This window comes from Amblyomma mixtum, chromosome 2 (assembly GCF_055824585.1).
Source record: "Amblyomma mixtum isolate Tamu chromosome 2, ASM5582458v1, whole genome shotgun sequence".
Taxonomy (NCBI): domain Eukaryota; kingdom Metazoa; phylum Arthropoda; class Arachnida; order Ixodida; family Ixodidae; genus Amblyomma; species Amblyomma mixtum.
Window position 1 is genome coordinate 270,338,930 of NC_143013.1, and position 142,339 is coordinate 270,481,268.

General features: G+C 46.3%; 6 protein-coding genes across 15 annotated transcripts in view; 3 read left to right on the forward strand and 3 right to left on the reverse strand.

Annotated features, from left to right (window-relative positions):
- The first annotated feature begins 2,552 nt into the window (after positions 1-2,552).
- coro (protein coronin) lies at positions 2,553-26,173 on the forward strand. Its single transcript, XM_089573982.1, has 12 exons — positions 2,553-2,709; positions 3,988-4,188; positions 7,472-7,724; positions 8,691-8,866; positions 9,959-10,075; positions 12,408-12,512; positions 14,040-14,185; positions 15,004-15,064; positions 16,254-16,355; positions 16,567-16,707; positions 17,363-17,551; positions 25,744-26,173. The coding sequence occupies exons 2-12, from the start codon at positions 3,988-3,990 to the stop codon at positions 26,026-26,028; spliced, it is 1,776 nt and encodes a 591-aa protein (XP_089430108.1). The 5' UTR covers positions 2,553-2,709; the 3' UTR covers positions 26,029-26,173.
- Positions 26,174-28,023: 1,850 nt separating this feature from the next.
- Positions 28,024-58,781, reverse strand: LOC149363997 (uncharacterized). Of its 4 annotated transcripts, none has more exons than XM_089573984.1 (7): positions 58,671-58,781; positions 55,426-57,803; positions 48,895-50,263; positions 46,005-46,118; positions 43,158-43,499; positions 31,660-31,694; positions 28,024-28,371 (listed from the first exon to the last, which is right to left on the reverse strand). In XM_089573984.1, exons 2-7 carry the CDS (start codon positions 57,798-57,800, stop codon positions 28,188-28,190), a joined length of 4,419 nt encoding a protein of 1,472 aa, XP_089430110.1. In that variant the 5' UTR covers positions 57,801-57,803; positions 58,671-58,781; the 3' UTR covers positions 28,024-28,187. The 4 variants fall into 4 exon arrangements, 3 of the variants coding, with proteins under 3 accessions (XP_089430110.1, XP_089430109.1, XP_089430111.1); XM_089573983.1 differs by having other exon boundaries at positions 43,152-43,499; XM_089573985.1 differs by lacking the exon at positions 46,005-46,118 and having other exon boundaries at positions 43,152-43,499.
- Positions 58,782-58,981: 200 nt separating this feature from the next.
- Positions 58,982-64,379, forward strand: LOC149363998 (transmembrane protein 134). 2 transcript variants are annotated; one of them, XM_089573986.1, is made up of 6 exons: positions 58,982-59,279; positions 59,390-59,460; positions 59,537-59,613; positions 60,817-60,861; positions 60,973-61,026; positions 62,070-64,379. In XM_089573986.1, the coding sequence occupies exons 1-6, from the start codon at positions 59,064-59,066 to the stop codon at positions 62,147-62,149; spliced, it is 543 nt and encodes a 180-aa protein (XP_089430112.1). In that variant the 5' UTR covers positions 58,982-59,063; the 3' UTR covers positions 62,150-64,379. The 2 variants fall into 2 exon arrangements, with proteins under 2 accessions (XP_089430112.1, XP_089430113.1); XM_089573987.1 differs by lacking the exon at positions 60,817-60,861.
- A 1,880-nt stretch (positions 64,380-66,259) lies between these two features.
- Positions 66,260-84,681, reverse strand: dx (deltex E3 ubiquitin ligase). Of its 2 annotated transcripts, XM_089573988.1 has the most exons (10): positions 84,315-84,681; positions 84,034-84,179; positions 83,301-83,488; positions 82,374-82,448; positions 80,270-80,439; positions 76,644-76,708; positions 74,173-74,310; positions 72,354-72,605; positions 70,890-71,129; positions 66,260-67,832 (listed from the first exon to the last, which is right to left on the reverse strand). In XM_089573988.1, exons 1-9 carry the CDS (start codon positions 84,541-84,543, stop codon positions 70,893-70,895), a joined length of 1,500 nt encoding a protein of 499 aa, XP_089430114.1. In that variant the 5' UTR covers positions 84,544-84,681; the 3' UTR covers positions 66,260-67,832; positions 70,890-70,892. The 2 variants fall into 2 exon arrangements, with proteins under 2 accessions (XP_089430114.1, XP_089430115.1); XM_089573989.1 differs by lacking the exon at positions 66,260-67,832 and having other exon boundaries at positions 71,022-71,129; positions 72,319-72,605.
- A 5,166-nt stretch (positions 84,682-89,847) lies between these two features.
- LOC149364000 (uncharacterized) lies at positions 89,848-111,732 on the forward strand. The gene is made up of 14 exons (XM_089570012.1): positions 89,848-89,956; positions 90,619-90,827; positions 92,893-92,913; positions 94,743-94,799; positions 94,893-94,979; positions 95,495-95,569; positions 95,729-95,881; positions 97,093-97,334; positions 98,120-98,235; positions 100,342-100,459; positions 102,897-103,061; positions 104,403-104,534; positions 108,025-108,147; positions 110,717-111,732. The coding sequence occupies exons 2-14, from the start codon at positions 90,638-90,640 to the stop codon at positions 110,750-110,752; spliced, it is 1,515 nt and encodes a 504-aa protein (XP_089426138.1). The 5' UTR covers positions 89,848-89,956; positions 90,619-90,637; the 3' UTR covers positions 110,753-111,732.
- An 8,719-nt stretch (positions 111,733-120,451) lies between these two features.
- ct (homeobox protein, cut) overlaps positions 120,452-142,339 on the reverse strand; it is a 754,353-nt gene continuing 732,465 nt past the window's right edge. For 4 of the 5 annotated variants that reach the window (XM_089573990.1, XM_089573992.1, XM_089573994.1 and 1 more), the window contains 12 exons: positions 137,708-137,866; positions 137,000-137,074; positions 136,700-136,806; positions 136,081-136,244; positions 134,815-135,390; positions 133,982-134,295; positions 132,963-133,422; positions 131,887-132,191; positions 130,937-131,204; positions 129,926-130,365; positions 128,445-128,625; positions 120,452-128,140 (listed from right to left, as the gene is read on the reverse strand). In XM_089573990.1, coding sequence (XP_089430116.1) covers positions 126,915-128,140; positions 128,445-128,625; positions 129,926-130,365; positions 130,937-131,204; positions 131,887-132,191; positions 132,963-133,422; positions 133,982-134,295; positions 134,815-135,390; positions 136,081-136,244; positions 136,700-136,806; positions 137,000-137,074; positions 137,708-137,866 — 4,275 coding nt within the window. In that variant the 3' untranslated portion in view covers positions 120,452-126,914. The remainder of the gene's footprint in view (positions 128,141-128,444; positions 128,626-129,925; positions 130,366-130,936; positions 131,205-131,886; positions 132,192-132,962; positions 133,423-133,981; positions 134,296-134,814; positions 135,391-136,080; positions 136,245-136,699; positions 136,807-136,999; positions 137,075-137,707; positions 137,867-142,339) is intronic. The other variant, XM_089573991.1, reaches the window with a different exon arrangement.

Here is a 142,339-nt window from a genome sequence, read left to right on the forward strand (position 1 = left end):
GAAGAAAAGAAGGAGAGAGCGAAGTCGGCTGACGGTTTGTTTTAGATATCGTTTTATACAAAGCAGAAAAAACCAATCTTAAAGGTGGTTGTTTGCTCAATTTATGACATAGAAATTTATGACATGGACCTGAAACGAACGATCCCAACGTTTTGCCAGCGTGCTCGTTGTTGTTGAGTAGCCTTGGAGCTGAGCGGCCAGCCCTGGACTGACTCGTGGTGGGAGGGCACGGGTTTCCCCTTTTCTTACACCCTTTGTGTAGTGCTGCCAACTTTGTATTTTTCTCCGTCTCGAGTTTTAGAAAGTGTGTTGATGATTCTTACTGAAAATCACGGCGAAATTTTCGAAACGATAGGGAAGAAATGTTCCGACCACCACTGACGAGAAGAATAAAAATGGTTGCTTGCTTCTAATTCATGCAATCTCTACATTCTAGTACGGGAAGTCTCAGATCCCTCGTCAATACTTGGGGGGGGGGGGGGGGGGGGGGGGTCCGAGACCCCCCTTGATCCCCCTGACTTTAAGCACTGAATTTACATTAGGGCACTGTTGGTCGGTTAAACATGACATCGCAAGAGAAATTTTTTTTTTTTCATCTCGTGCTGTTCGAAAACGAAATACTGCAGACAAAAGCTATACGACGTTGCAGGCATTAGCTTTTGCTGCATGCCATACAGGAAGGTAGTAAGGCACACATATTGTAATGCCTTGTAACATCCTCCAGTCCCAAATAGTTGAGGGAAGCAAATAAACGTTAGAAGCAATGAGGTTTAAAAACAGCCAAAATGTGGTAGTCGCAGAATATAATAAAACAAAAGAGTAAAAAGAAAAGGTTGGAGGAGGGAAGCAAGGATTTATAGACCAGTCATTCAGAGAAAAAGAGAAAGAAAATGAAACAACGGGTCAGAACGAAGGATATGCTGGAATTTATATACTTACTGACAGTATGGTAGCACGTTACTGACAAACGACAAGTTGATAGATGTCAATAGATATTAATTTAGAAGAAGCAGACCTTGCGAATAGATGCGCGTTGCCACACCCCCTTCTACTCGAGACTGTGCGGTACACTGCAGCACGTCTGTAACAATAACGGCAGCTCTAAACAACCCTGCGCCACTTGCGAACGGATACAGGCCGGCAACCCGACGCGCGAAACGACACGGTGGCGGGCGACACATCAGTGACACTCAACCGCGGCAACGGCTGTCAAGCAAGTGCAGAGGTCACCAGAGCTCCTTCTTCACCGCGGTTGCGCTCTCTGTTGACGCACCGACGGCGATTGGACGCCTGCCCTAAATGAGTGTAGGTGGAACGCGTCCGCCCGACCCGCCCGCGCCAAGAGCGAGGCCGATATTTTTGGAAGGCCCCGCGCCGCGCGCAAGATGTATTTCTTTTTCCTGCGCGGCGGATTTTCGGTCGCTTGCGCGCCGTGTGCACCTCAAGGATCCCCAGCGCGGTGACGTGTCGTGCGCGTTGACACTCGAGCACCCCTGCCTGCGCGCGGGAGCGCTCAACCCATTTCTTGCCGCGCCGCCCCTCGGCGCTCGATGAGGGGACGCATCGTCGCGCGTGCAATTAGCAGCTCCCCGCCAGTCAGCGATGGGCATCCATTCGCGCTGGATTGCCGCCGGCGAAGCGGTTATAACGAGCTCTCATGCACGCGCGTGCGTATTAACGCGCCTTACATGCGCACAAACACCTGTGCATCGAGTCTGAGACGCGGCCATTGTTTTGGTGTAACTATACGATTCCCTATGACAGCGCGGCGGTCATGTCGCTTCAAGAGGAAACTACAAGGAATGCATGATCGTGCATTGTTCGATGTTTACCGGTGTTAAAATAACGTTAGCAGTAGCGCTTTTGCAGCGTATATCACGCACATCTTAAGATTTTGTGCGTTTAGTCGTGTTCGTATTTAATGATTTTTAGAATTTTATTTGCGTGTGCTCTCTACAATAGAGCCTTACGGCGTTCATTTCAGACCGTTGAAGCAGACGTATTCTTCTTTCGTGCTTTTTATTCTTCCTGAAACTCATAATAAACTCAATATAAAGAGAAAAAAAAGTTTTCTTTCTTTTCGTTTTTTTAGGGGGGGGGGGGGGGGAGGGGGGAGCAGCTTGCGGGCCATTGTATCAGAAAAAAAGAAGGAGAATAAATTAAAGAGACTACTTATTAATAATCAAACAAGCCCTCTTATTTATTGAGGGGCTGGGAAGACAAGGGAAACGCAAAAATAGGTCTAAAAACTTGTCAGGCGACGCGCGTTACGTTTTGAGTGTGCCAGAATTTTTGCTTCCAGAAGTCTAGATGTATCAACTTCGAGCACCCTGTACACTGCCGCCAGCTAGGAAAGTATGTCCGAAGAATGTTTTAAGAGTACCGTGCTTTTTTTTAGTTGTTAAAATGACAGATATTTGCTGTGCAACTTTGTCGACAGCAGTTGCAAATCTAGCCGTTTCAAACTGGGCGCGCAAACTTCGTTAAAAAAAGAGAAAAGAAACCACGAGCCCCATAAATGGCAGCGCCCGCTCTCGCCCGTGTGCGCATGCGTAACCCCCACACCCGCGTTGCTGCTTCCATTTTGTGTGGTTATCAAATCGTAGTCGCCGATTATCGACTTCTACGGACGTTCACGCTATGTTATGCTACTTTTGAGCGTGCGACATCGAAACATCTGACGCCCACGGCCACAACTTTAGCTGAAACGTGAGTAGAAAGCGCGTTCTTAGGCTTTTGCGAGGTGCTTCGTGTGCGGCGGTCCGGCGAGCTAGGGACGACGGGCGCACAGGTATCGAGCCTGGCTTGCCGCTTCCGATCGTGCGCGTGTTTCTTGATCGCCGTGGCGAGCGTCAATAAACATCTAAAACGTGTGTGCGCAGATCGAAAATGCGGATTACTTTGCAAATAATCAGTGCACTACTTTGTCGCTCATATCAGCCCCGCACAACTGGGCGTAACTGTTCAGTGGGTCAAGACTACGCTAAGGCGCATCGTCTCAGAAGAAATCGCCGGGCATAAACACTCCATGCATTTGATGCTTTAACTGGCGTGTATTATGGCTTTTATGTGCGAGGGCTACCTTATCTGGATCTTCGCAAAGTTGAGGTAGCGAATGGGCATCATCGTAACGTAGGCAGCGAGCTGTGGCGAAGCTGCTCTCTCTGATCGTTGACATCTCGTGGCGCGTCGCGTTTTAATCGTTATCGCTTTTCCCTGCGAGCGTTGTGTTCAGGGGTAAAATCCGAATGCATAGCTCACAGATACACTTGCGCGTGTGATGCCAAGTCATTTCTTTCTTTACCGCCTCGTCGACACTGCACTCGCACGCACCGCTTATTCAGCGCATTACGCGTGAGCAGAGTCATATCTCTAAATACGCCAACTAGGCGCAGATGCATTACCTGACGCTTCTTTTCCGCCCTTATATCCGTGATAAGCATCTGCACCGCGTCGCGTTAAGAGCAGCCCTTCTTGTTCAGCACATGTGTAACCAGAAATAAGCAAGTTGTCTGCTGACGGCGACTTGTTTTCAGTTGGAAGTGAAAATAAGAAAAAGATTTAAAACACGTATTTAGGTAATCTTGACAGCCGCACTGTGTCTGGCGGGTGTAACCGCAGCTGTGACGGTAGCTTCAAGTCAGTGAACAAAAGATGTAACAAACTGTGGCGTTAGCCTTTGCAGCAACAGAACAATATGCAAAGGGCAAATACTTAGACAAGAGGTTAGTGACTCATCACTTAATTGCCGTGCTATTGTGCTTGGAGACACTGCTCTGATAACATTGTGTATTGGATGGCTCGCATGTTCTGAAAAGCATTTTTTCTTCGAGCACCTTCAGTTTGCAAAGACACAGTGTGGACTCTTTTTGGACGTCTCTGTGGTGGAGATCTTGTGCGCTGAGAACAGCCCATTTTTGTTGACTCCTGTGTTGCACACGTGAGGATTTGTGACAGTGACAGATTGCTGGCATTGTTGGGCTTCAGATGGCGCATCGGAGCATTGTGCGAACGAGCAAGTTTCGCCACGTGTTTGGCCAGGCACTGAAGAGGGAACAGTGCTATGACAACATCAGGATCACGAAACAGTCATGGGATTCCAACTTCTGTGCGGTCAATCCCAAGTTCCTGGCGATTATCATAGAAGCTGCTGGTGGTGGGGCATTCATGGTGCTTCCATTAAACAAGGTGAGTACGCTGTTTTGCCTGGTTTGCTCTTGTATGGTCGTCTTTTTTTTTTTTTTTCGCACTATACGTATAAGCCTTTCCTGTCTAAAATCTTATAGCTAGCTAAGCTTGGCTCCTTGTGAGGTCCCAACGATAACCTTTATTGTACAGAACACGAGGCAAAGATATTATAGGAAAAATTTGTTCACTATAGTCGGCTTTTCCCGTCAAAGGACCACCTTCCAGCCAATGGCATCGGCCGATTCTCATTGTCCTGCTAGCGTGACAATGCAGGGAGTGGCAGATGAAAGGGGATAGTCCCCCCCTCCATAGTCGGGAATAGACCCCTCTCTTCATTGTTGCACTGCTCCCTGCATTGTCACCCTAGCAGGGTCATGAGAATCGGCTGATGCCATTGGCTGGAGGTGGGTTCTTTGATGGGGAAAAGCCGCTTCGTTCTTAAGTTGTACCTGACTATAGTCCCCTGATGGATGCTGACGACAACTCCGCCCATTTGTCGTTCTCAAACTCGTCTGACTTCTTGTGGCTACGTTGCGGTTTGTTTGGTAGCAAAAGACAAATTTACCGCTTAGAAATTTGAAGCTGAAAGTGGAATATATTTTCCCACCTCTAAGTTTAAACTTCTCATGTTGATGATGACATTGAGAAGATTAGGGACTAAGTGATGGATGGTTTGATATAGGTAGTAGTGGGGTCTAGCGTCAGAGATGTAGGCACAAAAAATATATTGTCATAGCAGTTGTTCTTGTGAAAACAATTGGCAGTGGCATTGACTTTATTTATTTTCTTTTTTTTGCCTTTTCTGGCTCATAAAAGCTCCATTCTCAGTGAAAGTATCCTCTTTGCAGTTAGAACGTGGTGATCAATACAGGCCAACTCCTCGTATCTCTTTAAATAGCTGTCAACACTGTAAAAGTGTTTGTCAGCTTTTCTATTCTTTTTTTTTTGTGGCTTGACTTATATTCTGGCTGTCCCTACAGTTCCCACGGTGCTGAAACAGTTCCAGAGGTGATACCTGAGAGTTTTTGCATTAGCATTTAGATGGCATGTGGTTGTGACATGCTACCTTCTAAGAAAGGCAAAAAAAAAAAAAATTTAAGGCATGCTAGGATAGGAGCAGATAATGGAAATAAGGCCTTTTTAGAGCCTTGAGCTCTTGTAGGAAGGAGTTTAATTCCCTGTAGAAATGTGTCTGTGGGTAAAGGTTATATTAACTTTTTTAATGATACATAAATTGAAGCTGCTGCCTATTTATGCACAATAGAAGTTAAAAATAGGCATAAGACAGTGTATTCAGAACAGTAGTGCATATAGATGGCATATATTATTTACTATTGATTGTATTTTATTGTTGTGCCCTGTGAATACCACAATTTGACGTTTATGCACCGGTCCAGTTTGTTTGGGTTTGACCGATAGTTTGTATAAATAAATAAGGAACATAGAAGACAAATCACACAAAATAAGGTGTGTGGGCCAATTCAGTAGATAACAATAAAGCATTGTTGTCTCAATGGATTCTTTGTTTTAACTGTCAACTGTAATGCTGCTGCTTACACGACAGTGTCTTGCTAGCTTTGAAAGTGTTCACATTAGTAAAGTTGCAGGGGTCTTTTAAGGAGTATGACCTATGCTTTCTTCTTATTGAAACCTACTAAATAAATTTATTTGCATTGTTTGCATTATTTGCATTGCATTGCATTGCATTTATTTGCACATATACTGTCAAATGTCTATAAATTCTCCAGGTAATTTATTTAACAGCCTTCTCCTACTAGCTTGTGCCATTGGAGAAAAAAAATAAAGAAATGAAGTAGTGTTTTTATTCATTAAGTTTGCTATCAAAAAGAACATAGGAGGAAAAAATTCCGGACATTTCACCTTTCTAAAGGTGAAGAAATGACTACAATAGCTGTATTAATGTACAAACACCAGTCTCGTAAGCTTATCAGTGTCTGTCTGTGTATTGACCGATAATCAGAGACTGCGTGCTCATTGTTTTTTGATTCTTGTTCTACGTCAGGGTTAAAAGGCAACTTCGGAGACCTCTCAAACATCTTGTCTGGACTATCACATTGAGGTTTTTGGGACCTCCCCGTCTTAGCTGTGATAAAAAGTTTTCAAAACAATCTAGACAACATCAATAAAAGTAGTTAGAACGAAGAAGCCAAAAACCAAAACTGGGTTTTGACCAAAGCTCGATGTCGCAATAGACCAAAAAGTTACATCCCGGACACTGTCCACTTCAATCATTATTTTTCTGTGGTGACCAAAAACAATCTTAAAATTGTGTCAGCAGACGCACAGCGAATATGACGGTCCCAATCGAGGCCATGTAATGGGAAATTTTAAAATTAATTTGCACTGAAACAAAATGTCACTGTGAAACTTGGCTCAAAGGATCAGGAGACTGTGGAGAACCTACCATGAAAGTTTCTGTAAAATGTGTGGACATCAAAAAAATAAAACCCTGGAGTTGCCTTTGAAGTGCTAAATAATCGCTCATTGCTGGGCAGTTTATGGGCCTTTATTTTAAAAGTGGCTGTTTGTTTGTTCTCCTATGTTTCAAGGGTACATAATTGCATGCTGTGCAATGTCAGTGCACTCTAGAGAACTCCGTGTGGTTGAGATCAATCCAGCGCCTTCCGCTACAGCATTCCTCATGGCACACTTTCAGCTTTGGGGTGTTAAATCTCATGTACCTTACCATTTCAGGGGCTTTCATAGGCGGCATAAGTGGTTGCAAATGGTCTCTGATCTGAAAAATTCATGCTTTTTAATGCCTCACTGCATAATGTAGCAGCTGCTTTTCTGGTGTTGTCATATGCATGATAATTGCATTAAAAAATGATATGTGGGACAGTTGGGGCTTGTTTCAGTTTTGGTGCACTTGACTGTAGTAATTCTCGGTTTTGTTATGGGAAATGGAATCATGGCAGCGAAACTCTGTCGAAAAAGAATGCTTATGGCTGTAGTGGCTAGAAATCCACTGTACTGTTGGCATAGTGTTTCCTTTGTGCTTTATGGGCATCAGCATCATCTGAACTTGTGTTGCTGCATACTCACATTAATTGTGCTATCTTATGCGGATTGTCACAGAAAGTTAGTGCTCCAGCATCAGAGAGTGAAGCGTATTTATTTTTTTGTATTTTTCTCCTGGGCATATACAGTTTTGGAACGACGATGAACTGCTGTTCTCACAGTTGCTTTTTCTTAACTTTTTTTAGCATGTAGGATAGCAGGAACGAATGGTAGGAACAAATCTGAACAATTCTCTGCACAGACTGGTCGAGTGGATGTGAATCAGCCACTGGTTGCTGGCCACAAGGGACCTGTGCTGGATATCGCCTGGTGCCCCTTCAACGACAACATAATTGCCAGTGCTTCAGACGATGCCATAGTTCGAGTGTGGCAGATTCCCAACTTGGGCCTCGTTCGTCCCCTCGTCGACCCTGTGGTGGAGCTGCCCGGACACGAGCGCCGCGTGGGGCAGATCCTTTGGCACCCATCGGCCAACAACGTCTTGCTCAGTGTTGGTGAGTCAGCTTAGTCACCCATGGTGTCTTGCCTGCGTAAGATACTGTGAATGCTCATTAGTTGCAGCTCACCTAATTCAAACTGACGCTTAAAAGAAGTTTTCAGTTGCCTTCGAATCTGAATTATACTGGACTGTATGATTACAGTTATAGCCAACTGTTTTACAGATTGTTTAGAAGGACAGTACCACAGACAAACTGTTGTCTTTATAAAGTTGGTTTCAGTCTGCAAAACAAAAACGCTGTAATTAGGAACTTGGAGTGCACCGGTTGGGGCTGATATTTCGGCTTGCTTCATGAGCACTGCGATTGATTGCAGCTGGTGAATTACGTGAGCAACAAGGCTTAATGAAACTGGCTTTTAACTTTCAGCAAAGTTCTTTTTAGGACTACTTGGTATGAACTCAAGTTGGGTAAATTGTACTGCAGAGACACCAGACACCTAAACAAGCAAGGGAAGAAACAATACTCGCAGACACGTGCATCTTTGGATGTCAAGCTTTCCCTTCTCCCGCCTGACTACTGTACTGTCTCTCCATTGCGTCTTGTTCGAGGTCAGCTTTACTATAAGGATAGTGTAAGTTGGGCTAGTTGGCAGTTTTCATGTTGACAGATGGATTATGCATGGTGTGTGGTGCAAGAAGAAAAAGTTGATGCCATATTCACTGAATTCTGACAGGACATGTGTTCAAGAGCTGCAGAGATGGGGACAGTGGCTTTTTAGTAATGCTATTGGTTCAGACCAGGCATGAGAGGTTTTCCCCAACATTGTGGAATGCTTTTGCTAGTTCATGAGCAATCTGGTTCTTGTGTAATAATACTATCAATGTCTTTTGTGAGAAAAAAGAAAATGTGTTCGTTTGCACATTTTACAGTGCTGAACTAGATTAGGCTAAAATTTTTTACAAATACACCATGCTGTCAGCTGTACCTTAACTTGTTCGCGAATCCTTCTCACGCATACAGGGGCCGACTGCAAGATCATCATCTGGAACGTGGGCACAGGTGAAATCTTGTCATGTATTGACCACCCAGACATAGTGTTCAGCTGTTGTTGGAACTGGGATGGCAGCCGCATTGTCACCACCTGCAAAGACCGCAAGATTCGTGTCTACAACCCAAGGTCGGGGGAGATAGAAGTGGTAAGGCTGGCCTTCAGTGTATCCTCGCGTTTTTAGGCTTGGAGGCCATAACACCTTCCTGCCATACCAAAATAAGAGGTGTCCAAAAAATAATGCTCCTCATTTTTTTCTCCCCTTTGAGAAAAAGATAACGCTCTAAAATTACAGTCTAGCAAAATGATTCATCTTGTGTATGTGTGCCCACTTTTCACCTGTGTCTCACAGATGGCGCCACTATGTTAGTCTAAGAAAATGGTGCTGGTGTTTGACGTAACTTTTTTTTCTTTTTGAGAACAAAAGAAGCAGTTGCCAAAATTGGCTGGTCTGTACTGCACCAACCTCTTTACAGTCCTGACTTGGCACCGTCTTACTTAAATCTTTCTTGGCTGCTAAAAGGTGCGCTTTGCGGAAAAGACGCGTTTTCCTTGGTTTCAGTTTTCCTTGGTTTCAGTTTTCTAGAATTGAAAGTTTGCGCTGAGGATGAGGACAAAGGATGTTTAATATGTGACTGGTGTCAACTACCAGCTAACGTTAATTGCCTTTTTATTGACCTCATTGGCTGCAGTGTGTTCATTTCTCCTTTTCTTTTTCTTTTTTGTGTGTGTTTGTGTGTGCGTGTGTAATTTCTGATTTTTGTTGTATTTTTCTATTCATTGGGTGGGGCGACAGTGCAGCTGTGCTCTCTAGTTGCATGAAAAAACATAACCGTAGATGTCGTTATCGATTTAATCCTCATGTACGTGTCTCTGCTTGATGCATGCGTGCTTGTTAAAGTGTCAGACTAGTGTGATACTGTGCTTTGGGTACCCTTTAGGTATTGTGGTGACACGTTAGTTGCATAAAAATGTGTGGCCTGGCAATAAGTGTCTGTAGTCTGTGCCAGTGCTCTTTTGAGTGTTCTTTGTCCCTGTCCTTCGCGCCAAACTTTCGACTCTGGAAAAAATGTACCAGGTAGCCCAACTCAAAGTATTATTGGTTTCAGTGACTGTTAGGGTTCTTTCATATGTCGGACAGGAATGCTATCACAACAACATAGTACCTGTGGTATGCATTGAAGAGTCTAAATTTCATTGCATTGGGCTTCACTTGTGCACTGTGTCTCTTTCCGTGCAGGAGGATTTTGGTCATGAGGGCGCCAAGCCCCAGAAGGCCATCTACCTGAGGGACGGCCTCATCTTCACAACAGGTTTTTCGAGGATGAGTGAAAGGCAATACGCTCTTCGTGTGGAGGTCAGTAGGTGTAATTAAAGGTACTGGTTGGGCTCCTCAGTATTTGTTTGTGTGGGGAACATGTGATCTGTATCGTGATAGTTATAACAACAACATGGCAAATAAGACTAGGATTAGTCATACATTAGTAACTATAACATGCCTATTTTGGCCTCAGTCGCAGGTTAGGAGTGATTACACAGTTTCGTTTTCCGTTAGATGAAGTTGGTAAAGTTAAATGAGAACATAGTGCAGGAAGGTTGTACAAGGTGAAGCCATGAACTGAAAACGCTCTTTGGGTCTTCTTTCACATGGGTTTAAAAGGTTGGGGTGAATGACTTATCTGGTGAAAGTTGTGCAACCATTTTAAATAACAAAAGCTGTGCCTTGAGTTGTCGCGTCGAGTAGCTGCATTAGCATACTAAAAATAATAGACAGGCACTACCTGGGTGCAATTTTTGAGGATGGTATTCAGTGACCTGGCATTCAGCTGATGGTGAGCTTGTAATTACAACCCTGTTGAGCAGAGCAGCAATATTGTGCAGTATCAAGTTTGAAACATTGGACGGGTGAATATTAGGCCTAAGTAACAATGGGTATTGATATACAGGATTCCTGACAATAAATTTAGTTCCAAAGATGCCTTATCACAATGTTTTCACCTTCTAAATCTTATACTTGTCTCACTTTCACCTCCTGCTTGCACTCTGTTGTTCCGAATGCTGCTTTTTCTTTGCTTGACTAAAGCTTTATGTTATGACATGCTTCAGCACATAGTGAGGGCTTCTGTCTAAAGAAGTTAAGTTTTTTGGTTAAAAACAAAATGGCGTTATACGTTGGGACCAATGCAGGTGCAGTGGGTGAAATGTGGAAGCATTTTGCTTGATGGGGATTGGTGCAAAATTCTGGAAAGAAAGGCAGAATTTAGGCTTTGGAATTTGGGGGTATTTGTGCTGTTCTTGATAGTGTTTGTGCTATTCTTGATAGCATCATCAGAAGGCCGTAAATGCCAGTTTGGATGACATGAAATTTTAATACCAATTTCAGGTGCGCTCTTTGAGAGTTTTCCACCCTCCAAAGCTTCTGTTGGTGCCAGCAGGTGTGGGTGTCATTTCTGGTGGTCTTTAAAGGGTCAGTCTACTCACCGAGATGAGTGTATAAATAATGGCATATTCTGGTAGTTGGCACCCTATAGCATCAATAACGAGGGGTCTGCGCCCGGTTTAGGCAGGAATTTATATTTTATTTCGGCGTTAAAAGTCGCGTAAAAAAGCATGGTGGCGACCCCAAACGTTCATTTTGTTCAAGAAAGTGGTAGTCTTTTTTTGTAGAAGCATAAGTGAATATACTACGTACCATATGTATGCCCCAATGTCAGAGAAACGCATGTTTTGTTTTAGTAAACTGTAGAAGGCGTACCGCTCGCCTTCTTCTGTAAATCACATGAATATTTATAGTCACACGTACGCAAAACGCAGGCACATTCCCACTTTTAGTTCAGCGTATGCTAGCAGAGACGCAAAAAAAAACTCAGCCTATAGTGGCGCCATCTGGTCGTCAGGACGGGAACCATTGCTGTAAACAAACCGACTCTCCACTTAAGCCTAGGAGCGGCAGAATCGTCACTCTAATTATTAAAATAAAGCAAATTTATCTCTTATATGTTTTCTTATAGGCGAGATGAGACGAAGCGAAAGACAGGCGCCCCATTTATGGCCAGTGAACGCACTGAAAAAGGCAGCAACAACGAGAATTCAGTCCGAAACGAGGGTCTGGCTTCGACGGGCGCTGCCATGTTTGTCGTTGCGCGGCGGAAATCCGGATGGTTGCCAGATGAGACTACCATCTCATACAGATGTGTTCCCACATTAATAAATTCTATTTTAAAATGTTCTACCGCACTCCTTGGCACCACAGCTGGCTAAACGGTAATTTGAGTAAAGAGCTATCGGTTGCCGCAAAGAAAATATGGTCGATAAAATTCAGTAGACTGACCCTTTAAGCAGGCTTTCATGGGAGGGGGAGTATTTGAATTTGCAATTTTGTGCTAAGGTAGTTCTATTTGTTGAGCATTTGTAAGTGGTAGCTATTTCTCAGTTTAACCTGCAGAGAGAATCTGGGCCTTTTCTTGCTTCTGAAGCCCAGAGGAAAGCACAGTGCACAAACGAAAAGAGGACGACAGAAGAGAGGACGCAGGACAAGCGCTAGCTTTGAACTAAACCAGGTTTATCAACTAAAACTATAAGGTTTTTCTATTACAACTGGTTTTCCCCCTCACTATGGATCTCCAACTCACCCAAACTTGTTCTCGTCTCAAGTTGTTTTGGAAAACAGCCGACTTCTTTTATTGCAGTCGGAACTTGCCCAACCAGTAGTCTTGGAGGAACTGGACACAAGCAATGGTGTCCTGCAACCTTTCTATGATCCGGATGTGAATCTGCTGTATCTTGCTGCAAAGGTATGTTTTGCGGTATTAGCTGGTATAGACTGGCTTTAGTTAACCCTTTAACTGCCAACCCCAAGCTGTACTCGTGATGGGAGATTTCACCAATATCGCCAATGACGAGTCAGTCTCGTCCGGCTCAATGTTGCGCTGCTCCCGTGCCAAAGACTAGTTACGGCTGGCAGTTGCGTTGTGTGCAGTTTTCAGATCTAGAGGGCGGTAGTTGGTAGTTGTCCATGAAAAAACATCAATTCTTGCCTTTAGCGCGCGTTTGAAGCCTGATAACAGCCATTTCATGATGGTGTCGCACATGAATGCTGGTGGCGGCGATGTCCCGAGAAAAAGAGCTGCTTCTTGGAGTTGTTGTGACAGCGGCATCACTGGCAATCTATAATTTGTTTTCGAATGTGACTCAGTTCGTTTGCAAGCTGGAAGCAGTTTCAGATGACAACGAGAGCGATGGCGACGACTATGAAGGTGATGCACTGGGTAGTCCATGCCAAATACTAATGATGAAACCTTGCTTGTGTTAGGATGAAGCAACGTCTGTGCACTTCACAGTGTGTTACAGCGTATCGGATCAGATAAATATGGCACATTTCAGTATATTGTAACGCATTATTAAGGCGTGCACTAAGGGAAAGCCACCCTCAAGAGCAGCTTTTTCTTTTTAAAATTTTTGTGTTAATTATAACCAGAAACAATGAAGTAATAGAGTTTCAGAATCAGAATTGCATGGAAAAAATGATGACCGCGTAAAAAAAATGTGGCGATCTTGGTACATTTTTGGGGAATTGTTTTGGCAGTTTAAGGGTTAAGTCGTTCTTTTAACGCTGTACATCTTTGCAAGGAAGCTTGCTTTGATTGCAGCATTGAATGTCTGCTGCCCTCTTAATGCCTGCATGAGACATCTCTGCAATTTTATTTAATGAAATTTCCAGTTATGACAGTCATGATCTTTCATTTAGCTTACCGTTGTGAAAAATGTTAATACTTCCGTAGCCTACATGCTGTATTACATAGTTAGTGCCCACCATATGGCTTCAGTGGACGTTTGCTAAATTTGACTGTCTCTTTCACTTTGCTTGCTCATCTGTAGCGGAGGTATTTGTTCGCTCTTTTTTTTTTTACTTTCAGTTTTAGGGGGTCCACCGCTCTTCGTCTGGAACTGTGCTAGAAGCTCTTTAATTTATGCCATACATTATTATTGTTGTTTTTAATGCAAACACACTACTATCTGCTTCATCTGGAAAGCCGCATCTGAGCTCAAGCTTGTTAAGCTAGGAGCACAGACATGCAATGCGAAATGAGCAGTCGTTTTGACTCTGTCATTTAAGGTCAGGCATGCGCCCAGTATTGAGACAACCGAGCAAAGCTTATCAACTGCATGGTACGGTTTGAAGAACAGACACTGATTAGTCTTTAACAAGTTGAGGGCATTGCTCCCATAAATCTGGCGTTATGTTGATGCGAACTGAATGCTTTGTGTTGATGCTGGCTGAAGCTTGGTGCTGGTGCTGAGTGCAACTCCTTGGGTTGCAGGGTGACAGCAACATCCGCTACTTTGAGGTGACAGACGAGCCTCCGTTTGTGCACTACATCAGCACGTACCAGTCGAGTGAACCTCAGAGGGGAATGTGCGCCATGCCCAAGCGGGGTTGTGACGTTCACCAGTGTGAGATTGCCAGGCAGGTTTTGCTTTTGTTGCTATTCTCGCTCAGTTTCTTCTCTTTTTGTCATTTTCCCTTCATCAGACCTCAGATTTTGGTAGTAATTTGTTTTTTGAATGAATCTATAAATATTCGTGTTCTACTGTTTTTCTGTGTTGGCGATGATGAAACTGTAGGGAAGTAAATTAGGTCATGTGCTCTGTCGTAATGATAAATACTTGTGGATATTGTGTACTCCCCATGGAGAAGCCCGGCCTACTTACTGGGGATATGGAGATGGGAAAAGCAGTGAGTGAGGTTTCGAGACGAACTATAAAGCTGTGCCAATCCACATCATACTGAAATAAAAGCACCTGCCAGTTCAGTGTAAACAGGTAATTAAATGCTTAAGAATGTTGAGTCTGACAGCTAACGTAATAACCTTGAAAAGTTTGTCATGTAATCTTCTTCCACTGTATGCGTCAGTTTTTTCCTGATTGTTGCTTCTCTTTTTGGCTTCGTTTAAAGGGAACAGATGTCTTTGGAAGATGGATTAATTGAGCAGAAATTATGGTTTTGTGTGTAGGTAGATTGTGCAAGCAGTCATGGCCTCATAGTGCGCAGAATAGATAACAGAAAGGTGACTGTAACAGGGCAGTGCATTCATGTCCCCAACATGCCTCCAGATGCATGAAAGTGTAAGGGCAGAGCTTCCCATTAAATATTCACTGTACTTAATTTGGATTTAATCAGCAAGGTGTTACCTTGCTACAAGGCCATTTGGTATCTTGACTTATAACATTCTGAGTTAACATTCTTAGTACTGATGTGTCTGGTCTTTGTGCCTCCTTTCATAGGTTTTACAAGCTGCACTCTAAAGGCCTTTGTGAAGTGATTTCATTCACGGTACCACGCAAGGTTAGTACTTGTACATTCTGGAGAAATTGTTTGCTTACAGTGGGCCTGTTCTGGTTAATATGTTCTGTGTGCTTAGAGCACATAGCATGCTTTTACCCAAGTAACGGCATTCCATCTAAAATGTAGCCACATGCTACGCTGCAGACTGCTTGCGACCGCCAGCGTACAGGAGTAAATAGTGTGAAATTTTTATAGCCCCCTGACCACCTTTCAACAAAAAAACTTTATGTTTTGGCATATAATTTGACCATCATATTTAGAGAAAAATATGCTTAGGGTGTCCTTTCTAGTCTAGTTTGCCAGCTGCCTGGTAAATCCTGCTCTTCACATTGACGATATGTAAGGGCGCGGAATGAACAAAGGAATAAAATACGGTCAATGTGCATAGGTATGCCAAATGCGAATGAGGTTTGCTAGCACTTTGGTTTTCACTTTGGTTCCGGTGTTCAGATCCAATGTTTGGGGTTTGAAGTTTCTAGGGTAGTGATTATGAATTAATCCCTATAGATGCAGAATTTGTCATTCCCTTCTTTACATTCATAAATCCCTGGGAGAAATTGAAAGGGGGATCACTGAAAGTGAGATTAATTTGGGACTGTTTGTTTCCTCAGTCTGCTCAGCCAAGCACATTAGATACTTTTACTTAGTTGGGCGTATGCATCGACGAAAAACTGTGCAAGGAGAAGAAAATGTAACTGACTAAAAGCGTGAGAGCTGCTTCGCCACATGTCATTGCTACGAAGAAAACACGCTGCATTTAGTTAGGCTTAAGAGCTTGAAAATCGCCAAATTATCTGAAAAACAGGCGCTAGTTATCACTCATACCTCTACGTGTGGCCGAGAATGCGCGAAATAAAAAGTGAATCGCTACCATTTGAGCGAGCTATTGTGTCGTGCTCGTAGTGCTCACATGCTGTGGTTTGTTGCATGCATACGTCCCCAAGACACTGCGCGATACGTAGCGTTATGCGCATGCGCATTCATTGCCTGCAGAGTCGCTGCGTACGTTAGCTCACTACCTACGCCCAACTAAAAGTGTCTATTGACTCTTCTCACTGACTTTAGTAGAACCAGCTTCATCTTTCTGCTGTTTGTTGAGGCAGTGTGGATCAAAATCATAAATTGGAATTGTGCGCTGGCTTTGCTTGTTCTGTGCATTAATCATCTGCCCTTGGTTGTGCCTTTGCAGTCGGATCTGTTCCAGCAAGATCTCTACCCCGAGACACCTGGTGACACACCAGCCATCTCAGCTGAAGAGTGGGCAGAGGGAAAGGATGCTGACCCAGTCCTTGTAAGAATTGGTTACATTAATACCTAGCTCGAACGGTCACTTTATTCAAGGTTTGAGTGGGGCGATGTTGTCCTGTGTGTAAAGGGGCGCAAATTGTCTGGCTTTCCAAAAGGCCTTTTGATTTGGAGGGGGAGGAGTTCTTTAGGGAGTCTCACACCTGCTTCCCCTGTATTCCTGTGGAAGATCTTAACGTGCAGCTAATTGGTTGCAGATCAACTTGAAGGAAGGCTATACAGCAAGCACGAAGCAGGACTTTTCGGTCACGCGGAAGCCCAACATTCTGAACAAGATGCCTGAGAAGCAAACGGCATCGGCCAAGACGAGCGAACATTCGGTGTCCTCTGCAGTGTCGGTGAGTGCACCTTGTGCTGCTTGGGATGTATTCTCCTGAACTGCCACCCCTGTGGTGCGAGTGAATCGGTGCCTTGGTGTGATCGTGAGATTGGTGCATGCCACAAAGCTTGTGAGTCACACCTGTGAGTCATATGAGCAAAACAGGCGATATGAGGTTGACATTCATCTGCTAGTGTGGGGAGTTCTGCTGACGACTGAAGTTGCTTGCTTCAGTTCTGCCACTCTAGTGCAAAACAGATGCTGTGCTGCAGATGTGGTGTGGTGTTCGGAACAAATATCGGAACAGATAAATACGCTCACTGCAAGCACAACCCATAGGTGTGACATATCGGTGCATTCATAATCTGATCGAGAGCAGGCTACAGCTGCTGCGTTTTGAAGTCGATGTGAAGTTATTGCAGTGTTTGGGTGTACCTGATAATGAATTAACCTATGCATATCAAGTGTAGGGATATCCTCACTTCATATCTGAGCAATGGCGGGCATTCTTTGAAATGGTGGCCTGTTTACAGCCGTCTTATTGTGCAGCTGTTTTTAGTTCCTGGAGCTGAATGCTGCACTTAATTTTGTCATCAGCATTAGTGACCATCTGCTGCAAAGGTGAAAGGAAGGAAGGTCACAAATTGCGTGGTGTTTTGCTCCAACTTTTGCAGGATTCAAAGCTGGAGGAGGTGCTGGAAGAAATAAAGAAGCTCAAGTCAGTTGTGGTAAAGCATGAGAAACGCATCAAAGAGCTCGAATCCCGCCTAGATGTCGCCAAGCAGGATGCCTCTGCCATCGAGCGCCCCAGTACGCCGCCGACACCTCCACCCGGCGAGCAGAAGCACAGCAACAACCACGAAGTAGGCATCTAGTTAGGGCCTCCTCCCGCTCACAGTGTCGCGTCTGTGTACAAGGTGGCAGTACCGAGTTTTGCTGGTACCTTGGGCACGAGCGAGCGTAGTGCCTTGTTGGCATAGGTCGAGACGAGCAAGGTGGTGCCGATGAATGTTGTGCCGAGTTGATGATGAAAGTTACTTAGACCCATGATCTCTATATTGAATGGGAAGGAATTCAGTGGCAGAGATAGGCCCCGCAAGAGGCTTGCGGCTGTGGAATGAAAAAGACGCGCATGCCTTATTGCTCTCACGAGCTTTCGTGTTGCACGGCACAGCTGCACCACTGCCGACACCTTTATGTTGGAGCACACATGGTGGCAGCCCGTGCAACCCGAATCACAATTGCCGCAGCACGAAGCATGCAGGCAGATTGGTGGTTAGTGTACAATGGGTGGTTTACAGTTAAGATGTGCAGATTGGTGTTTACCTTTCGCCGCTTGCAAGCGACTGCTCTCAAGTGTTGCCTTAAAAGCCTGTAACAGTGCACTGCTCAGAGGAAAGCTTATGTGCTCTCAGTACAAAAGCACGCTCTTTTGCTGATCGTTGTCCACGCAGTGGTACATGTGTGCCTTTTTTTTGCCAAAGATTTGCTTTGTAACTTGTGGACGTTAGCATTGCATTGCCCTCACTTCATCATCAGTTGGCCACGTCTTTGGTTGCTGTCCCTATTTCCTCTTCTTCCGCGGTTGTCAGTGCAAACCTCTCTGCGCTTCAATGTGCCAAGCACTTTTTATGCTGCGTTGAGCAGTCCTTGTTGGTGGTGTAAGGTTTCTGGTTTTAGCAATAGCACCCGTGAATAAGGTGTTTTTATGCAGTTGTGAAGTTGCAAGTGCTGCTGAATCTTCAGCCAACATTTTGATAGGGGGAACCTGTTCTTGTCAAGTTGAGGTTTGACGAGCTTTTATCCGCCTTAGGGTTGAAAGTGCCTTCTACACCGTCTCTAGGGGTGGCCTGTCTTGTGGCGTGAGTCAGATAATTTTATTTTGTGTTCTGTTTTGAAGATCTACCTTATCACATGGTTTCAGGGGATGATTAGGAGAGACTTCTTTGGGCAGTCAGAACAGTGGTGTGAAGGTAACAAAGTTGCATTTCTACCATTTTTTTGCCTGCGAGTTATGTGTGGTGCAACTTAGGTGAAAATTGTAGCGAAAGTGTATTTAGGGTGCATTTAGGAACCCGGACCTCCTTGAGTCAGTGGTTTTATTTTTTCAGAAACACTGAATGTTGGTTTTTTAAAAAGCTGTTTTTTATGAGACAACTTTACTCTTCTCACACTTTGTGTGACTACTCGTATGACACACATGTAAAGCTGCCTTTTTTTTTTCCAAAACCGCCTACATGGTATTCGTGGCAAGATTTTTAAGGAAAAAGTCTCCTTAAGCAATATCATTAAAATTTTATTTGTATCACGAGTTGAATTTCCTCATGAAGTATGAATGTAAATGAACTGTAACTGAAGTCTCTTTATGCACAGGTCACATTTTAACTACAATGCTCAGTTAGTATTCGAATCACTGCCAAAGTGTCGGCTACATCAAGAAAAGAACTGTCTGATGCTGTGCAGGTCGGTTAGAATAGTACCGTTTCTGGGAATTATTTTGAGGCCACCTGTGATGTTAACACAGTTTTTGTACCTTACTGCAGCACTGACAGTGGCAGTGAACATCATCACGAAAAGTAATAGTTTGGGCTGTGCAATAATACTAAACAAAGCAGTGCAAACATTTCACCAGGCCTGAATTTTTTGGGGGCGACTTGAAACCGGGTAGGATGACGTGCCCTTAGTATGGCTGTCCGACATCTGCTTGCAGGTTGCTTTACATTTGCCATTATTTTCTGGGCATTCTTTTAATTAAGCTGCTGCTCTGGCCAGAATCATTGCTTCTCAGTTTTCACTTTTCTTTGAGAAACTGGATTGATACAAGATTTCTTGCCAGAAGTTAGGTTTTTCTAGACTGTTTTATGGTTCGTGTCTTTCTTTCTTTTGCATATCTTTTGCGCGTGTGCTGAAAAAGGCATTTTAATAACAATATAGCCCTCATATTTCTCTTTTGCATTGTCTCCAAGAGCTGAGATCTTTTACAATTGACTCATTTTTATGCCTGAATTCAGCTTGAACCTTTGTTGTGTCCATTTTTGTTCTCTTGATCGCTAAGTGTGCTTCTCTGTGGATGTACAGGAGCAGTGACTGTTAAGGACGTGTTGAAATTTTAAACCCTGTTGTGTCGAGTTAATGTGAAGACAACCATGCTCAAGTATTTTTGTGTGCCGACTGAAGCATCACAAATTCTTCCACTCCCTATCTATCAAGCCCACCGTTAACAGGTTTTTTTTTTTTTTCAAAGATAGCTCGCTATGATGTGTGCTATCTTGTTGAGTTTTTTTCTTTTTTTTTTTGCTATCACCCTATAGCCCAGGTGCATTCTTAGGCCAGTGTCATTCACCATCCTCAAACCTGGCACCTTGGAAACAGGTATATTGCGATTTGCATGCCGTCTCAAGGGCTCTGAACAGCCATGTTCAGCTGTGATACTTCCTTGTGCCTTCATTCTGACGTCTCAAGTACTAATCATATGCACAGATATTAATTAGTAACACTGGTACAGCCAGTATTTTTCATGTTGTGATGCATATTGGCTCTTATTCTTGCTCTGGTGTACAACGTGTCTTGGGAACTGCGAATGAGATTAGTCAGTGTAATCGTTTGACACGGTTGAACATTTTGTACGACTGTAGCTCGAGAGTGGATGCATGTACTGTTCAGAAACAGCCTGCCTTTGCAAAAGCCTGTCAGCAGTAGCTACTTGAGGCAGAAACTTCGTGGCAGGCTTTGGGATTGCTTGTTAAATGCCATCCTGAGTGCATTGTAGAAGAGTGTATAGTTTTTTTTGTGTGTGTGCGTGTGCTTTACTATTGCCATGGGAGCTTCCTGGTTTGACCGAAATGTTCCAGTCGTCTTGTAAACTGACACTTTGGTGGAACAGTTTCAGTGCTGACAAATGTCACTGTGCGCATACTGCAAACGTTTGTGTTTGGTTTTAGACATTTTTTTTTTCTTGTGTACATGACAAACATAGAGTTGCCACTGTTGCTGCGGTGCTTGCCGTTTTTTTTTTCCAGTTTTCTTTTTAATGTGGTAAAAAGCAACCATGCACGTCTCAAATTGTTTCGGCAGTGTGATTCCTTGCCGAGAGTTATTTCCTTCACTGTCGGGCTTTTACAAATACTTTTTATTGCATTGAGCTGTGAACTGATGCAGATTTACAGCGATATGCGAACATGGCACATGCACATCTTTTTGGGCAGGCTGCATGCTAGTGTCCTATACTCAGTGCAGTGGAGAAACACAAATTCAAAGTGCTTCTTGCCGTTGTGGGAAATGAACCCACATGCTTGCTGTGGTTGAAGCAAACAATCCTTCCACTTCTGCACTGAAAACCATGAAGGCCATTGTCGTAGAGACAAGTGCCAATTTTAGTGAGGCTGGCTTATCAAGATGTTGAAACCTACTTGACAATTTGGAGTAATTACGTACCTTTCGTCTAAAGTAGTGTGAAGCGCTGCAGTTTTATGCAACCATGTGCTAATGTTGTGAACGATAAGCTGGTTTCTACCTTTTGTGCTTTAAAACGTAGCCGTGTATTAGCAGTTCAGAGCATGGTTCAGATAAAAAGACAGGTGCTCCATGAGGGCTCCAATACAATGAGTAAGGGGTGAATGATAACCATAAAGTTTCCTATATTTTTTAGTTGCGTGCTTCCATGCATGCATGGAAGCACTTCCTTGAGGTTCCCTTCATTACATGGCAATTCTAGTGGGTTTCCAATGAGCTAAGAGTCAGTCCACTCGAAATTCTATTAGTAGCCCATGTTTTCGTACCTCAGCATTATTAAAGCTTTGAGATTCCAAACTATATAGGCAAAGCATGCTTCTACATCTGCTATGTCTGCTCGAATAGTTGAGAGATGTGCCTTTGAAGTTTTCAGGCAGGATATCAGGAGTGTGTGGAAATGATGGTATGTTAAAATGATCAAATGTAGTAACATATTTTGACTATTATATGCCAAAACAAAAAGCTCTCATTAATAGTGTTGGCCTCCAAGATGTTTGCTACGCTCCCATGGCAGTGAGCAATAGTGGGATATGCCTGCAGTTGTTGTTGAGCGGTTATCTTTTTTCTGCTCTTGGTTGTAGGTGGCCTTCTTGGTCATGCTGCTTTGCCAGTTTTTTTTTTCTTTTGCCAAACTTGTATTAGACCCAACAATACACAACCCGATATCTGCACATGCCTAAAGTGCCTCATGCCAACTTGTGCGCATTGGTTGTGAACATCTCTATCTAAGTTTGAAATGGCAAACTGGAAAAGAAATTTCAACTCCTGTCTTTCGGTGCTGTAAAATGTTGACTGCTGTGCCAACAAGAGTGATTTTTACTGACTTCTTGAGCAGTGCATTAAGCATAAATATTTATTACACAAGTGCCTTTCGTTTTTCTTTTTTTTTTGGAGAGACTGGGTCTGCCATCTAGTCTTGCGAGTGTGCATTGTTCATCCAGAGTGAACTCCTGAGGTGTTTTGATTTTTCTTTTGTGCCTTTGTACACGCAACTGACTGTGCATAGGATATCGTGAAGCCCTGGCCGATTTCAGTGAAATAAAAATTATACAGTTTTATGACTCTAGCCTTAATCCTCAATATTCACCCAAAGCATTTCACTTATGTAGTTATGGAAAAGGTGGAGTCAGTATGCCTTGGTGCGGTGTACATTGTTTCCGGGTTCATGAAGAAAGTGCTATGGTTGCTGAAACATTCAGTAAACTTCTAATAATGCATGTGCGGTAGTGATGTTTTGGTTCAAAGCGAATAGTAATTTTTATTGAATAGTTTCGAATACTTGCACAAAAAACAGGTAGAAGTTTGAACGGCGCAATAGGTGTTTTCAAAATCGTATTTTTTGGACACACGAGGCCATTACATGAAAAAAAAAAAAAAAAGCTCATTGAAGCTGTCTTGACTTCAGCAAAAATAGCCATTGGAAATTTGGGGAGCTGACTAACATGCAATGCTGACGAATCTGTGGGGTGTGAGACACCTATATTTGGGCCCCCAACTACTGCTCTTAATTGAGGTCGCATTGTTGCACAGCTGTTGCCTTTAAGTGGCGACTCCACAACACTTGCTAGGCATACACACCGTGCGCCCAGCGCCACTCTGCGCACGGTGTCGGAGAGGGGCACTCATTTCCACGTCTCGTGCAAGCTCCCTTTCATGCTCATGCCCTCGAACTTGTTCCGTGAATTTCATGCGAAGAGCAGCTGCAGTCGGCTTGGACTTGTTCCGCGGAAGTTGAGGAAGCCGTGCGTCCAGCGGTTTGAGAGATTTAGCATAGCGGTATGAGAGATTTAGCAAATCGCTTTAAGGTCGCCACAAGGCACCAGCAGACTGTTTGCAAGCCTGCCTTGTCTGGACCAGTAAATGTGCGCACACTGGTGGCGGGCGGAAGCGGATCGCGCTATGCTAAATCGCTGTTCATGCACGCCACGCCGTTGCTGCGCTAATGCCGCGCTGTTGATACGAGCAGGCATGTGGAGCGGAGTCGGGGATTTTGTTGTGCGCGTGCCACGGGGTCATCCCAGAGGAGGTACACTGAACCGAAATTGCATGTAGCAGGAGTTCCAGAAACATTACTCGCTCGAGACAAATACTTCCAAATTTCGAATACTAACCATTCTGATCAAATTGAACATCAAATGCTTTATTGTTCCACTCAATATTCGAAATCATCGAATATTTGCACGTACCTGCTTCTAATGTACGAGACAATGCACACTCAGTTATCAATTGCTGGTATTGGACCAGCTGAATGAACTGAAAGTACACCTCAAACAAACTGGCATCCTGAGACTGGGGAGCGCTAGGTTCTAGACAAGAGAAAAGCGCACACATAAGGAACAACACTAGCGCTTGCGCTCGTGTCTCTTGTTGCTTCTTTGTGTATGTTCTTCCCTTGTCTACAACCTAGCGCTTCCTAGTCTCAGTATGCACGACCAACTAGCCCCCTACAAGGCTTTATTAAACTGGCACCCTTTTTTTTTTCTGCTCTTAATGAACACATCTGAAGCAGGATAATTCCAACATGGCCTTTATTTAATACATACACTGCTCGTGCAAGTGTGAAACTCTGGTCCTGTACATGAATATGAGATTTTAAAAGTGATTACATATTTTTTGACAAAGCTGTACAACTGGCTACACTAAGAAAAAAAAAACTGCAGTACAAACATGCAGTGTTTTTAAATCTGCGGAGAGGTCCAAGTCTCCTCCACTCTCTCCACAAGCCACCATCATCAAGGCCGATGTACACTCAATAATACTGAAGAACATAAATGCACAGTGCTTCAGGTATGCGCACATAGCTTCTTAGAACACATACTCGTGACAACAATCATAGAAAGCTCCAAAACTCTGGGTAAACGACACACATATGCGGTGAACATGTATTATGAAAAAAATCTTTGGAAACAGGTTACGTTTTTATGAGTATAATGCATAGCCAAAGACTGATTACAGAAGGACAAAGTTCCACTGTGCTGCATGGAACTAAATTTGATGCAGGTGACTGTAAACCAGTAAAATTTCATGGGGCATCCTTGTATGCTCGTCAATGACAGCCTAGCTTTCATGCATCACAAATTTTGGGAAAGGAAGGATGACGGTGGCCATGCAGCAGTCATGGCAAAAAGTACACAGCTACAAATAAACGGACAATAAATCTCCAAAGCAGTAGGCCACAAAGTACAGGCTGCATATGTAAAGCTTGTGGAAGTATAGGGGCTATCCATATTTCCTGCCATAATTTTTGGTGGCACAAATGACTGCTATTGTCTGGTATGTAGTGTCGCCCATGTTAAATAACAATAGTTTTTTTGTCACTAACACAGTATGGTTTTTAGTCTCCATACCCAGGCGTGCGTTACTTTGTTTTTTCATTAACGCACGCCACAGACAAAACAGTTGTAAACTGCGCTAAAAAGAAGCTGCTCTCCAGGCTGTAATAAATCAGCAAAGATATATTTCTTACTCTGCTTAATGTGTTTCATTGCACAAAAGTTTGAGAAAGCGGAAAACCAAAAAAGGGTTAACAAATGAACAGCTTAACAAATTAACTAGAAATATTACAAAGTAAGATGAAGAAACACTTTCCGACAAAACCAGCGAGGAGGTAAATTGTGAAAAGTTCCAAGTGGTGCGAAAGATGCCCTGATGTCTTGAAAGTAAAAACTCTATTCCCTAAAACCTGAGGAGTTCTGCAAGCATATTAGGACACATACTTGTGCTAGACTCTAGGTACTTTGACATACATGTGGCATGTACAAAGGTGTAGTGTGCAACCTTGTGTTGCACAGAATTTGCCTCCTAGTACACAACTGCAACAGCCACTGTTGTAGACAGTATTCATATGGTGATATTGGACCATCTACAAATCTGGAGTGCAAAGTATTGCTTATCTATGACGCTGACCTGAATTACATTAAAATTCTGAATACATGTAAAAAAAAAAAAAACACATTTGCCACAGTTTACCAGATATGTAGTTTTTATTTCACCGTTATAGACTAAAAATAACACTGCAGAGCTGAATTCTAGTGCAATAAAAACAAATAAAGCAGTAGTCTTTAAAATGTAGTGCAGTTTAGCTTTTCACTGCACTATTTTTCACCAGTGTGCAAAAAATTTGCCACTTTGCAAATTCTATGAACTAGCAATTAATTCTGATAGCCCTAAACTCCTGAAACTAATTTTTGCTCGCTGCAGTAGACTACGCATGGTGAAAGTCAACAACATAAAAAAAAAGCTTGTCAAGCATGGACGAGCTGTATCTTAATAATCCTTTAGCACTCGGGTTCAAGAACTAGGCGATGTTGATCATGTTCTAGTGTAACAAGCTGCTCAAGAGCATTTTCACTAGCATTCCTAACATCTTATAGGGTTAAAATTATAAAATGAGCACAGTTTCCAAAAGCCACGAGGGATAACAAACCAAGCAATCCATCTAAATGCAAGCCAGGTAGATATCATGCGACCAGCTATTGGCGTCGCTGTTTGTTTGACCTTTTTGTGTAGTTGATGGCTTGCATGCAACTGTGATTCATTGCAGGAAGAAGGAACCAAGACAGCCTGTACTGTGCACAAATCCGAGACAACTTCGAGCCTGTACTACCCACCACCACGAGGCATACCCTGCAAGGCACCACTGCAGAGCGTGGTCAAAACAGACAATGTGCCCTATGGCGACCACTGCAAAAGTGGCGGAAATGGCAAGGTGATGCTGTTCTTGCACAGCATGAATCGGGCTTGGAACAATTTTGTGTCCCGACCGCTGGTGCGCAGCAAAGAGTCTGGCACCAAGTCCCAACAGAGTTTGCCTGCTGATACTTCGTAAGGGCATGACGAGCAGCAGTGAAAGGTTGACAAGTGCCTTGATTTGGTCACCTCAATCTGCTGGTCCTCCACGTTAAATCTTGAAACTAAAGCTTTGGCACCGCAGAAAAAAGTGTATAAAGTTATTTCCCTTAACAGCCCCTCAATAGCCATCTTTGTCATCCTGCTCTGAACATATTCACTGCTTACAACAGGTTATAAAAACCATTGCACAGACTTAAAGGTGCATTGAAGAGAAATCTGAACTCGTCTTTTTGCCGCTGGAACTCGATCTACACGTTCCGAGCATTCTTAGAAACTGCGACTTATTGCCCTGTGTGGCCGATTTCCCTAATTAAATCGAATTAACGTCCGGCTCCCGCATTTTTTTTTAAATTCTTCCTCGTACGGTGGGCGGAGTCGACCAACGCGTGGAGTGCCCTTCAGCCAACTCCGTGGAGGCTTTGCTTTCGCTTCATTTTGTTTTTTAGGTTTCCGTGAATAAATAGTTTCATTTACAGATAATATAACTGCAAAATAAGCCCGCAGAAATAAAAATAGGTGCAGACTATTTGCTTCTACGGACTACTACGTATTACTCCCCCGATGGCAGAGCGGCAAGCCGCCACGGGACTGGGTGAAAGGCACTCCCAGCGTTGGTCGACTCCGCCCACCGTACGAGGCAGAATTAAAAAAAAAAGGCTGGAGCCGGACATTAATTTGATTTAATTAGGGAAATCGGCCACACAGAGCCATAAATCGTAGTTTCTAAGAATGCTCGGAACGTGTAGATTGAGTTCCCGCGGCAAAAAGACGGGTTCAGATTCCTCTTCAGTGCACCTTTAAAGGAGTACAGACACAAAATTTTTTCTTGCCTGTTTTTTCTTTCGAATGATACGTTCAACATAATATACATGGAGGACTCTACGGCATTCCCATGCAACTGCTAAATAATTCATAATTCAATTTCTTGACGCTGGTTCGGTTGCGTTTAAACAACCAAACGATGGCTGTGGTGTGTAAGGTGCGTTTAAGTCACGTGCGGCATGAAAAAATGTGCAATACAGTCACTGATACATAGTTTTAATTCATTACAATACTTAAGCCAGACTGCTTCAAGAGCTGGAATGACAACAAACAACATATCAGCGATTATATTGCAGTTTTCTCATACCTCACGACATAAACACACCTTACATTTCGCATCCATTGTCCAGTTAATGAAATCGAAACCGATACTGCATGGGAAAAAAAACGCAATTATCAATTAATTAACAGTCATGGCTGAATGCCACGGGATGATCCATGTATTCTAATGTCTTATATATCATTACAGAGAAGAAAACATGCAACTAAAATTATGTGTCTACAGTCCTTTAAGGTGGTTGCCCTGGTACAAACAAAGACGAAAGGAAATATGATAAGAAAAGTACAAGCTTGCCCAAAATCAATCTTTAAATCAATCTTTCAGTTGAACTATCATCGTCCACTACCCTCTGTTAGTATAGTCTACTAGCAGTGACATTCGCTCATTACTTTTTGAGCAGCAGCTGCGTGGCACAACATTTGTGTCTGCATGATGCTTGCTTTAGTGGCACTCAATGCAGAACCAGGCTGTTTGTCCACTGTGAACAAACGTGAACAATGAGGAAAGTTTTGCCGGCATGCGTAATATAACACAACAAAGAAATACAGCCGTATAACTGGCTAAAACCAATACTGACAGCCTACTGACTTCATCTACGTGTTTCTATCCAGTAACTATACTTAACACATTCACTTCCATTTGCGTGGCTCACCGAATTTCAAGGTCATTTCACTGACCCATTGCAATACCCGCTCAGACATTAAGTTGCTCTGCAGAGGCAGAGATAAATGCATAGTTGACAGACATGACACGAAAGCACGCACGACCACCATCATCCCCTCTTGTTGACAATTTGCCATACATTTATCTGAAAGTATCTGGCCATGGTGCAGTACTGCTGTATCCTACTGCATCAAGTTTCACAAGCACTCCATGTAATCACCAAGGAAGTGGTGAAGGTTTATTACTGACAATATGAAGTAGCAATTCTCGCATGTGCTAGTCATTAATATTTAGTTTCGCTACTTCCATTGCAATTACTCTCTTGGTAGACAATGCCATTTTGTGAAAGATGTTAATAACAGCAACAGTGATTATGTTATAGATAAGAAAGACCTGCTAGGCATTGGACAATAAGTGTAGACAACATAAATGATGTGAAGGGCACAAATATAAAGGAGAACAATGTTTGCAAGAGTTTGCAAGAGTCTGGGAGGTCTGTTCCTCTTTCTGGTAGCATAGTACAGATGAACCAGGTAGCTCAACTTCATATCAAGTCTTGCCATACAAAAATGAAAAGAGAATATAAAGTTCTTTCCTACATAGAGTGAACAACTGTAAGTAAAGAAATGGCCCTGATGCGACGCCCACACAACACTTAGCAGGTTGATATAATCTCCCATTATCAAATAAACATAAGAAGGTCAGAAATGAGCTTTGTAAATCTAGGCACTCAAGTAGTGGCCTCAAACAACAACTACACACATTGTATCATTTCAGGTAATTTCACTTTGATGAAGTCCCACCACTGCCACTTCGGTAAACTGTGCAAAAGCAAGAATGTAGTTACATCTAGAGTTTCGCTATTTAGGAGCGCCCAAAATGCAGAAAATGCAATACCAGAAGTGGCAACTTTGGTCACAGGTACATAATCTCATCAGACAGCAGGAGTTCAGTGACAGCATAATCTTACACGAATACTCACCCATTAAACACAATAGTATACTGCAGCTTGACAAGTACACATCACAAATGGACTAGTGGAAACGGTTACCAACACAGTTGATACAGAAGCCTCCAGAAGCAATAACAGGCTTCGTAACATATGATGCAGCTGTAACAATGGCAAGAGCTCCTCATGCAACTCACCACAGCTTCGCAGGTCGTTTCTAAAAATTGCACCACGGGCAGAAAAATAAATACGGCAAGACATTTACACTGCTGCCCTCCCTACATCTTTGACTGACAAGTGAGATTTATAATTTGTTTACAACTCTCAACCACCTCTTGGCAAGACAAGTTTCTTATATACAAGATATGTTACAAGCGCACCAGGTATACATGAAATGACAGAAAGGCTATTGTACAATATGAACGAATAATGTTGCTACTTGAAATTAAACAACGCAGTGCACACTACTGTTGTAAGTTCCAAGCATTTGGTATCAGAATGCCACCTGCAGCAAATCAGCAATGCATGCAGTTCCGGAGCATCAGGCTTTCAGAGAGAACCACTTTCCAACCTATACTTCACCAGAGATTCGATCCGAACTGAGATGAAGATTCGTAAAAGGGGAAAAGAAAGTTGGCAACTTTGAGACAGGACTACACATCATAAGCATATAAGACCTTTACAGCTTTGAATGATGCATTGATTCGTGTAAAGACTGGAAAACCAGTCACATAAACTTCTCAAGCCTGAATGCGCAATTTGTGATGTTCAGCTGCGGCTCTTACATGGAAAGCGTCACCACATGGTGTCCCAGGGTGGCTGTTAGGTGGCTGTTAGTTGCAAAACTGAGACCAAGAGTAATGGGACCAAGCTCTGAGGTCTACCTGCACTGATGAGGGATAACTCCATCAGAACAGTGCCTGTAGTCAAGCATGTGGAGCCCACTTCCAAACCTAACCACGTGCACCTAACCACGTTGCTCGTCCTTTGCCTTCCTAACCAGTATTAGGTTGTTGCTATGCAGTGCAAGCAAATGCTTCTTCCAAATAGAGGTGAAAAAAAAGAAAAAGTCCCTAGATATTTTCCCCTTTGGCATTGGCAAGCAGTGTTTCAACAACATGCATCATTTGCAAGACATTTGGGGAGGGGTGGCAGACAGTATGGTGCCAAGCAATCACTAAAAGTGCAAAACTCAACTGCATATCTGCTGTTAAAAACCAACATTAATCTTTCCTTAAACCACCAATAACACGAACTCTGAGGATTTTTGTCTTCCTTTTCCTTCTCTGGACAGTATTAAAAGTATACGCTGGTTTTCAGAGTCCCACAAAACTATTCAATGAGTCATAAAAATGGCTAAAAACAAGCTCAGACTGTAAGCTGACCATATGTAAATTGACTACACATAGTACAACAGCCTTTCTCAAGCAAGTAAAATGCACTTCCCAGCAAATGCTCATTAACCAGGAAATGCAAAACTTTGAGTTTCGCAACTCAAGAATTTTTGTAAACATTGGGATTCGTGTAAAACAACGAAGGTAAATGTCACGCAATTACGTCAGTAAAAAATGAACACTGAAGTATCTTGCATGACAGCCCAAAGAAAAGGAGGCCCCGCTGAAATGCGACGTGTACACAACAAACAAAAAAGGAACTCAAGAGCATGAACAATGCCACGCCAGTCAAAAACTGCCTCATCAGTTGGCCACCTGATCAAGGAAACCTTATAGCGACTTTTGTGACCACCAGCGTTTGCCTGTTTGGGTCATATCTGTGAGTGCTGCACCAACGCTACACCACCACACAGTATACCCAAGCCTGGCAAATGCCGACCTGGCAGTAGATGTTTCTGAACATCTCAAATGGAATGTACATTGCCCAGTCTACTTTCCTCAGGTCACATTATACACCCAAAACTCTCAACGTGCCTAGCAAGGTTACGCAGAGAGAAGCTTTGAATACATGTAAAAAGCACAAATTACAACAATTCGTAGAAGACTGAAACTTGTGTTTTACATCTATTTCTCATCCCTTTACAACTTCAGCTAGCAAAGAAAAAGGCACACATACAAAAAAAAAGCTCTACAAATAAGTCAGTGATGGTTTGTTACATCCACCTCTCCCATACACACTGGCACTGGCACTACCGATCTAAAAACTCTGAATATTGAAAGAGCTCCAAGATAACCTCAATTTCATTTCAATTCAGCTTAAAATAAAAAAAAATGGTAAGGCTTTAACGTAGTTAAACCGAGTAGGACGTGTGAAAGCACTTGAGGCAACACTGACTCAAAGGCAACCACATGGAATATCTTATCGTTAGCTGCTATTGCAACGTTTTTCAGATTTGCTAGTGAAGTAGTGGTTTCGCACTAAAAATTTGCAACTTCTGCCCTGCTAATTTCATCAACACAAAGCACGAGGAGACTCGACCCTGGGTATAGAGATGACTTCAGAGCTTGGCATTAAAGAAATTGAGGCAGCTCCTTTGAGAATCAAAGATCTTGCATTGGCCAGTTTTTACCGGCGTGGTAAATAATGTTATTTTGACAGTGAATGCTTTGGAAATGAAGATTTCAAAATAATCAGAGCTCTTGCAACGACAGCAAATCTAAATTGCAAAGTTCTGCTGACAAACTATTTCAAATACCCACAATATGCCTGATGCAGTGGCAACAAAGTGGTACATCTAATTATGACACAAGCAAGACATAACACTTGTCTTGTCATGGAATAGAACAAACCCAAGCAAGTAATTATGCCTGCCTTGGGGACGAGGAGTAAATATATTAAAACAAAGCACACACAACAAGCCTCGCACACGTGCTGCCACAGGCAACTGAAGCTTGTCTTTCATGATGACAGAAGAAGCACTCATGGTGAACTTTGGTTACCTGTTGTAGTAGGGTGGACCCCGAGGCAAAAGCGCCTAGAAATGAGAGAGTAAAGAATGACAGGTATTAACGTTTACAGTTCGTCTAAAAATTCCACAGAATACTATGATAGAAGAATGAGAAAAAGCACAATTGGTTCCACATGCAACAAGACAGTTCAGAAAGGAAGCCATTCTGGGCTGAACGCCGATGCGTTAAGATAGGTTTTATGTTCAACACCTACTTCACAGTGTCGTGGTAAAATGTTGCTTCCATGAACCACAATGCATTCACTACCTGGCCCCTTTCCTGAACACTCTCTGCAATAGTATTTGCATTGCACAGCGGGCAATGCCAGAATTTCATTGTAAAATATAGGCACTACACTTGAAAGAAGAGAGCTGGGTTTGTGTTTTCTGGCTTCAACAATGAAAACAACATGATGAGCAAAAAAAAAAAATATTGCTCCAAAATACCCGAGCAGTATCCTCCCATTCAGGTCGGAAGACAAAATCTTGCACCTCATCTACATGGCAATGTAAATGGGGCCGCCGCCTCTGAGCAACAATCAAGAATGTTGCTACTTTTGAAAGAAAAAAATATAAAGATACGATAGAAATGACAGAGACAGTAGAAAGAAAAATGGCTGATTTCAACTTACGCAAACATGACATTACTGTCTCACTGTGTGATGAAAGAATGTGACATACGGTTACATAGAATAAGAAGGAACTTTTGCCAGAACGCTCTTATACCATTCACGAAACTTTATTGTTCACGTTTTTGAGCCCATATCATGGCCAGCCTTTAGAGGCTAGCAGTAGGAAGTGCCACCCGTGGTCTCTAGTGACTGCTGTTGGTGCGAGTTTTCTGCGTGTTTCAAGACATCCTGCGCAGTTCATTTGACTATTGCAGGTAGTGCAGAAGCCTGTCGACCTCTTAATTCTAGACCAATCATCTTCCCAAATTTCAACCCTTTGGGCCTATGTAAGATGGCTTGCACTTACATGGCAGCCATCTTTTTTCCATCACAGCCAGTATGGCAGCCAGTATGGCGGCCAGTATGGCAGCCAGTATGGCAGCCAGTATGGCAGCCAGTATGGCAGCCAGTATGTCACACTGGCTGCCATACTGGTGGATCAGCAGTGCAGCGAAAGTCTGTTCATATGTCTAGCGTCTCTTTCCCACACATGATGCTTCCCTCAAGCTGCCTGGAAGCATTAACCTTCCCCGCAAGCGAGGGTGGCAAACACAAGAGGCGCATGACTAAGCTTTACGCATGGCAAGTGTGCACTTTCCAACGCCAGGGCAAAGGTAGGGTGGCAAGACTAGCGAAAGTTTCCGCATTTTTGTGGGTATCATGGGTTCAGAGGGGTCAAGGGATAAGGGGGTAACGAACGCGGCAAAGAATGAGCATCTTTCCACTTTGGATGACTTGGTCCGACGAGATGTGTTCGAGTCACTTACACGTTAAACACATTACAAGTATTTTCATCAAACGACGCGGCTAGCAACAGCTACTGCAACAACAATTTCTAGAGTGGATTTTCAAAGATCATCATCTGTACCTCAAGAGTCGAGATGGATGCTCTGAAGAAAAAAAGCCAAGATTCTGGCCAATGAACAAGTACTCAACACAGCAGAGGTAAGCCCCTCACCAAATGTAGTCATGTCCAAACATACGTAGGAGAAGTTAACGCAGTCATAGAAATAGATGTAGTGAATTCAAATGTATTCTTGAATACGACAACAGTAGTGCTGTGGGCCAAAATTGTCTGATCAGGCAAACCGGTAAGGTCCGATCATTCTGATGGTTGCCAAAAATATCAAGCTTTTCGAGGTGGGAGCTATCCAAATTCGATGGCAGGAGTAAAAAAAACCAGCAGTCATTTCTGGAGCAATTCGAAACATTTTTTTTTTTGCAACAACCCGAAGCTTATCTGCTACTATCCACTTCAACCGCCTGAAGTCACTGCTCTACGTAGGTGAAGTTTTGAATGTGAAATTTCGAGAGATATCTGTGTGATCAGGAGACTAAGTAGGAAGAAAACGACGAACTCCGACTAAAACATGTTTAGCTATGCGATGTTTCGGCACTGATTCAGCTTGACCAACTTCGTGGTTGAGGAGATGGGGACATGAGAAAGCAGTCGACTGCCAAGGTTCCGGGAAGGCCATCGGCGTTGCTCAAGCTAATCGAGTGGGATGGGTGGAAGAAGTAACGTGCATATGATGCCTGTTTACTTTGTGGGGCATGAGGCAGATTACACTCTTGCAGCGTAGCAAAGGCCGATTAAGAAACCTGGTTATCTGTTGGCATATCCAGGTGTGTTCAGCATGTACCAGGAGTCTGAAAGCTTTTGCTTTGTCAAGGACCTTGGTGTTCTCAAAATCGATGTGGTGGTCAGTACTCGGAATGCTCCATGAATGCACTGCACTTTTTTAGTTTTAGCCTTTTAGTCCTTTAGTTTCAGTGGACGTCATTTTAGTTTCAGTGCTCGAGAAGCCTTAATTCTTTTGTCTCATTGATATGACATAAGCGACGGAGCAGTCAACACAACACACTTTGTAAACGATTCCGGGCTTCGTTCAGTGCACAATCTTTCAATTGGCAGTGGCGCTGGCAAGTTGATGGGAGTGAAATCAGTCGTTTGGGAAAACCTTGCATGGCATATTTGTTCAGGATGGAAAAACCATCACTCACGTCTGGAAGCATTACCTTGGGCACAGAGGCGTGAATACACAAATGAGCAGTGGGGTGGCAAAGGAGGTAGCACCCCCTCCCCCACACGCCCGCTCAACTCAATCAATATGGGAAGAAAGGCACAACATTTCTTTTTTATCGTTCCCCACTGCCTAGAAGACAAACATGCAGTACCATGAATGAATGTCACAAACACGGACAGCAAACAATAGCAGTCCTTGCCGCACCGCCCTGTCTATCTTTTTTTTTTTTTTTGCTTCTACAGAGCTCATTCTCATGTGCTGGACTTAAAACAAGTCCGTAGATGAGCAGAGGGCCACTGAGCCACTGTCGCTCAGGTTCTAGGTTTGCAGGAAATTTCACCCATCGCCTGGAAGTGACTCCAAATTTTGGCCCAAAGCGGAATGCACCACGGGTATGTAACTTCTGATAAACTTTGTGGGTGAAGTTCATTTTTCAAGCACAGTATCAGGGGAGCCTCCGATGCTCACTTCGTCGTCACCCATGCGTCAAAGCAGTTCACTGAAAGGCTGGTAGGAGTTGTGGAACAGAAAAGGGTGTGTAGGGTATGTCCCCCACCCATCATTACTCTCAGCAGCTCATAAATGTAGTTAAGCGCCAGTAAACAGTACTCCTCGAGCAGTCGCTTTTACTGTGGTTCATGCTGTTTAAACGGTTACTGAGGGCAAATCGAAGTTGACCTGTATTGATAGATTATGGTGTTATAACGACCTGGAGACCTCTCACTAAAAACAAAGCTTTCATCAGGTAAAAAAAATTGATGGCGGTTTAGCACTGCTAAGTATGAAATATTGTGCGAAAGTAGGTTTTTGAAGGTGGACACCACAGCCATCTATTGTTGCTGAAGGCCTAGGCACGCTATCCACTTCGGAGCAAACTGAGTTGCCCCGGACTTGTCACGCTCATTTTAAAATCTCAACCACGTCACTTGTCTCCTCTAAATCAGCAGAGTCCAACTTTTTCACAGTCATTACCAATTTACCCAAAGAACACCAGTGGGCTATCGCTCAAGTGTCACGTTTCTGCAACAATGTTGTCAACGCCAACGTGGTTTGCTCCAGTGACGCATATTTGCCAGCGCACGCAGAGCACATCTCTCTGTCACTACCGCCACACAGCTCAAAGCGCGAATGTGGTGACCACTGACTCGGGGAGCCAGTTACGTGCGTTTCCTTTCCTCTCGTGACTGTCTCAGAGGCTTCATGTCCCCGTGTGAATTTTGCGGGGTAGAAGGCTAATAGTGCTTTTTATGCATGGATGGAAGTTGAAAAAGATGACCACGTGATATGCACAGTGCGAAAGTGTGGCAGTTTAACATGAGGCGTGATCGGTCGTGGTGATAGCATAGTGCCCTCGTGCAGTAGCCAGCGAAGCTAATCTGTTTGCGCCGTCATGGTATCGAAACCCAGCCACGGCAACATTTATTTTATTTCTGCAGGTATCCCAGAGGCTTCACACACGGCAACATTTATTTTATTTCTGCAGGTATCTCAGAGGCTTCAGACAAATATTGCCTTTTTCAGCCTAATGAGAAGTGCTTCCGTAATAGAAAAAAAAAAGACCCACAGCCGAAATACAGGTGCCGCCATCACCAGCTGGTGTTGAGCACGGATCCTAGAGTCTATGCTACGCCGCTATTCACTTCAAAATGGCGGCAACCAATCCTGTGGAAATGCCACACATTTCAATCGAGTGGCGGGAGAATTTTAGAAAAGAGCCATGGAATCAATTTTTACAAAGCAGTAGCTAGATGGCGTTGTCCTTAGTGTCCCTTTAAAGTGGTAAAAACTGGGCACTAGCATAATTTTACTTGTCCGATAACACAGTTACTGATCACTGAAGTCGCCACAATGCCGCAACTGCTAGAATGCATTGCTCTGCTGCCAAGTCTTGTCCGTCTTTGTGGGCATTGTCATCGCACTCTGTGTCGTGAAGAGCATCACCTCCAATAGCCTGACACTCTGAAGTGAGAGGCACTTCGCAAATTCGGGCATAAAAAGAAATTAACTGTTGACCATGTACCGTTGTATAAAAACAGCAGCACTCAGCAAGCCGTCAAGAGTCTGTGTTGACTTCTCGACGTGTCGATAGTGCTTGCCAAGGTCGAGGCGGTGATAAGTTCCAAGCTGAAACAACGGCTCCCCGCTCTCACTGGTAAATTTTCGTTTGGGGGAAGCATCTACATTGCCACCAGTGCTGGAGAAAAATGATGTCATGACGCCTTCCTTCCGAAACAGAGAAAATGGAGCTGTCAGGTCGGCTGTTTAGAACTATGAGGCTATCAACCCTTCCCAACTTTTAACATTTCCAAGGCCCCCCCCCCATAAATTGACAGGCGATTGGTGGGTCCATTCAATGAAAATACATAGCATTACATTTTCATTCCCTTTCGCATGATATGACACATCACACACATTTCTTTACATTGCACACTTAGTCTTCTTTGTACTTCTGTACAGTTGACTCCCTTGTGCACTTGGTCTTTTGTTCCACATCAGATCTCCATAAACGTAACAGGTACCATTTTTTGTTTTGATCGAAATCAATTATTTTTTCACCTAAGTAGTATATTCAGGCCTCAAGAAAGGGAATTTGTTAGCTTTTGAGCGTGAATGATCAGCGGGTAAGTTTTTACAACGAAGCACAGAATTCCGTACAAAGTGTCAGATTTGTTAGAAATAGTAACATCTAAATGTTCTCATGTGTCAGGTGAAGCACCCTAGGGATTATGGGATCCCTTTGTGTTTTGAAGATGCACATTACGCTCGAAACTGGACAGAAACAATCAATGTTGTCACTCACATCAAAATCTGTCTACACAAAAATTGGCAGTGGCTTAGCTCAGCTAGGCCAGATAATACGTAGTGAAAGCAGTTTCATCTACCGACATTTCGGTAGCGACATGCCATCATTGTCATTCAGCAGCTTAGTGGCGTCTCTTTGCGAGAGGTACGTCTCGTTCTTCAGGCGTCTTGGCCGCCCGCTTAGCCTTTCTTGCCTCGTTTTCACGCTGTTGGTCGGCCTTGCACCATGCGACGACTTCTGGATCGGAAGACTCAATTTCACGCAGCCTGTACTGCTGCCGTGACGCGCACGGCCACTCTCCTTCTTCCATGGTGAGCGTCTAAGGAGCGAGCGCATCGCTTCCGGCTTATATTCAGCTGCGCGGCACAACTCTGAGCATGCGCTGTGAGGCGTGAAAGTGATCGGAACTCGGCGAAGCGGCTACGGTGGAGCGACGGCGTGCAGCGCACACCTGTGGCTCCAGCACAACTGGTTGCCATGGTAACGGCACATGCACAGTAGTGGCCCTTGCCCTACTCCGTGAAATGCGCTTCTGCTAGCGTAGTTTAGCTTTCGCTACAAAAATAGCGGACAACATGCTACCCAGCTCACTGTTTTGTGAAATATTATTTACTGCGTTCGCTACAGGGCACGAAAAAACAACTCATTTGCGACAAGAAGGGTGCTCAATTCGACTGAAACAATGAAATCGCATCAAGGTGCACCAGTCTCTCGTAAAAAGCTGTGACTCTGCTGTGCACACAATTGTGTACAAAGCGCCTGAAAGGGATATCCACCGACACTCCTCAATGGAGGCGGCTAGCCCACAAACACCTCACCAGAAGACCGCAATCAGGCATGCGTGTACCGCTCTGCTATCTCCGCTCCTATTTTCCTTCGCACACTCCACCTTCCAGGGTAACTACCCGCTGGGTTGTTCCCTTGGCAACCAGTCTCAGGTTGTGCATTCCTCCACTTGCGTCAGAACCTTCTCTGTCCACATTAGACACCCCCCCTTGTCAGTTCTTCCCATAGCAGCAACCTTCCAGCCTCTCCCTCCTACCCCCCACGAGTGGAGAGGGGGATTTCCCTCCCTCCATTTTGTCAGGCGGAGGCTTCAGAGAACACCAGACAGTTTTTCCTGACATGGGGGGTTCTAATGTTATCACATTGAAAAATTCATCATTTCTGAGAGGCCAGACAGTACACAAAAGATGGCCTGTATAAAGAAGTTTGCGAGACATGCTCACATCAACATGCTCAATGCATATTTCTGATTTGTGCTGTCAAATAGGCAAGACTTGTCAAATAGGCATGGATAAATGCAGAGCTCTGTCGAGGACATCATTGACTTCCAGTTGTACTTTTCAATTGGAGCTTTCAAATGGAACCCAGGAAACCAATTGGACCAATTGGAACAGTTGGAACTGGACCAGTTGGAACAGTTGGGAGTCAAATTCCTCAGTAACCAGATGGATGGTCTCAACGGTATGGCAGAACAAACTGGAATGCCCAACTGTAACTAGGGAAATCAAATGGACTACCCAATTGAATGTATGAGCCCAAATGACTGACCTATAGGGTCAAACTGGTTGCGATTGGACCCATTAGTTATTTTTTTTTGACTGGGTAGGAAGGACTTATCGGTCTTTATCAGCCAAAATGATAGCAATAGCCCTCACTGAGTTAAGCTATACAACCCACGCCATGTTAATCACTACCGCCACTATGTGACCCCCCCCCCCCCCCCCCAAACGCCAAAACCATCATCGTGTCAAGCGTAGGTCTTAAAACTCTTTCACGATTAAATTTAATATACTGATGGAAATGCCACTATCCATATTTTAACAATACACGTTGCTGACCTAGTTGGTTCACAGTAGTTGCAAAGAAACGAAATTCAGCGCTGTTTTCCTAACAATCGTACATAAAAACACAGCACCCATCCTGTCGTATGCGTCTTTGTGTCCAACCATTAAAAGGCAACTCCAGCGATTTGCAGATGTCAATGGAATGAGTATTATATGTTCTTCTCGAAGTCAATATTGTGTGTGCTAAATGACACTGCTAAGAACAGTTTAGTTTTCTTGCAAAAGAATTTGAAAAATTATTCCCATCTTCCTGATTCATGCTGTCAAACAGGCAAGACTTCTGTCAAATAAGGATGGATTAAGAAAGGAGATATCAAGGACTTGAAAAATTACAGACCGAACAGCTTAATGTCTGCTGCCTACAAGGTATTTACTAAGGTGATAGCTAATAGAAACAGGATAACTTTAGACTTCAATCAACCAAATGATCAAGCACGCTTCTTAATCTGACACGGCTTGCTCTTCAATCTGATGGTAGCCCTTGCTTGACCCAGTAAGCATGAATAGGGTCCTGCTAACAAAGCAAGAACCTTGGCAAATGATATGTCCCTCAAAAATCCATCATGGGAGGATAACCACTTTAGTCTTTTAAACATACTGCATAATATGACCAATTACCTTGCTCAGAGACAAAAATCTGGTAGCATTAAGGAAGATTGCTTCAGGGCCCCTTTAAACCATGATCCTCAGTACTCACCAGTCCAAATATAAAAAAAAAAAACACACTAGCAAAGCATGCAGCTAGCAAGGTGGTGCGCAAGACGGTTCATCATCAGTCTTGCTGCTTCATTTTTTACGTTGCATATGCAACGTTAAATTGAGTGAAACTGCTCTGGCCAACTTTAAAAAGTTGACACGACACAAGTAAGTTGAAAAAATTGAAAATTGTTTTTTTTTGGGGATATGAAACGTGCAGTAACTGTCTCACTTCTCAATGGACGCCTCAACTTCACTGTAAGGGAAGGGAGGAAGGAGGGAGTGAAAATTTCTACATGCTTGCAACTAAAGACTGTTCTCTAAGTTGATGCTTTACTCTCTCTAACAGATTTTGTGGTAATTATGCTCTCAGGTGAAAGCAGAAAAACTTTTGTGAAATTTTGCCAACGCAGTCATTTCGGACACTAGCAACGCTGGTTCCTCCTCAAAATTTTAGGGACATGCTGGACATATTCCTTGCATATCCTTAAAGGTGCACTGAAGAGGAATCTGAACTCGTATTTTTGCCGCGGGAACTCGATCTGCACGTTCCTAGCATTCTTAGAAACTGCGACTTATTGCCCGGTGTGGCCGATTTCCCTAATTAAATCGAATTAACGTCCAGCTCCCGCCTTTATTTTTTTAATTCTTCCTCGTACGGTGGGCGGAGTCGACCAACGTGTGGAGTGCCCTTCAGCCAGCTCCGTGAAGGCTTTGCTTTCGCTTCATTTTGTTTTTTAGGTTTCCGTGAAAAAATAGTTTCATTTGCAGATAATATAACCGCAAAATAAGCCTGCAGAAATAAAAATACGTGCGGACTATTTGCTTCTACGGACTACTACGTATTACTCCGCCGATGGCAGAACGGCAAGCCGCCATGGGACTGGGTGAAAGGCACTCCCCACGTTGGTCGATTCCGCCCACCGTACGAGGGAGAATTAAAAAAAAAAAGGCGGGAGCTGGATGTTAATCCGATTTAATTAGGGAAATCGGCCACACAGGGCAATAAATCGAAGTTTCTAAGAATGCTCGGAACGTGTAGATTGGGTTCCCGCGGCAAAAATACGAGTTCAGATTCCTCTTCAGTGCACCTTTAATTCTAACCCATTAAACCCATTGAGGGACAGCACTAGGTAGTTCATTATGGTTGTACTAAAGTGTACTAACTAAACATTGCTGTTTTATTCTGATAAGTGTACCACTGCTTCTATTTCACAAAAGAAACTGCAGAAACTGCCACACTTGGCATTGCAAAACCCTGGAGGTTCTCCGTATAACAATGTTGCAGCATCCAACAGGCATTGATTGGTCCACGAATGAACCGTAATAAAAGCTTAAATTATTTGACAGATTTGGGGATAGTAAGTGTGCCAGGAAATACATACCTGAAGGAATTGGTGAGCGCTATAAAAACACGGAAAAGGGATGAATATCGCGCTCTAGCGCCCACCAATTCCTTCAAATAATTTAGAATTGAATTAACGAACACAGGTTTTGAAATTTGCGCTGCTCTTGCTGGTACAGCAGAATATATTTTTTTATTCAGGTACATTTCGCTCTGCGTGGACACTTCCACATTGATCTTGATTACAGTTGGGCCAAAGCCAGACACTGTCCATTTTTCATGCACAGTTGCATGCTAGAGTAAATATAAGGTCTCCTCGATATGGCTGCACTTTCTGCCCCAGTTCAGGCAGTGCAGAACTCTCGCACTCAATCTGTCAGCGCAGCTAGCGCCACCTTTGCTTCGGCTGCACAAGTGTACGAGTTGTGCACTTCTGAACTAGCCTCCCAGACAGTTCGCTTCTCGTGCAAGTAGTGCAAGATGCTTGGCGCGCTTCGTAGCAGACAAGTAGCAGATGGCTCCATGGTCATGCTTGTTTTAGTGACCAGCGTTGATGTGGCCGCGTACCAATGCTAGACGCGGAATTCGTGCTATGCCCTCAGCAAACAGCTGATATGACATTGCGTGTGCATCCATGTACATGCTTAAGGGACTGGCTGGCAGGCACACTGCGTATGGGTTCTCCCCTTTCTGTTTCGCCTCGCACGTGGCTTTAGACCATTTCTCTTTTGTGTGCAAAAAATTATTACATGCAGCACAATGGAGCGTTTGTATAAGAGACAGAAGATGGGATGTTTTTTCAATATGTGGGTTATCGCAACATTTGTGATGGCTCGTTGCGACATCATCCGCACCTCTGCTGTACAGTGGCGACCGACTCCGAGGTCGTCAGACAGTCCATGCTTTCGCTCACTCCGTCTCACTCCGTGGGCACCATCCGCCGAGAGTGGACGCGAGTTGTGGATTTCAAATAAGTCTAAGTTATCAGGCAACTGTTTTGTGCTGTGACTGGGGGACAGCAGCAGACACTTTTCGAATAGAATGGCGACAGCCTGAACCACGCAGCATACAAACTGTCAAGCGTCGTCTTGAACGACAGTCTGAATAACTTCTTGAATTCAAAGTCCAAGTATTTCGTTTCTTGCCTGTTCAAAATACACAGTGACTCAGTGAGAGTCAAACTGCGCCACTTTGTGCAAAGCAACAGAAAGGGCGGTGTAAAATTCATCACTTTTGGAATTAACAAATTTTATGGTTACTCCAAGAAATGCGTCGCTCGAAACAAACGTACAGCGTTCAATACAACCAGCACAATCGCGCGCATGTGTTAAACCACTTGACAATAACTAACACATGGCCGCAGCAGGTGAACGTTTCGGCACCTTTGCACTGGATTTGGACACTGCACTGACAGCACTGGCGCCAGGCTACACTCGCACTTCAAGAACTGGTGCTGAACTGGCACGGCACTTCTGCGAACTAGTACAGAAAGTACAGCCATATAGAAGAGACCTATACCCACACAGATTACACATTATGGAACATTGCCGGTTTTCACACTATAGGAGGATACAACTTAAAAACAAAACAAAAAAAAAAACAAGAAAAAAACGGCAGGTGTTAACACTGGGCCACGGTCCGTGGCATACTGTATTACTCTGCTAGCCAGTCACAAAAGTAAATGAAATTAGCTTTTTAATGTTTCACTTTGTTAAACAAGCCAGGTATCAAAATTCTAGAGCTTATAAATTTTTTCTTGTGATTAGCTTCTTTTTTAGGTGACAGGAGAAGTTTTAATCACGGACTACTTTTTCGTCGTCGAGGAATTCTGTGTGCTGGTCCTGAATATGGGCGGAGCTTCACTGCAGGCATAAGTTGTACCCAACCATAGCTAGATTGGACTCGTGCTGGCTATCAGCCATGAGTATAAAAGCACGCATTCTTTCTTTTGTACTCTCTTTCATTTTCGCCGTGAAACCTGGCATTCACTAATTGTGTGCCAGAAAAGAAACAACAAAAGCTTCTTAAATGGCACACAGTGTAACAGGCAACAACATCACTGAGTTGAAAAGACAAAAAGACTGCTGCTGACAGACACCTGTTGTGTCGCCATGGCTTGCCCAGGGAGTGGCTGTGGTCCACTGAGGGGCACGCCACTTATGAACCGTGGGTTCTGCGGTGCAAAGCCACCCCAAGGGAAAGGCGGAACCACGGCAGGCGGCTGCAAGACCGTGCCGGCAACAGGGCGCCCCACGGCCAAGGTGGGAGTGCACAGCTGCAGCGGAGGTGGCGCTGCCATTCTGTTCTGGAAGCTGGAGGCCTGAACCACGCGGAACCCCGGCACCGCCACACACAACTGGGGATTCGGCTGCTGAGACCACTGGACATCCTGTAGCGTTGTGGCTCGAACTAGAACTGGTGCCATGTTGCTCGTCGGAACCTGTCAAGAAGACACAAATACAACCACAAATACGCACAAATACCAAGACACAAATGCAAAGAGACAAATACAAGCATGAATCATTTTACATTACCCCACCCTTTTCAGGTGAAGTTTTCTAGTTCATTAATAACCCCTCCATTCCAAGGACTGATGAAAAAACAAGACACTGGCATTCAAGTTAGAATCCTGATTGGTAGTAAATGTATACAGAGCGGAATTTCGCAGAAAAATCCATTTTACGTAGTTCTTTAAGCTTTTTATCTTTAGCGGTCTCCGTCAATTTCCTGCAGTACAAGTCCAGTACGGTGACACAGGCCAATGCTGTCGTGTATATGCGGCGCTGTTTAAAATACTGATAGCCTATCGCGTCACTGACAGTAGATGTAAGAGTGAAATACATGGCAGGAATGATGTAGCATTTTCTAGGTTCGCTCACAGATGGTGGTATTTGTACTCGGGTCAGGTCTTTTGGTTGCTGAATGTACCCTCACCTTCACTCGCTTGTGTACTTCGTGCTAGGCCACGCAAGGTCTCCCTAGCTGCTTTTGCGGCTTGTGGAGCCTCCATCATCAGCCACTTTTCTTAGCTGAACAGCACCCTTGGCGTCTCTTGCTGCTTTTGCTATGTATGTGTGTGCATTACGGCATGAGTGTAAGATATACAGCGGAATTTCATTATTTTGAACTTGTTTAACTCAGACTGTCAGTTCATTCAAACTGATGCTTCGGTCCAGTCAGCTTCAAGTATGCTAAAAGGCTCAGCTTAATTTAAACTACAATTCAAATGCATTTTTTATCCTCCTCTTTGAGTTCAAATTATCCAGAGTCAACTGCGCAATAATACTGCATTAGATAATAGCTCCATTGGTGGAACAGTTTTCAGTCCCTGGCTATTTCATCTCGGCAACAACCAAGCGATACTTATGCCCTTTGCCTGCTCAGCAAAAATTCAAGCAAACTAATGAACTGACAGAAAACCATTCTGTGACAACCTGGTGTAAAACAAAGGAACAATTTCTGGGTTCATGCGTTTCTTAGAAATGCACACTACATTAAACATGGCCTATCAAAGGTGAACCTACAGCAACATTTAGGAAGACATCACAGACAAATACACAGCTGGGCGACACTGGTAGATGTAACTTTCAGAAACTCTTCCAGTGATTTGGCTATGCAAAACAATAAATTTCTATTTATTTGAAATATCTTCAGGCCCAACAGTCATCACAAAAGAGAACGGTTACCATAAGGAAACAATAAAAATAGCAAATACAAAGTAAAATTACGGAGACTGTTCTGTATAAAATTTTGCTCATTATTAAGGCAGCACACACTGTTCTGAAATAAAGGAATATTTAACACCAATAACTAAGAGTAACAGAGCAGTACATGTTTGCTAGTAGTGAATAAAACGTAAAACGAAAGTGGATTGCAGATTGTGGGGTTTTAACCTTCTGAAGCGACTCCGGCTATGAGGGGCACCATAGTGGAGGGCTCTGGATTGATTTTAGCCAATTGGTGCTCTTTAAAGCGCGCTGACATCACATAGGCACATGGGAATTTTTGTATTCTGCCTCCATCAAAACAAGGCTGACTGAACCAGGATCGAACCTGTGACCTTGGGATCAGCATTCGAATGACAAAGCTAGTAAGTCATTGCGGCCAGCCATAAGAAAGAAGTTTGTGACTGGTTGTAATACTCCATTTGACTCCCCAATTCAATGTAAAAGTAACAATGCAGATTCCAAAGAAACAACAGCCTTCACTGTTCTCAATGAACCAGGAGCTTACAGTTGGAGAGGGGAAGGCACTCAGAAGACAGTGGCAACAAAGAAATGAAAATAAAAAAACAAACAAACAGCGACAGTTTCCTCAGCTGCACTGTCTTTTTCATTAAGACATTTCTGATGTAACGTACTCCACTGCTGCAACATTAGCTAGAGATGCTGGGCTGCAGTCAAGTGATTTGTGCTTAGCAAAAGAAAGTACTTGTGACAGCTGACACTTCAAAGCTGCTGCGTATGGCAGGTCCTCACAGGCCTAGCCAACAAAATATAAAATTGAGGATAAATCATACTGATGTCGACAAGCTGTGACAGCAGAGGGCTTTTGCCTTTCACTTTTACGCTTTCACTATCGTTTTTTTCACTTTACGACAAAAGATCTGCCGTTTTACTGGCACAGCACGTTTGTGACAAGGGGCTTTCAGCTTTGCCGCAACTTCGTGCGTGAACTTTATGACAATGGCGAAGGCTTTCTTTTCGATCATATAAGATCTTACATTGGACTGCTGCAATGCGTTTCTCTGGACGCTTACACTTCTTTGCCTCAGTGTTCCTTTTCCTAAGTTTGGCAATCTCTTGGCGTCTATACCTAATCGCCACAGCACATTGGCCTCTCGGTTACGCTGGAGAGCAGGATATCCAACTTCTTGTTGCTGCTTCAGCCTAAGCCACCACTGTTCAGCCAGCCGAGCGTGTCGGGCTGCCTTCGAGTCACTCACCGAAGAACTGGCTGCCATTACTTTTCCGCCTTGCTCTTGATTCTCCACCCTTTGCTGCTGTTGTCTTGGGAGGGTGGTGACAGGGGAATGGTGGTTGGGTGGTGGATGGCGCTTCTGGAGGGAGGAGGTCAGGTGGAAAGGTGGGTGGAGGCGGGTGCAGGCGGGTGGGGTAAGTCTTTGCTTTCACATGCCAACACTGGGTTTTTGCGGAATGAGCCTATTACTGATCATCATCATCATCATCAGCCTGACTATGCCCACTGCAGGGCAAAGGTCACTCCCATATCTCTCCAATTAACCCTGTCCTTTGCCAGTTGCGGCCACCGTATCCCCGCAAACTTCTTAATCTCATCCGCCCACTTAACTTTCTGCCACCCCCTGCTATGTTTGCCTCCTCTTGAAATCCACTCCGTTACCCTTAAGGACCAGTGGTTATCTTGCCTTCACATTACCTGCCCTGCCCAAGCCCATTTCTTCCTCCTGATTTCGACTAGGATGTTAGTAACTCGCGTTTGTTCTCGCACCCACTCCGCCCGCTTAGAACTGTTAACGTTACACCAATCATTTTTCTTTCCATAGCTCGCTGCGTTGTCCTTAACTTAAGCTGAACCCCCTTTGTTAGCCTCCACGTTTCTGCCCCATAGGTGAGTACCGGTAAGATACAGCTGTTGTACACTTTTCTCTCGAGCGATATTGGTAAACTGCCATTCATGATCTGAGAGAACCTGCCATTTGCGCTCCACCCCATTCTTAGTCTTCTAGTTATTTCCCTCTCATGATCCGGATCAGCGGTCACTACCTGCCCTAAGTAGACATATTCTCTTATTACTTCCAGCACCTCGCTACCAATTGCGAACTGCTGTTCCCTTGCTAGGCTGTTGAACATTACATTACTGATGTTACAGTTAAATCCGGAGGGGCTTTGCATCCTCGCAGCCCTGCACAGTTTTTGTGGGCCCATGGAAAACAAATAGTGCGCGATATCGGCCTTGGAATCAAAAGAGCTGTCACAACTGCAGAGAGCAATGCACATGTTTTCACAGCAGAATTTTGCTTGTACCAAACCTACTCCCAGACTGCCTGCAAAGTTTGACAGGTGTGACAGTGGGTTCTGTAGCTTAGTAAGTCAACTTCACGTCAATGATACATGCCCTACTAATGGTCGCATGGTAAATTTTTAAACCCATATGTAGCACAACTTCGCGTGCTTTGTGAAATGGAATCTGTTTACATGGTTCCATGGGCGTCCGGAAGAGGGGGCAGGGGGGGGGGTTGCCCCCCCCCCCCCCTGGAATTATGGATATTATTTATGCACTAGTTCCTTTTTGATGCTGACCTACCGCCGCCCCCATCCCCAGACGTCAGGAGCCCCCCCTGGAAAAAGTTCTGCGGACGCCCTTGCATGGTTCCCATAGCAACATCAGGTGTACCTGGTATTGTCATAATGTACTGCCTGCATTTAGCCTTTACATTCTTTTCCGGCTTTTCAAAGTTGTGTTTTCAGTAAAAGTAACATATTTGTTGTCACACAATACCAACCTGTCAGTGCGGCTCTATTAACTGTTTTCCCTTTAGTGTTCCTTTAATACAAGCCCCACTATTTGCAGCTGCTAAAACTAAAAATGCTAGATGAGTTGCAATCTCAAGATATGATGCGTTGCTCACAAAGAGAACCGAGCATTCAGTTTTTTTCATTTTGTGCGCATGTGACTATGTGCTTGGATTGCGTGCGAAGAGATCAATATGATTATATCAGTAATTAAAAAAAAATTTTAATTCTCTTTTTATACCAAGCAGTTAGGCACTTCCTGTTATCCTTTCTGTATAATAAACAAAAAAATACCCTTGAATACGTGTGACTAAATATACATCAGCTGCTATATCGGTCATACTGGCACAACCCAGTGAAATGCATCCTTGGAAAACACCCCTACCAATTTTCCACAGTAACTTAAATATGTCTTTGATAGTGCTTTGATCACTGTGCTGCTTCAACATCTCTTAAAGAAAACAATATTCAACAGGCATCTCACAGGGAAAAGCTAATAGTATGACTTGTCCCACATTTTCATTCTTTTGAAACAGCTTATTATTGAGATTTCTGGAGCAATAAGCTCCTGCTGCTGCTGCTAAGAATATGAAAAAAAAAAAGTGAGAGGATGGTTACCACTGTGTTATGCGAGATTTAGCGACAGCTGTAAAGGTACTGCTGTTTCACCATATGTTGAGGTAGAGGATATGAGAGCACTATGTTAAGGCAGACACTTCGGCAAGTTGGTACACAGTCATGAAAGAATTCACAGCTCAAGACACGGCGTGCTCAATTCACAGCACATTGTTCAGTCTCTTCTTTTCTTGTCTTGTGTGCTGCGCTGTGGATCCTTTAGTAAATATGAGAGCGACTTCAAATCTTTACAGTTTTACAGCGCTCTTTTTAGTTTTCACACATGCTCATTCTACGACTAGCCCTCCTCTCTAGTCCACCGGTCTAGTCACCAATGCCAACGACGACACTCTCCTCGGGCAATGGATTTTGCAGCAGCCGCTGTAGATGGACTGTGCTACATTCCACTGCTCTTTTCTCTCTCTCTCCAGGGTAACTATTCTCCGGGTGGTTACTGTGTTAACCACCCACTTGTTTCGCCTCCTTATGCTCTTGCCATACCTTCCTCCTTCCATGGTAACCACGGCAATGCACCCACTAGATACACCTACTACGACACGAAACCCAGGTACAAACGCTTAACAGCTACTGCTGTAAAACCAGCCTGTAAGGCATAGTACTGTACCAGGCACACTCACGTAAATTTCTGATGTGCACCACTTTGCAACTGTGGACACCACACAGCAGCTTGTTTCAGCTCCTACACAGTATCTGTCATGTTCATACCTGTACTGATTGCGGTCCAGGAGCACCGCTTGCAGGTGGATGCATTGCTGCGGGCAGCCGTGGCAGCAAAGGCCGGTGGGCACTCGTTGTCATAGTCGTGGGTCTAAGTGGAGGCGCTGCAGTCCTTGATGATGCATCCATCAAGGTCACAGTCCTTGACACAGTAGCAGAAGAGTACACCGATACTTGCTGAGGCCTTGCATCGACCACATGCCTGCTGTAGGCAACTGGCCGCTGTTGTTGTTGCTGCTGGTGTTGCTGCTGCTGTTGTTGCGGCTGGTGTTGCTGCTGCCGCTGTTGATGTTGTTGTTGTTGTTGTTGCTGTTGTTGATGTTGTTGCTGTTGTTGCTGTTGCTGATGTTGTTGCTGCTGCCGATGTTGCTGCTGCTGCTGATGTTGTTGCTGCTGCTGATGTTGTTGCTGTTGCTGATGCCGAGGCAGTGGCAAAGTCTTGGGAGCTAAGCTGTTTGGAATAGCTGCTCTTTGAGGTCCAACTTGCACTGCTGGGGCACTGGCAGGCTGATGTGACACAGGCAGATGGCTTCGTCCGGCGGCCGGGGTGCTTACTGCTGACGCAGCTGGCTTTGTAGTGGGAATGTGTGGCTGATGCTGGCTGGCCTTGCCTATCTGTATCACTGCCACCTGTTCGGATGTCTTGGCCACAGCCTTATCACCTGCAGGTGCTCTGGGAGGTGCACTCGTTATGCTCAGGCCCGAAGGAACTGCGATTGCACCATCTTTACAGATCAGTGCCGTTTCACCTGAAGACGCAGTACTGTCTCCAGCAGACGTGTTCTTGCGCAGCGAAGTGGCATCTGCGGCAGTGTCCTCCTTGCTTGGTTTTTCCCTCTGTTGAACTGGCACCACTGTCAGGCTCGTGTTTAGCTGGAGCTTCTGCAGGATGCTGTGTGGGCTAGACTGAGCAGAGGAAGCACGGGGGGTTGAAATGTTCCCACCTGCCACTGGTGAGCTGGTCGTGGTGGTAACAGACGGCGCAGGGGCCGCAGTCAGAGGCAAGACAGTCACACTCACAGGAAGTGCTGTAACCTTGCTGCTGCTGCTGCTGCTCGCAGTGGCCACAGGCAACAGTGAGATTTGGCAACTGAGGGAAGCTGACGAGGCTGGCAATATAGGAGTTGCAGTAACACTGGTGGATGTTCCAGCAGCTGTCCTTGGAGGAGGCTGCACCTGTTTGGGGTCAGGTGCAACAACCTTCTCCTTCGTATCAGCACTTGTGCTCGGCGCAGTGAGACTCCCGTTTGCCATTTGTTTCAACTGCCTCAGTACTATGTCAATAGGTTGGCTAGTGCTTTGCTTACGCAGAGGTTGATCATGGTGCATTTGCCTCGGTGTGACAGGCTGCGAGTTCCTGCAAAAAAGAAAAGTGTTATGAATTAATTAACCAAGCACAAGCAATTAAAATGATTTTAGATTTTCCTACTACTTCAGTTCAGCCCAGTACTGAATGTTTACATGTGTGACTGTGCATGCATGCCCATTCTGCACAACTGCCTCCAGTGCCCTCAAGGTGGGCTTAATCTAGTTCATTTCACAAGCACACACTTAGCGTCTATTTTGGCAACTTAAAGAAATCATGAAACAGTAGTGGAGAAACTGCAAGCGCCTGTCGTCACCATTCTTTATGAATGACTTGCATGCCTAATGTGCACAACCCAGTTAAAATAACAATACAAAGGAGAAGAAACAAGTCAACAGTCTTTTTTACAACCACAAAAAAAATCAAGGCTTATGCACAAAAATCTAAAACAAACAAAAAAAGGGGGAGGCTGCGCTACTCAGTCTAAGCTTCAACACAGTATACACCAGCACTGCCATCAGCATGATGCAATATATGACATCATGGACACCACTCCTCTCCCCCCAATTATGCGAAATTAGACTCGGAGTAAAATGAAGAAAGGCTGCGTGCTTCCATCCAAAGTTCTTTATCTATTAGTATCACAAAACCATTTCGTGCATTTTTGTTTGCTGTTACGATTATTTCCTCTTTTTTCATCCATCACCAGAACTAAAATGTGATGTAAAAGAAGGCTTAAGTTGGTTTCAAGTGTTTCAGAAATCATACACACTTTGTGCCACCTTCAGCATTTGATGAAATGAAAGTTATCATGAGTACAAATCACTATATACAGAGTCCGAATCCTCTACCTGCATCTCACATGGCATACTATTGCACTCAACATGACTTCAAATGCGTCCAGAGTGACTCAACTAAGGTTTCCACTTTATATAAAATCAATGTGCAATCATATAGAGCACTGAAATTTCACAAATATTCAGTATACTTTGCTCATCGCACTGACAGCTAAGTGCATAAATTTGCAATACTGTTGGGTTTTCACTCCTTTGAGAATTAAGCATATACCACATGTTGTGTGCTGCAGCTGATATTGAGTGTGATTAGACATATAATGTAGTCAATTTGTTATGCAGGAGAAAGTTCCCAGGTTTCATCTGCTTCCTTGCCCTGCAGTGCATTAAAAGCAGGAAACCATAATATGACTGCTAATTACATCATTAAGGCACAGGCAAGGTGTGCCACTTAATAATGAAATAACGAAACACCGATTAATAGATCCTGCCCAAACTCCACAGCTCTGAATCTGCAGACAATAAAGCTGAACATAACTAGAATTCATTTACAACCAACAATTAAATGAATGAAAAATACAAGAAAAGTTCCTTTATTATAGGATCCTCAAAAATGCAAATAGCACTACTGACTACCCCAGTAGAAAGCCAAAGACAGTAGTGATGCCTGAAGTTTACACATGCGATTATATATATTGCTGAAAAATTTTGTTTGCTTTTTCATTTTATTTTAATCATTAGTGCAGACAGCCACCTTAGCTTTTTGTCTGCCAAATAAGATGCAACCAGTTTGCTGTGGAACCACAGCGACGATGCGCACCACCTTCTATGTTTGAGACTGTTTTTTGTGAGAAGCTAAAGCATTACAGTCAAGCCCACTTATAACAATTAATGGTTATAACAATATATCGGATATAACAACGGTCAGTCATGGCATCATCAGCTTTGCCACGTGTTCTATGGTAAAATAAACTGCTTACAGCAATGCTGTCAAGGCACATTATTGGTTATAACAATTAAATATGGTAATTGAGTGTCAACCATTATAGAAAACAAAAAGAAGGAAATGCTACAACCACACCAGCAAGACCATGCTTACAACAACACAAAAGCGCGCACTTGGGGGGCCGACCAATGGACTAAGCTGGCGCAGCAACGCCACAAAAGCAAAAGAGGCAGGCGTCATCGCGTCAGGAGAACTGCTGCATTGCTGCATTGGCTACGCACGCCATGCGTGCCCCCAATCAGTCAGTGCAGTGCACGCGCATGCAGCCAGCGCGGTTTTTCTCTTGTCAGCTGTCACTGCACCCTTAGTTCTGCATACTTCTTGAATTTCCCATAAGAATCACTTCCGTAAAGATGGCTTGATTCCTGTGACGTGGAGGTGCGTGAAGCTCCCGGTGGCGCAGTGGTGGCGGTGCTTTGGTCATCGGTGAATGGTGAACATTGTTCCGGTTCCCTGAAGTTCGAATTAACAAGCTATTACAGGCATTAGAACAATCAAACCCCTCCGGGTATTTACTGTCAATAAATGCGGTGAAGTTTGTCATCTTTTCTTTTTTTTGGCACAATCCTGTTATAACAATTATTGGATATAACAATGGTATTTCCATGGCACTTGAATATTGTTATAAGTGGGCTTGACTATATTCCGAACATTCACTTCCAACTTTGCAAAGAGAGCGGAAGAGTGACAGGCATCCCTGATCACAAAGACTGCAAGTGCACATGTCTGTACTGCGGCAGTCATGCTTTTTTCGTTTCTGTGCACATAAGTACACCCAAATAAACAGTTTCCGAGTTGAACACAAGCCTACTTGTCTCCGTTCTGGCACATGTAACTGTGGACTAAGGTCACTGTGCGGTCCCTATAGATATTTTCCGAGAATATTTACATGTGCCTCTTCCCCACCTGACTACGCAATGCCTGCACGACTGATGTTGCCACGAAATCAATCATAACCTCTGAAGTCTACAATTGAAGGCTGCAAGAAAACGCCCCAACAAGAGCATGAAAAACAACAAATGATATAGTTTACCTCTCTGGCCAGCTAAGAACACAAACATCACCCCATTTGTAGTGCTTTATGCTCCATTGACTGCAATTTTCGTTTTCCTTGGCTTAACTCTTCTGATTACGCTACCTACTAAAAACAATTGGCATGACTTTCTACATTTTCGTATTATCAACTGCACCACCGCAATTTACCAGCTTAAAGCTACCGTGTTCGAACATTCCAAGCCTAGGATGCAATTCAGTGCCAATCTCTGAGCTCTGAACTGTCAATCTCAGGGTTCAGTGATTAGTACTGCAGTTCATTTGAGCATCCAGACATGATCTCCGCTAACTGTAAAAACCACTCTTGTGTAAAGACCATTGCAAACACTACAAGTTGCATGAAAGTAATGCAGAAAGAAGAACATCAGACGCTTTGGAAGCAAACATTAGAGCAGCAAACATCACAACACATCATGGATTATGTCAAGGGGCGCTGGTAGTAGGCAGTGTAACGGCATGCCCTCATGCTGAATATACCCATGCAGAAGTCACCTGCTGTCATTTCCTATCTCCTGCACAGGTTTACAATGTATACTAACGTTAGACTGTTACAAAATGTGTCTCCAAAAACTAACCCCCTCCATACAATCATACAAATAGGCGTGAGCACATAGTATGAACAAGACATATCATTTTATGTGCGCAACTGTGTTCGCACACACGCAAGCTCTCAGAAGAGTCTTGGAAGATGTGCACAGCCAAACATCTTTGAAGCTGAGCCTAAATAAAAGAAAGAACAAAGATAATTCCCCTGGTGTGATCTGATAAAACATTTGCATGCAAAGCATTTTCTGTGAAAACTTTTGGCTACCCATTCATACAGTGAAGGTGTCAATGAATCAAACAATAAAAGATGAACAGTATCACTGCAACTTGCTCTATAAATGACTAGTAGAGAAGGATTACAACATTAGCATTTGCAGCAATAGGTTTGGTTTGGTTTATGGGGTTTAACGTCCCAAAGCAATTGAGGCTATGAGAGACACCGTAGTGAAGCGCTCCAGAAATTTTGATCACCTGGGGTTCTTTAACATGCACTGACATTGCACAGTACACAGGCCTCTAGAATTTCTCCTCCAAAGAAATTCTAGCTGCCGCCGCCGGGAACGAACATTTGCAGCAATAGCTACGCAGCGAAGGGATAATAAATGATATGGAACAACAGCTGGGAAACTACACAAATTTTTTTTACCTAAGAATAATTATTTAGCTATTTATTTTATTCGTTTTCATACTGTACCCTCGTATAAGGCTTCAATATATAATTAAGTAAATGATTAACAAATAATTAACTAAGCTGGCCTGATTAAAAGGTGACTAAGCACTTTAACAGATACTAAATTATTATATCATACTTGAACTGCATAGACATTCGTTCCATGGCTTCAGCATATATCATGGTCAGAACAGCTCCTCGGGAGTCTAAACAAAACACACTGAAAAAACGCACTATAAACACAATGATAGCGTGACAGAAATGGTTGATCTTGGACTTGATATGCTCAAGGCCAGATGTTTCAGGTGTTTCAGCGAAGGTGAACCAGAATTTTTGTAAATAGGCTTTTAGAGATATGAAGGCGGCTTCTGCGGCACAATAATACCTGCACTGGTGGACATCAGAAAACATGTAAATAATGTTAACTGGTTAGCTGCACAAATAATTTCTGATAATTAACTTCTAATTACAATAGTTAGGCTAGCGGTTTCAACTAGAGACTTGTAGCCGGTCGTTAGTAATAGCCATATCACTTTTTTAGAATTTCGAAAATGCGATTGTCCTCGGCGCTGAAGCTCAACAGAATTTGGCTACATCATGCCAAAACACACGCTTTCGAAAAGCATGCAGGCAAAGCAACCTTTCCAGTGCACGTAACTAGCTAAAAAAGCCAAATTTTGTTGTTCTGAATTCAGTTTACAAGAGATCACTTATATTATGTACAAAACAGTGCTAAAATGAACACCTTATGTGTGTTAATACCACAATGCATCATACTGGCTTGAACAAACAGCATATATAAATTTAGATAACTATAACAAATATTTGAATGCCTGCATCAGTTCAAATTAATCAGAATCTATAGTGTGATGCTGCCCTAGCCCTTTTGCACCAACTTGCCCTCTGGACACAAGTTCCACTGGACCTATGATGGGCAAGGGCAGCTCTTACTGCCTGAACTTCATCAATTTCAAAGGGGGCACAGAATAAGATAACAAAATTTTGACAAAGTGCTTAATTTCATTTGACATTATTGTTCTTCTCACAGAGAAAAGCTGATATGATAGAGAAGAAAAAAATAAATGCAAGGCCTGTGCACCTTAATGAAATCAAAACGAGAGACAGAGCAACAAACTATACTTACGACACCACAGCAGTCCTTGGCTTGAGCTGCACTTGCTGGAGGCCACCCGACGGCAGTTGCATCAATGATGCCTTGTCCCGCTGAAGATTGTTACGGCTCTCCAGGTTTGTAGGGGCTGCTAATGTGACTGCTATCCTGCCAGTCTGAATGACCGACATTCCCAGCGATGACCTTTTTTCGCTAGCCTGCGACACTGGCGATGCTGTGGTAACGACACCTTGGCTCCCAGTATATCCACGTCCTCTTCTATTGGCAACAGCCACCAGGTGCCTCCAGGTTGTCCTTGCACGATTGGCTGATGGGTCGCAAGCTGGTTTCCAGCGCTTTTCATCAGCATTATGCGCACCCAGAACAACACGCTGCTCAGTACTGAGTGTCCCCTGTGAAGCTTTGTGTTCAACAGAAGGTACCTCATGGGCAATGCTGGTCTTTTGGGGTGGGACTCTGCTGGGGCCATCATCCACTCCAGCCGACAGGCGTCGCATAAGTGCTCTAGTGGCACTGTTCAACTCTTTCACCTCTTTTCCGGGGGTTCGATGATTGCTGAGAGCCCGCGATGCATTGTCGATGCCCAGAAGAGCACAAAAGCCGGATTCTATGGAGAACACTCTGTTCAGCTGGTCAGAGTGAGAAAGCAGTGCTCTCAACTGTCCAAAGATCTTCGTGAACACCGTGCCCTTCTCCTGCAGTGCTGTAACAAGCATAGCCCGCGATGCTGTCTCCATTAGGTCCAGGCTTGTCAAGCACTTTTCCAAGTGGCCCAAATACTCCTGAACACAAGCAAGGATAGCTTCGGCCTCTACATCCCAACTTTCCAAGATGGTCATATTGGCAAACAGATCGAGTTCTTTGGCTGCTGCCATGCACACTCCTGTCATGCTTGAGACCACAGCCACATCCTCTTCATTCACAGGGCTGACAACGTAACAGTCAACATCATCATTTGTAAGGTCCACAACATCCACAGTGCGTGCAGTTTTGATGTCTTGTTCATCTGTCGATGAATCAGGTGGCACAACAGTCCTTGTAAGCTGGTTGGCTTGTTCAATCAGCACTAAGTCTGAAATAACTGCATCATCTGTTATGTCAATAACATTTATAGGAGCTGTGGTTGGCTTTGGGTTCACACAGCCCTTATCTGGTAAACTGCACTCTTTATGCAGGCTTTCATCGTCAGTTACTTCAACCATGATTGCCTGTGCTGCAGTTTCCTCAGGCTGGGGAGATACATCTTTGGTTTCAGTGGCAACTAATGGCGAATTACAAGCCGTTACTTCTAGTCTCATGTCGTCAACACAATCACTGCCGGAGTTGCCGTCTTCTTTCGAGAGTACTTCATTTTCAGCGCACACTTCAGATACAATATGTTGTAATGCAGTGAAGCACTCCTGCTGCACATTTCCATGGCTGGATGCTTCAAATGCTGGCACAGCTGAGACCTCCACTTCGCCAGAGTTTGCCACTTTCGTTTGGTCCTCCTGTGGCTCATCAATCTCAGTGTCTGAACTCGTGCAGTTGGTGGCGTCAATCTCTGTCCTCTGAGAACCATCACTTTCAAAGTCTACATCATTGCTTGAATCGTATGACTCTGTGTCCTCACTCACAGATGAACCACCACAGCTGCTAGTTTCTTTAAGAGTTGACCCCTCTGACGCACTGACTGCTTCACCTTTCATTTCTTCGCTCGACTGGCTCACAAGGTCTCTAAGCCAGGCTTCAACACTGTCTTTAATCTCAGTGTCCTGCTCAACAATCACAGCTTCTGTACTAGCGGCACCAATTTCTTCACAATGCAAGCTTGCATCAGTTGCCTTTCCAGATGATGAAACAATCTCATACTTCTCTGATGGCTGTTTGGTACTTCCCTCTTGAGCACTTTCCTTGATAACGAGGCCTTCATTATTACTGTCTGTAGCATTTGTTGGTGTGTCAGAAGATATTGCTTCCTTGGAAACCTTGCGTATCTTGATTTTCTGCAACACTCTGTTCGATCCAGGAGCCCCCTCTCGTTTGCTCGTTCTGATTTTAACCTTTACTCTAGGCTTTACTTTGACCTTGACTTTCAAACTTTCAGTTGTAGCCACTGCTTCTTTAGCATGAGGTGGCTGCAAAGAAACACTTCTGTTGTACATTGGCAGTGACACTGGGAGATGAGGCGGAGACACAGGGGTGTGATTGCCAGTCTCCTGTGCTGCTGGGGACGCCGCCGCCCCATCACTTTCTTTGCACTCCTCGTCACTGTCTTTCAGCTTGCGATGCTTGAATGAGTTTGTGTGTTGCGAAGACTTCTTCCTTTTGGTTTGGCTGTAGACTTGCGCGATTTCATCAGGCAGCCTCTCAACCACGATGAGCAAACGCCGCTCGTCAGTGGACATGTTCTGCATGAATATCGGGAACGCTTATGCAGCTTACACATACACAACGAAGATTAAAATCAGCACAAACTGAAAATGCACTGCAAAACAAGCTGCTTCGGCATATTTATGCGCAAGGTGAACAACAATTCATAGTGCATGCAATACACAATACAAAAAAAAAAGCTGTAGCGCGTTTTCTAACGCCGATTTCAAAACTATTCTTTCGGGGCAACAGGGTTCTACCAGCCCTAGCCGAGAAGTCAATACACCCACTTTCTTTCTTTCTTCGAAAATTTCGGCAACTGAGAACATGAATGTACTATCGTATGTTTCGATGACATGATATTGATTTTGCAATATATGTAAATCTGAAGGTACATAAAGCTTTGGAAAGTCAGTAAGTAATACAAGCTTAAGAAAAAGCTTACAGCCTCACTGAGTAGAATGGAAGTGAATATTCAATAATTGGCGAACACCATTTATTTTTCTGCTCCACAGGTCTTGTTCTTGAAACGAACGGTCACAGCGGAGAAATTTCATTATCTTGTAAGCAAGCGTGTCGAAACCCCTACTCGGAGCGCCGACCAACTCGTGCTTGGTATAAAAGTTCCAGCTTACATTATTCCACTAAAATAGTATGGAGTCGCGTTTAACTCTCTTCCAAGAAAAACCGCCTTCCAGTGTTCATGCTCCTCTTTTCGGTACAATAAAATAAGGGCATATTACATACTTTCACTTTGTTCGTCGGTAAAAACAAACTTTCAGGGCGCGCACAACGAGCGGGAAAGACAACTTCACAGACGCACGTCTCTAGACCATGGTACCACGATCACAGCAAGTAAATGTAGGAATACAAGTCGTGCAGTTTTGAATGATAAAGCGCAATACCTTTGTAGAAAATAGTTCTTTCCCACCGCTAAAACTAATTCAAGCTGAAATCTGATGACAGAAAAACTGGATTGCCAACCGACTGGATTCACGAACATTGGATTCGTTGCGCAAAACCCTCTGCGAGCTTGTTGTACCTGCAGCGCCAATGCGCTCAAAATATTTCTGTCTGCTTCTGTCGCTTATTTTCCCCCTAATATCGTCTGAGTTGTTCGCCGACTCCTGTAAAGTCTTTTGAGCTCGATCTTTGGAATATTTAAAGCGATGTAGAGAGCGAATAAAGAACCTGACGTAATTGATGACGTCATCTTGCGCGCATCCATGAGCGCATCCTGATGAAAGAAAAGACCAAAATAACGCCGAGGGGGGCCAACTTTGCGGAGTCCCCGTGAAATGTCTGGGAAGCCAAATTTCACCATCGACGATGCCTTTGAGCCAGACGACGACGACATCGTCCGCACGTATGGTTCTACAACGGAGAGCACACCGCTAAAACCAAGGCAAGACATGACGGCCTCCGACAGCGTCGTTGTTCGGGTCGAAGAACCCAAGGACCGAAACAATCGCAGCGGCTGCGGCAAACCTCTCAGGTTGAAGCTTCCCGAGGATGTGAGTCATCGGCACTGACAAATGATTTGAATTGCCTTTAATGACAGCCGACTCACGCGTCTGTATACGAGACGTAACGTATATACTATCCGTTCGCTATCAACTTGCAGAACCTGTCAAAGGATAGTGACTCCTTGATCCAGTGTGACCCGAACTGCCACAAGTACGACGCCAGAGATGGGTACGTAGTTCCCTGGTTGCCTTGCTCGCTTGCCTAATGCGAAATGATTTTTCTGTTGACTTGCTGTTTCGGACAGGTGGTGGACGCACCCAAAAGTGCGCGAGAACTGGAAAGTGATGTTGGCCGCTTTTGGTCTGTTGCTCACTGGCCTAGGTGAGTTTACACGTGCGATCTCGTGCAGAACTTTTTCCGCGTATTGAAACTTTAATTTTTGTGTGCAGCTGATTAGGTACTCAATTAGCTGGGCTTAACTTTTTCAGCTGATTTAAAGAGCAAGTCGGGTCACTAGGTTACGACGGTCATACGACGTTTACCGTAAATTCGCGCGTTCTTGAAGACGTAGTTTATTTGAACTGCTGCCGAAGAGCTATCTGTGACCGCTTTGATTTGAGACATTTTTTTTTAAATTATTGAAACTACCGGCACTTACGATTGGAGTTTCAGCGTAGATGAAGGCGTTTATAGAGTGGTGTGTGTGTATAGCACTACCACCATGCATTTTTGACTAGAAAGCGTTGTGCTAATAGTTATGCTCAAAACCAACATTATAAGGTTTCAGTAAGCACTCTTGTGGGGGGTAGAGTTGTGCCAAATTATGACAAAATAATCTTGCATCACAGTTACAAAGGTTAGAAGTGGAATAGCATCATGGCTATTCATTCGCATGGTATAGCTACATACAGTGTCATTCACCGCAGTCTTCGTAGTGACTGCTTGGCTTTGTATCACTGAAAAATGTTTCCACCTTTTAAGTTCACATACAAAATACTGCAATCGCAGACTTAGTTTTTGAGTTTTCCATGAATCACATGCAACACGCTAAAAATTGGCATCCCAAATAATTTATGAGATATGGACTTATAATTTTGCACAAAAGAATCTCTGAGAACAGCGTGTCTTAAGGCAAAATATTTCATGCATATGAAGCCGAATTCATGCTTATTGAAAGACATTAATTTCACATACTTACACAATACTTGCCAAACATCCATTTAGCTCGGAATCTTTATGCCGTTCAAATTCACAATGCACATCTTTTACCCATACGCTGCTTGAATTGGTTCATCATTCTTGTTCTGAATTCCACTTTACATACTGCACTTTGTCTGTGCTGCAACACATCTTGTAATTGCCCCGTGGTGCCCTTGAAATGGTTATGTTCAAGAGGAAGTAGGAAGCACTAAATGGTCTGCTGCTTCTACTTTACAAAATATTGAGCAAAAAAAAGAAAAAAACAGTTGTTCATAGTAGCAACAGTAAATTCTACTCTGTTCACCGTGATGCGAACTTGGCTTTTGCCATGCAGTCATTTGCAACATACATGTTGGTGTGAATTTCCTGTTATACTCTCTGCAGGCCTCATTGCCACTGGGATAGTGGTGCAGATTTTGCCAAGGGTTGGTGAGTAAATGCCGCAGTGTGCATGGATTTGCAGTTGTTTTGCTGTGATCTAGTCAGGTTATCAAGAGAGATGCCACGATAGCATTGACATGGTTGCATTACCTTTTGCAGGTGTTCAGGGTCTGGTGTTCTTTATTGCTGGTGCCATCTGTTTCATTCCTGGAGGCAAGTTGGCTTTTGATTCGAGCACAGAGAGTTAACACAAACTTTCTGTGTTTAAGCTATTAATGTAGACACAGTCTCATTTGCTGCTGTGCTGTTACTTTTACTGTTACTGTGCTGTCTTGACCTAAAGACTTCAGGGTATAAGGTTTATTTTTAAGCTGTGTGGTTGGACTGTTATGGTACATTTGAAGCTGCAGTTCCTTGCAGAGGGATGAAGATTCTTCTCTTCATCCCTCCATGCATTTCCGACTGTGCTGCTCAAACGCTAGCTCTGTGGCCTGAAGATTTTTTGCCAAGGTTGTATTTTTAAGACATGAATGAGTATTTCTTGGCTGAGTATCTTTCACTTTCTTTTTCTATTTTTTGGTTAACCTAGAAGTTGGATTTGTCGCATAACTTTCGGTAGTGTTATACCCCATGCACAATTAGTACTTCACACAGACTCTGAATGCAGCACTTGGTGTACAGGTGCCCACAAAAGTTTCTGGAACACGAAAATTGCAAAAAAGCCTAATTACTGGGCAGCCTAAGCATGCAGCCATGAAGTGAAGTGTGCGCTTTGTAGTTCCCAGCGTGACCTAAACAATATACCCCTCAGTACCTGGTTGCTCCTCTAGTCAGCGAGGAAATAGATGTTTTTCGTAATTGCGGCATTCCGAAAACTTTTGTGGGCACCTGTACGTGAACTATGTAGCACTGGACGAGGAGCGAAATGATAAAAATGGATATTTTTCTATACCTCATTGCAGGACTGGCTCATTTATTGCGATAGCTGTGTGGGGGCTCTTCTCTGGTGTAAACAGCCTTGGTGTTGGTACAGTGTGTTGTAACTAAATGCAACTAAAAGCTCTCGCATTATTCTGTTCGCTGAAACTAATCTTGTTCAGATATGGAGCCTGGGCTATAAAGGACATGTGGACTAGATAGACACTCTGTGCTTGCAAAATTGTGCCGTCTGTAGTTATATATCTTTTTTTTGTGTGTGTGTATGTGGCAGTTTATTTTTTGCGGTCCTGACGTGTCCTTGTGCACCTTTCTTACAGCGTACCATGTGGTGTATGTATACTGTGCCGTGAAGGGGTGCCGTGGCTATGATTTCTACAATCTACCACTCTTCAACTAGACTGTGATTGGAGGCGTGCCGCAAGCGGTGGCCTGTGTTGACCAAAGTGGACCAGACTGATCGCTGTGCCGTGGAACACCGTCCGCTGTTCTCCTCGCTCAGTTGTTCCCTCCATCCATGGAGGCCTAGCGTGGAAACGGGCACCAGTGAAATGCCGAAGAGTTTCAAGCCAAAGGAACTGTATCGCATGTGTGTTTCAGTGTTGAGGGTATTTATTACAAGTTGAATAGGGTACTCTGAATATCGCGCCACTGCTGGGGAAAAGCCAATGGAACAAGATTTTGAGCGACTTGCTGTACTGCGTTGCACACAAAGATCAGGCCGATGATCATCGTACCCGTGGTTCCTAGCATCGTGGGTCACTGCACCCTTGAACGTTCTTACTCATGTGTGACGTACCATGGTCTTTATTAGAGTTTTTTGGATGCAGCTGCTAATACCCTTAACGCAATTAATGAGGCGAGTTGTGCAAATTTAGTACAAGAGCCAAGAACCTCCTGCAGGAAAAGGAGTTGGTGAAAATGTGTTGGAGTACAGCTTTGTTTTGTGTAAATGGCACGCTGGTGGCAGTGGGTAGTTTTTGCAGCTAATTCATGATGTTGTGGAACAACTCTGCTGCAGCTTAGCTGATATTCGCAGAGTCCATACTTGAGTATGAATTCCTGTCATGTATAGCTATCCTTACTGCTGCTATTGGTAGCATGACTGCTAATGTCTGAAAAACACGGCAGCTATGACCCCAGCCTTGCAGTCTGCACTGACCACCTGTTTGTTCTACCCACTGCCGTACAGCTGGTGTAGCCTTAACCACTTCTCGTGCTAAGCTGATATGGTGGACACCCTGGGTCTCCGAACCGCACAAACTGCTTTACGCACTCCAGCTTATAATACTCCCAGCTGCACAGTTACATTTAAATGCAGCACACCACTTTGAAGCAGAAAAATGCTCTGCAGGAATTGCACTGCGTTTGTTGCATCCATCATTTACTTGCATCATGTTGTGGAATTAGTGCTGTAATTAGCATTGTGCCCCATGCCAGAAGTAGACTGATCTGTGTAAGCTGCATTGGCTGCAGCTGGGACTAGAAAAAGAAAGAAGGCCATTTGGAAAATGGTATTGGTGCGATTTCGCACGTTCCTATTGCATCACAATGTTGCAGGGCCAGGTGTTTTTGCAGGAGAGTTCTGGTTGTGTGCCAACATTTACCTCCTCAGTGTTCCTGGGCTGACAGTTATGTAGCTGCCTAACATCCACAGCATGGATAGTGCTGCCATTTATACACCTTTGTCTGTATGTTGTATATACTTGGATGGTGTGTGGTAGTTTTATCAGAGTACTATATACGTCTGCCCATACTATTGTCCTACAATTGCGTCCGTCTAGTCTTACCTCAGTTGCAACCTGTGCACCGTGGTTATTAGGTTTCACAACTTGTGTTGCCATGCCATCTGGCACAGTGTGCATGCTCCCGCTTTCGTGCTCGATGTATTTAGAGCAGGTTCTTGTATAGAGGGCAAGAGGTTGCATCCTGGTAATCGTGCAATGTTGCAACGGCAATGTTTACAACTTTTATAACATTTTAAAGTGGAAAATTAAGGAGCAGCTGGTGGTACACTCATGTCATCCTTGAGCCTAGTTTCATTTCTCAAATGAAGGTGTGGGAGCCACTTGAAAATCAAGTGCAATTTCCGCATCTTATTTTATCATCCCAAGAGTGATGGCTGTTACGCCGTCCAAATAAGTTTACTTTTACTTGTACACCTGGTTTGCATTTGTAATTTTTGTAAATTTACTGACATTTAGCGCTGCTGTGTAGGAAACCACTGTGTTATGTGTTCTGTATGCCCTTTTACACCGTATGGCTTGAACAGTGAATGTTGGGCTATTAGATGAAGGATTTCAGAGCCACTTTTATTTTTGTGTGCATCTATGTCTGCTCTGTACATTGCAGTGTGAACAGTTTTCAGGCCGTTTCACACCGAGCTTTATTCGAAGCATGCACACACTATGTGCCAGCCACTCGTACTATATGTCCGTAAATGGAGAGCAATAGTTACTCGATCGGACGTAGAGTGGATGCTTTGTTTGGGGCAGCCTTATGAAGTCTCACTTTCCTTTTGAGACTCTTTTAATCATTTGAACTTGGAGACTTCCTTGTGGCCAAATATCACAGAGTCTGGTGCATTCCAGTCGTATTATTTTAATAAAAATGCTCACTGTTCTTCAGACCGCAAAGTTTATTGAACTTGCTTCCCCCTACCATTAATCATCACTCATCTAGCAGATCAAACACAATGTCGACAACTAAATGTACAGCATGGTAAGTATGTGGGTGGCAAATGTACGCACTGGTCGAATAGTTACAGTTTTGAAGTAGGCCGGCATTGCTGTGCAGCGGCGTCGTGCCATATCATGTAAAATGTGAGCTTGTGGATTCCATTCCGAGCAGCATGGTGTAACTGGTCATTCGCGAGTCGTTTCGAATCAGATGCCAAAACAAAATGCACGGCAAGAGATGCCGTGCATTTATTTTGCTTTGTGCGCATGCAGAGCATACCGAATGGCGTCGGCTTGCACTGTTCCAAAAAGTACGCCAGGTGCTTGCATGTCGGCGGAGACTATCTGGCCTTAACTCCGAGAATCTGGCATTTCTTGCTGCCATTCCATTAAATGGTTCAAAATCCACAATTTGGGCGAACTGCAGTAGGTATTGGGTACTGCAGTGCTGTTCTGATACCCCTGCACATTGTGAAAATCCTGAACAGTGCTGTTGGAAAACCTCTATATTTGCTTTGGTGCATTGCAGTCGCCGCTTTGTGCGGTTGTGAACGGAGCTTTTGGCGAGCCACTTTTGGACAAGCTGCTGCGGGCTTACCTCGGCACATGCTTTTTCACAATGCTAATGCAACTTCATCATCATCCAGATGCACACAGTAAGGGCACAGAAAGTAACTTCCCATTTAACTACCGCACCAGCCACGGTGACCATCCCAGAAACCACCAGGTATCTTCTCAGTGTATTACATGTCATGCCCGAGTTCATTTCAGCCTCTCAACTTGTGCCAAGATGTTGTTAACTTGAGTATGTTTATGCTGGTCTCTATAGTTCTTGTCATCCCTGCCGTATTCCTTTCTGTAGCTTGCTGCGCTGTTCACAGTCCAATTTCAAGCCTTTTCGTTAGCCTTCACGTTTCGGCCTAAAAGTTGAATACTGGCAAGAAGTAACAGCTATACACATATTTCTTTATGTATATCTGCAAACCTTCTGTCCAAAACTTTAAACAGCTCTCAAGGTCTACATTAAGTACCAACCATTCAGATATTGCTATGGCACTGCCAGTGAACATGTCCTCTTTATTTGTAATACCAGCCGTGTCGTGCATTTGCAGTGGGACCCTTTCGGATGGCCCCGTTAATTTACTGCAATGCAGTAGAATTTAGAGCACTGAGGCTAACATGACGCTAGAGTTACAGGGCACTTGCCCACGAGCTGATGAAAAAGAGCTTCAGCAATCCAAAGAGAAGAAATTCTCCAGCAGGGGGACAAGACACTTGCCGGAGACGCATGGACTCTCAGCGTACTGGTAGGAACTGCGTAAAGACCTTTATGCAGATGCCACAATGGTTGACCAGCTTGGGCATTAGTACTCGTGTACCCTTCCTTTTCCTCATTCAAAACTTTGCACCGTTTTCACTTTGCTGTGGCTGGCCCAATTCAGAATCCTGTTATTGACAGCGCGGGTATCAATGCCAGAAATTCTGACTCTGAAAGGAGTGAGCAAAATGCAGTGGCAATATCGGCCAAAATAAAATTTGCACTTTATTTTTCCAACATGCAAAGTATTGACAACCCAGCCACAATTACACACTACGCCTTAAAGAGCAGTATGCTATACAACGAGTCCTCAATTCAGCTTTGGTATGTGCATGTGACAAGTCATCATCATCAGCAGCAGCAGTCTGACTGTGCCCACTGCAGGGCAAAAGCCTCTCCCATGTCTCTCCAATTAACCCTGTCCTTTGCCAGCTGCATCCACCGCATCCCCGCAAACTTAACCTCATTTGCCCACCTTTCTGCCCCCTGCCCCCCCCCCCCCCCCCCCCGCTACGTTTGCCTTCTCTTGGAATCCACTCCGTTACCCTTAAGGTGGATTCACACGACGGACCGCTTCACGGACCAATCGGTCACGTGATGTCTGACGCGCGGTCCCCCCGTCCGCGGCGAGCATTCACACGACGGGAGGAAGCAGCAGACGACAGCGCGGACGAGCCAGTCGGATTGTCGCATTGTCGGTGTAATCGTCTCTGTGCGTATCCCACAGAGCGGGAAAACTTTCCACAAGGGCAAGAAAAAAAAAGGTTGCGTCATCTGTGAACCTAGAACCGCACGAACAAGACGCGCTTTGGCTGTTAGAAAGTTCGCCAAGTGGTTCCATCTTCGCAGCTGTCAACAGGACTATGTAGTTTTTCGCGCTCTCATGTACTTTGGTTCGACCAGAGGCTTGCATTGGATTTTGTAAGCTTGCTCGTGTCCAGACTAAACAGTTTAACCGCTACTGCTTTGAGAGTCACGGCCAAGGATCTCAAGCAATCCGAAGTGTGAAAAGGTCTCTCGGCCATATCACGAATCGCTGCTCGCGAGTGAAGCGGAGCAGCGGGAATCAGTGACGTAGGGTCACGTGATGCCCATCCGCGAGGGCACTTCGCGATTTGGTCCGTCGTGTGAATCCAGCTTTAAGGACCACCGGTTATCTTGCCTTCACATTACACGCCCTGCCCAAGCCCATTTCTTCCTGTTGATTTCGACTAGGATGTCATTAACCCGCGTTCCCTCACCCACTCAACCCGCTTCTGATCTCTTAATGTTACACCTATCATTTTTCTTTCCATAACTAGCTGCGTTGTCCTTAAGTTAAGCTGAACCCTCTTTGTTAGCCTACACGTTGCTGCCCCATAGGTGAGTACCGGTAAGATACAGCTGTTGTAGACTTTTCTCTTGAGGGATATTGGCAAACTGCCGTTCATGATCTGAGAGAACCTGCCATATGCGCTCCACCCCATTCTTATTCTTCTAGTTATTTCCCTCTCATGATTCAGATCAGCGGTCACTACCCGCCCTAAGTAGACATATTCTCTTACTACTTCCAGCACCTCGCTACCAATTGTGAACTGCTGTTCCCTTGCTAGACTGTTGAACATTACTTTGGTTTTCTGCATGTTAATTTTTAACCCCACCGTTCTGCTCTGCCTGTCTAACTCATTGATCATGCTTTGCAGTTCATGTCCTGAGTGACTTAGCAAGGCTATGTCATCAGCGAATCGCAAATTACTTAGGTATTCTCCATTAACTCTTATCCCCAACTGTTCCCATTTCAGGCCCCGGAATACCTCCTGTAAGCAGGCGGTGAATAGCAGTGGCGAGATTGTGTCTAAAACAGCAAACTTTCCTAGCAGTACACGCATGCACTGAGTTAAGGTTGCATTAGGCAGTTGCATATATGGGCAATAACGAAATTATCTTTCTTGCAGTTTGTGTGTTTTTAAAACTCATGCCATCACTTGTGCAGCAGTTTAAAATAAAAGTGAAAAAAAAATCAAGGACAAAAATTTAAGAATAACACGATTGCTGGGATATCCGGTAGAAGCTGTGGCACACAATGAGCAGGAATGGATCTGGAAATCCTGGAAAAAGAGTGAGCAGCAAAGTAGAAGGATTAAAGAAGGCAGTCATTGCCTCAACTCCTGTACAGCAAGCACTCCTGTAATTTGGAGGCTTTTGACAACATTACATTTGGTTTAAAATGAGCCTAGCGTTTGTGAATTAGCCCAAAGGACTGCTCTGACTCAACATTACATTCGGTTTAGAATGAGCCAACATTTGTGAACTAGCCCAAAGGATTGTCTGACTCTAACAGCCATTTACAAAATGAAGCGTGGCCTTCTAACACAGCAATAAGTATCACTTTAAACTAGTCAGATGTTGGAATTTATGGCACTCTGATAAATATTAAAGGTAAAAGTAGGCAAAGACCTAGTCTACAACCTCGAAATCTCACAACAGAATGTTTCCCCCACTAGCCTATGCTGGCACACATGCACCACACGGCAATAGGTGTGGATCATGCAGGGGCTAGGGAGAGAACACAGTCACCTATTCCAACACTTCCACAACAGCATGAAGGTAGCAGCCACATTTTGCCTTGCTTGTGTTTGCTTTCCTTGCTAAAGAAAGCATTTTGGTAACTGCACATACAGCCTTGTGGCACCTACAGTAAAAACAAAATGGCTTGATTGGTTCACTTTTTCACATTCTTTCTGGTTTGCCATAAAGCTAAGCACTGCAATTGGTTAGCTCAGACAGCACTCGCTAGCAGCAGCGCATGTAGTCAGTGACAACAGAGACACAGGTAATCGCACTGCTAAAGCCTTCCCTGATGCTTTTCAACAGTCCCGAGAAACTCAACTTGGGGCATGCGACATCCGGTAAGTGTACGCAGGACGACTCTCATTCTGACAACCACATCAAGAATGGTAATTGGCAGGGACAATGTGATGGCTGACAGGGTTTACTTATGGCCGTGTGCCACCGCTGACTTGCGATGTCGGCTCTATGCTGGTAGCGCTCCGCTGCCCACTACTAGAGGTACCTGTCATGTGACTGGTGATTCCGGCGCCGGTGATGTACGGGGCAGCAAGTGCTCGAGGGTGCGGTTGCAGCTCGCGCATTTGTATCATCCGCAGTTGGGCGGGGGTTAATCGTAACATCCGAATTTCGGCCGCCATAGCAGACAATGCACGCTGGCAAGGGTGTTTTACGAATTCATATCATCCCGAAATTCGTGTGAACTGGTATCATATCAGTACAATCTCGATGATTCAAACACGGCTGATACAAATTTCGGGTGGGTATGATTTCATAGAATACCCCAGCCGGAGTGCGTTGTGCAGAATGTGCAGAATTTTGGATGTTGCGAAAACTCTCTTGTGCTACTGTGGGCGACACGAATGCATGAGCTGCCACTGCACCCTTGAGCACCATGTGCTACCCTCACATCGCCGACGCCATGATCACTAGTGGTGCGGCGCGCACCGCGAGCAGAGAGCGGCGGCACGTGGCCCACAAGGACTCGTACATCTCCAACTCCACGAACGCTTGTCGCATTGCATGCACATCACTGACTTCACGGTCACCAGCCGTTGCTGTACGCACTGCGAGCAGTGCACTGTGGCTGCGCAGCTGTAAATAAATCCAGTGCGGCATAAACAGATATGCATGAATGCATTTCCCATGCTTCTGCAATATGGATCTTGTTCATTCTGGATGGTGCGAATTTATTAATTTTTTTTTTGACTCCGTGAGTTTTACAACATCAAGATTTTACTGTTACTGCAAGTGGAAACTATATTCCATTGCCAGAAAAAGTTGTCGCAGAGTATACAGTCAAATCCACTTATAACAATACTGAAGTGCCATGGAAATACCATTGTTATAACCAATAATTGTTATAACAGGGTTGTGCCGAAAATACCATTAGAACACATGCAAAAGCTGACGGTGCCGCGACTGACCATTGTTATATCTGATATATTGTTATAACTGGTATTGTTATAAGTGGGCTTGACTGTAGTACACACCTGTTAGAGCTACAGCAGATGTGCTTCTGCATGCCTAAATACAACACATTAAGCTTATACCTTTCTTAGTGGGACAGCCAAGAACACAAAAAGATTCGAAGTTATGCTGTAAATTTGCTTTGTATTTAGTAAAATCTATCCTACAAACCAGTAAAATGCAATTTCAAGGCTGATTATTATCCACTTCATCAATTTCTGATTCACTAATTATTTTAGCCAGCGTCACACCTACTGCCAGTTTCTCTAACCAACCCTTTGGGCTGTGGTCATCTGATATGCATAAGAATTTTATCAATTAACAGAGGACTAGGATGAGCTACACAGAATGTCAGCCCAAATTTATATGTGGCTGTGAACATTTAAAGTTTCCAGAAAAAGTCATCCAAGACTTTTTCTGGCAACTTTAAATGTTCACAGCCATATATAAATTTGGTCTTGGATGCCCGCCGCGGTGGCTCAGTGGCTACGGCGCTCGGCTGCTGACCCGAAAGACGCAGGTTCGATCCCGGCCGCGGCGGCTGAATTTCGATGAAGGCGAAACTCTAGAGGCCCGTGTGCTGTGCGATGTCAGTGCACGGTGGTCGAAATTTCCGGTTCCAGAACCCCAGGTGGTCGAAATTTCCGGAGCCCTTCACTACGGCGTCCCTCATAGCTTAAGTTGCTTTGGGACGTTAAACCCCAATAAATCAAACCAAACCAAACCAAAAGTCTTGGATGGCAGTATAAGCCATACTCATTAGCTGGAAGACAGCATGTATGGCAGTAGTCAGGGCTTTGCTTATCCAGCACACATAGTCATCAAGGTTCTGCACAGTTTGTTTTTCTGTTTGAGATGCACTTTCAAGTTTCAGTTTGCTTTTGTTTGTGCAACTTTACTCCTGCAATTTTCAGGTTGGCTGCACAGTTTTGTAAGTACATTTCCCCATCTTTTTTTTTTTCCCACAGTTACTTGGTCTACGCCACCACTGCTGAATTATATACATTTTCAAGGTCCCGACCTCTCCAGAAAGAGAGGCCCTGATTTTACTGCTAACAGTGAATTTCATGTCCAAGTATTCGGAAATTTCATACTAAAACAGGGTGAGTGAGACTGGCTGAACATACGTGCTAAGCGTCGGTGCAGTCACGTGCACTCTCATCGGTGACTCCTTGTGCCTGGAGCTCGGCAATGAGGTTCTCCAGGTAGGAAGGGTCAGGGTAACCGTGCCCCATGCGATTAGCCCTAAACTCAGTCTTGTGATGAATCTCGTTCCACGTCACAGTGTCTTGCTCCCCGGTTGTGGTCGACTGGCCAATGGTGAAGATTAGCCTTCGGTTCCAGGCCTCCACCAGTAGCTTCAGTGCCTGCCAGGAACCCGTCATCGAACATGTGAAGCAGCTGAAGCATGTTATCCTTTCAGAATGGACAACCCGGCAATAGCGACAGCAGAGTGCAGCAAGCTGACATTTTGGTACTCTCAGTTTCTCTTTATTGTTCATTATCAATACTAGTTAATTCAGCTGGTCCAAAACTACTTTTTCACTGTGTTCTGTGATGCATGCAATACACAGGACTTGGACGATTAAAAAAATTGGTCGATGCTACCAAGCCTGTACAATGTGATATACTGCGATAATGGGGATCCTATCCGCTGCGCCTTGGCTATCACAGCACAGAAGCATGCCATGGATCCCAGGTGCGATGGTCGGTGCACAAGCAGTAGTTTGCGCTGCTGTGCACAGAGGATACTACGGACCCGGACTTGGCGCTCGGCTGCTCAGCACCGTGGCGCCACTTGGCTTTTTTCACCTCCTTCCCTCACATTCTTTCATTTTTCTAAGCCAATGCCGCCAATGCCAAGGCCACGAAACCAAGAACCGCGCCCTCAAGTGATGTCGTCGTTGCGAACATACACAGCACAATGGAAAACATTTACAGCAAAGAACACACAACAAATACGTTTATGTTCTGTGCTTTCGTCCATATGTCCATGTTTCCCTTTGCGCTATGAATTCTCGCAGAAAACACGAATAAGAAAAGGGGATGAGTAATGGAAAGAAGCACTACTATGGTTTTGTATTATTTCATGCTCACATGCCCAATTCCCAGCACTGATTTGTCCCTGGAGTAGAATCAAGCATTGTGTTACCAATAGGGCGTGCCAACTAAAGCTGCTAGAACAGGTATAGAAAGCTCCACTAACAGCATGAAATTTTACATGACTTACATGCATCAGTCAAGAGGCATCTGGATGGCCTTAGGATGTAGTTAGAGAACTCGCAGATTTTGTTTCAATAGAGACAAAATGCAAAAAATGCTTGCCCGCTATGTGACGCCAGTACACGTCAATGAATACCAGGTGGTGAAAATTTACTCGGAGCCCTCCATATGGTCCCCTTTCTCTCTTCCTTCTTTCAATCCTTCCACCACATCTTCCCTCACGGTGCGGGACAGTTACTGCATCTTTTCCCCTCCTCAAAACCAACTTTCAAATGAAATGCACAGAAGCCACTACTAGCATGCTACAGTGGGAAGTTCCAGCTGCACTGGCACCTTAGGTGCACGTCCGCAGGATGTTGTCGCCTTACCCTCCGCCCCTGCTCAGTGTTGGGCAGGTATCCGTGCCTAGGGAATCCCCTTGAAGAGTATGGCATTCCAGGATGTGGGTGTTCCGGTCCCTGGATTCCCTCGGGGATGTGGTACGTGATTTGGATGGTACCAGAGCCCTCGTGGCCAGCCAGTGAGAATGGTAGTGCCTGATAGCTCATGATACCAGGAGGCTGGTTGCCATGTTTCACCCCGTAAATCATCTTGCACACGGGGCACTGCAGGTAGCTTGCCTACAACAGCAGCACAAGATGTGTGCACTCAGCAAGGACCGAAGTAAAGACTAAAGGTATGCTACACTAGCCTCAAAGTAGTGCTAAATACAAAAAAAAAAAATTACCATGTGCTGTTTAAACCCTTTGAGTGTCATTTACTACCGGCACGTTTCCGCCTTTCTAACTACCAGTGTCACTGATTTATGTCCAAAAATGCGCGCCAGGATGCAAAGCTGGCGTGCTTGGGGCGACTCCACCACTCCATAGTCAGCTCATTACTTCCCAACTACACACGATCATCGCATCACTCATAATATTCTCTCAGTGGGTGGGGCCTCTCTGGCCCAACGAGGTGGATGCTATGTGTCCGCCCCACCACTGATTGAGTATACGCCATGTTTCACTTTTCCATAATCACTTCATCATTCTATTCTTCTTTTCTTCATAAACCTTTACACATCACCATTTGCACTCTTTAGCCCTCCTGCACACTAAATCTTTTCACGCACTTCATTATTTCTCCAGGTTGTGCACCCTCTTTGTCTGTATATTTTCTCTTCTGTTTTCTGTTTCCTTTCTTTCCCCTCTTTTCAGGTACATATTTCAACATCATCTGCACTGCACAACCTGGGAAGCCTGCTTTCCTTTTTTTCCTTCACTACATCATATCCATCATTACCTTCTCATAGTGCACCTGTCACACTATTTAATTTATTCCTCTTTTTATTATTACATTATTTATTTATTTATTTCACATTTAAACATTTTATCGTTCATATGAAACTTTTTTTGTTTTTTGTTTTGTCCTTTTGGCACGCTCACTGCTACATCATTTCTTCAGAAGCTTTTACTTTCCTATCGCGCTGTGTTTTCTTTGCGAGTTGAGGTGCATGGAGCGACTGCAGTCAGGAGTGGGTACGCTTGTGAGTGCAAAAAGTCCTATGCTTGCAAGCTTCGTTCATACATTCACAAGTGTGGTTCTGCCACCTGTTGTAACTTTCTAGAAGCTTTTTCTTTTTTTTTTTCATTCTCGCCGTGTACATCGCGTCTGGTGTGGAGAGCATGCACCACTGCCTCGCTGCCGCTTACAGCGGCGAGTGAGGTAACTGCGCTCTTCTATCTCTCATTTCACATTCCTTTCACAAGTTATCACTTATGAAGTGACACCGAAAGGATTAAGTGACACTGCTTTTAAGCACAAGAGCTTGCTTTCATGAGAAACGAGCGTGGCTGGTTGCTAGATGTTAGTAGCGCACATGTGAAGACAGAAGTAATGACCTAAGTGGTGCCTGCAAGAGCTGGATTAATGATGAGTGACCTCATCAAAACTAATCAATGCATTAATTTGTACCGTGTCATTGAAACACACAGTGAAGCATATCTTTCAGTATGCAAAGCTGTGACTCATCAATGTCAAGTATTGATATTTTGGCACTAATGTCAAGCCACGAATCGTGCAGACAAGTACCCAACTATTTTATGAGGCTGGCCACGTGAAACATTGACAAATGACGAGACATAGTACTTCCATTGAGTAAACTATGAAAAGTATGTCATAAATACCGAAACCACAGCACCAGCTCACCTTCGAGTTGCTTTCATACAAGGCTGCCAGACAGGCATAATGAAAGTGATGCCTGCACTGAGAGAGGCACACCACTTTTCCACTGCCATTGTAGGATGAGCAGGACACTAGTGGCTGGCAACAAATGCTGCAATCCTCCTGGGAGCAGGCACATTGAAACAAAGCAAAATGTTAGGAATAACCAAAACAAATAAGCAGCAAGTCAGCTGGAGTATAGTGTATTATTTCTCATTCTTTTTTCTCTAAATCACACACTCTACTCAACTAGGACGCAAGCTTGGATTCAAAGGGCCCTTTCATTAGCCAAGAGCATCGTATTTTCGCAAATATAAATCCTCTGCCAATATTTAAGAGCGCATGTATGCCATTTTATGTTAGCCCAACAGAAAATAGATTCCAACATAGCTGTGTAGCATTCTTCTGAACATCATGAGCAGGGGTAATAAGATGACATTAGATGTAAGCTTCTACTCTGTCTATACTTTTATTGCGGCAGTGCTCCTGCCTTGTAAAGCAAAATCTAAGCAGGTGAGCAGTAATACAGGTTTTTGACAACAGATACAGATAATAAACTCCATGCAAAAAAGCACACCTGTACTAGTTTAAAGGGTATATAGACAGCAGGAAATATGTCTCTTGCTGTGCCAAGGCATCTAACGTCGCGCACCAATGCGACGTTAGACGCTGGACAAGCAATGCATCTTTTACTGCACACTTTTTTCCAGACACATCTTTCAATGGTTAATACTGCTCACTAAAGTGATTGTGATGCTTTAAAACGACTTCTTCAATCTTAAGACAGTAAATAATGCTGAATAGAAGGGGTGTGCGAATATTCGAAATTTTCGAATATAAATCGAATATTATATTTTTAGTATTTGTATTCGATTCGAAATCCAAGTATTCGTGTTGTTTCGAATATTCGATCCGACGCGAATATTCGTATCTAGCCGAATATTCTATTGCGAGCACCGGCGTTCATTTCGGCCCGCAAGTCCTATCGACAGAGACATAACAACATGGCGGCGCCCAGAGCAATGCGTAACGTTGGGCCATGCAGTAGCTGACTGCGCTGGTGAGCTTCTTTGTGGCTATACCTGCGAAGCTGGTATAGTCAGAGTTGTGCACGAAATACCTCGCAATACCTGCCAGTTCAGTGCCAAGTGAGAGGGCATTTTCTGCAGCTGGAGAAGTCGTTTCAGCTAGAAGGGAACTACTTCTGCCTGACCATGTGGAGCGGCCGGTTTTCTGTCACGACAACCTTTTATGTTCATCCCAGCAACGCGCTTTTGTGCTTATGGCAAGCTAGCCTTAATCAATGCTGTGTACTAGCCATCTTCTCTCATATTACCACTCTTCTAAGAATAATGTTTGAGACTTTGATTCCTTTTGTGCAGCCACACACACCTTTTGTGTTCATTTCATCACTGATAGTTGAACTGTTATGTTCTTGGGTGCTCAATTAATGTTTCGTAGAGGTTAAATGCATCTGTCCTTGATTATTCGATATTCGATTCGATATTCGGAACCAGGTATTCGTATTCGATTCGTATTCGAAAAATTTGATATTCGCACACCCCTACTGAATAGTTCTTTTCGTAATGTACCGGTAGCAAAAATGCACAGCTGTTGAATGACTGACTGTATGGGCATGCTGCAAACATATGAAGCATACAAACCCCTCCAGAGATTTTAACGCAATTTAAGGGTTCCATTCAGCGAAGAAACCACCAAAGTTGGCGCTGTTGTGTCGAGAAAATCGGAACTGGTCGTGAGGATCATGACATCACAATCACATGACCTCTCACGGGTAATTCAAACACCTCAAAATGATCAAACAGTACAACAGTGATGGTATCATTACACAATTCCTCATTGGTCTGCAGAGTCGTGACACCATTCCATCACCACTATGTAGTAGTGCCTCTGAAGAAAGAAAAGCAATTGCACTAAAAGGTACAATGGTCAAACCAGGACTCGAACCGCTGCCGCTCGAGCCGTGAGCTGGGCACGCCACCCCTCTACCACTGAGGCACGTTCGTTCAATGCAATAGTTTAGGGGCTTTATGTGACCACCTCATGCTGCATAGTTACCAAAAATATTTAAAATAAAAATAAAAACTAGAACAGAGTCTGTGTTTGCGAAGTGATATGCAAAGAGAACCCCAGGCTGCTCAATGAACCCATCAATGCTATCGCATCATACCCTTAATGAGAAGCTAAAGTGTCTCCAGAATTTTTTTCCTCTTACAAAAAGCACATTAGGTACAAGTGTCTACACTAAACTCCTCCAATATATCGCTTCCATGAATTAGGTATTATTTGGGCCAGCTGCATGCAAGCACTGATCTTTTTAAAACATAAATGGAATGAATGAAATATGAAAATGAAATTGGTAAGCAAACTTACTGAAATTAATGAATAAAATTGAAATGGACACTTCACGAATAGAAGTAGCAGCCATAACTTACTGCTGGAACTGTTCCAGTGACCTCAGCTGTGTGGCCTGCAAGGAACTCCTGGGTTTCAGGAGGGTCTGAATGAAAATGCAAAGCAACTACCGAATCAGACACATTACTTTCTCTGGCACTACTTTCTCTGCACCACAAACAACGCAAAAGTCCACAAAACATGGCATCACAAATGCTTGGACTTATCACAGGTGATACAAAGGTGACATCTTGAGTGCTCAGGTATCATACAGGTAGCTCTCAGCAGTTCCTCCTCCTCGCATTCAAATGCTAAGTGCCAGTAAGAGCAGACGTGCAGAAGCAGACGTAGCAAAATGTTAAGCACTTCATCATCCTTAACAAAGACAGCGACCAGTTCACATCTATCAGGCCTGCAATCAAACATGAGCTATACAACAGAACCCCGTTAATCCGAAGCTCGCCGGGCCGCGTAATTGGTCGCACAATGAACCCGACGAAATCGGCGAGCTCGAAACGTTCACCCGCGCGCAGCACTTCAGAGTCGCTATCATTGCACTCAACAAAGCCGCGCTCGACGCTTAAACACCCGACTCCTGGTGCGGAGGCGTCACGACTCGTCGTGGTCGCCGCGTCAATGCCGGTCGCCAGAATTTCGGTCACGCCACTTTCGACGTCCGCAGAACGTGGTCGCACATCTCTCTCGATGTAACTCAGCGGCAGAGCTCTTCGCCGTTCGCCGGCGATTTTACACAAGGCGCCGTTGTCGGCGCGCGCGCGCGCGAAAGCGGCGGCGGCAAAGCGCCAAGGTCGGGCATTCAGGTTAGTGACGTGACGCAGCTCTAGAGCACGCGCAGAGGGGCTCGCGACTAAATTATCAAGGGGTTTTACTCGCGACAAGACACATCTCGGCTGGAAAGTAGCAACGGTAGCAACGCGAAGAGTACGCGCGGTAGGTCCGGTTTTCGCCGAGTTCGGTGCAGCGCGCGGCGTGCATGAAATAGCAACTACCACTAATTCGGCGCAGTCGAGGCTCTGGCTGGCGCCGCCGAACTGCCACTTATCGCTTCTCTCCTCTGTCTGCACACGGCAATGATTGTCGCTCAGCTGGAGCCAGTCGACAGGCCCGTGCACTTCTCTCGTTATTCTTCTTTCAGACGCAACAACTCTGGCGGGCCGCCGAACACGCAAGGTCGCTTTGTCAGGCGTGTTGCCGTTTCCCGCACGGCGGTGTGCGGAACATCGAGTCCGGTTCAGCGTTGTACGCAGCGGCGCGACGCTGCGTACCCAGCAAACCAAAAACCTCTCAGAGACGTCTGAGAGGTTTTTGGTTTGCTGGGTAGAACTAGGGTGTTCCATGTTCGCGGCGAAACCGGCCCCTCCCGCACATAGTACTCCTGCAAACTGCTTGCGCGAATTATGCTGACACGGGACCGTGGAAATCCTACCAGTTATTCGGGATTTCGAATTAACCGATGTGAAATTATCGAGGTCTAACTGCATCTCCTTTGCCCATGAGCACTCGATCAGTTGCCAAATGGCTGAGCCCATCAGCCACTCATTTCAGCTGCGGATGACTTGTCTTCAAAGAGACGGAGATCATCTAGGCTATTACCATCACCACGTACCCTGTCTACTGAAGGGCATTCTGTACGGACCACGTGGTATGGACATACTGCCTACAACAATGAAAAACTGGCGCTGCTATGACAGCTTGAAACAGGCTGGGCTTACTCCATCAAGCGTTCATTCATTAGGGCTAGTTCCTTGCTTTTAGCCACCAAATGCAACCATATGTTGTGATGCATTCGTGGTTTCTTTCTTCACAACCAACACACTTGAATTATGTCACTAATTACTGCTCTCAACTATCTGTCATGAACACCATACAACTCTGGCATTTTTTTTTTACCAGATTTACTAGTAGAGGTTATGTGAGCTGCACTCCTGGAGCTGCACAACTCTGCCAAGAACAGATTATCGTATTTCCACGCGTAATTTACGCACTTTTTTTCTTTAGATGAAGGCTTCAAAAACGGGGTGAGCAAATGACGCGAAAATGTTGCGAATACGTCCTAAAAATTGGCAGTGGTTTAGTTCTGGTAAGCCCGGAGGATTGCGAAAGTAACAAGGAGAGAGAGAGAGAGGCTATGGAGAGCGCGCGGCAGCGGCGGCGGCACCTCCGAGCCACCCGCGCAGCGACGGCGGTGGCGCGCCAGGTGTGCGCCGTGTGACGTCACTGCTCGCTCATGCGCAGTATGGCCTTTCGTCAGCTCCGCGAAATGGCTCGGCGACTCGCGTAGTGCTGTTGCTTTCGCAACAAAAAACGCTACAAACGTCATATTGCGCAATATATACTGTAAATTGCCGCCTATTACCGCTGGTGCCATTGTGTCTCCGCTGGTGCCATTATGTCTCCGCTGGTGCCATTGTGTCTCCGCTGGTGTCACTGTGATCAGAAGCAGTCTGTTTGGCTTGGCCTGGTCATGAGAGCTTCACTAACAACATGGGTTACTGATGTAAGCCAGTATGCTAAAGCCCACACAGTGACAATGGTAAGGAAGTTATTTCTTTGTCATATATGCCATCAACTGATGCAAGCATCAGCATTGTTGCCACAGGATTTATATATTTCTGCAATCTGTAAACAAGGACACTTTTGGAGCATGGTCCCAAGGTCTGCCAGTGGCATGCAGTTTGCTCTGTAACAAGTAACCATATTCAGAATTTATTCTGGTGTATTTTTTCTTAAAAGGTGTTTGCACAAAAGTGTTTTCAGGGGAAGGGGATAATCATGAAATCATGACAGCAATGGCAAACCTCAACTGTACCACCCACCACTGCCAGAATGACCAACCACCGAAGGCACCAGCAGCTGGTGAGATCCACTCTTTCACAAGCAGTGCCAAACATTTACAACTTTACAACAAAGCATCTGCACCCCCAGCTCGTGCTTTGCAAGGCAGGATGCACTCACCACATGATGTGCATTCAGATGGACGGAGTGGAAGATTTACCCTATTAGTGAGTACCCTTTGAGATGCTTCACAGCAGTAAACCAACTGGCCGGCCTCTAACCTATGACGAGCATCAGCATCAGGATACCCACATCTTGAAATGGCACTGAACATGCCTAATTACACAGACAAAAGTATAACACCAACCATGGGTCTTTTTTCCTTTTGAGAACAGGCAAGTAGCCTTGTTTGCTACTTTCTCTTCCGCTGCTAGGCGCACTATCGGGCCCTGTACACCCTGATAAGACATCACACTGAATTAGCACACCCTGCTGCACCCCATCTCACTGGTACTATGTCATGCTGCATGCCAACTACATAACAGAGAAAACTGTGAGCCAACTTCCACAATGAATATCTTGAATCTCCCACTTACTTCAATGGTCACGCAGAAGGGTCTTTCGAAACAACTTCCACTGACTGTGCAGTATAGCGCATGTCAGTAATTAAATGATAATTACAGTTTCAAGAAAATTATCTATGCTCCTGATGCCTGATGTCTGCATGGCAACAATACAGCTGCGAGGATGAAACTTGCACTGTGCTATGTACAACTTCTTTAGTATCTAATCAGAGATAACCACCCTGTGCCATTCTTAAAGTTTTGTGACCACAACTTTCTTGCTGCCTCCAACTTTGGCGAATGCGTACCTTGTGAAGGACAATCTGTCCATGAATTGTTGGGCGCTTTAATGTCCTCAAGTGCAGCAAGGCCCTCTGTCTTCAAGTTTTTGATTTCTGACACGCCGTCTGACGTGCAGGGAACTGCAAAGGAAGTCGCAGCATGTTTGTTCCTCCGTCCCCTACGTTTCTTTGGCAAACTGAAACAGAGATTCATGCATTCATGCTATCAAAAATGCCCATGCACACATTACATTACATTAACGTTCTTACATGTACTCATTACAGCTTAATGCTCAACACTTCATGATTTCGCGCTTCAGAAATATTTCTCTACTCACTATTGTAGACTGCACTGTGGACTACAAGTCCACAGCAATGGCAGTTTGTGAATAGGATTGCGACACTAGTCAAACTATCATCTTATCATATGATTTAGTTTAGTCAATCCTCTCAAGAGAGGAAAAACAAAGTGAATGCAAAATGAAGCAACGTAGTCGAGCTTACACAACAGTTAATGAACAAAAAATGAAGTACAATAGTGCAGGAAAGCCCTCCAAATGCACATCGATGAGTTATATTAAAAAATGGGGTGAGGCAATGCTGGTTCAGTGCAGTAGCTATTTTCACTCATAGAAATGATGCAGCTACAAAGTGTAGTACACAGAAGGTGGTACTACAGTTATGGACTTTATTTACCATGGCTCATTCAGTCACTAATTTTAAATGGCCACATGTTACCGAGGGTTGTCATGAAAGAGTGCCAGCCATATTACAAGCAAAGTGGGGCTAAAAGTGGGGGTGTGAATTTTTTATGTGATTCACTCAAATTGTTCTTTTATTCACATTGCTACCACTCAGCTCAAAAACAACAGGCGATGTAAGCTAACAAGATTTATGGGCCAGACTAACTGTCACGTATTAATCACTTTTGGACAAACGTTCAGGTGGTTACTGTTAGCAACATTCACGTCCAAATTATAGCCATGGCTGAAAGGGCCTCCGATATCTACATTTAGAGCATTCTTATTTTTGCTCCGACAAGTACCTGTTAATCCACTGATAGTATGTGGCGGCAAACATCTCAAACAATTCTGTCATCATTTGTAGCGATCGAATTTTGATGGAGGCGAAATGCTAGAGGCCCGTGTACTGTGCAATGTCAGGGCACATTAAAGAAACCCAGGTGGTCGAAGTTTCCGGAGCCCTTCACTACGACGTCTCTCCATAGCTTGAGTCGCTTTTTAACGTTAAGCCCCCATAAACCAAACCAAACCATTTGTAGCAGTCAGTCTTGGTTTGAACTGCTAGTAAAATAGACTTTGTACAGAATTCACAATCACTCAAAGCCTTCGACGTCGTATTCTTTCGCACAACACAGTGCACGGCTTCTGACCAGCTACCTTCCTCATTCTTAGCAGGGTATACCTCACATAGGCCCGAAAAGAGCTATGCTGTTTTGAAGCCTTCTGTAGAGTTGGCCCATTACACAGCCTCAAATTAAATCTATTTTAGGCAACAGTTCATGTACAATGGAAGACACCAATATGTACAGTCATATTTATAATGACCTCTAAAATTATGTTTCTAATCTCTTCATTTATTGTACTTAGTATCACTTTAGCAAGCTCTAACATGTGGCACCAAACAGGCAGGAATGCTGTGCAGAAGTTCATGCTTTCTATTTTTAGCAAGGCAGAAGATCCCTTTTCAGCAGAGCCAGTCTTAGCGTGCACCATAGAATGAGCTTTTACCACTAATAAGCTGGAGGTCAAAAAAAGAGTGTGACTGCACATGGCAATCAAACTGTGGCAACCTTGCATTAAATATATGTTGTTTTGGAGCTGGCATTATTGAATGAATGCCACAGGGATGAATGCTTCTTTAATGGCACTTCCGCCGAAGCAGTTTTAACCCTGTTCCTGCCCTTTTTTAAATCCCATTCTTCTATGCAGGGAGAGAAAAAGGGACGGGTCAAAGATTTATACGGAGCAAGAATACAACTCCAAACATCAAAACCTTTTTGATTCAACTGTTCCCATGAATTAAATTTTACCTAAAACTTTCACAAGGAAGTTGTGAACCCGTTCATTCAATATGAAAAGAAAAACCTTGATCAAAACTGCACACACACCTTATTGCAATCACTGTGACATCAGCAGAATCATCCTCAGTCTTGGGGGGAATTAATGCTGTTGGATCAGGTTTCCTGTTGAGCGGAAGAGGACGGTAAAGTTCCCGAAGCACTCTATGAATGAAGATTAGCTAAAGCAGCAGTTGGACAAACAAAGAACAGAAAGTGTCCTCTTATGTGAGTGCCTGAATCAACACTGGCCATGAGGACAAAATGTTACATGCCGGCAAGCCGATGAAGAGATAACAACATGGCAGATGGCTATGGCATGATTTAATGGCTGCGGGCCTTGCGCGAGCGCTCCATGCTGAGCCACTGACCGCTTCATCGTCTTCTAGTCCGTCACAATATCATAATTCCATCTGTTAACAGCACCTATTTGATGCAGTTACCTATGTAGAATCATGTATTGTCTACCCAAAGTCAATGTTTCTTTTCCCTTTAAATGGTGCACAATTTGGGGCACTCAAGGCAATTTTCATGAGATTGCAGCTTTTGATACCAATAGGACCGTTGCCCATAGCGACGAAAAATACTAGCAACAATTTAAGAGCACTAATATACTGAACTTTGTACCTGGCCATGTAAATGGCCACGTAAGAACCCAGTAGCATGCGTAGCAATGTGAAAGCACATGCAACTAAAATATGTATCCGATAGTTGCTACAGGAGAAGATTTAATCTGCCTCCCTCAACCCAAAATAGGACAGTGAAGAATCTGCATCCCACTATCCCATAGAAGGTCATGTGACACGGATAATTGATAGCTGTGTTTAGAGCACAGAGGTACTCTGCACTCTACTACATGAAAATTATCATGAACAGATGATCGAAAGAATAATGCAGCATGGCACTTGCATTGTGCCTTCTGTGCTGCCACTTGCATTGAAAGATCTAAATCAAAAACAACAGAAATGAGACCATAACCTTTCGGGAACATTCAAGTCAACACCAGGACAAGTGACAGCATCACATGTCAGGGGGTAGTTTTTTCCTTCAACCCTCCGAATGCCGCGACAGAAGCCACTGCGATTGTTTCTTTGATGCATGGCTGGCAATTCCACAGTGTAAATGCACTCAGGATAGTGCTCCTGCAGGTTGATATTGGTTAGCCCCTGGACACAATAAATAGAGAATGCGAGTAAGGACTCCGAGTTTATTTGTCACAGGCAAGTGTGAAACAATGATGAAAGCTTCAGCAGTGCTTTCTATTTTTTCAAGTCACTGTTGCTGTTCACATGACCGACAAGCGAAACAAAGCATAAGCAGCACGAGTTTCTTAGTAACAATTATTGCTTTTCACCATGGTGTGCTTTTTACGCCAGTGAAGTATAGATATTGCAAAAGTTTCCGCTCGACGGTTAAAACCGCAAAAACGCGGGCAACATATGCGCTATTAACTGTTGTAGTTGGCTGCGTTATTGCGTCATAATGTCAACATTACAGTTAGGTACCAATGACCTAACCGACCAACTGCCTTTTAAAACTGAAGTCGGCCTGTAGTGCAAATGTCTTGCACGTTCAACTGGCGACGTTAACTGGGCTCTGACACTACTTCCCGCGTCTTTCGAAAAGTTAACAAATACGACAAGGGAAAGCATGAAAAAGCTCTGGAGAGATCGCAAAGAACAATAACTTTCACAAATTCGATTTCAGTTACCTGTTCCTTAGCTTTTTCAATGAGACAGGAAAGCTGGACGCTGTAAGGGTACCACTTGCCACCGTTCGATCTCCATTCCCAGTGTACACCTTTCGCAGGAGCGCTGTCGAGAGGATAAAGATTTCTCCGAACCGGAGAAGCAGCGCCTGCGATGCCATGATTCACACTTAGAAATGGTATCTGAAGTGTGAAGCAGCGAAAAACACACGCACAAAGCGGATAGGCGAAACGCACGCTAGTATCTCAGCACGCGTACCGCTGGCATAAAAACGTGTACTTACAATGATCATGAACGTTGTCAAAGACCTGCTGCATAGTCACTATATCGACGAAGTGTGCCTTCACTTTCTTGTCAGGTATGTCAACCGGCACTTTCGTTTCTGCCTTGGTTTCACCCTTTATCCTCGCCTGTTCGAGTTTTTCGCAAGCGTCCGGCGGGTACGCAATCCATGTTCCCGAGAAACGGACGTATTCCCAAACAGCTACGGATAACGTGGCAGCACAAGCCATAATCAAAAACTCACGGTCGTTCCTCGGCAGCTCATTAAAATCGTCTACAAAGTTACTCTCTATTCACATGGCAAAGACACATCATCGCCCGGCCCACTGCCGCTGCCGCCTTTACTTTTGTTTACTTAAGAGCAAATGTTGATGTCGGTGCTAGTGTGGCTGACCATGTAGGCAGAGCAAGGCGGATGCCCTTGGGAACAGTTCATCGTGGGCAAGGAGGAGGATTTTGGATTTGAAAGCCTGAAAACCTTCATTATCGGCTTGAGTAACAAGTGGATTAGTTGATCTTGCTAGGTGGCCGTCAGTGGAGACTGGCGGTGGCCTCTTGGGCTCTTGTAGTGTAAGTGGGCACCTGTAGTACTTGTGTTTCCAGGTCGGAGCTGAGTAGCAAGGTCTCCCATGGGCCACTGGTTTAAATCTATCCAGGTACACATGGCTTAGAACGGTGGGGTTAGGGAGGCTCTTAGTTTGGAGTTGTCTCCATAGTGCCTCCTGTTCTTATTTAGGTTCAGAAGAACCGAAAACTGAGCTAGTTGGTGCATATTGAAGAGGTAAAAACAGCGCAGCGATGGCGGACAAGAACGAAGAAAGAAGGACAAGCGCTGACTAACAACTGAGGTTTATTGGAAAAACACAGGTGTTAATGCACTCCAAAAAACAACCAGGACTCATGCTTCCCCGCAGACACTTCTAATCAGGGGACTCAATATACTTAATCTCACAGTCATGAAGAAGCACCGAAGCTATGCTTACAATGTAGCACCATTCACATGGATGCGATACGCCTCACACAGTTACCTTGTTAATTTTTGCCTATGCCTGCAAATAACTTTTGTCTCATGGAAAAGAGGTGTGCATATTTTCTTATCAATGGAATCCGGGATATTATTCAGGGGGCAATCTCTGTTACGTAACGCAAGGTTGGACGATGGGGGACCTTTTAAAGAGGTATTATGCTGACGTAGGCGGGTGTTCACACAATTTCTGGTTTGGCCGATGTATTTCCTGCCGCAAAAAAACTCAAATGGCGTGAAATTATTTTGGTGTTTTACCTTGCAGGCTCTACTACCGGTTGTTTTTTGTTTTTTAGCCTTTGCTTTCCTATCTCCTATGGCACATATTTTTCCGAGTTTTTTCAGGGCTGAGAACAGCACTTGAATATCATATCTGGCGCCTACACTCTTTAATCTATGTGATAAAAGATGAACATATGGTATAACCGCATGCCTCTTCATAGCGGACAGCTCTGACATACGGCAGTTCTTAAAAGACTTCAGTTTACTCAGGATTTTATTGCACGCAAGCAAGATTATTTCTTCCGGGAAGGCTACCGATTGAAATCTCCTAACCTGCTGACAAAAACTATTTGCCATTCCATGCACACAAAATTTTGAAAGTGCTGATTCTGAAAGTGCCATCGAGGCCAAACGTTTTCCCATCGCCTGCAGCGAAATACATCGTCCATGGCAGCACAGCTCTACGGTATTAAAGAAGCTGTCTCCTATATCTCGCGCCGAGCCCTGGACGTTCGGTTGTCTTCACGGACTCCAAAACAGTGCTCATAATCATCATCATCATCATCAGCCTGACTACGCCCACTGCAGGGCAAAGGCCTCTCTCATGTCTCTCCAATTAACCCTGTCCTTCGCCAGTTGCGGCCACCGTATTCCCGCAAGCTTCTTAATTTCATCCGCCCACCTAACTTTCTGCCGTCCCCTGCTACGCTTGCCTTCTCTGCCCAGCCTACTGAAGAAAAATAATCACCAGGCAGTTTCTTTCGACATTAGTTACCTACACCACCAGGCTACTGCCGCATGCCACTCTTTTACATTTCAGTGGATTAGCTCCCTGTGGAACCGCAGCTAACGATAAAGCTGATGAAGCAGCCCGCAGAAGTCCTCAACACCGGAATTACAAGTTGATTTACTTCACGAGGTCCGAGGCAACCCAACTAGCTAAATAAAGCGCTCACGAAGAAAAAAAGAAGCGGCTGTGGAGCTTGCCGAGACATCATCACCAATCTCTGCACTCCATCGACCCACACCTCAGATCAAGAATGTCACCCAGACTTGTTGTTCTTGTTGTTAGCCTTACAAAAGATGGCGCATACCCTTATTTATTCGCCATCTGGAGGCTCTTCATCATCGACTTCGTCTAAGCGCTGCATTTACAAACGATAGTTCCGTTTAGGTCAAGCGAACAGTCCGTGTTGCGACAACTGCGTCTTAGTAGAAAGAGTGGAGCATACTTTGCTAGAATATCGATATCTCTGTCGATATCTTTTATTTTTTTTTTGCATCTCTGAGTCTTGGCTTGGAGCCTTGGACAGGAACTTGCATGGTTTTCATTCTTATCGAGTGGAATACTGTCACCGCGCCTCGGCTTTTCACGGTGATTCAGCCATTTTTATTTCATCTAAAATTTACGAAAAGTTCAGGTTTGACGTTTTATAATGCGCGCATGACAGTGATATCACAGTGTGATGTATTGTGAACTATATAGTGACTGATTTTTATGACATCTCTTGCATCTTGAGCATGCTCCTTTGTTGTTCCAAGCGACGAATGCCGAATACCCACGCCATAATAGGGGACCGGCGAAGAATCGCAGTGCGCGTGGCATGCCTTCATTGTTTAACCTGGTACTCACAATCGCCACCGTCATCGCCACAAGGAAAAGAAAGTCGAGACCAGGAGAGCGAGTTCCTCCCCGGCGCTGTCTTTCCCGACGCATCGCTCGAATTTCGCCGAAAAATGGCAAAGCGGATGAGGTCCCCGACTACAACGAGCGACGACAGCGGCGGTGAGTAAAAGTCGAAGCCGCTCACGCTTTAAGTGTCGAAACATGTGTTCACTGAGGAAGGGAATGGCGCTTCACCTCCAGCCAGCTTTCTAAGCGCGTAATGCATTAGGTTCTTTCGTCAATCCGCTTGGCAAAATGCTCTTGATTTAGCGAAGCATTCGAAGTTAGTTTAGGTTTATGGTTTACTGGGGTTTAACAAACCCACTTAGGCTATGAGGGACGCCGTAGTGAAGGGCTCCGGAAATTTCGACCACCTGGGGTTCTTTAACGTGCACTGACATCGCACAGTACACGGGCCTCTAGGATTTTCGCCTCCATCGAAATTCGGCCGCTGCAACCGGCATCGAACCCGCGTCTTTCGGGTCAGCAGTCGAGCGCCGTAACCATGAGCCACCGCGGCGGGGCAAAGTTAGTGATATGAGGTTGGCGATGTAACGCGTTAGCACCTGCATTTCGTCCAAAAATCACACCAAATTCCCAAAGCGACTCAGGCTATGAGGGACGCCGCAGTGAAGGGCTCCGGAAATTTCGACCATTTGGGGATAGAAATTTCCGGAGCCCTTCACTGCGGCGTCCCTCATAGCCTGAGTCGCTTTGGGACGTAAAACCCCGTGAAACCAAACCAAACACTAAATTGAGCAGTTACCTAGGTTAGCGCCGCCCGATTGCTGCAGCAGTAAGTAAAAGTCGTCACGATAAGACCGCTAGCAGCTGTCGTTTCGCTGTTTGTGCGCGGCGCTCTTCCATATTCCATATTTAAGCAGTGGGTGCCGAGACATCTTCTCGGTGACCAGCGATGTTGGATTCCGTAACCAAAAACTCCCTCATCATCATCATCAGCCTGACTACACCCACTGCAGGGCAAAGGCCTCTCCCATGTCTCTCCAATTAACCCTGTCCTTTGTCAGTTGCCGCCACTGTATCCCCGCAAACTTCTTAATCTCACTGATCTCCACTAAGGGAGCTGGATGCCGCATCGGGCGCCCGAAAGTGAAGCCACAGGAAAAAAGCGGCCTTGTCCCGGAAGTCAGCCTTTGGCAGTGCGCGAAATCGGACCTCAGCACGGCTTTTCAGTTCCAGTTTTGTTTTCCCACTTAGAATTTCGTCTTTTCGCCGTTCTCGTCTCAATTAGACCCAAAAATCCTTAAGTCCCTTAATTCATTTCATTTATTTCATCCTTAAAGGCCCGATGGGCTACAATTCATATAAAACGAGCATAAAAAACGCACGCACAATGAACACACGCTACAAACTTCATAAGCTAAAGAGAAAAAATAAAGAGAAATAATAAGCGGTTTACATGAGCAGTGAAAGAAAAAAATTCGCTTGCGGCAGTGAGCACAAATGAAAGTCATTGAACAATACGTAGTAAAACTAACAAAGTATTCACATATTCTGAGGATGATGGGCGAATTTCGTGCGAAAGAACTTTGAATCGTTGCATAAAACTATGTCGTTAGGTAGGGCATTCCAGACGGTTATTGCGTTGGGGAAAAACGAACTGTTCATTGCTAATGTACGGGTCTTGATACCGGCTATGGGGGGGGGGGGGGGGCTGTGGCTAAGGCGACTTGAAGTTCTTAACAGGGATTTTAGAAGTGGATGTCTTGAAGCTGGATGGTGGAAGAAGTGGTGAAGCAGGCAAAGACGTGAGATTATGCGGCGCGATTCAAGTGATGGGAGGGAAAGTGGGTGAATGAGAACAGTAGCTTGAAAACTCCATCAATTTAGAAAAAGTGAGACAATTTCGGTTCTTAAAATTCCTTGAAATTTCGTACAAATTCTCATTTCGTCAAATTTTACTCCTCAGATTCGCTGGAAAATGAAAAATCCCCCGATTGAAACATCACTGTCGGTAACCCATATACTCCGGGTGACGATAATCCAGAGAGAGGCGGCCTATAGCAAGCAATAGGCCTAAATGAAACCGGTGACATGAACTTTTTTCTTTTCCGTTGACATGCGCTTTGCCGTCGCTTTAACACTGCGCTAGCTGCTGTTCGAAGGACGATGACGGCGGACGTTACATACTGATGTCACATGGTGACCACTGGCGTCACGTGGCGGCCGCTGACTTCATACGAATACACTGGCGTCACATGACAGCTCTTTTATGACCGGAGAAGTTTCTGTAAGATGGAGAGCTTGCTTGCACTCCTGGAGCACTGTGCCCGTATTTAAGCCATACTCTAAACACGAAGGCGCCTATTATGGGAGTAAAAAGGGAGCAGACTCTCTTCTAGCGTCCTCCCTTTTATACTCCTTTCTGCTTAGAGTGCGTGTAGTTTACTGCGTTCGCATCGGCGTCCTCCACTCATAGAACTGTAGCGTTGCAAAATTTTCTGGGAAAAATTAATCGAAAAGTCATTTTGTGTAGCTGCCAATAAGCGAAAGTTTTTGCAGTGTGCGTCCTGATGGCCGGAAAACGCCTGGTTACATTACGTTGGATCACCTGCAAGCGTAAGCAGCTATAGTTTTCGCACCCTCGTTTTACAGAATTGGGAGATACGTCAGCGTTCTGTACATCGGCGTTTGGCACGTCGGCGTTCGGCGTATTCGATGGAGACAGCAGCGTCATCAGTCTCTGCCTGGACGACACGGACGTCAACATGTGAGTTTACCACGCAGACTGCTGCCACTCACCCTGTAGCACGTTACAGTCAGAAGGTGGGATTATCTACCCTCGAACTTCATATATGTGCACATACTTTTTTTTTGTGGTTTGGTTTGGTTTACGGGGTTTAACGTCCCAAAGCAACTCAGGCTATGAGGGACGCCGTAGTGGAGGGCTCCAGATAAATTCAACCACCTGCAGTGCTTTAACGTGCACTGACATCACACAGTACACGGGCCTCTAAACCACTCAGCCACCGGGACGGCTGACGAGAACTCCCAACAGTGATTCGATGCTACACCAGCAATGACCGAACATGGACAGGATAAATGTAACGTCTCATTTGCGTTAGAAAATCGGTGCTCTGCATTTCCAGGCCGCCGCTGACTTGGAAATAGACGAAAAGGCAACATGCCACCACCTAGGAATACCAAACACAAAAACCTCGAATATCACGTGGGGTACCCCTGCTGTAAAGGCAGGTGCATTAACAGCAGGGGTACGACGACGACTGCACCCACTTTTATACTTTTGTGGGAAATGTATAGCATAATTTTCAGAGCGTTACCCGGCCTTTAATCTTTCTTCTTATCTTCTTCGCTCACACGGTCGTGTCCCTCGATGAAATAATCCAGCGATTCTCGCGTCCTCGACCGCAGTGGTTCGGAAAGCGTCCGCATGACGACGACGACCATGGGGGCGGCGAGCAGCTCGGACGACGAGGAGACCACGCGGGTGGGCCGGCGGCTCTCTTCGTTCTCGTGGCCCTGCACCGGCAACCAGGTTCTGGTGGCCCTGGCCGCCGTATTCCAGGCACTGCTCATCCTCGTCACGCTCACGGCCATCAACAAGTACGGCATCTTCGCCGGTGAGTGCAGGAATCGGGGGACGATGGACAACGAACAAACACCGGTTCTTGCATAGTGTCAGTGTGTTGCGACTGCTGCGTGCAAGCAAAAAGATGCGTGGACACCAGCACATGCATCCCTGCCTGGTAATGAGACGGCCCACGAGTTCGCCCGAGGCTTTTCCTTCCGGGCGGATCCGAGCGAGGTGGTCTTTACAGACAGGGATCGCATGATGGCATACAGAGAAATTACGCAGAACTATCGTTTGCAACGAGCTAGACTTCCTCCAGCGGGTAGATCCTTGTCCAGATACCAAGCCATCAACTGGCGCCGGTTACAAACTTACACCTTTCCAAACCCGGCCCTCTGGAGTCTTATGTACCCAGGGCAATTTTCAGACAAATGCGCAAACTGCGAACTTAGGGCCACCGTGGACCACATACTAAGGGAATGTCATCATGCCCCCCGGGAGGGACGAAGTATAACGAAAGATGAATGGGAGATCTTACTACTGAGCTCCGACCCGGCGACTCAGCTACAACTCGTCCGACTGGCCGAAGCCGCCGCCGAGAGTCAAGACCTTTCGGCCATCGTCTAGGCAGGTAGCCCTCTGGCTACCCTCTGTCTGTTGGACATTAAAAGTTTTCCTATCCTATCCTATCCTATCCTATCCTATCCTATCCTATCCTATCCTATCCTATCCTATCCTATCCTATCCTATCCTATCCTATCCTATCCTATCCTATCCTATCCTATCCTATCCTATCCGCATATGCCAGCACCTTGAGGCATTCTGAAGCACTTTAATTTGATTCAAGCACTCTTCCAGTAATTAAGCGAAATATGAGTAATGTTATTAACGCTTATTCTGCGCACGCGCTATTGGGTACCAAACGTTAGCTGTGCTGGAGCACGTGAGAAACGCTTCGCCGTAACTGCTCATAGTTTTCCTCCTGGTTTACGCTGGTGCACCCGACGATCACCAAGTTCTGCGTGCCGTCTTGTTCGCAGTTGGCTGTATCTAAACAATTAAGGGCGCCGCGCGATTGAGCTGTTGCGCACGAAAAGAAATCAGATTACAGTTTAGGAGATTGTTGAAATGAGCGTGAACTCGCTCTGACCCAACATTAATGCGCTTCAGCGACAGGGCACGGCGATCAATGGCACCGTTCACCACGCAGTTTGTCAGTAGACACAACGTCGGACGGGGCACTGTATAAAGCAGCGCATCTGAGTCATCAGGCGACTGCTCAGCCGACGCGATATCGGACGAGGAATCTGGGACACTAAGCGATTGGTCAGGAGACAGTTAACAGCGTGCGCTCGTCGGTGTATAACCTGCTTGTCATGCAGAGGCGATATTCGGAGATTGGATGTGCAGTGAGCGAGTCGGCACGAAGAGGGATGATCGTAAGGATAAACGAGAAAGCTATAGCTGTTTGGTGAATGTGATTACTGAGAAACCACCTTCTGTGCATGGCCGAAGCGTGCAGTGTGACTTCTCTGCGGGGTGCAAGAAAACAAGCGTGCGCGCAAGCGCCGATTTCGACGCCAGTGGCGTTGCGAAGCATTTCGGCACGCGTTCCCATGACATCCAAAGTTTTGTGGGAATGTAGTCTGTGTGTGGTCAAGGAAAAATTAGTAGTGTAATCTTTTTGTAGCCGAAAGATAATTGGTTATAAAATAGAAGAAAGAGCAATCACATGAGGCCAGTGTGATCCGAACCCACGACCTCCATATGTCGCGTACGGTGCTCTGCCAGCTGATCGAGCTATGGCGGGGGCTATCCAGTCTTCTACTTTAGGGGGTATTTATGTTCAGAGTAGCCTAACCTTAAGAGTGTTCGAAGCGTCACCCTCGTGCATAGCGGCGGACACAGAACGTCCCTTACTACATCACGAGTTCCACGTGGAACGGGATCGAACGGGGAGGGCGGAAGATGTGCGAGAACCCTCCTCAAGGTTGCCAGAACCGAGGCTCTGGTTAGGCTATCTAGCAGACAAGGTAGAAAAATGTGGATCTTGCAAGTTTGGTGCATAAAAATCCAATAATGAATCATCCTTAATTACAATTTTTACTTTTCAGGTCCTGGCACTATCGACAGCGGTAAGCGATTACTCCTATCATATTTACGCACTAATCATTTCCTCTTCCGAAAGTGTGAATGACCAAGCTTAGAACGACTTGTTCTAACAGCTATTTGATCATACCATTTGCGAAACTTCCCACAGGATTAATGTTTCAACATCCGACACTATGACTGGTACAAAATTAGGAGGTTGATGCACTCTTGCGTCAGTCAAGCGAACTACTAAAGATTTATAAAATATGGAAAGAAAGCTTGCAGGACGCCTCCGATAGCTAAGTGCGTTGTTCATTTGCTGCGCCACTATCTGCTGACCTCCAGAAACCGACCGCAAAACATGTCTCGTTTTCAGTTCTGCGTTTCGCAACCACATAAAAGTCGCGCACGCACACATGACCATGTACAATTTTTACGGGGTGTATGTATTTGCCTTTAAGAATCGTTCACGAGAGAGTCAAAGCCGTTCTCGCATTCTATATACAGCGAGGCCGAGACGCTTACGTGAATTCAGAAATTGTGGTTCACTACTGCGGATGCCAACTGAATGCACATAAAACGAAGCGTTAAAGGCAAAAATGAAAGCCTTGCGATCGTGGACTGATGTCACGTACAACAAAAAAAAAAATCTGAAAAAAAAAATATGTTCGCACACTTCCTCTCGAACCGGTTTCAAATGATAAGCGAATTCATTTATTTGCATTCCGACGAAACCATGCTGTCCTGTAAAGTGGTTTAGCTGGCACCAGTTATTCAGGGGTTCCTCGTCCTGGCAGGTTTACCCATTGGCTATCGCATCGTCGGCTGCCGTACAGGGAAGTGTTTTCGCATGCGAACAGCGCCCTGGATTCGACTGCCATCAAATGGGGACCACAGCTGTCTTTTTTTTTCTTTATTGTGACAGAGCGCAGCACTTTATGTGTAATGAAGAACAACGACGGAGATAACCGATTGCTTGCTGCCTACCAAAGCGGCGTGCTTGTATGAAAGCTTCTAGCAAATCTGTCAGTTCACGATTTCTCTGTCCGTTCAACACAATATCTGTCCACCAAACCTGTCCCACACGTTTTGCGCCTAGCAGGTCTGACTGTATGTAAACGCAAGACCTCATACGACAGTCTTCAGAAGCCGATTGTCATTGGTTTTATATTGGTTTGATGGCACGAGAACGAACGGGCGAACAGCTTGGAAAGGCAAGATGCAAGGAAAAAGGAAAGCAAAGAGGTAGTAACAGTTTCACTTCTAGTTCGACAGCTCACCCTCACCTTGGGGGAAGGAATGAATGAGGGAGTGAAAGAAGTGAGAGAAATATGTGCCGCCGTGGTGGGTTCCAGAAAAATTTCGACCAATGAAAAAAATTATGGCGGATTCAAATAGTGGCTTTTGAGGAACGGAAATGGCACAGTAACTGTCTCACATATCTCGGTGGACACCTCAACCACGTCGTGAGGGAAGTGAGGAAGGTGGGCGTGAAAAAAGAAAGAGGGAAAGAAGAGCCGTAGTGGGGAGCTTTGGAATAATTTCGACCGCCTTGGAAATAAGTAAGAGGAATAGGGAGTGAAATAAGAGAGAAATAGGTGCCGTTCTCCGGAGTAATTTCGACCAATAGAGAGTGTTCAAAAGCAGTATGGGGCGCTGACGGAGCTGGAGGGAGTAATGGAGAGAGGAGGTGTGCGAGGCACACCATCGCAATGGCGCACGCTGGGGTGGAGGAGGAGGGGCAGGGGGTCGTGAGGAGAAGAAAGGCGCGGAAACAATCTCGAAAACGCAAGGAGTAGAAATACTTTTCGGGCATGTGCATGGCAGTTCGTCCGACGCCGGCGACAATAAGTGCGTCTTTTTGTCCTTCCAGATGTCGAACCCGGGAAGTATTACGAGAAGCCCGACATTCTGCAACCGGACAGGAACCGTGAGTGGAGAGTGTTGGCGCTCTTGAAACGGAATTCCGTGCTTGGGTGCCTGACTGTTGCTGTGGCTGTACTATATGCGCTCTGAATTTCAGTGGGCGAAGACTACAGCGGTGCTTTCGAGCAAGAGAGGCGCAGCCTGAAGCCGACCACGACGCTCGACTCGGCTGGCGGCCTCCCAGGTACACATGTTCATACGCCACAGGCAGCACACGCATAACTTGGGTTCCTTTGGGTTTTATGGCGCATAAGCAGAGAATGCTATCATGCACGGCCTAATATACGTTACAAAGCCATCCACAATATGCAGTGTTAAGGGCAGTTCAACGTGACGTGGTCGCCAAATCAAAAACAAGCAGTGCGGTATGAATAAGAGTGCAATAATGGAACATTGTGTTGAATGGGGGCTACATGCAGTTGTGCGATCGGGCTTCACTTACTCCGTTCTTCGTGAGCTAATGTTGCCGTCGTGCATAACCAGGCCAGGAACAGGACAAGAGGTTTACAGGTAAGAACGAGCGTTTCTCTGCTTATGTGTATGGAATTGATCGAGCATCGAGGGGGTGGGCTTCAGCGCATTCAGTCGTCGTGTCGCTGTGGTCGAAATGCATGACGCGTGTTTGATGCTAGCTCGCCCGTTTTCTTCTCTTTCTAATTAACACGTTCCCGCTTGCTACCTGACGGGCTGATATTGCAGTGGCGACTAAACTTGGAGGAGCCTCCGATGCGCTGCACGCGGGAGAAGACGCTTCGCGCAATATTCCCTCTCCAGGTGGGCTCACAAGACAGCAGGCTTCGGGCCTTCAAGTATAGATACTTTCATTTTTATCAATCAATCAATCAATCAATCAATCAATCAATCAATCAATCAATCAATCAATCAATCAATCAATCAATCAATCAATCAGAGCTGCCTGTTCCTTCCGCTCAGACAACAGCAGCCGCGCCCTGCTGTGCCTGTTCGCGGACTCCTACGAGGGGGACTTCCCCGCGCACCTCTGCACGCACCTGGTGTTCATGAACGCCGTCATCGACCTGCAGGCGCAGATCATCCGGCCGAACTCCGCCGAGCAGGGGCGAGCAGGTACTTGCCATGTCGAGCCACATGTGCCACAATGTTCACAGAAAATCTGGCAACCGTAGGTCCGACAGTTATGTTTCTCTGACCTGCCTCCATGCTCTGTGCAACGGGCCTCTGTGCCTTCAAGAAAAAAAAAAGAACAATTGAATACTTACGTCGCAGAATGCGTACTTATTACACAATTACAAATTCTCTATCGGGGAAGCGCACAAAGCCTGAGAGTTGTCTGGCCGCTGTGAGCAGGAAGCTGGTTTAGACGAAGCAACAAACTTGGAAGGCCACTCCGAGCAGCCCCTATTGTTACACAATCCTTAAAAAGTAGTAAGAGAGTAAATACTCAGTGGCATCCACTCAAGCGCAGCCATACAGCTTCCACAGAAACTCTGTAGTTAAACAAAAATTCGCCCTGGTCTGGGGTTTGAGCTCGGGAACACCGCTTCACCGGGGCAGTCGCTCTACCAACTGAGCTAACTGGAACGGCTAACATATAATAGGGCGAGACGAATTGATCAATAACTGAAATTTTTGTTTAACTGCGAAGTTTCTGTGGAAGCTTTTAGCTTTCTTTTGCAGCCGTGTGGCTGCGATTAGGTGGGTGCCAATGAATAATTACTCCTTTATTACAAATCCACTCCACCATGGAGGATTCCCCTAAAAACTTTGGACCAATCCTTGAAAAGATGACTAAACGTGGAAGCGTAGTGAGTACTCTCCGACTTTCAATCGCACTTAAGCTTCAGAACTACTGCTTGAAAAAAAAAAAAAAAAGAAAGAACAGCGTAAAATACAGACGCGCATTGTAGTGTACGCGGAGTTTGACATGAATATTTTGGCAAATAGACAGAAACGAACACTTATATGCGTTTGATCCAGCCTCAGGATGCGAACCACTGTAACCGCTCAAGCGCCTGCAATATAGATAAGGGATGCAGATCGCGCATGAGTGTCACCGCTATCAAATCTAGTTCGCTTGATGATCGCGTATACAGCTCCGTCCTGGAAAGTGACTGTTAACAGACACTGGAACTGATTAGGCGAAGTTATAAATTGGGCATGGTGTAATTTTTTTCTTTCCCTTTAAATCCGCGCGTTCAAGCCAGTTCACAACAAGTCAGTGGTAACCATCGCGAGGAATCTCGATAGTTAGCGCAATATGTCTCGAAGTCGCTGCGCTAAGGAACTCCTCGCCGACATCCGCGCGACCACACGCGCAGTGCTGCAGCGGTTCATCAACCAGCGGCGCGACCAGGAAGAGGGCGGCAGCCACTTCCTGGTGTCCCTTTGGGAGGCCCGCGTGAGCGACACGTACCGCGACCTCTTCCTGGACTGGTCGCGCGGCACACGCGCCGCCACGCTGGCCATGGGCTGGCTGCAACGCACGGGGCTGGACGGGCTGGCCATGCTCAACCTGGCCATGACCTCGGACAGCGCGCCGGACCTGCTCAACATCTTCAAGGTGCCTATACGCGCTATGTCCACCTGAGGACGGCGCTTCCTGGGCTTTTAGTGCGAAGGCACTGCTACCGCGGTTACAATAAAAAATGTTGTGTGAGGCCTTGGAGTAACTCGGGTAGGCTCGGGTTAGTTCGGAGGAGCGTCGAGCCAGCTGTAGTCAATGGGAGGGTGACCTTGATGGGGACCTTGGAACCCTCAAGTTTCCTTGCCTTCACACCTTTCAATTGAAGGGTGCTTTCGCACGTCTACTCAGGTTTGGTTAGGTTTGGCTTATGGGGTTTAACGTCCCAAAGCGAGAGACACCGTAGTGAAGGGCTCCGGAAATTTCGACCACATGGGGTTCTTTAACGTGTTCTGACAAAAGGCACTGTACACGGACCTCTAGAATTTCGCCTCCATAGAAATTCGACAGCAGCGGCCGGGATGGAACCCGCGTCTTTCGGGCCAGCAGCCGAGCACCACAACCGCTGAGCCACCGTGGCAGGCGCACGTAGTTTAACTGCGCCAAACCCTGCCACTTTTTTCCAACAAAGTAGAGTACAGAGTTTTAGCATACCGCTACCGCATACTGCTGCTGTGAACCGTCCACAGCGCATGTGCATTGGCAGTTGGTGGTAGCAGTGCACTGTAGCGCTGTGCTGAACGTTCTGTTCTTTAGCATTAGCATAGCGTTGTCGCATATACCGTTACCGTCGCCGTCGAATGTGAGTACGCACACGTACAACACACGCATCCTTGCAAGCTCGGCAATGTTTGTGCCGGCTGCGCACCTCTCGGCGCTTGCAGGTTCTGCGCGCCGTCATGGGCAGGGACATAATCCTGGCGTTCGGCTTCTACCTTCCCGAGAGCTACCAGGGAAAGGAGGAGAAGCGGGTCATCCGGACGCTGCACCAGATAGCCAAGTAGGGGCAGACCACTCACGAAGGTTTCGAGTTTATAGCAAATGCGTTGCGTCCTTTAACGCGGCGGCTGCCCTGAAGCTCACGGCGCTCTAAATATTTCCTTCAGCGGTATCGCTGTCATGCCTTCCCAAGGGCTATTTGCCCGCGCGACAGAAACCGTTGGGTCTCTTGACCTATGAGCAAAAATAATAACAGAACATCGCACGACATCATGCATTACGGCATCATGTCGCTCATGATACTGCATTCATTCATGTGAAATCCGGCTGGAGCGATCCTACTGTTCTTAAAGGTGCACTGAAAAGGAATCTGAACTTGTCTTTTTGCCGCGGGAACTCGATCTACACGTTCCGAGCTTTCTTAGAAACTGCGATTTACTGCCCTGTGTGGCCGATTTCCACAATTAAATCGAATTAACGTCCGGCTCCCGCCTTTTTTTTTTTAATTCTGCCTCGTACGGTGGGCGGAGTCGACCAACGCTTGGAGCGCCTTTCACCCAGTCCCGTGGCGGCTTGCCGCTCTGCCATCGGCGGAGTAATACGTAGTAGTTCGTAGTAGCAAATAGTCCGGGGTATTTTTGGTTCTTCGGGCTTATTTTGCGGCTATATTATCTGCGAATGAAACTATTTATTCATGGAAACCTAAAATACAAAATAAAGCGAAAGCAAAGCCTCCACGGGACTGGGTGAAAGGCGCTCCACGCGTTCGTCGACTCCGCCCACCGTACGAGGCAGAATTCAAAAAGAAAGGCGGGAGCCGGACGTTAATTCGTTTTAATTGGGGAAATCGGCCACACAGGGCAATAAGTCACTGTTTCTAAGAATGCTAGGAACGTGTGGATCGAGTTCCCGCGACAAAAAGACATGTTCAGAATCCTCTTCAGTGCACCTTTAATGGCTGGCTCTTTCTGAGGTTTCCTAGCATCTTGAAGTTGCTGTGGAGCAAACTTAAATGCCCTTGCAGTCGGCAACTATTGCAGTCGCGAAACATCGCGATTAAAGAGCATTTATAACTTTGCCGCATCTTACTATTTTGCTGCAACATGCTACTCTCTTTAGAGACATGCAGTAGTCTAAAATCTTCCCCAACGTCGCCATCTCCAGGATATTGTTGCGAAATCAGCACTACGCGAGTCGCCGAGCTATTTCGCGGAGCTGACGAAAGGCCATACTGCGCATGCGCGAGGAGCAGTGACGTCATACGGCGCACAGCTAGCGCGCCGCCACCGTCGCTGCGCGGGTGACTCAGAGGTGCCGCCGCCACGCTCGCCAGTTGCGCATGCGCAGTAGCGGCGCATAGCTAGCGTGCCGGGGCCGCCGCCGCTGCCGCGCGCTCTCCATCGCCTCTCTCTCTCTCTCTCCTCGTTGCTTTCGCAATCATCCAGGTTTAACCAGAGCTAAACCACTGCCAATTTTTTCATTAAAACATTCGTTCTCTTTGGCTTTAAACAACACTTATTCGCTGTGCGCCATCTGCTCAGGGAAAATACTGGGGTGCATGTGTTAGCAAGAAGTGGCCGGATTCTTTTCGAATAAAGAAAACAGGTTTAATTTAAGACTTAAGGATACAAGAATGAGATAACTGGATTATTGATACGTAGGAGGTTCGGCGGATCTCCAGAGTTGGGAGGGCCTCGCCGACGCGTCTCGTATCGTCGGCGCCTCTCGGTCATCTCTGCAGATCCGCCGAACCTCCTACGTATCAATAATCCAGTTATCTCATTCTTGTATCCTTAAGTCTTAAATTAAACCTGTTTTCTTTATTCGAAAAGAATCCGGCCACTTCTTGCTAACATGGCGCAGCCTCGTGGCTTGTCAAGGGGGACGCTCGTAGGAGAAAGTTAGGATGCGGGGCGCCTCGTGGTCGCTGAGCAGGAGCGTTAAATGTCGTGTGCTGGCGTGTTGGGGCCGCGTGGCTCGTAAGAAATGTGAATGCTGACACATGCAACTTTTGAAGAAGGCTTAGAAGACGCACCTGAGAATAGCGTCGTCGAAATTTCACTCTATTTTTATGAGCGCTGGACGTGTTGTCGTTTCGTCTTGTCTGTCATTCACATTGTTGTTGTTTAACAATGTGTCGTTTTATCTCTATGCTTTCCGCACGCAGCCAGGTGAACTTTACGGTGTTCGAGATGCATGACCCACGACCGCTCTCATGCAAGGTGTTCGTGCCAAACGCCTACAATAAGCGCAGCGACGATACCGACACTCCTGACAGCACGATGGTGAGCACACCCTTACATTTTTTTTAAACAGATCACTGCCCATACACTTTTGTTCATAATCACTATAGTACTTTCTATTCACAAATCCTGCAGACTAGTGTATAGGCAATAGAAAGCCCATAGACTGTCTATAGACAATCTATAGATTTATGGCCATACAATTTCATTACACGTTCTACAGACAGTCTGTAGACTATGAACAGACAAAAGTAAATGTCTGTAGAAAAGCAGTAGTCTATAAAAAGTCTATAGAAAGTCTATACAAAATTTTTATAAGGCAGCTGTCGAGTGCTCGATGGCCACTCACAAACTACGATGGGGACTGCAGAAAGATGTTCTCGTCCCGCAGTTGAGCGTGGATAACGGGCATGTGTCAAAGAACTGTGGGCGGTCGTGTTGAACACTAGTGCAAAAATCTGACTTGAAGAAATATCAATGCAATTGCGAAATTCAATTTTAAATAAAGCTTTCACGTGCCGTTATTTTCATTAATTCAGCGATTCAGTGTTCCGTTACGCATATCGCTACTGCCAGCCGTCAACAGCGCATGAACAAACAGCTGTTTCAAAAGGCCAAAGGCGAGCGCATTTACCCCATTGGCGTCGTCTACACATGTGTTGTTGGCGACTGGCGATGGCGGTATCCGGTAGCGTTGTATGGTAACGTAACACGGAAGCTTTATAACAGAAATACTGTTGCCGCAAGACAAGGGCTGCCTGTGATGATATACCACTGCCATGCGCACTCAGTTCTCGGCGTGGTAAAGCTGAAATAAAACACTGCAATGAACTACGCATGCTCGGAACACATGCCAGGCTAGCGCTCGGCAACGGTAAGCTAAAACAGTCTGATATTAGTAGGTTAAAGACCAAAGTAACTTTTTTGTCCTCTCAAACAGCCGGATAATATCCCAAGTTGCTCCAGGTAAAGTGCTGGGGAGCTTTGCAACAGATAGTAAAGATTTGTGGCCAAGGGCGAAGAAAAATTAAACCCCGTATCATGCAAACTTTTATAAAAAAAGATGGCGAGCAACGTCAGGTTGCTGACAAAGCGTCGCCGACAGGCCACAAGCTTGGGTTAACTGTAGCGACCCTTTTCACTTAAGCAAGCGCCGGCATCTCACCATAAGTGCAGGAGCGCCGTGCCCGCACTGATGGAACATTGAAGGCCTGCGTAGCCTCACGTTCCACTGAGATCGGACGAACGCAACAAACTACCGCATGTCCTGGAAGCATACTCTGATTGCACCTTCTTAAAGCACTCAGGGCTGAATGCAAGATTATAAACTTTCAGTGTGTGTCCTGTGTACCCTATTAGTAATGGCTCACGGACATGTGAAAACTTGATATCCCGTTCCTCTCTTCCCTTTCTTTCTTTCCCTCCGTTCCCCTTCCCACGTGTAGGGGAGAATACTGGGCGTCACCTAATTGACCTCCCTGCCTCTCCGTTCTTCTACTATCTCTCCCTCTCTATCTGATTCCACCCATCGCTCGGTGTAGCTGTGCAACAAGCATTCTTTCAGATCTGCAAGCATGCTTCAGTAAAGAGGGCCCATCGCTTTTTCACCCCCAAAAATCGTTGTTTCGAAACAGATTTTTTTTATGTTCTTTAGGGATTCCTTGGCGTATTTGTCTTCGTTTTAAAATTGTGTAACTTTCAGTACTGCCTTCCTTTGAGCATTAGGTTTGTAGACTCGTCAAGCTGCTCATTGAAAGCTTTTTTCAATAACCCTTCCATCTGTATCGTAAAATTGGAAATAAAGCTCACGAAGCGCGTAACGTCCAGAAGACGTCTCCTTCTTTAGCGATGTAGATACGACCGTTACGCTGAAGGTGCCAAATGTAGCAGGAAGCTCTGTTTAAGCTTACAATGTATGAAATTATTATGCTTGTGCTTAATGGTTCTCACGTCTGCGGTAGGTTAGGTTCTCGTTATTTACAGTGCGTACATTCAGTTACCGACGAAGATTTTCTCGATCCAAATTCTCGCAGGCCGAGGTGCTGAAACATTGCACAGGTGGAGAGGGTACAACTCTCGCTCAACTCCGTTTGCATGTCGGAGGAGTACGCAGCCTCATATACTCTGTTTAGAAGCAGGAGCGACCATACACGATGTTTAACCCCGCAGGCAGCTTAGGGGCAGTAAAAGGCTGCTAGAGAGAGTTACGCACACTCTTGCCCCGGTCGTGTGGCTTACAGTTTTAGAGTGTTGCGATTATTGGGGAGGGGTTACGGACACTACTATCCGCTTCCCTTAATCTGGGGAGCACTGTTGCAGTGTAAATGAGCAGAGTTCTCGTATCTGTTTGGCAAGAAATCGTACGAGAGTCTCCCCTTCATCCCTTCCCATCGGGACACGGTTCAGGCGTTCACCCGTAGTTACTGCTCCTTTGTTTTTTCTTCGTAACCCCATCTTCCTCCTACTCCTTCCGTCGCAGTTGCAGAGCCTGCAGTGGAGCGCGGGTCCCGCCGAGCTGTACCAGCGCATGCCGGGACGTCTGTGCGTGTCTCTCACTCTGGCCACGTTCCGCTTCATCGTGCACGTGGCACCGGGACACCTGGGGGCACGCTGCTACAACTACTACCCGGCGTCGCTCAGACAGGTGTTTGACGAATAAGTGCGCTTTCTGCGTTTAGTGGAGCGAAAGTTCTCTGTTTTACAGCGAAGCTGTTAGTGGCGCTCACTTGGCGCGTAGCAGTGCCGTTGTTGGCGTAAAATACCACGAGGCCGTCTTGTGGTCACGTGATTGGGGACATCAGCTGCAGCGAGTACCCGTCCGAGAGCGCTCCGCACAGCTCTTGGTGGAGTCGCTTCCTTGTTTTACAGCAAGCAAAAAGCTCGAACTGGATAAGCAGGAAGAGCTGCGCCGGTTAGAAGCATTATCAAGGCTTTCTTTTTTTCTGGAAAAAAAAAAATTATTTTCGGTTTCTCTGTAATCACTAGAAGAGTAAATGCACTGCCTGTGCGAGCTGGGCACCAAAGGCACTGCAGAGTACCATGAAAGTCTAGTATAGCTGTATAAATCACCATTTAATGAATGGTACTGCGATGAACGAAGCTTAATAGACGAACTTAACACTGTTTTTTTTTTTCGCCCTTTGCTTCGTGGTACCACAGAAACGGTACAGCGGCCGTGACGCACTCGCGCGTCGGACATTTTCTACGCAAACTATAGTTATATACTCGTTTGATCGACGGACGTGGTGCGCAGAAAAGTCGATGTATTTTACCCGTAAAGCGAACTATACAATAATACCTGGTACTTTAAAACAACGACGGTAGCAAGTACTTAGCTCATAGAAAGTGGCAGGGTTTCAATTGATGAGACTTGCAAAATTGTTACAACAGAAAAACCAATGCTTCCTCTCAATCTTGCAGTACGGTTCTTTACGCATATTATGTTGTATAGCTATGCAGTAGGCAACTCATGTACAGTCAGTGCCGTATAGTATCAGGAATTAATCTGGGAAGGTGAATTATTCCCTTAGCTTTCACACAGAACAGGTGAAGTAGCTTACAGCAATGAAAATTGAATTTACATTCTCAAAATAAAGCGCGTATTGCACTCGCACATTATATCTTTAGCGCAGCTGAACGTTCGAACGAATCGAGAACAAAACAATACTATCCGGTTGCAGACTTCGTAACTTGAGGTCTGTTTTCGCCAAAACACCCGGACGCGCGGTAGTAGGCCGCAACCGCGCGTTCGGGCAGATTTGTAGAATTTCGATCTATTTCACTGGCTTGCTTCTCTTGGCTTCTGGTGAGGGTTTCGAAAGACCTATTGAGTTTAGTTGCGTGTCCGTAGTGAATTGTGCGTCGATGCAGCTTGTATTTCAGACAAGGCGGCAATGAATGGGAACGATTAGGTTACTACAGCCACAGTACACCTCAGCCGACATCTTGCACTTAACGAACATGGAATAATTCGGTGTGCTCGCAGCACTGCCGGGACCGGCGGCAGGTGCACTACGTTGACGAGGCCATAGGCAACTACGCCGAGGTGCCGGCCGGCTCGCAGCTCCAGTCGGTGCGCCTCGAGGCCTTCGATACGGTCACCACGCTCAGGAAGAAGGCAAGTACAGCCGTCGGCCGAAAACCTTTTGCACGCTGACGATTCGCTCGCGCCTGCTGCCACCGACTGCTTGAAGGTGTGCTATACAGCCTGTAGACGTGGATGCGCGGTGACTGTGAATCGAATTACTAAAGACCCATTTATCACCGAAGACCAAAGCGAAACCCACCAATACGCCAAGCATCAACCCCATCAACCAAAAAATTGCAGACGACACTTAAGCTCCGCTTTAAGGGTATTACACGGTATTTCTATTCTGAGCAGTTTGACACCGTTGAGCGCATTTTTCTTGTTCAATTGTTTTAATTAATTAATTAATTAAATTCTATTATTAAGGCGGAAGCCTTTAATGTCTCATCGTTGTAAGCAGCAGTTGTCGACAGAAAATGTCACGCTTTTCAATTGGTGGAAACGGTCGTGACGTCACAGTGCGCGAATTTCAAATGGGGCCAATTGTACTTTGGCTAGTAACCATGCAACCAATTGAAGGGATCGTATAGTGATGCTCCAAGTAAGTGGGACTGAGCTTAGTTAATTGCTTAATTACCAAATTAGCCTAATTAGCTTTACTAGTCAGGCCATATAAATAAATAAAACCGATTAAGAAATTGGTCGAGCTCAGGAATCGAACCCCGGTCTTCGGCGTAAGAGACGAGCATGCTATCCACTCCGCCATGCCAGCTCGATGGTTTGGAATGAACAAAGGCGCGTCTAGTGAATACGGTGTCTTCACTCACTCTCATCCTCCTCCATTCCCTTCCCGCGAGGTTTAGGTGTCCACCGACAAATGAGAGACAGATACATTTCCTTTCCTCAAAAACCAATTTACCGACGAGCGAGGCGTAGAGCCGAATGGGCGATGGCGTTCTATGGACTCCTCGGCAGCGTTGCAAGACGCTGTCGCGTTCCACTCTTAGGGGCGAAGCTTAACATCTTAACCACACATCAGTGACCACACTTTAGGTCAAAAAGTGCCCCCCTGAATTTTCTGAGACAGTTACTGCGTAATTTCCTTTCCTCAAATACAATTTTCATTTTCTTCATTACGGCTCCTCTTTATCTATCTTCTTTCACTCCCACTTCCTCCCGCGGTGGCTCAGTGGCTATGGTGCTCGGCTGCTGGCCCGAAAGACGCGGGTTCGATCCCGGCCGCGGCGGCTGAATTTCTTTGAAGGAGAAATTCGAGACCCGTGTACTGTGCGATGTCAGTGCACGTTAAAGAACCCCAGGTGGTCGAAATTTCCGGAGCCCTCCACTACGGCGTCTCTCATAGCCTTAGTCGCTTTGGGAAGTTAAACCCCATAAAACCAACCTTCCTCTACAGTGCGGCTGAGGTGTCCACCGAGATGACAGAGAATTACTGCGCCATTTCCTTTCCTCAAAAAGCGTTGCTTTCAAAGGGCAAGGCATCGCGCCGAACGGGTGGTGGCGTTCCGTGGACTCCCTGGCAGCGCTACAACGCGCTGTCGCGTTCCACTCCTAAAGGCGAAGCGTAAGCGTCATTAATTAGCAGTTAATTAGTATTCAGGCATTAATCAGTAATTAACCATTAATTAGTGATTTGTCATCACTTAGTAATTAGTACTCAATTATATGTGACGCCACCAGTGCCACAGAAACAGCGAAGGTGGTGCGGAAAACGCTTCCGCCTCTACCCACTTTAGACGGTCAAAGTGCCCCCTGAATTTTTTCCACCCCAAAACAACAACACCCAATACAATATCACCAAAACCTAGACACCAAAATCCCTTAACAGCAAATGGAAAGTACCAGAAAATGAGTACCATTAGACGGCTGTATGTTTGTTTTGTTTCAACAGTGAAGACAGATGGAGAGAGAGAGAGAGGGCGGAACCAGTATTGCATGGTAGCTATTCGGGAGACAAGGAGTTGCTGCATAGGTTCCTTCTTCCTTGTGTGTTCGGAGCGTGTGCAGGAACTTCAAGGAGGCATACAGACTTGCGCCCTTGAGAGGCCTTTGCAACGCTCACACGTTTCAGTGAAGCCAGTTCGTTTCTCATAACTGATCGGCCAGGCGAAGTCACAGTATTGTCGGGAACGGGAAAAGTTTCCAGAATCCATTTAGCACATTGTCTATGCATCTGTACTTGAGCACAGCTGAGCTTTTCTTTTGACAGCAGATGCTTAAGCGTAATCAGGCTGCGCGAAAACAAAAAAATAAAAAAAAATATGGGTGAGAAAGAGAGAGAACACGGGAGAGGTCGCAGTTAAAATCTTGCACGGAAGCTGGGTCGCATAAACAATGAGACTACTCACAGTGGAAACCTGAAACTTCAACGAAGAACCTTAAATGAAAGGATCTGCTAGTGAAGAAGCACGTTGCTGGGTTACTTTTTTTTTTTTTTTTCACGCGCCGTTACTTCGTTAACGGTGAATAACCAGCTCGTACAGAAGCGGGTCATTTTTAGCGGACGTCCGTGGAAGTGATCAGAACCTCGCTCTATTTTACAGAGAAAAAAACATCCCAAGTGCTAAAACTGGCCATTAAATTTATATCCGCAAGAAGTTCAGGTATAATGCGGATTCTGGCTTTTGACTGGTGCTAAAGTAGGATAGAATTTGAAAAAACAGCAGTTGCTAACACTGAGCCGCGGTCCGCGGCGTCCTGTATCACTCCGTTGGCGAATCGCAACAGTAAACGAAATCAGTTTTTTAATGTTTGACTGTATCAAACAATCCATGTATCAACAGACTAGAGCTCATAATTTTTTCTTGTGATAAGTTTCTTGTTTAGGTAGCAAGACACGTTTAATCAGCGGACTAGTTTTTCGTTGTGAAGGAATTCTGTGCGCGGAGGCTGAATGTGGTTGGAGCTTCACTGCAGACTTAAGTTGTATCTTACTATAACACCGAACAGAGATGTGCGCGTGTGTAAAAAAAAAACGCATTCCTAAATCACATATACATTTACTGAAGCGCAGCAGTGGTTTCGGAAGGAGGCTATTGATAAATCCAAGCACATTCTCTACCTGACCTCGCGAGGCCGAATGATCCAAACACTCGTTCCCGACCCGCAATATTACCCGCCTGAATAAAGGAAACAATGGCGCTTAGCCCTCCACAGCTCCCCGCCATGCCTAAATCACTATCTTTAGGGTGAATGTGTAGCACCCTCATAATTATCATCGGCAGATGCACCAACCCAACTACCTCCACTTCTATAGACATACGCCTCTCTAGGTGACTTGATCACCAATCAGCCCTGTCTTACGTTATTCACGACCACCCTATACCAATCCAACCACAATACATGGCCGCCCTATCCAAATGTAAGTTTGTGAGCGGGTTGAAATATCCTTGTCAGGGACTACTAACGACCAGTTTAAATGCGTAAAATGAAAAAAAAAAAACAGCTTTCAACGCTTAACAAGTAAAGTCGTGTTACTATGACATTGAACAGCATTGAGTAGGAATAGGCGAAGCGTGAGCTCTGTTTCCAATAGTGTTTCTCGCGATCTGCGCCCGTCCAGCTGGCGCTGATCCTGGACGAGTACCCGGCCGTGTGCGTGGCGCTGTACCACGCGGACCTCGAGGACTACCGCGGCGTCTGCGACACTGGGGAACCTTTCGCGCGCATCACCGCCGTCAGGCAGGTGAGCGGCCTGGCCTTAACAGCGTCATTCGGAGCGGCCGTCGACTTGGCTCTTTTCTGACAGAGATTTCATTGCAACCCTTGCCACTGTGACGGATTAACTTAGGAACAGCTATAACGACCGTGCACCGTGACGTATCCCATCAATCGCATTTGTGAACAGCTTGGCTGCTAATTTAACCAGGCTCCAGGGTTTTAATCCAGAAGTACATCCGATGCCACTTGCATTCCAAATTTTCGCGGATCCATTTTTGCGCGCGCACTTCGCAGTCCCTTTCAGGCGTCCGCACTGCAAGGCTTGCGTGTATGACAGTGAAGACTATCCATGCTTCCATAACCCTGCATATCTACCCTCTCCGTCCAGTAAATTCCAATAAATTCTTCCCTCTCCCTGGCATGTTATAAGCGCACACTGTATACAAAAGCACACTGGTAGGATAGTAGGTTATGCATCCAGGCCATCCAGGCGGTCCAGATCCAAGCGATCTTGGAAGAATTGGATGAAGGATATAGCCTGGATAGACCACATGCACTTCCGTGGGCAATCTGTGACAATGCAGTCATGCAGTAATTGCACCCAGCGTTTCGCCTGTGTGATTGCAATTTTTTTTTTTCTGTGCGCAAATTTGCCCACTTTTTAACTCGCAGATACAACGGGAATAAGCATACGAATACGATTTCGTAGTCAAGCTCGGTCATAGTCGTTCATAGATTTTTTAGTCAAGGCACCAGTCCAAAAATACAAGAGTCGGTCAAAAAATTGGTGGGGGCTTAGCTTTGGTTAATCCTGGTAGGTTGCGAAAGCAGGTGTTTTATACTGCATATGCAGCGCCTCTAGTGGGAAGAGCGCGGCGCGCCGTTACAGCCGAGTTGGTAGCCCGTCTCTCGCTCCTGGTATGACGTCACGCTGTGACGTCACTAGGCATGGTATGACGTCAGGGGTTATTCTAAAGGTCAAACGTGCTAAGTGGCTGCCGCTACGCGAAAGGCCGTTCTTGGGAGTAGTATTGCTTTCGCAATAAAATTAGCCAAATTTTCTGTTGTCTTGTCACGACAGAACTTTTTGTTGTATAACGCACTCGCCTGTTGTCTCGACAGATCTGGCTTTGTTGTGACAGGTGACCTCTGAACAGTAAAGAAGGCGTTGTTGTTACGACAAAATTTCCTTTTATTACAACAAGAATTTCTGTTGTTAAGACAAGGAAATGTTCTGAAATATACTAGTAGAATTTATACTACAACAACACAAAATTTTCAGTTGCGACACTTATGTCCTGCAAAGCAACGAAATTTTAACAGCTTAGCGAACATGCACACGGCAGAGATAAGGGTCGTTCAGCGCTCGCTTGCTTAAACGCCGAGATGTCAGAAAAAGCTGAGCGAAATCGAGCCAACTAAACGAACTGCTATTGGGTCCTCTGCGGACAGGCATCGTTGTCTCACCCCACAAAGGTGGATTCACGTGACGCAGCAAGTCGCTGCTTTGAGAGAGGGAACACTTGTCTTGCATGTGACCCCTTTAGTCAATTGACTTACGATTCTTTTATTCGAATATTATCGGGCCTTCTGTACGGATTAAATTTTCGAGCCGGAGCGCGGGTACTCAGTGGATGCTTCTGTTGATTTAAAAATATATGTTTAGAAAATAAATTGTTGAAGAGTGACAAAAGATGTAATTTACACACTGATCATAAGGTCCGCGAATTTCATGGATGCTATAGTGTCATTCTGGATCCTTCGCATCTTGAGGGTTCATTTTTGGTGGCTCTATACCACTGCTGTCTCCTCTTCCCTACAGCCACTTTCATTCTCAGAAAAACGCACTGAAAAGTCGTTTTCAACGCTGCATTCCCGATCCTCATCACTGTCAAAGAGAATATCCGTCTTTCAGTCTTGAAAACAACTGAATTTTCTCCCTGCCACTGCTATAAGACTGTACGCCAGAAAGCAGCCAAATAGAATACTAACAAATGCAAAAAGAATACTTGGAAAGGAAATGCTGGTACTGCTGCCATTATTCAGCAATTTATCCGACATCCATCCGACATTCCAGCATAGAGCGCCATCCCGGAACGAATAAAGAAACTATTGGAAGCTATATGCAATCCGACAGCGTTGTAAGCCAGTTCGATATTAAGGGCCGCCTAAAACGCAGGACGTGTTGTACCAGCAGAATATTACAGCTGGTAAGCCTGTCCACCAAACGTGACGCAGGGTTTGACAGTAAAGTGCGACTGGGCAGTGTATGAACATCTATTCCGCGTCGGTGAGTGTTTCAGAACAGTTGGGACAATGCGAGGAATTGCGCTGTTTCATAAGGTACCATCGAAGAAACGTCGAATGCGCCTCGTAGGGTGCGACGTCGCACATTGCTTGCGTGGGGCTAATTTTATTAACTTTGTAACTTGATAACTTGGTTAAAGAAGAAATGCACACTCAACGAGTGCTACCTACGGAAGGCCTCTTCTCACTACATGGTTTTCGTTGTTTCTGAAAACTGGAATAGTTCGTACACAACCAGCGTCACTTTTTCTGCTTATCCAGTTCACCATAATTATTTCTCGCTGCAGGTTCTTGACTCCAAGCCACCAGCAGGAACAAGATGATGGCACAAGACTCACGGCCACCCGACGTTGCACTTAAGCGCACTGCGACGTTTTTTTTTTGTTTTTTTTTTCAGTCTTTTGTAACATTATCGAAATGCAGTTCACTTGTATATATAGGTGGCAAAAAGCCACATATCATAACGCAGTTTTCATTTATTGGCATAATATTTTGAGCTGTGTGCACTTTGTATTCCCCGAGAGATTTCCGGAAAAAGCGAGAACCCACCGCCAAACGCCGCAAGAAAAGTCTCATTGATTTGGCTTCGCATCTCTCGATGCACAAATTCTGCACGAAGGCTCTCTTTTTATAGATTTGACGCACTGATCCTTCTAATGCTCAGGCTGTGCAAATTGGAGTTAGCCTATTGTGTATTACGCCCAAGGAGGAGTTCAGCGTCGTATTAAATTACCAAAGAGATAAAGATTAATTATTTGCGATCACCGAAAAAATAAAACCCTAAAAGCCGGGTATGAAATCATCTGACATGTAGCTGCTATAGCACTACAACATATGGCCTTTCTGTCTGCATTGCCTCAAGAAAAAGCGGTACAAGAGAGAACAATGCAGACAGATGGTCCATCACACGGCGAACTTGCCATTACCAAAGGTGCTGCAATTTTACCACTTCCCACAGTACGTGCATCCGTTACCACTTCCCACGATACATGTATCCGTTCTTCTGTATCTCTTTTACATATGGCACAGATTTTCCATGGCAGTCATGAGTTAGCGCTAATGACAGCTGAAAAACAGCCATGTGATTTTTTCATGTGTCATGTATAGTCCTAACAAATTTGAAATGTCGCAAGAGGCACCATTCCTATTGTTCACAGAGAAAATGGATAGCGTCTGGGTACAGTGGCGATTTTTAAGCACACTGCAAGGCGTCTCGAACAGCTTCAGACTGGAACGGCCTTCCCTATGACATCGTCGTCATCGCTTCGCCATCTGTTTTTCGTGTAACAGATCATCTTCAGTGTTAATCATTGCTGTTTTTTTCACATTTTCAAGTGTATTCTCACCCCTTATGTAAAACCACGGCCGCTCAATGGAGAGCGCACTGGGTCTCCATTGAGCGGCCGTGGTAAAACCCCCTGAAAAGGGGGCCTTTAAGGAATAAAACTGAACTGAACTAAACTGAACTGAACTGAAAACGTCGTCCCAAATATCCTGGAACACATGATATCCAGGTTTCGACATTGTGAACTTTCTTTGCCCAACGGTAAAAAGCGCTCGTTATCTATGATCAATGTTTTTATCAGCAGTATCCCACTGTATCTTATCTGTATCCCAGTGTCTGAAAAGTATTCAACACATCGTTGCGCCGACCTGCTCTTGGTCCGTATCGATACATTTTACTCCGAGCCGCGGTTACGACGACCGATACAAAGAAACAGGAAAGACAATGTCAATAAGATATCTGTGCCATCGTAGTTGCATGCATAGTTTTGTGGAGATTACGATATAGATTCCACCAGTGATTACACATACCGCTGATACTGCAACATCGGAAAAGCTGCAAAGGCAATTGCGCTTGCTGCGCGGAGCGAAATATTCGCCATATATGCCTTTAACGAGGCTTTGTTCGATTCACTTGAATTTGATATCAATCAGCTTCGATTTATTTAAATTGCGGACGAGATTTTGTGCTCAAAAATCGGCAGACAGAATATCCCAAACTAAAAAGGCACAGAAAACGCATACAAAGTTTTTCTGCACACCATGCATGCGGTGTCACGAGCGAAAAATAAAACCGAGTAGGAAATTGCTCGAGTTGGGGAATCGAACCAGGGCCTCCGGAGTGCGAGACGAGCACGCTAACCACTCCGCCACGCCAGCTCTTTTTCTTTATTTTTTCATGGTATTTTTTCTGCATGGTTATGTACAGAACGGTATATATATATATCGGTGGTTTGGAATGTACAAAGGCGCGTCTAGTGAATACGAAGTTGTCTTAGAAGGGTTCTTTAGAGACATGTGCTGCGGTGTGTATTAAGTAAATATGAGCATGGAAATTACAGAAGTTGCAGTTAAGCTAGTAGCAAAATACGTTCCCCCCCCCCCCCTCTTTTTTTTTTAATTTGAAAGTGGAGGTGGTGACGAATCGCGGCTTCGGCCGCTTATCTTTTTTTTTGCAGTTGCAGCCAGCGTCCGCCGGTTGTTGCTGCGACGCGCGTCTTTTCTTTCCTTTTTCTTTTTCCTCTCATCTTTTAACTCTCCTCTATCTGCACGTGGCAGCGGTGGTGGCTCGGCTAGAGCCAGTTGGCAGGCCCGTGCAAATTTCCTTTTCATCCTTCTCTCAGTCGCAACAACACACAAATGTGAAAGTCAAACCAGACAAACCCAAAGTTTGTCAAACCGACCACGTTAAAAAAAAAAAAATATCAGCACAGCAACGCGCTGGTTTCGAGCGTATTCGTGCCGTGTGGCCAAATGTACGTGGATTTTAGCACCTGATACAGAACAGGCTCGGGTTCTGAGTAATAAAATAGTAATTTCAACTAACACACCTATTTAGATAAAGAAATCCATGGCTCTCTCTAATGATCAGCTCTATGGGCTTCTGCTTGTAGCCAATATTATTGCAAAGTCGGAAGACACAACTGCTCCCTGTAAGTAGTTCGTTCCGAAGCACGTCTCATCCACAGCAAAGCTGGGTATCGCTCAGGTCTCTACTCAATTCCACGTACTAATCTTTCGCCTTTGTTCTTGGAAATGTCACTGTACCTGGCAACCTTGGCATGTGTACATATGTAAATAAAATTTTTTCTAAATCGCCTTTTACTAAAGATTACCGTGGGGAGGGACACTCCAATGAATCGAAATTGAATTTGTGAATCGAAAATCAGACTATACTTCCGCTACATGCCAACGCACAGCACTGTCTCGTGCAAAGCTGCGCACAGCTTGCTATATATGGCGTGCGTATAATTATCGCAGCAGAAGGAAGGAAGGAAGGAAAAACTTTATTTTACTCTAGTCCTTTTTCCTGCGGTTTGGGAGCATCTTCAGAGACGTTTTCTCCTTGATTTTACCCCCAGGAGTCTTCTCTGTCGAAGTCGTCCGCCTCTAATCAGTGGTCGGTTGCCCTCAGTCCAGGGCTCCGCTGGCCACTGCCGCCCGTTGAGCTCGCTGTACCAGACCTTCTTGGTCTTCACAGCGGTCGCTGGACAGCAGAGTCTCCCACTGCTCCGCACTCGGGTTTTGTATTTTGGGGACCACGTCTATGTTTTGGCAGGCCCATGTGATGTGATAGAGAGTAGGTTTTCCGTCGCACCAGGGACATTTGTCCGCGTATATGGTAGGGTGCATTTTGTTTAGTATATGTAGGTTTGGGAAAGAGCCTGTTTGCAATTGTCTCCAAGTGACAGCTTCCTCTCTGCTGAGAGATTGGTGCGGTGGGGGATACCGCAATCGTCTGCCTCTGTAGTTTTGTAGTATGGCCGAGTAATCCCTGGGTGCTGGCGCGAGTTCCGCGGGCTCATCGGATGCTCGGAAAGTAATGTATCCTCGAGCTATCCTGTCGGCCTCTTGGTTCCCTGCCACCCCCGTGTGCCCCGGTACCCACACAATTTTGTGTGGGATCTTGTCGCTTTGTTCTTCCTGGTTTTTAATTCTGTCGCTCGCTGCGAGGAGTATACGGAGCGCGTGACGACCTATCCTGCCATTCATGTAATTTCGGCAGGCTGTTTGAGAGTCGGTGAGTATTGTTAGCGACCGCCCGGTTCTATAGCCCTCCGCCACCGCTAGAGCAACGGCTACTTCCTCGGACTCTGCAGCTGTGCAGCCTCGGAGAGACGCACTGGTCATTTCGCGTAAAGACGAATCGACCACCGCCGCCACAGCGATTTTGGTGTCTCCTCCTCTCCAAGACGCGTCTGCATACACGGTCGTGGCTTGAGGAGCGTATGTTCTTTCGATGAAGTCGGCCCTCGCTTCTCTTCTGCCTCGATGGAGGTTGGGATCCATGTTTTTTGGTATTGGCGCTACCTTGAGGGTCTTGCGAAGCTCGTCGGGGATCGTTGCCGTCCTCGTCATTTCTCGCATCTGCTCGCGGTATCCGAGCCTCTCCAGGAGCGCTCTTCCAGTCGTTGTCTGCAACAGCCTGAGTTTTTGCGACTCAAGCTGCGCCTCTCGTAGCTCCTCAAAGGTGTTATGTAATCCCAGGGCCATGAGTTTTTCGGTTGACGTGTTGCGCGGAAGTCGGAGCGCTGTCTTATACGCTTTGCGTAGCAGGGCATCCGCTTGTTGTATTTCGTTTTTGTTGAGGCACTGGTAGGGTAGGCTGTACGTGATTCTACTAACTACAAGGCTTCTGACTAGTTTGAGTGTGTCCTCTTCACGCATGCCATGTCGCCTGTTGGTGATGCGGGTGATCATGCGTGAGACTTGTAGTGTTGTTGCTTTGAGCAGGGTACATGCCAACGCTACATGCCAACGCTACATGCCGCTACATGCCAACGCACAGCACTGTCTCGTGCAAAGCTGCGCACAGCTTGCTATATATGGCGTGCGTATAATTATCGCAGCAGAAATCTTAATTTTACGCGACATCGTATACGGCTTGTGCGGTTGAAAAATAGTCAGCACCGCGCGTCGGAGCACTGTCTGGAACAACGTTACTATTGGTCTGGAAGACGTTGAAGTAACGAGCGTTAGCTAATCGGTGGCGCCATCTATCGTCCATTAGATGTAATGCCACGTGATTAGGCTACTTTTCCATGCCTTACGGCGAGCGGGCGCGTACCGCCTTGAGGTCGGATATTTTTGACCAATTTGGGTCGAAAAAGTTTCTCGACCCTGACTCTTGGGAGGGCCATTTTCCTTACCTCAAGGCGGTAGGTGCCCGGTCGCCATGAGGTATGAAATCGTGAGCTGCCGAGTGCTGACGACATGGCCGCCATGTTAAGCCTAACTATAAGTGAATACTATTAACCTAATTAGACAATATTGGTGATAACATGTCCTACTCATCGAGCCCGTTACGAATATCCATTAGTTAGATCATGACGTTATCGGTTAGTTAATTATAAGCAATTAAATATAAACATAACCATAACTAAATATTGACTTCATTAGTTAATTTTGGTGTCTAACCTGTTCTACTCATATAGAGGATTCCAAATATTTAATTCGTTTTATGATGTCTCATTAATTACTGAATTAAAAGCGATTAAACATAGTCATGTGACTAGTTAATTATGACGTCACAAAATCAGTGACGTCACCAATTCGATGTACCTATTACGCCATCAGTTGGGTTGCTATGTATGGGGGCCGCGATCTTGAATTCCTCGGACTTAGAAAATTTCTCGCCTAAGTGAAGTGGTAGGAGACCCCAAGATATCGAGAAACGTGATGGGAGCCAATGGGAGCCAAAATCATCATGCCAACCGTTTGCCGCAGAATGTTCCGGATGGTGTCATACGATTCAGCGTTTTGTGCCGCATAAACCCGCTAGTTAAGTTAAAGCCTAGCTCGCGGCAGGATTTCGAACCGGTGATAAGTATCATGCGCGGTTCGGGTGACCCCCAAGACAAGAGAGGCTGTTAATGCATGAAATATCTTTTCCACACACAAAAAAATTCAATTTGTCCAACGGGCAAGGCGTCGCGCCGAACAGGCGATGGCGTTCCGTGAACTCCCCGGCAGCGCTGCAAGACGCTGTCACGCTTTAAGCGTCCTCCAAATTTTCACGTATAGCTTCCCCAACTTGTTTCTGCCATTGTAGGTCACTTCCCAGTAATTTAGTAACGCGACTCCGAAATACCTCGCTCTAGTAGACACACACCTTACTCTTCATTCACTCGTACCCAATCGCTGAATATTTTTTTTCCCCATTAACAGCACTTCCACTCAGTAACTAACAGAATCTCTCAACTATGCTTGCTGCCTGACTTAATTTTGCTTTACCAACGCAAGATAGAGCAATACATGTCATCGGTATGCGATAAAGCCCACACTTTACAACTGGAAGAGCAAACCATTCTATGTATTTGATATCACATTCCCAGAAAATGGGCTCGACGTGCATAGTAGGGGCTGTTGAGGCATCGTTGACCCATCGAGACCCCTGAAGCCGGCGTGCTTGGGAAGACGGAAGACACATCAGGGATTCACGGCCGGGGAGGTGTGCATTCGTTCGGTGCCTGCGCACTCCGGCTTAGTAAAAACACTCCTGTGAACTGTCCCCGCAGTCTGCTTGTGAGAAAATTGCAATATGCAAGTCGGAATACGCGCCGCTAGTAGTTCTGCATGTAAACAGTTGGAGCACAGCGGCACGGTGGATCGAGCGCCGGTACTCGCGGCTCGACACGCAGCGCTCCCTGCAGTGAGCCCCGCCTATAGCCCGCTCCAAATGTTGTTAGCCCTCAACCGACAAGCAGATTGTTCTCATTATATAAATGTTGCGGGTCTGCCTCACAGCTGCAGCAAAGCGAATATTTTCTCTACCACGGCGATAACCAGGACGACGCGCTTGTTGAGGTGAAGACAGACCTCGGAGAAGAAGCTGCGACAAACCGAAAACAGCCAGTGGGGGTCTGCTGGTTGGCTAATCGCGGGGGGACTTCCGGGCGACGAGCGAAATTTTCTCTTGCTGCAGGTCCCAGCGACGAGGCCAGCGACACGGCAAAAATACTTCGCGCGACGGCGTCGCTCGTCGCTTGCCGCCGTCGCCTTCGTTCTCGCGAGGTCTCGCGTACATAGAGATCAGCCTTCATCCTGCATGCAAAGGCGAAAGACGTGCCTTTCATACACCTCGTTTCATTCATTAACGCAGTACGCCTCATACTGGCGCTGCACTGACTGGCAGTCTTCCTTGCTCGCACCTGCTGCAAAGGGAAAGTTGTTACATACGTCGAGAGCCTCTTCACCGGCGATGCTGAGGATTGCTGTCTTGGCGGCTTCCGAGCTGGGTGGAGTAGCGGGCATAGCCTTGAAGAAAAGTTCTAGCTTTTGAACATTGGCCAGTTTCCTCGGCAGGTTTCCGGACAGCTGCAGCGGCTCTGGAGGCTTGACGATATCCATTTCGAGGCGGCTTCGGCACTTCTGGCACCATGCAACAAGCGTCTAAAAGAAATGAACGCTCCATGGTTTATCCATGGTTTATCGCCAGAATTTTCAAAGCCTACGAAACAAAGGAGGAAAAGGGAACGAGAGATAGAAAGACGAGGCATGACGTCTGCTATCATGTTGATAAGCTGCAATCGGATACAATAAGCGCAGGTTTGTATTTGGTGCGCAGCCTTTTCTAACACTTCGAACCCTCCCCCAAATACCCAAATCATGTCTTTATCCGAAATATGAGCTACGATCATCGATGTGGCCATTCATTTCACCAAGCAGGGTGCCTCGATGCTCGCGCCCCCGCTCAGGGTGAGGACAGCTGTGTCGTCTGCTACGGCGGCCGCCATTCTCGCGCCCGCGGCATGCAGATTTCGTTCTCGTGGGGGGAGGGCTGCCCGCTTGCCGCGGACGCTTAAAACAGGAAAAATAATGAGTCTTGCGGTGCTGTCTTGTTTTACATGAGAATAGAATACTAAATTTTGTTGGATAGCCTTATGCTTTTAAAAACGGGACAGGCAGCCAATTTAAAGGCGTGGACGGTAGCAAGGAAAGCGGGTATGCAAGATATCTGCCAATTATTTCAGCGAACCTTCTCTGGAATCTATAGTTCAAAACCGATCTCTTATGCACTGACCCCGTTGGTGCGTCGAAACAGCACTCCGACCCAACATAAATTTGCGTCGTCAGCTAGCTTACTCGCGTCAAGCGACCATCCTCCTAAAGAAGCAGAGGAAAGAAAATCCTGAAAACGTTTATTTACCGAGGTTTGCGATAGATTACGATGAAGGGAACAGTTACTAAGCAGTGGAGCATGCAATAAAAAGTTTTGGGCCCCTTCTAAGATGAGTTAAATCTCGGTGACAGTCATGTCAAGGCATATTCTGCATACCACCGCGGGTATTGGCAGACACGTTGGTGTTGTCCTTCCTATGCATGTTTAATCTCCGGGCGAACAAAACGCTTGAAAATTTCCACAATCCACTGCGTGGGGGGGAGAGTTTGAAAATTTATTTTAGACGACACATCCCTCAATTGAAAGCATTTAATTCTGCTCACTTATTTTGTAGTTGATTTCAAACTACCAAGTTTATTAGAATTGCTGAAACACATCGGGCGATAGCGAAACCAAGACACTGTGTCATTGACCGCGTCTGCTCAGTTTTCTTACTCATCCATTGCACTCGTATCGGGATATTCATAGCTAAAAAATTTAAAAATAACGCCAAACAAGCATGGACAGCTGTCCATGCTTGTTTGGCGTTATTTTTAATTTTTTTAGCTATGAATTACGAACTTACCCGAGCTTACCCGAGTTACTAACCGAGCTTACCTGAGTTGCTACCCGGGTTGCTAGGCAACCCGGGGGGCAACAGGGGGTTCCACGGACCACGCGACGAGCGGTTAGGCCTGGCGTAGTACTGCTTACGCAATAAAAATCGCCATTGTTTACATTTGCCGGGTTTAGTCGCAGAATTCAGCAAGAGCTGCGCTAAGCCTGCTGGCCAGTCACCAATCATTGTACAACCACGCCATGAAATCTGGCTGCATAACGGTTCGACGGAACAATCTCGTTGATGAGCATTGTTTACAGCGTCTTCCTGCGTCAAGCGTACGCAGCGCAATCGCAGTTTTATTCAGGAGACGAAAAATGTGGCAGCAACACGTGTGGTGCCACATTCCGTGGCGTCAAGCACCTTTCGTTGTAAAATTATTTCCCACTCATGCCCAAATCGGTGAACGCGCCCAGTCGGTGCACTGGTACGTGGCACGACCCCGGGACGAACCTTGCTACTGTGCGAACTAGCTGATAAGACCTGTCCGGATCGGATTCCATAAGAACTTCGAATGAGGCCACAGTTTTTGCGTAACTAAATCCTTAACACAGTGCTTAGAAGCGCATGTGTGAACATAAAATGCGGAAAGTAGTATAGCTGCTGCATCAACCGTTCACTGTCCTTCCTGTTCAAAACTCGCGCCATAGAAGCCGCTGTTTTTTAGATGAAAATAAAGGCGGGTGTAGTCCTGACAGTCTTTCATTGCCCTGTCTTGCAATGCCGGCGATTTGTTCACCGTGGTGGCACCTTATACAGATGGTGAGTGACTTATATAACTTATATAGCGAGTATATAACCGCGATTGTCTCTGGACACAGATGAAACGAAAACGTCATCGAGGACGCCGCATCTGGCGCAGGTCCGAGTATCCAAAAATCGCTGTATTCGGATACAACTCCAGCCAATGGCATTGACCGATGGTCATGTTGTTGCGGTTAATTTATGTTTAATCCCCTGTCTTGCTGGCAATGACAGCGAATTAAGTTATCTTGTCAGAGGATTAACCATGGATTAGCCGCGACGTCATGAACATCGGTCGACGCCATGAGCTGGAAGGCCTCATTTGATGATTTGGCCCTTCGTTATTCAGTTGTATCCGACTATAGTAGAGGCTTTCGGCTTGCAGTACTGTTGGTCTGGTTGACTTGAAATGATGATCTTCATCGTCAAGAAAATCATCTCTGCGCCGAACTGTCGTGCTTTCCTGCCACAGTAATGCGCATTCTTTGTGAGTCTCCTCCGCAGGGAAGAGGCGACTGGGGATGACAAAGGCAACTGGACACAGACACACTCGGGTGCTGAGAGACACGGGCAAAGATCAACTTTATTATTATTTGAAAGTAGAATAAAAATAGTAATATGAATTCTTAATATCAAACTTACACAGCTTTCGCATCATCCGTAGCTGCTTTTCGAGACACACAAAAAAAAGGGGGCGGTGTGTGCACGCGGGCTGAGGTTCAGGGAGGGGGGGGGGGGGGAGGAGCTGCAGAGGGCAGGGAGCAATGATCAGCCACTGACAAAAAAAAAAAAAACTAAAACGCCAACGCACGCACAAAAAAAAAGAGGGGGAAGAACGACCGCCAAGCTGCCGCCGTCCACACGACGCGTCAGCCAGGGAAGTCAAGAATAAAACTTCGCAGCGACAAACAAATGGCTCGGCCTTCGCGACAAAGCAGGAGAGAGAAAAAAACAAACAAAAAACATACACGCAGGTAGTAGAGACGGCGCCAAAACGGCATACAAGGAGTCCTTTGGTTCTTGGAACAACGCGAGTGAGCGAGCGATGAATGAACGTACACACGCACACAAAAAAAAAGCGCGGGAAAATGATGTCTCATAAATTACATTGCACGAAATTGTAGTTGGAGAGTGAAAAATTGGGAAGGGGTGGCAAGAGAATCGGTGTGATGTCTTGTGTGGAGTGTATGAGATAGAGAGAGAAAGCACGCCACGATGAACGCGGGTGGCATCACAGGGAAAGGCATAAACCGTTGCGTCGCCGCCATCTTGGTTTGGACGCAGTCATGCGCCACAAGCGCCTCTCGGCGGCGACCCTTAAAAATACATACACGCACGCGCACACACGCACAAGAGAAAAAAAAAACAAAAACACAGGGTCAGGGGGAAAAAACAAACATCAAAAAGGAAGACGGCACAGAAACGAATCAACGCTCGAGGGTGATTTGGTTTTCGCTGCAGTATACATACACACGGCGGCAACGCGGCCTGCGAACGCCGGAAGCCCGAAACCGTGCGAGGCTGGACTGGCGGCGATTGGCGGCCGCTTTTCCGTCGACACTCGGCTCATTCATTCACACGGTCGATGGAATCGCATGACTGTGTTCACACTCATGGAAGGCAACAAGCAATGAGATATTATGTATGCATGTAGATTTATGTATATATATATATTTATATATATTTATATGTATAATGTACACGCAAAGTGGCAGTTGATGTATCACATATTCCACACGAATGAAATGGGGACTAAAAAAAAGCACACCAAAAGAATTAACAGTCACATTTTCTTCAGCACTCCAGGAGAATCACCAGGTTTAACAGTCCAGACTACGATTCTCCGACTACTGCGCTTCTGGCTTTGCCTAACAACAAAACAAAGTGGAACTGTTCAGCACCCGATTCTTTTCTTCGAACTGCACATAGCAGCCAAGTGAGCAAAATGGCGATTAGGAAAAAAGAAAGTTTCTACTCAAGACAAAAGCTTTCTCGATTAGACGGCAATAGGAGGAAAAAGTTCTGAAGCAATAGCCAAACTCATAGAGAGAAACTTGGCGCCGTAGGCGTCCTCTAATGGTGATTCAAATAACAAAGAAGTATCGACTGTTGCGCGCCGCAGCGGGCTGTTCGAGTACTACAAGCGAGATCCGATTAAAGTACGCCGAGGGTATTCTCTCCGCAATAACTCGCAACGTTTATCGTACGTGGAAAAGTGATTGCAGCAGAGAAATGAACGGCATGAGCTTGCAAAAACGACGCTGAAGGGTAACCACGATTGCATCTACTCGGCCTGTCTCGAAGCATGAACTCGCACGAGCTCTTCTTCCTGTCTGAATACAAAAAAGAGGCAATAACGCCGCCGCGTGCGTGAATGTGTGTGTTAATGGTAATGAGGGAAACGTGTTCGCTGGCTATGCACATGGCTGCAAACGTCCACACCGGTTAATGCGCATCATTTTTTTTTTCACTTTCTCTCTCTCATTTTTAGGCTTACTCGAAAACTTGAGTGACACGCGCAAGAGGCGTAGCAAAAACGGGTTATCGGTGAAGGAGGAAGAGAACCTTTAAAGACTCGACTGGTTTCGAAGAAAAAATCTTCACATCTACACTACATGTATGCGCTATATGTGTATGTATGTATTTATAGTATACTCATGTAAGGGACTGGGGACGTCTATGTACAAAGCTCCATCTCAGGCGGGTGTGGGGTATAAAGAAAAAAAAAATGCTGACCAAGGTGGCGAACAGGTGTGGGGAGACAACATTGCTTTCTTTTCTCCAACCCCTTTTTAAAAAGTGCTCACAGATCAACACCCTATTTTTTTTTTAAGCACCAGAATAAGCGGATTCAGAATCCGAGAATATTAAAGACTAAAAAAAAATTGGGGGGTGATGGGAATTCTACATTGCAACTACGGAGTTTGGCGGTGCCCTTCATCTGCGCTTCCCCGTCGAATAACATTTAGACGGCTCGCCATCGGTCAAGTGATACACAGGCTGATGCACTCAGCACGAGTGTCGGTGCCCACGCAGCCGCTTCAAGCTTCCAGCTTGGGTATGATACACTGCTTGCTCATAGGCATACTTATGTATAATATGTACACACGCATCTCTTCGCTCGTATATATTTATATATATAATTATGTATATATTTATATAATATATATGTAACATTTGTCGATCCTTGCACGTGCAAAAAGAACAAGGGAAAACAAAAACAGAAGCAAAGTCGCAGCACTGTTCAAGACGAAACATTCAAAAGAGAGCACAACGATCACATCATCACATGTACACACGCTCAAGCACACGGTTGGGTGTTTCAACACGCTTATATACAGACACATGGAGTCAGACTCCCAAAGCTTCAAAGAGGGGCGGGAAAAGTTGGTGTGCTCAAAAAAGGAGCTCGTCGCAACAAGCGTCGGACCAGGTCGACAGCCAACAGTGACCCGTCCGCGCATGCACTCTCGAGCTTGTGTGCATCTCAATGGTGCATTGAATGCACGCATTGAGAGTGAAAGATAGAGAGAGAACAATGTCAGCCCCGAATGTATTCACTTCTTTTGCACCATTGTGGCGTTCGAGGAAAGCTGAATAGACTGGCGTAACTGATGGGTCTGCCAGAGTGAAAAGAAGAAGGAGACAATGCCGTGACTGCTAAGTACTGCGAGCCCGGAGAGGCGCCACTATACTGTCAGATTCCTCCAAGATATCTTTTCTTTTCATCAACGGTTGTACGGCATAGGTTCAGGGTTCGAACGTGTGTCCTTTTCTACGCCCGCTTGGCACTTATCGAGCACAAAATGAGGCTGAGCAAATGAGCGCTCCCCTTTGAAGGGGCTGACAGCCTGCTGCAGTGAGCAAGCAGAGAAAAAGCATCCGAGCTTGATTTGTAGAAGGGAAGAAAAGTTAGACAACAAAGGTAGGAGGACGTCTGCGCTGAAAAGTTATTTTTTTTCCCTAATACAGAGTCATAACAGTAATTTCTTGTTTTGGGGTTCTGCTGCCCCTTTTCTTGAATATATTTCCTAGCCCAGAAAGAATTATGTGCACTGTACTGATATGACTATTTATATATATTCCACTTTTCAGCAATTTTTAGAATGGCGAAGAAGGAAGGAAACGTTGAACTTCGACACGTGTGAGTTCGTACGTTGTTCGTTAAGTTAACAAGAAAAAAACATTTGAGCACCCCAAGAGGACTAAAAGATGCCAACAGTCCTATCTCAATGAGTTGGTCACTTATGTGAGACAGCGGAACAAAGCGGTCTGTCAAACGTTGTATTTGCAAGTGTTTGAAGATGCCAGCAAAGCAGGCTGACGCGAGTGGCAGGTCCTGAAATCACTGCAGACACGCGCCAAGCCTGCTGTATCTACAGTGTCACCGGGGTTCTATTCTCTATCTCACCAGGGCTTGCTTGCCCGAGCAATGCTGGTATCAAACGCTTCGTATTATGTTACACGTACAAAGATTTTATCACATGTGGAAAGAAAAAGACTGTCATCACAAAAAGGCTCGAAATCAATGGTAACTGTACAATTATATCGCTGCTGGTGCTGGTGCCTGCGTCCATAACAGTTGTCAACAAAAACTGACATGCCTCAAGTGCACAGCTTATTATATTGCCACGCGCCTAAAGCGCCGCGCGGCCTCCGCGCTGAATCGAAGACGACGACGAAGCGGCGGTGGACTCTCGCGGCGCGCTTGTTCTGTTTGGTGTCGTGGAAGCTGGCTCTATAATTAAAAGAAGGCTCCCAGTCTTGGGTTCTTGCCGACGCCTACCTTCGCGGCTCCTCTGGTCGTGACAATATTTAACTAAGTATCTGCGATTATTGGGTAGACCAAGGGTTAATTTTAGGTGTGTACCGAATAACATATGCTGCTCTTTTCGTATATTTAGACTTGCATGCTGTCGGCCATGATCAGAAAGACATCAAATGAGGAAAGCAGAGACGCAAATAACATAGAGATATGGCAGGATGTGGATGTATTTTGCACTTGCTTAGCTATTCCATATCAACGCAGAATTTTTATATTTTCATGCCAGAGGGATAATTATTTCAATTTCTGCTCCAAGCGTGACTTAGATGATAGAGCCTGGTGCAAAAAAACAAGGCAAAGTTGGCTGCCATATATTTAGCTGCAGTGAGCGTAGATGCACATTCAATGGAGCTCCAGTTTCTTTAGCTGGTAATGCAGGGATGAGGCTTTCTATACCAAAAGGCATTCATGGCTGCTTGTTGGGCGAAGGTCGGGACTAGCACGTGTTGACAGCGAACAGAGTACAGATCATAGGGGGACTAGGTGGTAACAAAGACAGGACTGAGTCCAAAAAGAGAAATATATCTGTATATGTGTGCGTATAAATACCACTAACGACAAAACAAGACACGCCCGCTGTGTGTTACATGAAATGAATGTTCTCTGCAACGAAAGGAAGTCTCCAGTTCTCGTGATTGGAAAGGACATGTGACAATAGTGCCTGCTACTAAAGCTCTTGTTCACATCTTTGGCTTCATGCTGACTCGCTGACTCTTCATGGCTGTTTGGGCATTGTTCACGTACTTGTGTGTTTTCCCACCGAAAAAGGTGACAGTTGTTGTTCTGCACATGTTAAGTTTTTCCTAGTGTGGGTTCTTCAGTTCTGAACACCCAACAATGTCCAACAAGTAGCACTACCAATAAATACTGAATTTAGCCGTACTGTAAAGAGTTTGGTTTCTTAACTTCTGCAGAGGTGAATGACTCCATGAAACCAGCCAGTTAATTTTTCTTGCATGACTTCTGCTTAAATATTTCACACATTAGACAGACCCTAACATCAGTCAACTCGCAGACACCAACCTTTTAACAACTGAAATTCTTAGCTAGCAAGCGCCAGCAGATAGCACTATTTTCAATACCAGTATCTATACAAAAAGCACCAAATAATACAGGTTTTTTTGTGTACAGATAGTCATGGCATATAGCGCGAATGTTTGGTGTGAGACTACAGAGGTAAGACTAATTATTACAATTGGTGGGTTGCATGAGGCCTTTGGTCAGCCAAGTTATTCAACAAGTGCTCTCGAAAGATGAAACTTGATGACATTCATTGACGGTAGAGACAAAAAATAAAACTGGCCAGCTAGCAGCGGGTACTTTCCACTTGTGTGCCACAGTATGTACGAAATGCCTCTCAGCTCACAGAAAACTCTGGGCTCATGCCACAAAGATTAACTTGTTACAGCTTGAAACCCTCGCCAACGCACTTTGTAAGGCTGACGCGGCAACAATAAAGGTCACCGTAAACTGTAAGAGAGAAAAAAAAGAAACATCACAACGTCTTAAAAACGTACAAACGTAAAAACAAAGAACGTCTCCAGACCACAGTTCTGCACGCACACACACAGAGACAGCCTCGCTTAAGCATTCTGGTCGTTCAGAGTTCTGCTCACATGTGCGATAAAAGTCTTGTCGTCGAATACGTCAATGCTTGAAAGGGCAACAACACGACGAACACCAGAAGCGGAGAGTGTGAGAGCTAAGGCCACATTGCACCGGGCTCGAAGAAGATGTGGTGGCTCCGGGTGGGCGAAAACAGTGTGCGCGAAAAGGAAGAGTCCCCCAGAGTTATCCCATGGGTCGCGTACTTTTCCACTGGGCGCGGTTAGCGTCCTCGCAGAGGCCGCTTCGAGCAGCCACACCAGCCACGGCTTCCAGCCACAGTTCAACTGTCACGAAACTTGTTCCAGGCGATGTGTTCTTCAGAAAAAATGAAATGAAGTGGACCCTGATCGGTTGGCCACTCGAATCCAGAAACAGCCAGGTGGGTGCCATTTCATCGGTGACCTCACACCTCAGGCGACAAACCCTTATAATTAACACTTGTGGCAGGGACGGGCTGTGTATAAGTCGCCAGTTCCCGAAGCCGGTCACGAGTCACAGAGCTGGCATGTTTCCGAAGCAGCGCAGGGAGGCTTCGAACGGGCCAGGACTGAGTTGGGGCAGCTGAATGAAGCCAAGCGTTCCATTTCAGAACTCCCAGTCCTCGCCGCGTTCCTCACTTCGGTTGTCGAGCCTCTGCTCCAGCTTTCGAATGCCATCGCCGCTACTAGCACTCGACTTCTTTGCAGTGGTGCAGAGCTCGAGTGCCGTTTCCTCTTCTTCCTCATCATCCTCCAGGTCGTCCCTCTCCGCACTCTTGCGGGCTTCGTCGGATGCCGCCACGGGGTCCACCCGAACCGTCTCGCGGAGCCGCAAGCTGAAGTCTCCAGCGGTGGCGGTCTGGCGCACGCAGACCCCGTTGATGATGGCGCTCTCTGCATCGCCTCCCGGTGTGCCGCAATCATCGTCCGCGTTCCCGCTCGCCTCATCGTCCTCCGCGTCGTCCGAGTCCGGCGACAGGCCCGGGTCCACCCACTTGGGGGCCGCCGGTTTCCGCCGCCGGCTGCTGTAGCTGTTGTGCTGACCTAACGCGCCACCACCGAGCGCACCGCTTCGCGACGTGGCAAGCGCCGTCGCGAGGTTCTCTTCCTTGAGCGAGTCGCGGTCGCTTCCGGCCGGCGGTTCCTCCTGCGACAGGTTCGAGTCGTCCAAGTCTTCAGTCGGCGTGCCGCCGCGACCCCACGTCTTGCGAACCGACGACGCCTGGCTCGACATGCTCAGGTCGAGCGTGCCTTCGTCGTTGCCCTGCTGGGAGGACGGGGAGTAGCTGTTGTAGGCGTTGAGGTTAAGGGCGCTGTTGCTGGCTCCGCTGTTGGCGCTGCCGAAAGCGGCCGGTCCGCTCTTGTCGCTTCCCTGCATCTCGGCCAGCCTCTGGACGAGGAGTCCTCGGAAGAGTGCCGGGTCGAAAGAGCCCGTGCCCTCCCGCGAGCTCTGCGGAGGGCCCAGGAGCGACGGGGGCGGCTCGCTGCGCGGCTGGTTCTCGTCCGGTCCGGGGGAGACGACGTGCTGTTTGAGCCGCATGCGGTGGTTGTGGAACCAGTTGGTGATGGTGCGCACTGAGAGTCCCAGCTCGGCCGCCAGGAACTCGATGGTCGCCGTGCTCGGGTACGGGTCCATGGAGAAGGCGAGCCGCAGTGCCTCCTTCTGCTCGTCCGAGAAGAGCACGCGCGGCTTCTTGGCCGCCGGGAACGGCGACGACGGCGCCGCGAACGGGAAGCTCCCGGGACCGCTCATGGTCGGCAGCGATGGCGGCTGTGCCTCCATAGGCCTGGGCGCCGCCTCCAAGTCCACGTGCGTCCGGCGCCGCTTGTTCGCTGAGGACAAGACGGAGTGGTTAGTAACGCCTACAACGCGATGGCTCCTCTCTAAATGCCACTAACATCACGTGTGAGGTCATAAGAGTAGCATAGGCTTGGGTACCGGCTAGGCAGTACGCATCACTGGTTGGCTATTACTGCGCCGTTGAGGATTATAGCGACAGTAAGCAAACAAAAGTTTTTTACACAATACATAAACATCACTGCATTGCACATTTGAATTTACGTCCGTTGACTTCTCAGGGACATGAAATTTGACAAGTGGTATCTGCATCTGGAAAAGTACAGTGGATGTGCTCACCTTCCCTGCGTTCGTTCTTTATGACCTGCAACTTCTCGACGTTGTGCGGGTCGTTGAGCCAGAGCTGCATGCGGATGAAAGGCTCCCTGCCCTTGATGCTCAGCATGTGCCATGGCTTGGGCTTGGATAGCAGTTCACTCACAGAGCCCTGAGACAGCCCCAGCACGGCCTCGCCGAAGATCTGAAAAACAGACACAATTTTTTAGAAAGAAAATATTAAATCGCAAAGAAATCTGCATTTTCTATGCACTTTCACTGAGCAAGAAACTGCCAAATTTTCGCTGGGGGGTTCTGAGTGCCTTTCTTGCACTTTTCTCAAAAACATGCAGTAGCAGCCGCATTGCACCAGTGGCACTAATCGGCTATGCTAAGGTTAATTGCTTTCCGGGCACGCTTTAGTAGTAATTGTAGCGTTTTTCTTTTTTTTTTACTGTTTACACACTCTAGGGTTCCGGCAGGCACTCACCTGTTAATTACTGCATACTGTTCCTACCTTTCTTTCTCTGCTCACTGGCTTTCCTCCTAGTGCCCCACCTAACTCGCAAAATTTTTTCATTTTCTGCTGTATGGCCTTTTCCCCACAAAGCTATTGCCAACTATCAACCTTCCTCAACGACTTTGTTCGTCCTTGTTCACCATCAGGTAGGCTTCTCCGCACAGTGAAACAGCGTGCAGTGAAGCAAGCTTTCACGAAATCACACTCGCGTTTTTAGAGCGCGCGGAAGATTTCACGTTTACTGCATTCCAGGGGGAAAAATTCAACGCTCCCGAATACGAAACCTGCTTGAATTGAGAATACCCAATAGCCGCTGGGCAACAACTGCTTTAAAGACATCGGCAAATATTTTTCATCAATTCGGGGCATCCTGTAAAGGAACAGCTTTGCAAAATTTGAATACACAATGTGACAAACGCCATCGCGCAATAGGGACAATTAAGCATGATTGCCTGAACTATAAAGTGTTTTCGGGGCAACTAGTTTGGTTTGGTTTGGTTTGGTTATTGGGGTTGAACGTCCCAAAGCAACTCAGGCTATGAGGGACGCCATAGTGAAGGGCTCCGGTAATTTCGACCACCTGGGGTTCTTTAACGTGCACTGACATCGCACAGCACACGGGCCTCTAGAATTTCGCCTCCATCGAAATTCGGTCGCCGTGGCCAGGATCGTACCCTGCGTCTTTCGGGTCAGCAGCCAAGCGCCGTAACCACTGAGCCATCGCGGCGGGGCGTTTTATGGGCAACTGTTCCAGGCGATGACGTACAATGCGTGTCATATTACTGCGACATCTGCCCTTATATTTCCTTGAAACTTCAGATGTTCTGCACGAGACTTCATTTGCTATAGCAGCCCTATTATTTTTCCAGCATACCTTGAGACCCAAAGTCTAATCTTCTAACCTATTCGATGACATATCGCAGGGACTAGCGTAAGATAAAAACGTAACAATAGCGGTAACGCGAGGGCTGTTCCATGAGCTTACCTTCTGCCCAATGTTGTGCGCCATGAGCGTTTCCTTGATCTTGGCCGTGATGGTCTGCGTGTCCAGGTCGGTGGTGAGCGCCGCCATCTCATACACCGACGGCTGCACATATGCCATCGAGCGGCCGCCGCTGCTCGGGTGGTGGGGGTGGCTTTTCCGCGCTGCAGCCGTGGGGCTCGAGGGCGGCGCATACAGGGCCACGCGCGAGTCCTGCTGGTGCTGTTGCTGTTGATGTTGCTGTTGCTGCTGCTGCTGTTGATGGTGGTGCTGTTGTTGCTGCATCAGAGCCACCTGCAGCTCGGGCGAAGCGCTGAAGGGCCCCTTGCCCAGCAGCGGTGACGAGGCGGAGCTGTCGCAGTGGCTGTTGCGGTGCGACTGGAGGTCACGCGCGGCTGCCCGGGCCGCCGCCGCGCTCGACGCCGGAAGCTTGCTCGAACCGGCTGCACGGATGCCATACGAAAGAGGGATGAGGCGATAAGACAGGGCCAAACACTGACACAGCAACAACACACCGGTTTGGCACAAAACAACGACAACAAAGAAAGGCGCAATTGGAATGTTTTTCGTTTCTTTTCGATCACCTCAATGATAACGTAGAGTGACAATACCGACGTAGAGACCACGCGAAATATGGCGCATTCAACTTGATGCTACAAACTGGGACTACCTTTCAGCATTCAGAGACCAAGAGAGTGCAAATAAATACTTTTGGCAGGAATTAGAGACCACTCGCAAAACTTAGAGCTCCTTACATTTGGCAGATTTAGCATGGTTGATGTGCGTCGAGCAGGCTGTCATAAGCATCGCACAAAAGGACAAAACGAGAAGCAGTGATCAGCTCTACAAGGGCAGCCCTGGGGTCCATACATTTTAAGCACTGGAAGCACGATTACCGCGATCCGCTTCCTTCGAGCCTTGCACGTCCAACAAGCGCAACATCCAAGGTTGTGAGGATTAGGGCTTTTCAGTATACACACACGCATCAGGAGAGAAGGTAGAGGGGGCGCTCACCGAGTGGGCTGGAGGCGGCGGTAAACCCCGAGGTGCGCATCAGCTTCTCGGGGGCGATCTTGTATTGCGATGCGACCAGCTTGTGCACAGCGTTCTCGTCCTCGAGGAAGATCTTCATGCGGATGAAGGGCTCGCGGCCCTTCTGCGTCAGCATGTGCCACGGCTTGGGCCGCGCCAGAAGGTCGGACACCGAGCCCTGGGACAGGCCCAGCACGTTCTCACCGAACAGCCGCTGGCTGATTGAGTACTGGCTCAGCTGCTCCTTCACCTGCGCGGTGGCCGATGGGCGCCGGTCAGAACAGAAACACCTTCATCGAAATTCGACTGCGCGGCCGGGATCGAGCCTGAATTTTTCAGGTCAGCAGCCGAGCGCCACCGCAGCAGCAATCCAACAAGTCACTGCTTCCATTTAACTCCGGGCAGTTTGAGGAAGCAAGGATTTCAGTTGGTCAGAGAATATGTCGCCGTGGCGTTTCCCCAGGACGGGTTTCTCTGATGGCAGACACCAGCAAACGTCAGGTGCCAGCCACCTGTCGCATGCGGTGCCCGCCACAATCACGGGAATTCGCAGAGCTAACGTTTTTCAAGAAATCATGCCTTTATTTCGTTGTTATCAAGATGCTGTTCATATTATTATCTCTAGAGTTCTCGAGGGACGGCGTAGTGAAGGGCTCCGGAAATTTCGACCACCTTGGGTTCTTTAACTCCGGAGCTCTTCCGGAGCCCTTCACTACGGCATCCCTCACAGCCTGAGTCGCTTTGAGACGTTAAAACCCCCATAAACCAAATCAAACATTATGGGAACTGCCAATAAGGGGGGGGGGGGGGGGGGGAGCTGTGGACAGTGCTTCTGCAAAATTCCTGCACCAAGTATTCATGTAAGTAAAATTCTATTGTAGTACAGCGAACAGTAGTCCACCCCTTGTGGGAAGCAGGGTATCCTTACTGACCTTCTTGACGATCTCCTCGGTGTTGAGGTTGTTGTACTGGTCGAACTGCTGCTGCGTGATGGGCGGAAGGACGGCCTTGTTCTGGCGCTGGTTGGTCGGCGGCATGGAGGGAGCCGCGCTCTGTGTGAGCAGCGAGTTGGTGATGGACTGCATGCGTTGCAAGGGCGAAGATCCGAGGTCCTCGGCCGCGGCGCCGCCCGGTGGCGTCTCCGAAAGGCCCAGAACACCCGCGCCACCCGGAGGGCTCGGGGTGGAGCCCGGACCTGGGAACTTGACGCCCGGCCGCACCAGCGAGAACGCGCTGCCTGCGATTAACAGCGAGGAGGAGGAAGAAACCGACATGCGAATTAAGAGGGGGTACGCCAAGGCCCGAAAGTAGTGGAAATTGCAGAAGACCGCAATACCACGCTTCACAGTGCAGCTGTAACAGGAGTGAATTCACCAGGAAGTGATGCCAGTGTACACTGGCCAATAGAGATTCATGAAATGGCATTCCTAACACCACTCACGGAGAAAATGTCTGTTATGACTGAGATTTCAGCGATGCATAAATAAATAAAAGTGTTTCTAGCAGACTTGAAAGATAATAAGGAGGTGCCATTTATGTATACAAAATATGGCCTGTACTTTTTCCTTTAATGTATGCCAAATGGCAAATATGAGCAATAAAAGAATAGGGTCGTGTGATGATCGGCTACACTGTGCGTATACTCTGGGACCACTCACAGCCCCGAACATTTCTCCCTAGCAGGAAACCGGTTGTTAGTAATAATGTTTGCCTAAGATACGAAAACGTTTTACTAAACAATGCGTATTGGCTACGTATAGACCTTTCCAAAAAGCGCTTCCTGGGTATCGCCATGTTCGCTGGACTGTTGTGTGCGAGAATCTGGCGCAATCACGGTATTGGGCGTTTTCTGCGTCCCACACAGCAGATGTTCTTTTTCCTTTTGCGTGTACCCGATGGAAAGGTCAGTATAAAGGAGCGCCGCGAGGTAAACGCAGAGGCGAATGGGGGTGCGCGTGAAGGCGCGCACCTTGCGCGTGCGTGCCGGCCAGGCCGTAGTAGTGCTCACTGTATTTGTTGCCGCCGCGCTGCTTGTGCCAGTCCCTCGGCGCCAGCTGCGCGGCGAGCGAGGATCCTCGCCTCTGGGGCTGGTGCTGGGACACCGGCGGCTGGGGTTGCTCGTGCGCCGCGCGCATCGCCTCGGCCGAGTCCGCGGCGGCGGCCCTCGCCGCGGCGGCAGCGGCCGCGGCCGCCGCAGCCCCGGGGCCCCTGAGCTCGGGCCCCAGCGAGAGGCCCGGGAAGGCCCCGTTGAGCAGGGCTCCCGGCAGCGCGGCCGCCCCGAAGCGCGCGAACTCGTGCCCCGGCGTGAGCGCCAGCTGCGAGAGCCGCGACAGCTCGTGGTGGTAGATGGACAGGGCCTGGCGGATCTCCTCGTGCGTGCGGTCGTACTGCTGCTGGCGAAAGCTCTCCTCCACGCGCTGACCCATCAGCTTGGCCAGCTCCTCCTGGTAGATGCGCGCCACCATTTCCTGCGCGACCGAACCAACCGTTCCGTGAGAAAGGTCAGCCACAGGCCTGTAGCGCGGGGTTCCCAAACATATGGGGCCAAATTTCACTGAAGCGGTAGTTTCGCTGCATTGCAGCAATGGACGCATCCATGCAGCTTCCGTGAGGATTAAAACAACAACCTCGCATCATACCATTGTTTTCTGATTCGGTTTTATCTCTCTGCCTTAGAGTGACTCCCTGTAGTGATACGACTGGACATCTCTTCCAGAGTAGGTCATTCATTGGGCGTATTCTAAGTATACCACCAACCAGTCCAGGTACAAGCCTTCACAAGGCGCATTTGTTCTACAGTGGGCCCTTCTTTTTGTGTTCAATTTTGAGTTTGCGCCAACCCATCCCCATCAGCAGCGGTATAGTCCACTGCAGGGCAAAGACCTTTCCCATGCTCGTCCAGTTAACCCTGTCCTGTGCCAACTGCGGCCAACAACTAGCCAGCAACAAGTCCTTCTTGGGAGTAACACTGGCGATTACTGTACGACGTCACTGAGGGCATTGCAGGGGCCATTTTACGCGACGCACCTGGGGAATGTCGTCGTTCTCGTACTTCCGGCTGGACCGTTTAGAGTCCTTCTGTGACGCCGATGTCGGCTGGTTGTTGTTATTGTTGCTGTTGTTGTTGTTGTTGCCTCCGCCGTCGGTGTCCTGGTCGCTGTCGGCGTGCGAGTCCTCGGCCGAGCCGTTCTGCGCGCCCGCCGCGGTCGGTGCCGGACTTCGCTCCTTGCTCAGCGGAAGCGCCATAGCCTGCTGGGCCTCGTTGAGGATCTGCGCGATGCGCTCCTCGGCCGCCGCGTCCTCCTGGCGGCTGGAGGCGCTCGAGCCGCCAGACTCCTTGCCTGCGCGCACGAGGGAGCAACGCTATTCGTTACACCGTTTGCGACAAGGGTTCAAAAGCGAGCACAGCCAATCCCGTGAAAACTATTAGTTAACTGACTCACGCACGCCAATGAAAAGTAATATATGCGGCACGTCTCAGTTTGCCGCACAAATGTCTGCATGCGCACCATTACAATAAAAAAAGCGATGTCTGACACGATATAACGGGCTTAACAAAGCACAGAAACTTTCACAGACATACTTCAGAAAGAATCAAAGAAGCCCTGTCTGTCCTTCCTCTGCCGCTTCGTGTTCGTCTTGGGACATGCAATTTCTTAGACTAAAGGGCACAACACGAACTCATGAAGCCATGGAACACGGTAAAACTAAAGGGCGCACACAAACTCATGAAGCCATGGCATATGGTGTACCCTGAAGAACTGTAAGTCTAACACTGCTGATCTCACAACCAGATTGCGCCACGCGGTCGGCGACGTCGTGAGCAAGAGCCGCGCAGTAGCACAGGTGTGTATACGTACGACACGCACCCTTCTTGGGCACCAGCGACTTGAGCATGAAGACGCAGAAGTCGTCCGAGGCCCACGCGTGCATCTTGCGGTACGAGTCGCGGCCCTTCTCGGTGAGCTTGTCCCAGGGCTTGGGCTTGGAGAGCAGCTCGCTCACCGTGCCCTGCGACAGGCCGAGCACGAAGCGCGCGAACAGCCGCTGGCCCACGTTGTGCGCGCTCAGGAGCTCGCGCACCGCGCGCGCCACATTCTGCGTGTTGAGCGCCTCGCACGCGTGGCGCTCCATGTTGTGGCGCAGGCAGTCCTGGAGCCGCTCCAGCGACGCGCCGGTCACCGGGTCCGGCGTGGGCGGCGTGGCGGCGGCGCCGTCGTCCGCCGCGCCGCGGCCGCCGCTGCCCGTCGAGGTGTCGGTGCCCGTGGACATGGCGTCGGCGTCCACCGACTTGGGCGTCGCCGGCGGACTCGTCACGATCGGCATCGGCGGCGGCGGCGGTTCGCTCTTGAGCATCCGCGAGAAGGACGAGACGATCTCTTCGCCCAGCAGCGAGCCGAACGCCTCGACGTTCTGCAGCCGACTGCGCGGGGAGCCTGCGAGCATGCGAAAGAAGCGTGGGACGCCGTTCAAACTCTGCCAGATCGATGGCCCGGCAAACGACGGATTGATTGGTTCGACTGTTTGAATGCGAGTGAAGGCAGCTGGCCAGGAGGAGGGGGGGAATCGATCGGTCAATCAATCAATCGATCGCTCGAAGTGAAGGTCGATACACGCGATCAATCAGCCGGGGAGACGGGAGTGATCGATCGAGTGATCGACGTCTCGATGGATTGACTGATCGATCGATCCACTGCACTTTCCGTCAATCAATCATTCGAAGGTCAGCGAAGCGACCTATCAGCGCGCACACACGAATGTATATATTTTTTTTTGTATGAAAATATTAACACACACCTTAATTTGTACGGTATTATTACGTTCTCCATTAAAATCGAATTATCACAGCCCCCGAAGCAAATCTAGAGCTTTACCTGCTCCCAGTGCACAAAGACGCGGTTCAGCTGTTGTTTTTACGACGATGTCAAGGTGAGACAAGCGAAAATCCGAAGGCAGCCCTCGACCCTTATTCGTTTTCCTACAATGACAATGCGCTATTAGCTCTCGGAAAGCATGAATCGACTACGCAGTAATTTTGCGCTACACAAGAAGCTTGTCACGTCAACTATTTCGAGGCTACTCTCGTCCAGCCAGGCAGCGAGTCAATCAACTAGGAAGACACTCACCGGCGTCGTCCGAATGGGCCCTCGCGAGAGGCGGCGACAGTCGCGTCCTGTTCTTGCCGTACAGCACGAGGTCGACACAGTTGTTGTTGTTCGGCGACACTAGCGTGGGCTTCTCGTCCTGGTCGTCACTGGGGTTGTCGCTGTCTTCCAGCATCTTCAGGTTCCTGCGTCGGAGGAGGCGATCCAAGCGATGAGCCCCGTGCATGTTTCATTTCACGCAACTCAGTGGGTCTGTGATCATGTCCGCGCATTGTTACTACACCCTGAACAGAAAGGAGTGAAAGTTACTCCCTTTTTACTCCCATATAGGTGTAAAATGTTTGCAATGTATAATAAAGAACACCGTTTAACCCCACAGTACAGCCCTGTTGCCGTTCAAGTTCTACAGCTTTCTACACTTCATGAACGTTAGGGTAATATCTCCGCATCCGCAATAACCCTGTTTTCTCGGCAGCACTGCGTGCCTTGTTATGCGTCATAACTAACGAACTAACTAGTTAACTATTATTTATCTCGAGCAACGGAATGCGCATTCCATTTTTGCAACTTGTCCCGTATAGCGTATAAGCTGCGCCGAACGTGTTCTTCAATACGTTGCCCCGTAAAACTTGGGACTCACCTAAGTTCGTTCTTGATGTCTTCGTAATCTTTTTGCCTGTCCAACCGGTCTTCGAGTTCCTGGATGATTCTCGACTTTTCTGCGAGCATTTCTTCGAGTTGAGCAATCTGTGGAAAAAAAAAAAATCGTAATAAAATTAGAAACGTACAGTGAGTCACAATTCTGCCACACTGAGTCCGAAACTGGGTGGGAGATTACAGTACAAGAACCAAGGTGTCACTGCTTATTGATGGGACGTTGCGACTGTGGTGACTGAGTTGCGCTGCTCCGAAGAGACGGGACCACAATAAGTGGGCTCACCTGTGAGGCACTTGTCTCTTTTAGAGAATCCACTGCCGACTGCAGCTTCCTAATATCTTCGACTAGTTGAGATATCTGCATCCAAGAAGAAAAAAAAAACACAGAGATAAGCGTGAATAAAAGTTGACAAAGATAATAATAGTGAGAGTAGAACAATTGAGAGAGGGAATAAAATGAGCTTTGCGGTATCTGCCGTAAACATGGCGGGCGTAAAAAACAAAACAAGTTATACTCCCAAACAAACTTCATGCTGTGGTGGACAAAATCTGTGACCAACACGACTTTAACGACGTGACGTGCAAATCTTACGATGCATAATAAGAAAAGTGTGGTTGGATTAATTCTGAATTACATTTAAATCATTTCAGACAACTGGGCTGTGTTAACAGAATTAATCAACTGCTTCGTTTGACTGGTTGAATCAACTGATTAAAGTTAATTAGCTGAACTGAACATTTATCCAATTCTTCAATTATCCTTTCAATTTGATTAACCCGGCGCAAAAGGCGGTGCGCGGAATTATGCAGACAAAGAAAAAAACGGGTAGATGCAGCAGCCTCTAAAAGGAGGCATGGCTCTCTTCAGAAGAGGGAAATCGGAGGGAGGGAGTCGAAATAGCGCGTCGAAGTAGCGCGGACGTCGATATAGCCACGGTAACGGTGTGACGTCACATCCATCAGGGAAGGGAGGGAGGAACCCGGAGCTCACCTCTTTGTCCTTAGAGGCGAGCTGCAGCTCCAGGGTCGCCCGGGAAGGTACGGGCGACGCGGCGTCCCGCGCCGACGACGGAGGAGGCGGCGACGAGGAGTCCATGTCAGACAGCTGGTCTCGCAACAGCACCGAATCCTGCTCGGCCGCCACGGCACGCTGCACGACAAAAAAAAAAAAAAAGAAAGTGGTGGGGTTATAACGGGGTTAAACCGCGTAGACGTGCGAAAGCACGTGTTTAGTTAGTCTGCTTGGCTTGTGGTTTCAAGGCGAAAGCCTTTAACGGCTCTTACTGTCGTCCGTTAACACAGCGTGTCACACGCGCTTAACTCGGGAACTAAAAAAGATAGAAGAAAACCAATGGTTGCTTCAGATAGAGGAGGAAAAAATGAACCTAGAAGCCAAGTTTGATGACTGTAGATTAACTATTTAATTAATTATTGGCAAAAATATCGAAATAGCGCGGACGTCGATATAGCCACGGGAACAGTGTGACGTCACATCCACCGGAAGTCATCACGGCATAGTGTCCTCTCAACGCTTCAATTGCCAAAGTGTCCTCGCAGTTTTTTGCTTTGTGTTTAGCTTGTGTTAAGCTTAACACGAGACGCGATCGGCTGCGGCGATAGCACAGTGCTCTCGTGCAGTGGCCAGCGAAGCTGATTCTTAGTTCAAACCGCGTTAAGTAGTTCATGCTATCGCGCTGCAAGAAAAATGACAGCTATGGTCACGAGGTTAGTACAAAATGCGCCGATAGATGGCGGCGACACGTGAAAGATTTCTTCTCGCCCCCCCCCCCCCCCCCCTCCTCCCCCAAAGTACACGTTCGCCACACAGGCCACTTTGCGCAGTGTATGCATCAACAGCCATAACCACAAGATTGCAAAGTTTACTCAAACAGCACGTGAAGAAATGTTTAGTCCGTTCTTCGAGCCGCGTGGGCTTTAACGCCCTGGAAACGGGGATCTTTAGCCCACGCGCTGAACGCCCTATTTCAAGGACGTCAAACACACTATTAACTGCACATGGCAACGCACACGGTACAGGGTAACGATAATAGAACTCTATAGACCATTTCACATTTGTGTCTTTGGGCGCAGCCATATTTCCAGGGGGCTGTGCCAGCAGTGTTCTGATTGGCGGACTTCATGCAAGCATCTACTGCGCATGCCCAGCACAGTCCAACAGGCACGCGCGCTCAATGAAGCTATAGACAACGAAAATGTTTACATATGCGGCACAGGGTAACGGTACGCCGGTATACCTTGTGCCGCCACTGTATACAGAGCTAGCTAGGCGTGGACATCACACGCATGCGTAGTCCTTTACAGACTTGTTAACGGCAAGAGTAATGCTGTAGCGGTTAAGCTAAAACGTCCGAACACCGAATAAGCGTGATGCACGCGCGTAGACAGCGCCAGAACGCGTCGTTATCAGCGACGGTGCACGGTAACGGTACGCTAAAACGGTCCAATAAAAATCGGATGCAAAAGCGTCTCCCACGAATTTACACGCAGCCTGACTGATTGCACGTTATTAAACGCATAAGAAAGGAGACGGTAGCCACTTTAGAAAAGGTCGCCTACTTAATTTTTCTCAGTTTGCATCTTTTAAAACGGCCCTATGGCAACGGCAGAGTGCTAAAATGAGCACGTTCGCCGCGCCTGTTTCCTAATCCAGCAATTAGGCGAAGCTCGCGACACGAATGGCCGGTTTGTGCGGCCAACTGGCGGAGTCCCCGGCAATGCGACAGGTTCTTCGCGAGACTCCTTTAATGCGCGCAAATTAGGACACGTCTAATGGCACCATCTTCGCCAGTTCGGGTATACACTGCATGCTCCGTTTCGCATTGTCATTCAAGCCCGCATAAGGCTTTCCCGCCTTGCTTTCGCTAACTTGCTTCGCGAAAGTGAAGGACGGCGCTCAGGTATAAAACACTTAAAACTCGGCAAAAGTTTTCGCAACCAGCCCTTATTAGGGAACCTCGTTCGCACACAACGAAGTCGAGCGCGAAACTTTTAACAGCTGCAGCACGGAGGCGAAAATTTTCACGCCATATTGCAAACGCTGTACAAGAACAGAGGCGACGGAGAAAGGTTCTAATGCAGGCAGCGGGGAAGAGGGGCCGAAACATGGAGCGGAAGCCCCGATAAGCCGCGACCACGTTCCGCTCTCGCCGCGAGAAAGCGCGCGCTTTTGAGTTGGCGCGCTTTTTCGCATCTTCGCGCGCGCGCCTTCCTTTCATTTCTCCGAAACAGGTACGCGCAAAGTAGCAGCGAGTGCCGCGAAGGCGCATTTGAGAGCTTCCCCGCTCCTATACGTACACAGTTCCCGGGGCTTTTCCCGCGGCGCGAGAGCAATCAAAAGGTTCGGCGCTCCAGATGCAACAGGCGTTGCTGAGCGCGCGACCAAGTTTTAACCCTGGAGCTTGCACACTCCTCCGTCCGTCTTAATTCCAGCCGCCGCCACCTCATCTGCTGCTACGCGCGCTTTCGAGTGCCCCGCGGTCCACACGCGGGGGGCCATTTGACAGCTCGCGCGTAATTCGAGCGGACGCGAGAGTCGAATGAAAAATTCAAGAACCGCTTTGCGCACCCGACGCTTCGCAAAATTCGCTGCTTGTGCCGCAGACCGCCCAAACCGCGTGAGTTAATACATTCCCCCCCCCCCCCCATTCCACCTAGGTGCCACGACGACCGCCCGTTGTTTGTCGAGTCCGAGTCATTTGGACTCCGCGACGCAGCGGCGTAGTTGCGTCGAAGGAGGCGAGCGCTCCCGGTTCCGGTGGGGCTTGTCCGCATTCTCGAGTTTGTTTGTTTTTAGTTCGGGATTACGTCTGTGTCGAGTACACATACCCTCAACGGAGCCAACGAACAAACCGCGCGCGCGGAGGAGGAGAAGAAGGAGGAGGGGGGGGGGGGGGGGGAGTGGCTTTCGGCTTGCGAGTTCGAAGCGTGGCGGGCGGTTTTCAAGCAGCGCGCCCGGGGTGGCGTGCATTATTACTAGGCCGTCTATAACGGTACACAATACGCGGCCGCCCGCGCTCGCACAAATACTCGATGAATACGAGCCTCGCCTCTCGGAAGCGGGAGACCCGTCAAAATGGCTCGCCGCGGAATTCGTTAAGCAGCTATAGCTGGCTACACAGCCAGCCAGCGATCGCCATCTTTGAAGCGCAACACCCACACGCACATGTGTGGAGGGGGGGGATTAGAACAGCGCGCATTCCTGAGCAAACGCGCGTCCTTATATACCCTTTGTGTCTGGCATTAATACTGCATGCATGCCGAGCCGGAGTTGTCGAAATCGTCGCAGCGGTACAGGATGAACGGTACGCTGACGACGAAACTCCGCGACACCTCGACTGACTGAATTGTTGATAGCGAAGTAGTGTGTTAGTAAGAACACGCCCGCGCTTGAACGGAACACCATTTTTTTTTCGCCGTCAAACTAGTGGTAAACATATCGAGCATTCCTGAGGTCTTGGCGAGCAAGCTCCTATTTTAAGCTATTTTAAGATATTGCAACTAAGTACACGCGAGTGGGACTTCACCTTTAGTCCTTTAGTTGCACCTTTAGTTGCACCCGCCTTGGCTCACACTTCACGTGGAGTGCGAGAGAGGGGGCTCAACGACGAGTTCTACGGGAAAAAGATGCTCGATACTCTATCGATACCCTGTCGAAGATACTTCGAAACTGTGTTCGATACAGGGATGCTCTGTTCAGCAAGAAAAAGATGCTCGATACTCTGTCGATAAGCTGTCGAAGATACTTCGATACTGTGTTCGATACAAGGATTCTCTGTTCAACGGCAAAAGGATGCTCGATTCTTTGTCGATACCCTGTCGAAGACACTTCGATACTGTGTTCGACACAAGGATTCTCTGTTCAACGGGAAAAGGATGCTCGATACTTTGTCGATACCATGTCGAAGATACTTCGATACTATGTTCGATATTTTGATGCCTGTTCAAGAGTACTTAAAATTTCGGCAAAACTGTACATAACCATTCGCTCTTGGACCCGGTACACGGAGAAGTGCAATTAACGCCGCTCCAGATTTTTAAGAGGCTGAAAAAAAAAAAAAAAAAACAGGGTCCCAAAAATACGATAGAGGTCGTCACAACACAATCCTCCTCACGCAGAAAACACCGGCGAACATCGACAATAGCCAACAACGTCTTCCAAATTAAATCCCATTTCGAAGATGAGAGTTCCCGAGGGAAAAAGCAAGCCACGCAGAAGGGACGGCGTTCGTAGCCTGGGGGCAAACTCGGTCCCGATGCGCACGCCGGCTTTCTCTCAGATTAATCGCGTCCATCTCGGCACGGACCAGCCCCGCTGTCCGAATCGACAATTACGACTAAAGCGCGATACATGTTTACTTTCGGTCTTCGCAAATGCCTAACTCGGCTCTGCAGCGTATATTCTGCTTTCATGCGATAAAGTATTTGTCCCAACGTTTAGTGCCGCGGCTCGACTGCAGCGCAAAAGGAAAAAAAAAAGCGCGTTTTTGTTTCCCGTATCCCTGCGCCTTCTCGGCGTGTGTCTGACACTCGTTTGTCGTTCACGCTGTTATTACCAGGCAGAAAAGTTCGGGTCTCTGAGGAAGGATCGACGACGTCCTTCCGG

Excerpts from the sequence above, each read along its gene's own strand:
- coro (XM_089573982.1), top strand. The coding sequence starts at position 3,988 with ATGGCGCATCGGAGCATTGTGCGAACGAGCAAGTTTCGCCACGTGTTT. Across the intron at positions 8,867-9,958 it reads GGTCGGGGGAGATAGAAGTG|GAGGATTTTGGTCATGAGGG; the intron begins GTAAGGCTGGCC and ends CTTTCCGTGCAG. Across the intron at positions 10,076-12,407 it reads AATACGCTCTTCGTGTGGAG|TCGGAACTTGCCCAACCAGT; the intron begins GTCAGTAGGTGT and ends CTTTTATTGCAG.
- LOC149363997 (XM_089573983.1), bottom strand. The coding sequence starts at position 57,800 with ATGTCCACTGACGAGCGGCGTTTGCTCATCGTGGTTGAGAGGCTGCCT. Across the intron at positions 43,500-46,004 it reads TAATGGCAGCCAGTTCTTCG|GTTCCGACGAGCAACATGGC; the intron begins GTGAGTGACTCG and ends TCTTCTTGACAG. Across the intron at positions 28,372-31,659 it reads GGTCCACCCTACTACAACAG|ACTTGATATGAAGTTGAGCT; the intron begins GTAACCAAAGTT and ends TTGTATGGCAAG.
- LOC149363998 (XM_089573986.1), top strand. The coding sequence starts at position 59,064 with ATGTCTGGGAAGCCAAATTTCACCATCGACGATGCCTTTGAGCCAGAC. Across the intron at positions 59,614-60,816 it reads TCTGTTGCTCACTGGCCTAG|GCCTCATTGCCACTGGGATA; the intron begins GTGAGTTTACAC and ends TACTCTCTGCAG. Across the intron at positions 60,862-60,972 it reads GCAGATTTTGCCAAGGGTTG|GTGTTCAGGGTCTGGTGTTC; the intron begins GTGAGTAAATGC and ends TACCTTTTGCAG.
- dx (XM_089573988.1), bottom strand. The coding sequence starts at position 84,543 with ATGGCTTGTGCTGCCACGTTATCCGTAGCTGTTTGGGAATACGTCCGT. Across the intron at positions 76,709-80,269 it reads GACAGATTGTCCTTCACAAG|ACCCTCCTGAAACCCAGGAG; the intron begins GTACGCATTCGC and ends ATTTTCATTCAG. Across the intron at positions 72,606-74,172 it reads TGTATGAAAGCAACTCGAAG|GCAAGCTACCTGCAGTGCCC; the intron begins GTGAGCTGGTGC and ends CTGCTGTTGTAG.
- LOC149364000 (XM_089570012.1), top strand. The coding sequence starts at position 90,638 with ATGACGACGACGACCATGGGGGCGGCGAGCAGCTCGGACGACGAGGAG. Across the intron at positions 95,882-97,092 it reads CGCCGAGCAGGGGCGAGCAG|TGCTGCAGCGGTTCATCAAC; the intron begins GTACTTGCCATG and ends CCACACGCGCAG. Across the intron at positions 104,535-108,024 it reads TCACCACGCTCAGGAAGAAG|CTGGCGCTGATCCTGGACGA; the intron begins GCAAGTACAGCC and ends GCGCCCGTCCAG.